This window comes from Cuculus canorus, chromosome 2 (assembly GCF_017976375.1).
Source record: "Cuculus canorus isolate bCucCan1 chromosome 2, bCucCan1.pri, whole genome shotgun sequence".
Lineage (NCBI taxonomy): Eukaryota > Metazoa > Chordata > Aves > Cuculiformes > Cuculidae > Cuculus > Cuculus canorus.
Window position 1 is genome coordinate 143249367 of NC_071402.1, and position 142448 is coordinate 143391814.

At 43.3% G+C, this 142448-nt stretch overlaps 5 protein-coding genes and 1 long non-coding RNA gene across 10 annotated transcripts; 4 read left to right on the forward strand and 2 right to left on the reverse strand.

The window, feature by feature from the left end:
• The first annotated feature begins 2744 nt into the window (after positions 1-2744).
• Positions 2745-25120, forward strand: YME1L1 (YME1 like 1 ATPase). Of its 2 annotated transcripts, none has more exons than XM_054059965.1 (19): positions 2745-2870; positions 5727-5858; positions 8329-8491; positions 10183-10281; positions 11945-12054; positions 13202-13352; positions 13444-13551; positions 14359-14441; positions 15252-15342; positions 16148-16300; positions 17629-17761; positions 18254-18316; positions 18822-18934; positions 19302-19457; positions 20179-20330; positions 21206-21332; positions 21432-21505; positions 22129-22215; positions 23329-25120. In XM_054059965.1, exons 1-19 carry the CDS (start codon positions 2841-2843, stop codon positions 23470-23472), a joined length of 2169 nt encoding a protein of 722 aa, XP_053915940.1. In that variant the 5' UTR covers positions 2745-2840; the 3' UTR covers positions 23473-25120. The 2 variants fall into 2 exon arrangements, with proteins under 2 accessions (XP_053915940.1, XP_053915941.1); XM_054059966.1 differs by lacking the exon at positions 2745-2870 and adding an exon at positions 3569-3613.
• Positions 25121-29619: 4499 nt separating this feature from the next.
• LOC104066680 (patched domain-containing protein 3-like) lies at positions 29620-38802 on the reverse strand. The gene is made up of 4 exons (XM_054059963.1): positions 38040-38802; positions 37225-37346; positions 34498-34643; positions 29620-32040 (listed from the first exon to the last, which is right to left on the reverse strand). The coding sequence occupies exons 1-4, from the start codon at positions 38766-38768 to the stop codon at positions 30410-30412; spliced, it is 2628 nt and encodes an 875-aa protein (XP_053915938.1). The 5' UTR covers positions 38769-38802; the 3' UTR covers positions 29620-30409.
• Positions 38803-47301: 8499 nt separating this feature from the next.
• On the forward strand, positions 47302-67077 carry LOC104066679 (uncharacterized). 4 transcript variants are annotated; one of them, XM_054059960.1, is made up of 9 exons: positions 47302-47727; positions 52057-52183; positions 52743-52859; positions 54274-54342; positions 55931-56084; positions 57549-57709; positions 59211-59414; positions 59516-59697; positions 59990-67077. In XM_054059960.1, exons 4-9 carry the CDS (start codon positions 54282-54284, stop codon positions 65552-65554), a joined length of 6327 nt encoding a protein of 2108 aa, XP_053915935.1. In that variant the 5' UTR covers positions 47302-47727; positions 52057-52183; positions 52743-52859; positions 54274-54281; the 3' UTR covers positions 65555-67077. The 4 variants fall into 4 exon arrangements, with proteins under 4 accessions (XP_053915935.1, XP_053915937.1, XP_053915936.1 ...); XM_054059962.1 differs by having other exon boundaries at positions 54279-54342; XM_054059961.1 differs by lacking the exon at positions 52057-52183.
• Positions 67078-86304: 19227 nt separating this feature from the next.
• On the reverse strand, positions 86305-93427 carry LOC104066678 (patched domain-containing protein 3). The gene is made up of 4 exons (XM_054059964.1): positions 92645-93427; positions 91934-92055; positions 90226-90371; positions 86305-88224 (listed from the first exon to the last, which is right to left on the reverse strand). The coding sequence occupies exons 1-4, from the start codon at positions 93371-93373 to the stop codon at positions 86594-86596; spliced, it is 2628 nt and encodes an 875-aa protein (XP_053915939.1). The 5' UTR covers positions 93374-93427; the 3' UTR covers positions 86305-86593.
• Positions 93428-104315: 10888 nt separating this feature from the next.
• On the forward strand, positions 104316-108883 carry LOC128851412 (uncharacterized). Its single transcript, XR_008448789.1, has 3 exons — positions 104316-104408; positions 106392-106514; positions 108748-108883. It is a non-coding gene; the product is annotated as an uncharacterized LOC128851412 (long non-coding RNA).
• A 19214-nt stretch (positions 108884-128097) lies between these two features.
• LOC104066677 (patched domain-containing protein 3-like) lies at positions 128098-135458 on the forward strand. The gene is made up of 5 exons (XM_054057900.1): positions 128098-128145; positions 128462-129391; positions 130073-130194; positions 131261-131406; positions 133812-135458. Exons 1-5 carry the CDS (start codon positions 128098-128100, stop codon positions 135314-135316), a joined length of 2751 nt encoding a protein of 916 aa, XP_053913875.1. The 3' UTR covers positions 135317-135458.
• Positions 135459-142448: the final 6990 nt, after the last annotated feature.

Genomic DNA, 142448 nt, shown 5'->3' on the forward strand with positions numbered 1-142448 from the left:
TGGAAAACTGCTTCATGTTCACTACCTTTTAGGGGTTTTGTTGTCGTTGGATGAGGCTTCTGCCAGATCAGCTGGCTGAGTCACACAATTGTGATGGTGGGTGTGCCCGTGGAAACCAGAAGAGACGTGCATGAAGGTAGGGGGAGGGAGCACTATGGTTGCACTGATCCAAATTGGTGTCAGTTGAAAGAAAGAAAACAATAGTAAAACCCCAAAATAATTGGAGAACACATGGAAAAAAAGACACATGGCCTTGAAGAAGGATAAATATCAAAGACCAGATTCTGCCATATGGAGATGCATGTGCCTGTAACACAGATTACATTTTAGATTATGCAAGATTAGAATACATAGATTATATAATCACACAGATTACATAATTGTGATTACACTTCAACTGAATGTAACACTATTTAGGTTATTGACACATATTTTAATTGTAGAAGTTTTGTTTTCTACAAGCAGTATGTTCTAAATCCCTGCAAAACACTTTCAGTACTTCAGGAAGGTACTCTGAGTGGTCAGAGTAGGGGATATAACCTACGTGGCACGTATTCTTGTGAATTTGTTCCATGTGTGCTGACACGGATTCCGTACTGATGCCTGCGGAGCTGGCAGCTCCCCTTGTGCATCCTGCTCCGGGAACAGTGCCACTGTCCTGCTTCCAACCCACATACACCCCCCCACCCCGCTGGAAGCCTGTGTCAGAGCAGCCTCTCGATACTGGGGGTCAGAAGAGGCCCTCGGGCTCAGGGACCCTGCAGAGGTGTCAGAAGGCAAGCGAAGCCCAGCTGCCTGGTGACAGTGGGCACCCACAGGGCCCTCTCTGCTCCTGGCCCTCGGCTTCCCCACGGCCCAACTTCTACTGCTCCTCTTTCCACCAGTCTCACTGCTCTCTGTGCTGGTGGGCCCACCCGGGAGGGTGGTTTAGAATCACAGAATGGCCCGTGCTGGAAGAGACCCACCAGGATCATCGAGTCCCCTTTCCCTGCACAGGCCAACCCCAACATTCACACCATGTGTCTGAGAGTGTTGCCCAAATGATTCTTGAATATCATCAGGGTTGGTGCCCTGAGGAGCCTATACCTGTGCTCCACCACCCTCTGGGTGAAGAACCTATTCCTAATAGCCAACCTAAACCTTTCCTGGCACATCTTCCTGCCATTCCCTCAGCTCGTCATTGGTCACTGTCATAAACGGACAATGCAAAATCTTTTATCCAATCAAACAAAAGTTTATTATGAAAAAATGTCTGAAATAAAACATGAAAAATCCACTAAATTTTAAACAATCATTAGTATTTTATCTTTCCCCCCTCATAGTCCATCATGAGCATCTTTAGGGGTAGCATTACATGTCCTTATCTGACATTGTTTACTGGCAAAAAAGCCAACAAACCCTGATGAGATCTCTCCTCAATCTCCTCCTCCCCAGGCTGAACAGACCAAGTGAATTCAGCGGTTCCTCATATGGCTCCTCCTACAAACCCTTTACCAGCTTTGTGGCCTCCTCTGGACACTCTCCAGTAGCTTGATATCCTAGATATCAAGATATCATAGAACTACTTGGCTGGAAAAGACCATTGAGATCATTTGGTCCAACCATACCTGTCCACTACTAAATCATATCCCTGAGCACTTCATCTACCTATCTTTTATATACCTTCAGGAAAGGTGATTCAACCACCTCCCTGGGCAGCCTGTTCCAGTGCCCAATAACCCTTTCAGTGAAGAAATTTTTCCTGATTTCTAATCTGAACCTCCCCTGCACAACTTGAGGCTATTTCATCTTGGCCTATTGCCTGTTACTTGGGAGAAGAGACAAACACCTGCCTCGCTACAACCTCCTTTCAGGCAGTTGTAGACAGTGTTAGGTCTCCCCTTAGCCCATTTTCTTCTAGAATAAATGGCCCCAGTTCCCTCAGCCACTCCTCACAGCACTTGTTCTCCAGCCCCTTCAGCAGCTTTGTTGACCTTCTCTGAATGTGCTCCAGCACCTCAATGTCTTTCTTACAGCGAGGGGCCCAAAACTGTACAAAGGATTTGAGGTGTGGCCTCACCAGTGCTGAGTACGGGGGTACAATCACTTCCCTGGTCCTGCTGGGCCACACTGTTTCTGATACAGGCCAAGATGCCACTGGCCGCCTTGGCCACACAGGCCACTGCTGGCTCATATTCAGCCAGCTGTAAACCAACACCCCGAGGTCCTTCTCTGCCAGGCACTTTTCCAGCTACTCTTCCCCAAGCCTGAAGCACTGCACAGGGTTGTTGTGTCCCAAGTGCTGCACTTGCCCTTGTTAAATCTCATCCCGTTGGCCTCAGCCCATCGATCCAGCCTGTTCAGATCCCTTTGCAGAGCCTCCCTAACCTCAAGCAGATCAACACTTCCTCCCGGCTTAGTGTCATACTCAATCCCCGCATCCAGGTCATCAATAAAGATATCGGACAGAACTTGACCCTATCCTATCCTATGGACTGGCCTTTACTATATGGGATACCGTACTGTACTATACTATACCGTACAGGAAGGGATGGTATGCGATGGTATGCGATGCGATAAGATGCCGTGCCTGTGCCTGTGCTCATCCTGCGGCACCCAAGGCTGCACCAGCCTCAGCAGCGCGAGTCAAAGCAGCACAACCCCACAGGACCTGTGGGACCCAGCGGCTGCGCCGGGCCTGCGCGGGGCAGGGCGAGGCGACCCGGAAGCCCCGCCCCCTCCACCCGCTTCCGGTTCGGCGCCGCTCGCTGCCGGCCGGGGGGCGGCCATCTTCCCGCTGCCGGTGCCGAGCGGTGGGGTGGACGGGCGGGGTGGGCAGGGGAGGAGGCGCCGGCGGGAGGATGTTCTCCTTCTCCACTGTGCAGCCCCAGGTGAGGTGCGGCGGAGTGAGGGGAAGGCACCGGCGGAGCTGGTGGAGCCCGAAAGGAAGAAGAAGCAGCTTGGAGATGGCGCTCTGAGTGTCTGCTATGAAAGCAAGGCGGAGGGGTGCTGTTAGAGCTGGGGAGAACCTGCGCGCTTAGTCGTCACGGCTTGTGGGAGAAACCAGAAAGAAGTTTTTTGTTGGAACGGCTCCAAAGGAGGGCTACAAAGACGGTCCGAGGGCTGGAACACCTCTCATACGATGACAGGCTGAGAAGTTGGGGTTGTTCAGCCTGGAGAAGGCTCCGAGCAGATCTTACAGCGACCTTCCAGTACTCGGAGGGGCTACAAGAAAGCTGAGGAGGGACTGTTTACAAAGGGTTGTAGTGATAGGACTAGAGGGAATGGGTATAAACTGGAGAGGGGCAAATTTAGACTAGACATAAGGAGGAATTTTTTCACGATGAGAGTGGTGAGACACTGGGAAAGGTTGCCCAGGGAAGTTGTGGCTGCCCCATCCTTGGAGGTGTTCAAGGCCAGGTTGGATGGGGCCCTGGGCAGCCTGATCCAGTGGGACGTGGCCTTGCCTATGGCAAGGGAATTGGAACTGGATGATCTTTAACATTCCTTCCAACCCAAACTATTTTATGATTCTAAGTGACTTAGAAATTGGAAGTTAGTGAAGGAAAAGTGCCTCGATTATTTTCTATATAGAGCAGTCAATATGAATCAGGAAGGCGTCTTTTATTGGACGGTGAGTTGGATGGGACTAGTGGTTTTAGGGACTTTGATCTGAACAAGTGGTTTTGGTTTTGTGTTTTGCACTAGAGTGATTATTATGTGACGATCTTATTCCACAGTAGGATTTGAGTGTTCTTTTCAGATGAAGAGAATTTGTTAATTGCTCTTGTTAGTGTACTGAGATGTAGAACTCTTGATGGTATTTTTAGGAAAGTGTCATTTCACCCTTTCATAGTGGGAAATGCAGGAGGAAAGCTTAATTAGTGGTTAGGTTGCTGGCTTTGATCTCTGGAGGCTTTATGGTTTCACGACAAACGCCTAGAGTTTAATCATAACTCTGGTCAGTTAATTCTGAGGCACTTTTCATGTCTCACAGCATTATCTCTCTTGATCTTCTGTCTAGTCAACACAGAGATAGAAGATCTTGCAGAAGGATTTTCTTAGGCAGAGACTTCATCAGATATCATTCCGGCAGCCAACTTTCTTCTCTAGTGATGTATAGTGAGTGAGGCATTTGGAAGTGTTGGAATTATTTGTACTGTATGTTCACAATAGGCAGTCACGTGCTAGAGGAGACCTCTGATGTGTGGTGTGACTAGGCTTCTGTAGTGTCGCATGAAGTTGTGTCACCGAGCCTACTGAGGGCTGCTGAATTGCAGAACTGTGATATGTATATATGCTTTGTCTAGGTTTGTTTGATACTTAGGTATGTTGCTGATGTGTGATCCCAAGGAAGGAAACATAGAGGAAACTTCTGGGAATAACTTGTATAATGCAGGGAAAAATATAGATATTTCAGGTTATGAAAGCATTACTTTATGGAAGAAAATAGGTGGTGTTTGGGAAAGAATGCAGAAGTCAATAGTACTTAAGAACGGTGATCTCTAAACTGTTAAGATGTTGATAAATCTTCATGATTCAATGTTATTCAAGAGCAACCACTGAGCTTTCTGTTCAAGTTGGTTGAAGGGGAACCGGCTTTATGAGATCCTTTGCTTGGATATCTGTCCAGAGTGATGTAGAATTGACTGTTTAATATTTCATATTAAAGTCTGAAATTAAGGCCTACCAGTAATTAGATGGAACACCTCGTTTACTATTCTTTTTCTGTTCATGTTATGTCAAGAGTCTTCTCTTCTGTGGTTGTATTGTGAAGTCTTATCAGAATGGTGATTATAGTTTTGTCTTGGCAGACACCAAGACAGGCTCAGGATTATTTTAAGTGAGCCTTCCTTCCAAAGAAGAGAGAATTTGTGAATGATAGTAACTTTAAATAGGTTTTAAGCATTTCAAGAGTTTATGTCAGCTTGCAGACTTTTCATTGTAAAAGTCGTTTGCTGTTGGTTTTCCTCTTTTCCTCCATTATTGATTGTGTTTCCTTTTTTGTGTGTTTTATTGCTTTGTTTGGGGAAACCCCACCTATTTGGGATGTAAGTTAATTGATTGTGTTGGGGGTGTGGTGACTGCAAGGGAGAAACATTGTTTCACAAAGTTTTGCATTTAATTGCATAAAATCAGCAAGCTTGTAATATTTGTTGGAATGCAGCAGAAATCCTTATTGTTCTGTAATGTGTTTGCAACAACACCTATCTAACAGAGCAAACAACTGAGATAAAAAAAGACGGAAAAATTTGAAAAAAATTCTGATAAAGGGTAGCATTTTTGTTTCCCTATGTTTCACATGAGAACAATCTATAAGAAGTTGTCTATTATTTGTATTGTAACTACATGTTGTCAAAATGCAGATTAGGCAGTCTTTGCATCTCGAAAATGTTCGTGATATGTACCTGCTTCTGGATTTGCAAATCTAGTTATTATTTTCTTTAATTTTCTTTAAACTTTGCTTATCTTTGAAAAAACAGGAATTGTAGCCTGGTTGGTTTTTTCCTTCTCTTCCAAGCTTTGAGAGTTCCTAATGTGATATGCATACTTAAACTTTCTTTTTGTCTTTATATAGAGGTATCAGTTAACACTGTGGTGTTGAAGCTAAGTTCATGTGGTTTATTATGAAGAACTGAGATAAAGGGCAGTGTACAAGAAATGCAATTATAAGTCAGAGTTTGGAATGGAGATATATTTGAATAGTTTAAACAAGCTTAAATAGTTATATGATTTTTTTTTTCCAGGCTACTGTTCCTCTAAGTCACCTTATCAATGCCTTTCATTCACCAAAAAGCTCCACTGCTACTGCCAACACAGCATCTGTAAAGCCAGTCCAGAGGGATGCCTCCCCAGAGCACGATCCTCAGAAGAGTGAGGTACTAAAAGCCTTTGGGAAAAGTGGTGGCTTGCTTATAACTGAAATAAATCTGTATAATATCAGTTTAAGTAAATTTAACATTACTTTATAAAACAAACCAAATATTACGTGACTAAGGAAAACAGTCTTAACACACAGAATGTAACTTTTTGACAGAACTTCGGTCTGTTGGTGCTTTGGCAGTAAGATTTCTATGAAAATATAGCATTTCATTAATAAGAAAAAAGCTAGTACTTGTCTGAGTGGTGATTTGCAAATGAGGAAGGGATTTTTTTTGCTTTAAACTTAATGTTTCTTGCTCTAAAGCAATGATAACTTTCGGTTAATAAACCCCTTATTGTCTTTGCACTGAGTTAAAGCAAAGTTTGTTTCGTTATTGCTTTTGAAAAAATGGACTGTAACAAAATATGTTGAGGGTGTTTGAGATATTAAATAGCATATTTTCTTATTTTTCTATTAAAGTATCTTCCATTATCATTAGATATTTTTCATTCTTGACACTGAAAATCAAAATACAGAAAGTGCAAAGTACTATCAGATCTTGCCACTTCTCTTTCAACTAATTTCTTACAACAAATTTTATAACTAAGAAAATATGGAAAAACAGTCTCTCACTAATTGCAGAACTTTGGAAATCAACATGGATTGTGCGAGTCATCCCATTGTTGTGATTCTGTTGTTGTGCAGGGTTTTTTTTTGTGACTCTGTATTTGCTTCTGGTGATAAAAATGGATTTCAGTGGGAGAGCTGGATCATTGACTGAAACTAAAAGTGTGTTTCCTTTCTTCAGTTCTGTATTTGTCTTTCTACTCGGCAGGAGAATGTGATCTCCTTTTAAAAGAGGATCTTTCACTTTTAATATTTTCTCTCTAAGTCTTCATACACCTGTTTGCTCTCTTGTAGCATGATAAAAGTATAAAAGTAATAATTAAAGAAGTCTCTAAGTATTTTTAAAGAAAGTTCTTAAAGCAGGTTGATTAGACTGTAATTACCTAAGCTTCAATAAAGATTAAGCTCAAATTTAAAATCAGCAAATACTGACACGGTACATGCAGTTCTAGTATTGAAAAGAACTGGACTACTAGAATGGCAAAAATCTTTGTGAGAAGTGAAGCCTTTGTGCTGTGAAGTTGAATCTGTGGTGGGAAGCAGTAACCTCTTTTGCAGGGTCACAGAAAACGTGACTTTTCAAAAAGAATTTTTAAACTTCTCCCCCTCTTAGTGTTTCAGTAATTTTCCAAGCAATTGCTAATCTGAAGTAGCAAGGCTTGATCTTTAGACCATATGTACAAGTCAAATGAGGTTTAAAAAAGTATTCGTAATTATTTTAAGTGGGCCAGAAGCAATCTACCCTAGCCTTTAAAACAGAATACTTTGTTTACTTAAGAAATCCATTTTAAACTATAAACTTTGAACATGGTGGTGTTCTGGATGCATCTGCTAATCTGTTCTGAAAATGCTTTTTTCAGAAGTATTTTTCATGTACTTTTTTATTGGAAATCTTTTCACCTTGAAAGTAGATCAACTGTCAGCTTACATTAAAACAATTTAAAAAAACCAAAAATATAATCTGTAATATTCTAAGACTCAATAATTAAGCATCTGTTCAAGTACATTTAGAACAGAATATTTACTTCTCAGTTAAGATATGTTGCTGCAGAAGCGATAGTGAGAAGTTAATAGATATTTTAAAAGGGTCTAAACTAGTATATATTTTAAAAACATACTTCCCCATAAAAACACTTTTCCTGTCTGTAAAATAAAAGATTAAAATTACTTTGATTCAAGGTTACTTCATTAGTAATGCAAAGTGTATGTGCCTTACCTCCTTGTTTTTTTCAGTATTTCTTTGCTTTTTAGGAAATCCCAGATCCTAGTACTTGGCATTTTCCCCATAGAAACTTTTGCCTTTCCTTGTGTGTCTGCCCAGTTTGTGGCTTAAGATTTTTAACTCTGGGCATAATTTCTAAATATCCAGTCTGTGCTGCTAAATCTGTGCTATCTGCAAGAAGCTTAGCCAAAAAAAGGAGGTTGGAGGGATTTTGCTGTTTGCTTGATTGGGTGAAAATTAATGGGTGGCACTTGTATGTCTACCGCTCTTGCAGTTTCCATTTCCTCTGACATAAAGAATAGAAAGAGTTGGAAATGCATTTTTTTCTGTGCCTGCTTTGGTCAGGGAGCAGGGAAGTGTTAAAAAGACTGAACTGGGAGGAAAATATATTCGTATATGTACTGTGACAGTGAAAATATCAATGAGTGCAAATGGCAGTTACTTTGCATTGACAGCAAATATTCTTTTTTCAATCATGTCCTTTCTTTTATTTACTTTCATTTAGCATTTTTTTAATTCAGTCTGAACTCTGAAATATAGGTGCTGTATTGAGCCAAAAAGCTAACTCAGTTATTCATAATTTTTTTTCTCTAAGGTAATCTTAAGTAAATTTTGAATATTTGTTTTTATTTTGCAGTCTGTACTTAATTTAAGAGATCTGGGATTGTCTGATTTGAAAGCTAACCAGTTCAAAGAATTGGTGAACAGGTTGCTTCCCGGCTACTGTGTAGAAAACAAAGTTTCTTCGCAGTGGCATACATCGTACATCTCTGCTGAGTCCTTCTTTGAAAATAAGCATGGTATGTTTCCGAGTAAAGTGCTTATGAGAATTGATAAGAGTTAGGTTATAAAAGCGAACAGTTATTCTTTAATGTCTTGTGCTGTAGATAACTTGAAATTTAAAAAAATCTTTAATAAAAATATATTTAAATAAATATATAATATTAATATATTTTTTATTGTACACAGGTTGTCTCTAGAGTGCTGCTTTTGAATTTTGGGGATTTTAGAAAATTCAACCCAGGTTTTGGAATTATTCCTTCAAATTCAGATTGGAAATTGGCTGCTATTAAACTTGTCTGAACTTGGCTGTAGTACAAGAGCATTGTCTCTTAATGGTGATTTTTTTTTCACCAGTTTGTTTCACCAAGAAATCAGATTTTGCTGATCTACTAATGTAACAGCCATGGAAATCTCCAGCTTACGTTAATTTATTCCTTTTTTACTTGAAGCAGCATTACACAGGGTGGCAAACTCATAACAGTCCATCTAGAGTATTTCATTGCTGAAATAAATCTTTTTAATGGATCCTTACAGTTAAAGATGTTTGGTTAGGATCAGTCTAAAATACAGGAAGCAAATTTATGTATTAACTTTCTCAGAATATGTTAAATAAAACCCTCAATACTTTTGGTGGTTACATTAGCTTCTGAATTATTATGGAAGAGACCATATGCAGGCTTGGCCTCATTTTTCTCGCTTTCGTCCTCAGTCTCTGATGTTTCTTAAATAATTCTTACCTGCTTAATGAGGGTGAGTTTTAAGCAGTGTGGTTTGGTAACTAAGCAGATAATTGACACTCCTCTTGTCTTGCAGTCTGTGGCATGCTTGAAATAGTATCTGCCACTGAATTTTCACTGTGATTCTCTTCTTTTTTTTTCTTGTTTCTGCAGTGGATGAGGACTGTACAATTAAGTAGACTTAGAATAGAATCATAGAATTGTTTAGTGGAACGGACCTTTTAAAATCATCAAGTCCAACCCTTAACGTTGCTGTGTCCACCACTAAACCGTGTTCCTAAGCACCTCATCTACACATCTTTTAAATACCTCAAGGGATGGTGACTCAACCACTTCCCTGGGCAGGCTGTTCCAATGCTTGACAACCCTTTTGGTGAAGAAATTTTTCATAATAGCCAGTCTAAACCTCCCCTGGTGCAACTTGAGGCCATTTCCTTTTCTTCTATCCCTTGTTATTTAAGAAAAGAGACCAACACCCATGTCATTACAACCTCCTTTCAGGCAGTTGTAGAGAGCCATGTGTTGTCCCCTTAGCTTCCTTTTCTCCAGACTAAATGGCCTGTGTTTAAGATGTCCATGAGCAATCTGTTCTGTAAAACCTTTGAAGCTGGATGGTAGAATGCTGATGCTTCAGCTTCATGAAAGTGTTTGATTTTCTCTCCAGCCTAGATAACTTTATTCGGTAAAGATGTGCAGAATTTTCCTCTGAGATACAGCTTCGAATTCAAGATTCTGGGTACCAGTTATTTTTTGGAAGTTCTAATTATAAAAATATCTGTTACATTGCAAAGTGCCTGACATAGGTTAATGCAAAGAAGTTTACTACCTAAGTACTGGTAATAGTTAATTTGTTTAATTACGAATGCCTGAAAGACTGTGGTAAAATAGAATTAGTGTTTAAGAAAGAAAAACATAATGTTTATTTGCCGTTAATATAAGGTGTATTTACACTTTCCTGTATGTTTTTACAGGTTTTGTGGATGTTTTCAGTGTTTTACGCTCATCTTGTTTGTACAGACAGCATCCCAGTCCTCTCCATAATTTCTGCTCAGATGTTCGGTGTTGGCCAGGTATAAAAAATAAACTACACTGGTTTTGATCTCTATAGTATCTGTTTATTCTGGGAAAAGTAGTTTTACTTTTTTCTTAAAAGACATCAGTCTGGAAATACCAGTATTCTTGCAGGAAGAGCTTTGCATTGATAGTAACATGAAGTTATTTTTGCATGTGAGTAGGGTGTTTCCAGAATGAAGTTAGTAGACATGGTGTAACTATAGAATGTTGTTCAGGGATGTCAGATAGTATACTTAAAATAGGATAGATGAGTTGGCTACTTTTGAATGAATTAATATTGAATCTGATATTCACCCAGATGACCTTTCAAAGGTGTTAGGTGACTGGTTTAAGGTACTTCTGGATGTATGATGGATAACAACGGGATAGGGAGTTCAGGTATTCAGTTCTTTGATGCTACGTCTGGATACCGCATCCCATGGCTAAGAGAGAGATGCGGACAAAATGGAGATAGCCTAGTGATGGGTTACAGGGAAGAGTGCAGATTTTCAAGGATTTGAAGTACTGGGGAAGGTGAAGGATCTGAGTTTTTAAAGTTAGCAAGGAAAAGAAAGCAAGGAGTCATCTAATTGCTATTGGAGCCATATTAGTTAACCTTCTCTTGTGCACCTCAGAAGAGGCAACAATTACAAGTAAAAGCAAAGGAAATTCCTGTTGGAAAATTTTCACAGAGAATGGCTAAGTTCTGAAATAGATTGTGTAGAGAGGCTGTGTTATCTTAATCCTTGGAAACTTTCAAAACTGAGCTTAATGAGGTCTGGAACTGCCTGATCTGATGCTGGTTTTGGACCTTTTTTGAGCAGGGGTTTGTCTAGATCACCTCCAGAAGTCCTTTTTATCTGGTGCTGTTCTGTGGTAACAGAAGGCTTAGTTAAAACTGGTATTCACAATTACTTTAAAACATACTAATAAAAGAAGATAAATATTCTTGGCTTTTGTGATTTATGTGGTAAAGTCTCCATCACAAGGCTTCTGATGTGATGGATGACACAGGATGCTATAAGATCACTGTGTTTAAATGGTGTTACTTCTTTTGTCAGTTTCTAAGTTAACTGCACATCATAACCATCCCAGACCTCTTCAGGGAACCTGATAAACTGAGCTTTTAGACAAAGCTGATCTTGGAGCAGGAACCTTCATTCATATCCTTATAGATTAGCTTCATGTTTGTCAGCTTGCCTGTATTTAATTCAGCTGTATGTCTCTTCTGCTCCCTGGGATGGTGATAGGGTTTGTCTGTAATTCACAATGTGAACTCCTAATTATTGTAACAACAAATTTTATCGGAAAAAAAATGTTGTGAAACAGTAACCAGTTTGCTTGCAAGTTCAGATCACGAACATGATCCATAATCACATAACTATCCATTTATAGTACTAAAATCTATTGTTTTATTTATCTGGTTTAATACTATTAGATCCGGAAATGTCTTTCACACAGTTTTCTGTTTTATACTGCTTTGGTCAGGCATCTTAAACAGGTTGCTGTTTGCAATTCTTTTCTTTTTGCCTTTTATATGTTGGGAAGGTTGTATTCAGTTCAGTCATGATAGTGTTTTTCATCTAATAGTTTCTGAAATTTCTTATGCCTTTTTTTTTTTTTTTAGTAGTGGAAGTAATGGATTGTTTTTAACTTTTTATTTGTTATTACTACTTTAAGTTTACATACAATCACGGAACTTCAAGACTTTGCGATCAAGAGCAAGGCGGCTGCAGTCAACATCTGAACAATTCACAGAAACAAAAAGTTCACTTTCTTCACTTCTAAAGGTAAATATCAGTAATGCTTTGAAGTTGGTTTGGGCTTATTCAGGTCATCTCTTTATCTTGAATGAACCTTCAGAACTTGCCACGGTTGTGGTGTTTTTCTAGTATGAAAGAAGTTCCTAATTCTAGAACTTGACCTAATGACAAACAGACTTTTTCTTATTAATACACAGATTTGCTTCCTATATCAACCATATAAAGATGATTTCAATTTTTTTAGGCGAGTAGTTTCAGAGTATAGAAATTATTTTAAGCTCTAGAAATAAAACCCTTCATATTCTTTTTTGTGGCTTTGTTAAAAGTAGCCTAATCAAATGAAATATTCACTTACACAAATACAGCTAGTTTAGCATACAAGAATGTATGTTTTTTCAAGCAATTCAGTATGTGGTTGATGTTTCAAGAATAGGTTTACTTGTGGCTAGTATATATTGAATATACAAAATTTTTAAACTTGTTATTTTGATGGGTTACAAACTCACTTAAATGTGTTTAATTCAGCAGATAACTGTCCAGGCTTGCAGTAGCAGAGCACTTCACAAAACCAAGCTAACCTAGGGACACTTTGCTTCTAATTGGTTGTACAGGCTGTAGGGCTAATTAAAGCATTTGATCTTGCTCTGTATGAATTAGCTTTGAACTCTCATGTTCTTCTAGGCATGTGGTTCTTTTCATTTGTGGACTAGGTGTACTGTGGATGAAGACAAACACCAGAGCCTTGCTGCTCTTAAATTTGGTAGGGCATATGAGATGTATTTGATCAAACCCTATCAAAACTATACTCGAAAAGATATTTCACATTTGGAAGTAATCTAAGTTGATTTCATGAAGCAAAAAGCTTAAGCTAGTAACTCCCACTGAATCCAGTGTACAGAGCTAGCTGTATACAAATCTGCCTCAGGCTGCATTTTCTATTTGGAGCTGGGGTCCAGGAATGCTCTGAACTTGACCTGTTCAGCAAAAATCAGGGTGCCTCTGCTGGAGCCATCATGATTCTACACTCAAGCTACTGCCCTGTTCCATTGAACAAACCCCATAGCATCTGAATGATAGGCTTTTTTAATTTTACTGTTTTCTCAAGGTAGCCAGATAGGAAGTTAATGACTGTTTATCAAAATTTAGCGTATACTAACAGTGGAAACTATCTTAGGGTTTCATCCTGAGAAAGCGAAGAATTGATGTTGAAAACTTAGATGCACTAATGAAAACAAAAAACATCCCAGAGGCACACCAGGATGCTTTTAAAACTGGTTTTGCAGAAGGCTTTTTGAAAGCACAGGTATTCCTGCAAAAAACACTTGGTAAGTTGTTTTAGTTCATTTGTCTTGTCTTTGCATTCAGAAAGTAGTTTCTTTCAGCCAATATTCAAACTTTTTTTTTCTTCTTTTACAGATTCCTTAAGAAGATCACGTTTGCTTTCTTTCTTTCTCTTCGTTCTTTGTTTCTATCTTGCTATATATTCATCATTTTTACCTGGGAAAGGTTCCTTTTCTGATGCTGGTTAGTTAAATTTTTTTTCCACACAGTTTCATTCATTATTTCTTCCAGCAGGTTTAGCATAAATGAAATGTGTTTTGACTTTGAAATGTTATCCTAAAGCAATCATTGTACTGATGAAAGAGAAGAGATTTTTACTACTTTTGGCTACAGCCTTGCAGACAATAGTGTGAAAAAAAGTTTATGGGAACAAAGTTGTCTATTAGTATAATTATTGTAATTCTTTTGATGAAACAATTACGTGCAACCAAGCAGAGAAGAAATCAGACTATTCTCCAGTTATGTATTTGTCTTTGAATTTAGAGGGTGTGCTGTCTAGGTCAGCAGTAGACAAAATTATTTGATTTTTATTTGTAATGACAGCCTAGTTTATAGCAACTGGATACTCGCATGGCCAAATTGTCATCTTAAGAAATCTGTTGGAAGCAGCAGAACAAAGGCTGAGCTAATGTAAATAGAGAATATCATCTGCATATTGTCTTTTCACCTGGGTCTCAAGAAAGTTAGGGTGTGTGCAGAAACATTGAGGGAGAACTTTGGCTTTGTGTACATACTTTTGGATGAAGGGCTTTCAGCACTACAAATGACTAAAAAGCACTTCTGTCACTGAATGAATTGCAAATATTTTAAAGAACTTTTTAAAGTAAATCTTATTCTTACTGTGTGCTTGTAAACGGAAATATGCCCCTTTTAAAAGAGCAGGTGTAAAGTTAGCATCTTAATAGTAGTCATTCAAGTGCACAGTTCAGTCTTGGAATGAAATGAGTTTGTGTGTAAATTTGTTGTTTATCATCTGCTGTTTGCTATTAGTACGCTTTCGAACATCAAGTATCTTTGATGCAGCAGTTGATCCAATCCAGCTGAAAAATGTCACTTTCGAACATGTGAAAGGGGTAAGTTCAAAAGTAAAATCCATTTGAGTTCTTGCCTAGCTTATCATTGTAAGCCCGAAGAATGTCTTACTCTGTTCAAGAAATTTTTGTTTGAACTGAACCCTTTTCTATATTGACCACTCACACAGTTCTAGTTCTATTTTATATATATCATAAATTAATTTAATACCTTATAAAAGGTGTAGTCTTGACTTGTTGAATCACATTTTTAAAGGCTAGAATAGCAAAAGGCAGGTCATAAGTATTTATGTTAATCTATTTTTCATAGCTGACCAATACAAGAAGGTGATAATGCTATTTGGTCATCTCTTAGTGCCATCTCTTTGGGGTATCTGATATTAGGACAGGAGATATGGAGAATCTGGGCATGTCACTGCTGATGGGATAGCTTTATTTCTTCTGCTGTTCTTTGGCTGTCATTGGCAAAATGAGGACTTCACCCTCTCCTTCCCCTTTGACAAATAGAATTAATCTATTTTTAACTAATTAGACTAATATCTTAACGTAGAATTTTAGATTCTATATTTATCTTGTTGATCAGATGCGATCTTGAACTGTTTGGTTATTCCTTCTGTATTACTAACTTTAGTGTTTACTGATTCCTCTGAACAGTTCTAGGAAGTGGGTTGAATTAAACTCATGGACAATCATTATCCACAGAAATTGTGGTACACTTTTATCTCCTCTTTCTTTGGTGTATTTTTGATCAATGCATAAATAAGGGCTTAGTCTCTCATACAGAATTCACCTATGGAAAAGATGCAGTATTTCATAAACAGTAATATTTCGTGGCATGTCTTTAATGTGTAGGTTGAAGAGGCTAAACAGGAATTGCAAGAAGTTGTGGAATTCCTGAAAAACCCACATAAATTTACTGTACTAGGAGGTAAACTTCCGAAAGGTAAGAATCGTTGCTCAGCAGAAGTGCAAATCATACATAGCTGTGGCTGTCTTTGTAGCTTTGTTCTATAACAAATTACTAGTATACAACTTAGCTTTTGAATACTTTTTCCTTTAGTTAGGGAATCAAAAATCATGTAACCAAAATGGGCCTAAATACTACTGTTGTGTTTAGTTTATATCTGTGAAAAATAGTGATATGATTTTAGACACAGTGAGTGGATTTCCTTGTGTGTTTAAAATAATTGAGGAACAAATGAACCTTCAGAGATCTATGAAATTTTCTTTATTAAAAGTTATATTTAAATGAGATGCTTGGCAGTGTGGGAGTGGCGGTTAATACGGTCGTTATGTTGCATGCTTCCTGTCTTGCCTTCAGTTCCCCTTAGTGAAAACTGGTCACTGCTGCCTCCCCCCCATGAACCGTTTAAAGTCAATTACTTGGATTGATTTAGGTTAAAATAAGTTCCACTTTCAGAAATGATGAGGAAAATGTCAGTATGAAGAAGACTGTTAGGGATTCAGCTTCTAAACTCAGTGGTAATTTTGTAGAATACTTCCAGCTTCTGTTTCTGTTTGATAGTCTTGCAAGTCTGTTGTTGTTTCAGGATGGATTAGTGTCTTTGCCTGTTACAGGAAGCTTCTTCAGACTGCAAGTGATGAGTGGTATCTGAAATGGGACATTACTAGCTTTTTGAAGCAGAGTGTAGATTATTTCTTCTAGCGCATGGATGTAATAGTACCGGTATAATAAGACTCTGTGGGTGTGATGCTTTTGTTGTTTGGTTTTTTGTTTGTCTTTTTAGGCATTCTGTTAGTTGGGCCACCTGGTACTGGTAAAACTCTTCTTGCCCGAGCTGTAGCTGGTGAAGCTGATGTTCCATTTTATTATGCATCCGGATCAGAGTTTGATGAGATGTTTGTTGGAGTGGGAGCTAGTCGCATCCGAAGCCTATTCAGTAAGTTAAATATTTGGGGGTTTGTATTCTGTTCACATACGAGATTCAGTATTCACTGTTGTGTGCAAGGTTTCATTAGATACAACTCTGGGTACTGGGAAGTAGTGGTGTATGAGGCTAATAAATAAAACTTTAATTGTGTAGATAAACCTCAGAGTTCTGTGAGCATCAATTAATGGTAGATTCTTGCTGGTTGTCAGACAGTTATAGCAAAAATTGTAACTGATGTTGCAACACTCCTAGAGAGAACAGAAGTAATTTAATTAGAAAAATAATGTCCTGTATACTAAATGGAATATTTAAAATGGTAATTTACTTACTGTCACAGGTAAAATATTGTAAATTTAAGATAAAAATAGTGTTAAATTTTGTATTCAATTGCTTTCTTCATATTTTCATATTTTATTTTAATCTGAATTAGTTTCATGGCATCACAGTGTTAGCACCAAACTGAGATTTCTTTTCTCACAACCATCAACAGGCCCAAATTAAAGGGCATTATACAGAAACTTTTAAAATAAATGTTTAGACCAATAACTTTCACTGAAGATGTTTTCTATTTGAAGTGTGCAAATAAATATTGTCAGGAGAGGGGAGAATCCAGCTTCTCTGAAAGGGAAGGTTGATAGTGCCAGGCATATAAAATGTAGAAAGTAGTTTGCATTTGTAGAAAAAACGTGACATGCTTCACATGGAAAGGATGCAAAATGTAACACATGTTGTACCTCAAGATGTACGTTTTTTTCTGTTGGCTACCAAAGTTTAGACTGACTTGTACCTTCATATGAACATTGCAGATATGTCTTGCTGGGTGAGATGAGTTGCGTATGGTGTGCATGTAGCAGTTGGTGGTCTTACAGTTTATTATTGCATTTCTGTTTTGTGTTTTTAATACCTGTAAAATTGAGCGTGAGGTCTTCACTGTTAAATAACAAGCTGGTTCTATTAAAATAAGTTAGCATTTAGAGCTATCATGTTTCATACTACTTGTATTTGATAGGTCAATATTCTCTACCCAAACCTATGAATTAAACTATCGTAGGGAGTTGATGCAAAACGTAATAAATTTCTTCATCTGTTTTACTGGTAATTTCTTGTACCTTGGTATGAATAAGTTGATGTGAAGATGAAGAAGCTGGCTTCTCTGTATCACATAATTTCAAAAATATGTCTTTTTTTTTAGGCTAAAATCAAGGCAATTCTGGTGATGTCTTATAGAACACTTTATGATCCAAGAGTACTAGAAGTAGTGGAATCCTAAATTACAGGATACACTGTCTGTTCCTTTGTGTGGCTGAAGTGTCCTCCTGCTATTTTTCTTTTGCCAGGGGAAGCAAAAGCAAATGCACCATGTGTTATATTTATTGATGAGTTGGACTCTGTTGGTGGGAAGAGAATTGAATCTCCAATGCATCCTTATTCCAGACAGACCATTAATCAACTTCTTGCTGAAATGGATGGGTAAATATATGGACTCTAAGGGCACAGAAGGTGCTTGACTGACTAGTATTTTGAATATTTGGCTGGATTTTTCTTCCTTGGCAGCTTTGGTGTTTTTCATAATTTTTTGTAATGCTTTTAAGGATATAAATTTAAGATATTCTTATGACTGCTTTCTAGTACTGTCAACAGTAGCATTGATAGCCTTCCTCTAAGGAACAGAAAAGCTTCTGAGTTGTAGCAGCACAACAGCTGCCATTATTTTAAATAATTACTCAGTTTTGTTAGGCTGGCTATATATATAAACAGAAGAACTTCAACTTAGAGATCAGGATATGTTTTTAACCCATTGGTGGGTTAAATGTGGTCATTCTTGGATCACATGTTGCATTTTGATAGTGTGTTTTTGACTGGCCAGTTGAAGTCATTTGAAATAAGAAATAGAAGTAGTCATTGACAAAAAAAGTTGTAAATTCTGTCTAAAAAAAAATCTCACCCTTTTTTTCCTTACAGCTTTAAACCTAATGAAGGTGTTGTTATTATTGGTGCAACAAACTTCCCTGAAGCATTAGATAAGTGAGTATAATGTATTGATCATTTTTACAGAACATGTATTAAAAAACAAAGACGCAAAAAAATTCAACCCTGCAACAACAAAGTCACTTGCGATAATCTTCAAGTGTTACAGTGTCATAGCTGGAGTTTTCCTCCTCTTAAAAAGGATGTGTTTTGACCAGTTTTGGCATTTAAAAGTTTGTTGAGTTAAATATGGAGAAATAAGAAATGTGTTTCTAAGCACTGAAGTTTCTGTAAGTTTTTCTACTTGAATTGACCATCCGTGTTCCTAGTTTGCCAGGTAAAATTTTCGAATACTAAAAAACCTTTAAGAAGGTTTGGTAATAAATATCTTTCATCTGTCTTTTTATGAACAGATAAGAAGAATTTATTCTTTGTATCTGTGCACCAGACACAGTCTATGTAGATGTCTTTAGGAATAGCAAATGGATTTTTGTGCTTTGTATATGTTGGTAACCGCTTACTACAGCACTCTTAAGTCAATGTATTAATTTTTTTCCCTTAGTGCTTTAATACGTCCTGGTCGCTTTGATATGCAAGTTACTGTTCCCAAGCCTGATGTAAGAGGTCGTACAGAAATTCTGAAGTGGTACCTTAATAAAATAAAGTATGATCCATGTAAGTAAACACTTTATTGTAATATCTTTTTATATAACAGTTTTTGTACTGATCAGCCCACTCATGTATTAGTCCTTTATTCCATCAGCGATTGTGGCTTTACCATGTATCTAAGCAACAAACACAAAAATAGTGTAGTACATAATGGCAGTTCTCTGAGGCAGTGTTTCTTTCTAGGCCCCAACACTTCATAGTGTCTCAAGAATTAGACTTCATTTCTTCTAAAGCTGACAAGGGTTTTTACACATTATTTTAACTAGAACATGATTCTTGCTTATAATTTGATCATTTATTTGTATTTTTTAATGATACAAGCTTTTTCAGGAGCAACGTGGACCCTAATGGCAAGTTTGTTTTTTCCCCACAGCGGTCGATCCAGAAATAATTGCACGAGGCACAGTAGGATTTTCTGGAGCAGAGCTTGAGAATCTTGTAAATCAAGCTGCCTTAAAGGCAGCAGTTGATGGAAAAGATATGGTAACGATGAAAGAATTAGAATTCTCCAAGGACAAAATTCTAATGGGTAGGACTTCATACAAAATGCATACATATATGTTACAGTGAGGGGTTAAGCCTTTCGCAGAGAAAGAGAGAAGTCTTTATGCTGTTTTTTTGTTGGTTTGTTGTCAGGTATGTTTTGGGTTTTTTAGCAAACAAAAGAAAAAAACCCAAACACAACAGGTAAATCGCCTGTTTCTGATTCTGAATAGATTCTCTCTTTTGAGACCAGGGAGCAGTATGTAAAATCTATTGCAGAATACATTCTTTAAGACTGGATACTCAGTTATGAAAAATACTGCATGTTGTCCTTCAGCCTAGAAGAAGACACAGGCTTGATTTCTTACCCTTCCACTGCTTATTCCTACAGGAGCGGGGAGAATAAATGATCAGAAACTTGGAACTTCTGTTTAACTAACTTGTCATGTGCTAACACAAAACTTAAACATCTGAGATGTATACTCTAAGAATTTGGTCTGTTCGTACTTGAGAGAAGAAATGGAATTTTTTCAGATAGCAAGGCTGTGCTTGAAACCTATTCTTCTAAAAGCATATTGCTTGTAGAGTATATTGAGGTCTATCGTAGACATTAAAATCCTACTTGTAAACATTTTGCACTTCATGAGTGTTAGTTAATACTGCTTATGTGCTGTTCTTCAGCTACTTTGTGCTCTGTTTAAGTAGATGTCGTGTGGATTGTTGTCATCAAGTGTACAAAAAGTTTACTTAATGCTTCTCTGTTTAAGGCCCTGAACGTAGAAGTGTTGAAATTGATGAGAAAAACAAAACCATCACTGCTTACCATGAATCTGGACATGCTATCATTGCATATTATACTAAGGATGCAATGCCGATCAACAAAGCTACAATCATGACACGAGGAACAACACTTGGACATGTGTGTATTTCTAGAGTTTTACGTTGGTTTAGTGCTGTTGAGGAACTTGCCAACAATACTATTGGTTGTAATCTAATCATGTTGATGCATGTTGTAGTATGTTGAAATATTTGGTTATGAGCAATCTCTTTGAAAACTCACTAGTCATCTTTTCTGTGTGATAGAAAGCTTTCTTCCTTCCTTTTGAAATGAAATAGCGTGTGCAAGTATAATAGCTCCTGTGTATGAGGAAAGGAATGTAAATATGTTTGATTCTGCCTTAGTTAAAATAGGACCCAACGCTGAAGCTTTGAAGAACGTCTAAAGGACTGAAAAGCAGAAGCATTGCTCAACTGGAACACAAACATCTTTTATCAAGTTGTGCTTTGTCCTTTGAATTTTTTCTAAACCTAATTGGTTACCTACTGTGTTTCTAGCAGAGATATCTCAAAGTTTTTTTGTTCTGCCTTGAGCTGCCAAGCATCTGAACAGAAAAATGTTTCTATTACGTCTGTGTTGAACTTCATCCAACTTAATGTTTTCAATTAAAGAAAATAATTGGCCTGAGTCCTCTGGGCAAGTTGATTTGTGCTCAGTAAAAGTGTATGGAATAAGGAGAAATGGATAGCAAGATTGTTCTGTTTCTTCTGGTGGTAGGTCTAAGTTGCTTAATTTTATGTGGTGCTCATGTTCTGTAGGACGCTATTTTTGCTGGTAGACTAAGTACATCCAAGCAAGCCTGATGAGTGCGTAGACTAGGAGGAAGCCCAGAGTATTCACATTGTTGCATAAAAGCCTTTATATCTGCTATGGATATAAACAAGAATGTTTTTCAGATTATTTCAGTATTTCTGCTGTTTATTGTTACCTGACCACAGTTCTGTGATATCTTACAGGTATCTTTGCTTCCAGAAAATGACAGATGGAGTGAAACTAAATCCCAGTTGCTTGCACAGATGGATGTCTGTATGGGAGGAAGAGTAGCAGAAGAGCTCATATTTGGAAGTGATCACATCACAACAGGTCAGCTGATCCGTAGTTATAGGAATTTTCAATCAAAGCTTGTGGGCTGGCATGTTTAACTTGGTTTCAATAACTAATTTAAATCTGTTTGCTCTTTAGGTGCTTCCAGTGATTTTGACAATGCTACTAAAATTGCAAAACTGATGGTGACTAGATTTGGAATGAGCGAGAAGGTAGTATTGTCACTCTTAAATATTTGTACGGTACAAAGAAATGTTCTGCTCTGTAACTAAATGCCTATTTGGCTGTCAGTGATCACAGAGACTAAATAGTTCTGGCAAAAAAGAAAGTAAGCCTTATGACTGGCTCTGCTACAAAGAACACAGTTAGAAAACCTGTATATTTGACAGTTAAAAAATTAACTTGCAAGATCTTCACCTAAAGAAATACCTTGAAAGTTACTAATGTCTGCAGAAAATGTTTGCAATCAACCTAAGCACTTTGGAGTTGGGGATAATCTTGGTGTTGGGGGTGAGGGATGCACATGACAACATTGAGTTTTTTAGACTTCTAAAGAAACTTCTTTGGTCATCTTTATTACCCATCAAGTATTAGTAGTCTGGTTTTTGTTAACAAGAAAGCACTTAATCAGGATCTGTACTGTGACCTGTTGAAATAGAACTCTGCAGTGACTACATAGCTGGTGTTCTTGTTTTGTCTCTGTTGCAAGCATTTCAGCAAGCATTTGGTTAATGTTTTTGCTTGTTTCACATAGAAGCCGTGGGTGATAAAGCTTAGAATTTTATGTCTATTACTGCAGCAGTGGCAGTATAATAAAATATTTTTTGTTGTTTAGCTTGGTGTTATGACCTATACAGATACGGGGAAAGTTAGCCCTGAAACTCAGTCTGCAATTGAACAGGAAGTAAGAACACTTCTACGGGTAAGATTGCCTTCCCCTCCACTATGATGTATTTATTTTGAGATTAGTTGAGCATCAGCTTGATTGAGTATTCAGTTTGGTAATGTGTGCTGGTGAAAATTTGCAGGTGGATGAAAGTATTCGCAAGTATTTAATGTAGCTGCAACTTTGAATCTCTGCATATCAAAACTTTTTGGTGATTGTCATGGACAAGCAGTAAGAAACAAGTTGATGGTGTTGGGTTCTTTAATACACACTTTAACACTGCCTCTTACATTTGCTCAGGGTTTGTATTTTGCCTATTTGATTAGTAGGACAAAAGTATGGCTATAAATTGTTTTAGAACAGATATGAATGTTTTATTTTACTCCAACATTTCATAACTTGCAGCTGAATCACAGGAATGCCCACATCATCAGACCAGAGAGCTGCCTTTTGTAGTCTCCTATTCCTCACAGTGATCAGTATCAGAGGCTTAGGGAAATGTGTAACGTTTGATAATCACAGATCACTCTTCTGGTAATCTGAATTAATTTGGTACAGGCAGGAGAATTATTTATATCCTGACATTTAAATGAGTGTCCCGTTTTGCTGTAGCTTTTTTTGAACTGACTTGGTTGTGTAAGAACTATCTGTATAGACCTACAAGTTGAAGCTGGTAATGCTGGCAGCGTGCATCTATGTGCAGCAACTGGTAACTCATTGGGTAGCTTTCAGCTTTCTAAAAATAAGTTATACTTAGAATTTTATAACCTTTTAAAAACTTGAGTCTTTGAGGAGCATTCCTTGAACGCTATAGCACTGCTTATAGTGGAAAAACTGAATATATTTAATTTCATCAGAAACTTTTCAAATCTATTAAGTCTTTTCTAAATCATGTCAAAGTACAAAGGTTTGTCTCGGGATTTTATTTTCAGTCCTGCAAAATGCAAAGGTGGCATAAAGTTTGGTTGGTTGTTTTTTTATTATGCCAGCTAGATTTTAAATCTTGGTGAGACAGGAGCTCTGAAATGTAAGGCACAACTTTAAATGTTTGTTTAAAGCTGTATTTGCCTGGAAACAGTTTTTGAAGTGGAATCTTGCTGTTTTCATTCTAAAGTCTAAAAATATCTTTCCACCTTTTTTTAATACTAGGAGTCATATGAGCGAGCAAAGAACATCCTGAAGACTCATGCTAAAGAACACAAGAATTTAGCAGAAGCTTTATTGAAATATGAGACTTTGGATGCCAAAGAAATCCAAATTGTTCTAGAGGGAAAAAAACTAGAAGTAAGATGATAACTTCTGGGATGCAGTAACTATTGATCTGAAGAATGTACATCCAACAATGCAGTAGTCTTACGCAGCGTAGCCTTTTTTCTCTTCCTGATGTGTGTATGGCATTAGTGACACTTTAATATTATTCTGTCTGTTGTGAGCTTCTGTTACTCATATCTCTGTTGTGTCATCAGAGTAAGACACATGAAATAAAGCAAGTTTCTCGTTCTCTGCTCCCTATGCTCTTCCCACAAGAAGTTATTCAGAAAGTTAAATCTCAGGGTTGAATTCAGCCTTTTGTTTCAGTCACGTGTTGAAGCTGAGAGGAAAAGCACACGGGTGTGCTGGTGTGTTTCAGCATAGCTTCCTTGCTTATGCCGCTACATGTGCGCTTGAAGGGATACCCTGCATTATGTGCTATGGAATGTTTTATGGATGGTGGCACATTGATTTGTACAACAGTAGTGTGTACTCTAATGTATCCTCATACTCTGAGGCTAGAGATCGCTTTTAAAGAAGACATTTTATTTAGAAATGTAACTAAACATCTCTAAGAACTAAACCTCTAGACAGTGCCTCTCTAAGGGAATTTTGGGAGCTCCGTATTAGACAAAACCATTAGTGTTTGTGTTTTCAGTGCTCTTGGGGTTAAAATACACACATGTATGTCTGGGAGAGACATCTTAATGCAAAATCAACAGGCTAAACATGTCTAAGGCTCTTTGGACCATGTTTTGGGCAGAACTGTGGCAGAGGTAAATACCTATGACCTCTGATGTGCTGCTGACAGGATTCTTAAGAGTTTTTATTACTGTGGTAGATGGATAGCAGTGCTTTGGCAGTGCTTTAACACTGTGGGAGATTCTACACAACTAGTTTCTACTCGTACTATGGATGCGCGTTTGATAATCCAACAGATCGTTTCTTTAAAGAAGGCAATATAATTCACTGAAGAGTAGTTCAGAAAATGTTTGAAGCATGTGTTTCTTCAAATAACATTCCTAGATCTGTTCTACACTAGAAGTAGGGATATAAAATCTTTTCCTTCAACCTTTACAGAAACCTCTGGAAATTCTAAGATAATAAATTTTTGAAAACAAAAGCAGTCTCAAATCAAGTGGAAGTGATCGGTAGCGATTGTATGCCAGTATTCTTCTGATCTCATGGAACTGGTTTTTAGGAATAACACATCTCAATCGTATTCTTTTTGCACAATTAATTTTAGACTCTTGGGACTATAAACTTGGGTTGCAGAGAGCAGCTTTATTAGTGTATTAATGTTGAAGGTTATCATAATTGGACATTAAAATAGTTGGGCTGATGCTAATGAATGTGAGTGGAAATCGGGAACTACATTTAAAACTATAAGTAACATAGTATTTTAGAATTTTCTGAGTGTAATGTTTGATTATAATCTAGCTTTTTAGTGAGAGCACATGCATTTTATGTCTTTCAAAACCCGGATAAATTTCTATTTGCTTATTTTCATCAGCTTACTATAATGAAATCCCAGTGCAGGAGGAATTCCAGATGTTAAAAAACAGTATACCAAATGTCTAGGCAGACTAGTTACAGTTGTACATGTATTTTAGGAATATGCCAAGAGAAACAGAAATATACTGCATATTTTGCATCTTTTTTTGAGTAATAAAGGTTACTTTTAATTATGCGTATTGGCTTTCTTTCTCTTTACTGTAAATTGCTATAAAATGTAGCACCAAGTTCCCTGCTATGTAAATTGAGGTGTATAAAACATTTAAACTTGTAAATAAATCTAAGAATAATGGTGAAATTGCACTCTCTCTAATCAGATTTCTAGGGAATGTTCTCCCTAGAAATCAAGACCTTTTTTTCAGTTGCTGCTTCAGTAGAGAGACTTGAATGGGAACTTTTCCAGCTAAATAATGTGAATCTGCACTTACAAACAAAAGCAAAAATATTTCATTTCTGAGGTCTCCAAAATCTGTATTGAACAGTCTTATTTGGGGGTAAGTCCTTGAGGTCTAAGTTACTATTCTTTCTCAAAAGCATCTTTATTTATGCAAAGAAGATGAAGTGAGCACAGCCTCAAAAGAAAGAAAAGGTGATCTCTTGTTGGGTCATGAAAGAAGTTAGAGATGAGCCATCAGGAGTGAAAGGTATCTCTGCTTTCCTGTCAGTTTGACAGCAGAGGTGGGGTTGAAGAGTTTACTGCCATGCCTAAATGGTTGTTGCATGCGAGATCTGTGGGCTTACAAAGAAACTTATCTTTTTAGGCTTTGGCTTTGACATCTGGTCTTCTTGAGTACAACTAGAAGCTGTAGTTCATCCTCACGTAATCACTGGACAGAGGTAGAAGACCACAGGATTGGGTTTGTGTGGCAAGGTTTTGCTAGTGGGGGAGCGTGTGGCAGTGTGATCACCCTGACAAGGACCCAATAAGCCCATGGCCTGTCCAAGGACCTGACTGATGCCTGGTTGGCCAAAGACAAACAGACTGGGGCTTTCTGGCTGTTGAAAGAAACCCACATTCCCTCCACTGTGTGGAGGAGGTAGAGAATTGTTGCCAGGTTCGCAGGTGGGTAAGGGGGGCATTTTTCCTCCTGAAAACTCTTCGTCGTTTCTTGGTGAGGCAGAATGAAGTCAATCAGTATGTGTTGACTGGGTCTTGGCAAGGCCTACTGAGTTATCAGCGGCAGGGACTTGGCATTTTGCCACGGCTCCAACGGGAAGCTCAGTGCATACTTTCGGGAATGTTTCTGTTTTTAACTGAAGCATCATCAGGCTGTGAGGCCGCTGCCTCACCCCAGGCATCGTCACTCAGCTGATCTGAGAGGCTGCCAGCCAATGCATCTGTCTTACAATATAAGGTTGTTCGTTGGTCAAATAGAACCGCTCCCTTTTGCAAAGTTTGGTATTTGCCATCCATGCGGTTTTGCAAGTCTGTATTGCTACACTCCGTGACATAGGGGCTACGGGAGTGGCTTTTGTGAGAAGCTGCTGGAAGCTGCCCCTCTGTTTGACTGAGCCTGTGCCAGGCAGCTCTTCGATGGACCCACTGCTGTCCAAGGCCGAGCCCATCAGAAACAGTCATAGTGCCTGTGGGATAAAAAAGGGGTGGGGGGAACCCTGCACAACAGCAATTGCAGCTGGAGAGAGGAGTAAAAGTATGTAAAGGAAACATCCCTGTAGACACTAAGGTCAGGGATGAAGGAGGGGGAGGAGGTGCTCCAGGCATGGGAGCAGAGATTTCCCTGCAGCCTTTGGAGGTTAACAGTGGAACAGATATTCACCTGCAGCCCGTGGAGGACCCCATGCTAGAGCAGGTGGATGCCTGAAGGTTGTTAACCCTGTCGGGGGGGACCATGCTGGAGCAGGCTTCTGGCAGGACCTGTGGACCCATGGAAAGAGGAGCCCACTCTGGAGCAGGTCTGCTGGCAGAACTTATGACCCTGCAGGGGACCCACGCTGAAGCAGGCTGTTCCTGAAGGACTGCACCCTGTGGAAGGGACCCATGCTGGAGCAGTTTGTGAAGAACTGCAGCCTGTGCGAAGGGCTCACATTGGTAAAGCTCATGGAAGACTGTCTCCTCTAGGAGGGACCCCACACTGGAGCAGAGCGTGAAGAGTCCTCCTCCTGAGGAAGGAGCAGCAGAGACAAGGTGTGATGAACTGACCAAACCCCCATTCCCCTGTGCTGATGGGGGGGAGGAAGGTAGAAAAAACTAGGAGTAAAAGCCAAGCCCAGGAAGAAGAGGGCTGCAGGGAAGGTCTTTTAAGATTTGGTGTTATTTCTCAATACCCTACTCTGATTTGATTGGCAATAATTAAATTAATTTTACCCAAGGTAAGTTTGTCTTACTCATGATGGTAATGGGTGAGTGACACCACCCTGTCCTTACCTTGACCCACAAGCCTTTTATCCTATTTCTCTCCCCTGTCCAGCTTTGGTGGGCACTTGGCATTCAGCCAAGGTTAACCCACCACAACCACAAAGGCAGTTTCCAAACATCAGTCAGATGGTGAGAATAGCCTCAGTTCCCTTTAAGTACAAGGCCTTATCCTGAAAACAGGGCAGAGCTAAGTGCTTTGATGGAACGTTTGCTTTTTAAATGGCTCTAAACTGGTCACAAGCATGGGGGCACATAAAATAAGAACTTTAAATTTGGGCATGATTCTGAATTTTCTGCATTCCCAAGATTGACTTATGCCAGAATTCTGTTATCAAGCTTAATACAACGAAGATGCAGACTTCCAGTTAAAGGTGTGGCCTCCTGTTCTTTCTGGCTGTTTCCTACTGATGAGCTGAGTCACAATAGTTTTCCAGCTCTTGATTCCTTAAACTGGCTCTGCAAACAGAGCAATCAAGCCATTGGCAGCTGTCTGCTTTCTTGATCTCCCTGGAAACCTTCCCTAGAAGCAAGCAGAGCTGTTTTTGCTTCTAAAACATGGCCAAAGGACATGGCCAGAGGTGAAACTATTCACTCGCTCTACTTCCCTCAGAAGTAGCTTTCCATTCTCGTTTTCCAAGAGCATGACTCCTATTCCTTCTGTTTGGTATTAATATTAAGATGCCTTCCTCTGGCATTGAGTGCATCATCTGCTCCTTTGGCAGCTTCATCAGTGCAGCAATGCCTGTAACAATTGCCATAATAAAAGCACTAACATAGAATCATAGAATCAGTAGGTTGGAAAGGACCCACTGGATCATTGAGTCCAAGCATTCCTAACAATCTCTAAACCATGCGCCCCAGCACCTCATCCACCCATCCCTTAGACACCTCCAGGGAAGGCGACTCAACCACCTCCCTGGACAGCCTCTGCCAGTGCCCAATGACCCTTTCCGTGAAAATTTTTTTCCTGATGTCCAGCCTGATAATACAGACATTGAAACATTTAATGGAAGAAGGGGCGCACTTTGGTTCACGGAGTTGGGATTTTTCACTTTGTTTTTCTTAAATCCAAGCTTTGTGGTTGGTGCCCTTTCCTGGAAATATATTTGATAAGTTATATATATATATATATATATATATTTAAAATACTGAGATTCAGTGATGTACCATATGGGCAGTAGTAGCATGGAGGTGTGACTTCCACCTCAGGAGCAGAATTCTTCTAAGATTGATTAGTCTTCAGTCTTTGTTTTAAGAACTGCTTCTCCTATGAACCAGACTGGCTTTTCAACTCCGGAGCATTGCAAGACCCACACCTTTTTTTCACATTTTCCCATAACTACAGAGTTACTTTCACAGCAGAATACTCATGCCTTAGAGGTGAAACAACGCACCCAGATTTGGTTTGAGTTTCTTTCAGATAGGAAAGTTCTACAGAAAAACCAACAGTTTGTGAAGGAAACATAACATTCTTTGGAGATAGAAATTAGAGGGAAAGTTCAGGACACCTTTTGCAAAGAATTTCATGTAAGAATTCTCAGGCTGTTGCAGGTAGATGGGGGCGTGGTAGGGAACTGGTGGGTTGGTTTGTTTAATTTCCACAGAGAGAAAAAGCCTATTGCTTTAGGACCTAGGGATAAAAGTAGATATGGAAAGATGCATCAGCTGAAGTGCAATTCTGGTTATATGTATATTAAGTACTCCTCCCAAAACCAGCTTCGTGCTTGCTTTCATTTTGCTTTTACAAAGGGACCTATACATGTCTTAATGATGACTGTAGTGGTTACTCTTCAGAGCATCTCTCTGAAGGCTTTACTTTCATCCATCACTATGACATCTGAGCAACTAATATAGAGTAGTATTCATATATCCATAGCAAATTTTCAGGTAAACTCCATGTGGTTTCTGGCACATTTCCCCCCTGCAATCTGAAAGTGTGCACAGAATAAGACTTTTTGAGAAGTTTTGGGGGTTGATATTAATTCCCTTTTTTGTGGTTACTTGGTTAATAATGGCTTTTAGAGAGAAAGTTGCCAGTTTTCTTAGCTAAATGCATTTGTTCCATTCCAGATTCAGCCAATATTGAATAACTGGTTGTTCTCAGCTGTCAGTGATTTATCTTGAGCTTTGTTATATAGCTTTCATAGTGACTCTACATGAAAATTAATTTAATGCCTGTAGACTCTGATTCATTGCTATAAAAATCACTATCACTTTCAGTTTGGCCAGGAAGTTAATTATTAGTCTCTGAGTGATTTGGCTTCCTGTTCACTGTCCCCATAAACAGAAACATCATCAAGGAAGTATTAATAGGATTCTGCTGTTTATTGGGTCTCATGCACAGGGAACAGAGGCAGACCCTGGTTTTGTCACACTCACTGCATTTCTCAGAAGAAACACTCCACAGCTGCAGATTTGGACTGAATAGTTTAATAACCCGTAAATCAATTTTTCCAAAATGACAAACATCCCTGTCACTCATTTGATTTCCCACAGGTAGCTCACTAAACTGGTGTCACATCATGTGTTGTCTTTTCATCCAATGTCTTGTCCCTGCAGGATAAAAGACTTCCTCATTTAATCTTAGCTCTTTTTCAGTGGAAGCTCCACTGCTCTATTGACTGTCACAGGATGGGCAGTCACTGATGAACACAACAGCATTTATGGGTTTAGTTTTTGGACTGACCAGCTTTAACCTAAGCTGTTTTGTCACAATGCCCTCAATGAGGGCATGATTCTCTCTAGGGACTCCTTGCCCTGTCATGCCATGGCATGTTAAGCTGATGCAGTGGTCAGTGTTTATAATAATTTTAATAATTTTAATACATTCAATAAACAAGTCATACAAAAAAACCTTAACAACATTAATGTATTATAGACAGGCACACACAGAAATAAGGAAGGGAAAATCTATTCTGTGCATTTTCGTTTCTTCTGTTATTTTTCTTACCCGGCTTTTCTGAAGCCTTTGCTACCCTGTTGCATTTATTTTGCTGTCCTTTATGTTCTTGGTTACTTATATTCCCTGAATGTCACTGCATTCTATTCTACATACAATAAATACATGATATTTCACATCTAACTTAGTCATGGACAGTCTTTGTCATTTCTAAACCCAAGCTCTAGGTTTGTAGACTGGGTATTGTGGGGTGATCTGTCATTGGGTTTTGTACTGTGGGGTGATGTGCCAAAGTTCCCAAAAAAAGTTAAAAGCACTGGAAGAAAAACAAGACCGTGAAGAGCCCCAAACAAAATAACAAGGAACATGATCTTGAAAAATGTCCTGAAGATGTAGGCTTTTGCTGCAGCCAGGACAACTACTCCTAGTATAGTAGAAACTGCACCTTGTAATACTGGGTAACCTAGCAGGGACAGAGCTTCAATTGCCCTTTTATTGCCTGATGACTCTCCACTCGTCACGAATGCATAGGAAATATGAGCAGAAAAATCGACCGAAAACCCTATACAAATGACCAGGTTGATCATGGATATGGAATCAAGATTGATCATCCAAAAGGTCATGAAACCAGCAACACCAACTATAACAGAAGCTATGGCAAAAGTCACCCACAGGGAACACAACGGGTTGGGAATTAGCAACAAGGAGACGACCAGCATTGCCCCGGCAGCAACAACAACGTTCTGAATGGTGTTCTGCACAATCACCAGGTACTGATCATAGTAGATGAAAGCAGGGTGGTACACCATTAGTGGAATACTGCACTGCCTGGCTGTCTCTCTTAACTGATTGAGAAGATTCTTCTCATCAACGGCTGAGCTCACGTTCACTGTCTGGATGAAGAAACGTGAAGCTTCTATTTCATTCTCAGTCTTGTTAATGTCCCACTCAAAATTGGGAACAACCTGGAACAGCGCAGGCAAGTTATTGATGAAAAGAGTCTTATTGCTTATATTTATTGAACCACTTTCACCAAGTTGTGTGTATACTCTCAGCCATGACTCTGTGAAGTTCTTATCCACATAGGAAATGCCCTCTAAATTCTGCATGCAGTTCTCAATGCCAAGACGAACGGTCTCATTCCAGTAATCTACACTTTCCGTAATGATAACCATGACCCTGGGTCCATATTCTGAGAAGTATGTGTCATCGTCATCATAGTATTTAATAACGTAAGAGTCATCACTTGCCAGATTTCGAAGATCAATGCCTTCCCTGATCTGAGTGCATCCATAAATACTGCCCCCCAAGTACGCCCCATACAGCACCACCACAAGGAGCTTGACCCATTTATTTGTTAAGAAAGGGCCATAATACTTCTTAAAGAATATGCTCATAGGATGTTCGCTTTCTGGCTGAGGTGACTGCCTAGAACAGTTGCCGACACAGCAAGCATTGTACAAGCAGGACTTGTCAGCCTGATCTTCATCGACTCCCACAGGCATGCAAGTCAGCCAGTGTCGCTTTCCTTGCTCCCTTTTATGATTTAACACCATAATTGCCCCAAAGAAGGTCAGGGTATATATATAGCAGAAGACAAAAGCAGTGCCTGTGTAGAGGCAAAATGATCTCACGGATGGAAAAGCAGTCCAGGTGCCAATGAAGAAGGCCAAAACATCTGTGAGGGTGGTGATGGTCACAGAAAGTGCTGCTTCTGCGTAAGTCTCGGCCAGCAGAGATTTAACACCGGATTTCTCTTTTTTTCTTAAACTTTGTTCCCAGGAAGCGATCATGATGAACATGTCATCAACACCAACTCCTGCAGGAGGAGAAAGAGTTAATGCTGCAGTGCAAATGGCAGCTTCCACTAACATCCCACAACCGTGCTAGATGAATCCCATTTAAGTCTGCATAATATTTTGAAAAGAAAGTTAGGCTACTAACATTGCTTTAGTGGTGCTGCAAGTTAAAACACATACAGGGGAACAGATCCTTTGTGTGTAGCTGAATTTATTACATTTCAGAAACTCGTGGTAACCTGATGGGTTGTTGATCCCTCACCCTATGAGGGCGAAATAAACTGGTGAAATACTAATTTAATTGGTTTCAGAATTACAGCAATCAATGAGCAAAGCACTCCACTTTGGAAACAAACAAACAAGGACAGCACAAATTTAAAACAGAGTATAACTGGGTAAGTGGCAGAGAAAGATCTGGGTGGAGGCAGGAAGGACAGGAAATGGACAGCTAGATGACAGATAAGAAAAGACTGTGATGTGCAAGAGATGGTTAGAATCCATTAGCAGGGAAGACATGGGCAGGTGCTGGTCCAAGAACACAGGCAGATTAGTGGCAGGCAGCGGAAAGTACTTTTACCTTTGCCTGTCTTCCCTGAACCTCTCCCAGAAACTGCACTCTGCATAGCAGCAACAGCTGAACATAACGGCTGACACAGATAAACCAAATTTGGAGTTACCCTGCTAAGTCTGGCTTTAAAAACACAGCCAACCAGAAGGTGCTCTAAGTGCAGTTCCACCAGCCCTACTAAGCAAGACAGCATCCAGAAAAAAGATGGACCAGGCAGTGGTTGTATCATCTCTTTGATATTAATCTGTTTGCATACTTGAATGTTCAACACGATGGAAGACAGCACAATAACACTCCTCTAATGAATGAAGTGCTGTTAAAAAATAATAATAAAACAACTGTCTTCCACATATATGGAAGAACAAGGAACAGTCAACTTAAAGATTTCAGGGAAGCTACAAAATTTCTTGAGATAATTAGCTCCTAGGAACAGTTTCCTGTCTAATTCTCAAGAAGTTCCTAAAAACATTTTCCAGGAGTGGTTTAGCCACATCCTGCCCTGCAGCAGGGAGGGTGACCTCTGGAGGTTCGCTGTAGGCCTCACCTTCTAGATGCTTTTCTTAAAAAAAAGCATCATACAGGATTGAGAAGCAACCTCAGTGCTCAGGCCTCCCACTCACGTCTATTCCTTGTAAGTGTGAAGGAAAGCAAATACACAAAACGCATTTGATTTATGCAGGAAACAAAGAAACTATGCATATCCTAAGGAGCACTTGCATTACACATCTAGTATGACACAGAGCCTCCATCAACCTGGAGTTCCGCCTGCCTTCCTCAGCATGAGAATGAGACCGAGACCAAAGACCAAGACCAAGAAAACATTGTTTGAATTTATCAAAGAGGACAGCAGACAAGGACTTTACAAGCAGTACTTCATTTGCAGCAGCACTATCTCATGGTATTTGGAAAGCTCAGCACTGGCTGTCAAGCAGCCTGTGCAGCTGTGAGGCAATGATGCAAACTTCCTTGTGGTTTTGGGGGCCCATTTTGTACCAATGGTGCAGAGCTATATGTGACTGCTTGCTATGAAGCCATTACACTGCAGAGGAAATGTCCCATCTTAACAAAATGAGATGGATTTCTTATTTGGAATTACAGACAGTCCTGCTCATTTCTTAACCTGTATTCAGGCCAAATTTTATCTGATCAAAGACTGCACTCTGAAAAGAGGATACAAAACTTATGATAAAGCGATTCACACATTCACCTCATACTACAAGGACTGCATTAAATCAGTTCTAGTGCAGCACGAGCTGCACACCGGACATGTGTTCCACGATGCTGCTGTTGAGCTACCCTGAGGCTGACTAACAGCAGAGAAGTGGGAGCTCTCAGTGTTCTGCAAAAGAGGCCGTCAAGGGGTGGATGGCTTTGAAGAGCTCTGCACCTGCTTAAACTACTGACAAATTCAGTGGTCTCAGAGAACAGTACTTATCCAGAGGTAATGAGCTATGTAAATAGAACACCTGTAGAAAACAGCAGGGGATTATAAAGGGGTGTGCAGTGACAGGACCCTGTTGAGCTCACCTCAAGTATTAGCACTAGCTCAATAAATGATTAATCAGCATGGCTAAATTACCAGGGACACTCAAACAATGCCAGAAATGCTAACCGGACCATCCTCTCATTTACACTTTTCATGCTACGGCAGCAGAACTAGAGCAGGCACTGATTTTGGGGAAAAGCCACCCTCCTGTGAGAGCCCTGCTCCAGTCCCAGTGCGCATATGCTGGGCTGAACAGCTCACCCACCTGTACGAGCTCAGAGGAGGCTGCAACTCCAAATGTCTCCACCCCTCACTGCAGGACAGACCTGTGTATGATCTGATGCTCACATCAGAAAAGATCATCAAATTGTTTTAACTTCACTTTAGTCTTCACATCTCAATCAATTCGCTTTTTCTACTTACCCAGAATAAGAAATGGTGCGTTTGCTACAGTGACCACAAATGGCACTCCACAGAAGAGCATCAATCCAAAGCTGCTTAATACAGCTAAACCGGCAGAGACCACTCCACAGCATGCAAGCCAGACATTATTTCGTATACAGCTCAGTCTGAAAATATTTTAAGGAATATCTTGGTTACATGTCAAATACTTCACTCAGGTGTTTGGCATGACAAGTGCACAGATGCCAACAATGCCTCATCTGTGAAAAGCACCCCTGAGGAAAGCAGCAAGCAGAGCTCCGAGGTGTCAGCACTGGACAAGAATAACATATGTTGGAAGTATATATAACCACTGGCCAGTTATATATATATTAAAGCTGTGTACAGATCTTTGCATCAATAACAAGAGAGCTGGCAAGAGGAAGAAATGTATATGCTACCAGTGAGAGGCCAGACCTAGAGGGACCCCAAAAGATGATGAATTTTTAGAAGATCTTCCCTTTTATATGGGTTCTTGCTGTGGCATCAGTGTAGCATGTAAAGTCCCCCAATGGGAGACTTCACACCACACTGAGGCGGTAGAGCACTGCCTCTTGCCTGATCAGTAATATTTTCCAGGCTGTAGGCCATTTCTGAACTTGAGACTCTCTCTCATCCAAGGCAAGAAGTATGTGTTGATGAAACTGCCCTTGATTTGTCTGTCCTCACAAACCACTGGACATCGGGCAGCCGATATCCAGAAACTGTATAGCCTAATGGGAATGAAGCTGGATGCAAGCACTAAAGTAATAAGAGCCCACTCTCTGGGAAGAGGCTTACTTCTCAATCACAGCATAAAAATTCTGGTGTATGGTTGCCAGATGTACAATGGTTCACCTTCCACCAGCACAAGAAAAGGGGAAGCCAAGTGCTTTGTGGGCAGCAGGTAAGGCTTAGACTCTATGACTAAGCAGATGACCTGAAGCCATCCTTAGACTTGCAGCAAGCTCTGAAGGTAGCGCTCAGTCATGTGTGCCTTAACTGAGCAGTTGGCAAATAAAAGGTGCGAACACATCTTAACATGGTATACACTCCCCCCTCCCTCCTCTGTTTCCTTCCCTTTTGAAACTGATCCTCACAAAGAATTACTATCTTGTGGGCAGGATGAGGGTAGAAGCTACCAATGAAGCATGAAAGTAGAACAACTTTAGCAACAGCACCCCTTATCCTTCCCTCCCCCAAAACGCTATCTTTTCTGTTTCATTTGGCATGACAAGTGCACAGATACCAATGATGCCCCACTGTGAAAAACAGTCCTGAAGAAAGCAGCAGAGCTCCCAGGTGCCAGCACTGGACAAGAATAATACACATATAGGACGCATATATAACCACTGGCCAGTTATATATATTAAAGATATGTACAGATCTTTGCATCAATGACAAGAGAGCTGGCAAAAGGAAAACACGTACGCTTTACCAACGAGAGGACAGACCTACAGGGACCCCAAAAGATGATGAAGTTTTAGAAGCTCTTCCTTTTACGAGGGTTCTGGTTGAAGCTTCAGTATAGTACGGAAGCATCTCCCAGGCAATAAGTGCTGTGTAGAGAAGATTTCTCAGCAGACAGGCTACCAGCCACTTGCCAAGACAGCCCCAAGGACTGGATCGAGGATTCCCCATTAAACCCTCCCAGTGGGAGACTTTGCACCACTCTGAGGCGGTAAAGCACTGCCTCTTGCCTGATCAGTAACGTTTTCCAGGCTGTAGACCACTTCTGAACCTGAAGAGAAATCTCTCACTTCCAAGGCAAGAAGTGCATGTTGGTGGAACTGTCCTTGATTTGTCTGTGCTCACAAACCACGGGACGTGGGACAGCTGATATCCAGAAACTGTATAGCCTAACAGACGTAGTATTGGATGCAAGCACTAAAGTAATAAAAGCCCACCCTCTGAGCAGAACCTTACTTCTCAAGCACAGCACAAAACCACTGTCATACGGTTGTCGGATGTTCAACGGTTCAGCTTCCACCAGCACAAGGAAAGGGCAAGCAAAGTGCTTTGTGGGCAGCAGGTAAGGCTCAGATTTTATGACCAAACAGAACACCTAAAGCCATCCCCAGACATACAGTGACCTATGGAGCTACAGCTACTCCTCCCTCCCTCCCCTGCTTCCTTCCCTTTTGAAACTGATCCTCACAAAGAATTAGTGTCTTGCAGGCAGGATGGGGATAGAACCTACCAATGAAGCATGAAGGTAGCAGAATAACCTTAGCAATAGCACCCCTCATACTTCCCTCCCTCAAGGTCTATCTTTTCTGTTTCATTTGTACATATCTTTTTGGTGATTGTCTCCACAGGGCATGCCCAGAGGAGCTGGGAAATTTTGTTCAAGAGAGGTGCCTGTGCAGAATTCTGCCACTGCCAGGCTGTCCCAATCCCACTTCTGCCCCCTTCCCTCAGAGGGGAAAGCAGAACCCCTTCATAACTAAAAGCATTTACTTTGGCAAGGTGTACTGGCACTCGAGCTGTGCACGTCTGAACTGAGCACGTGTTCAGGTATTCTCCTGGTGCTTGTCATGAACCCCTGAAGCAGCTGGGAAATGCACACGAGGAGGAGAAAATCAGCAAAGAAACTGATGCGGCCTCTTAGTACACAAAGTCTGCAGCTGCAAGAAGGACTTCCCCTGACAAGCGCAGAAACCAGTTTAGGCAAGGTAAAGCAGAGCGGAGGTGTCTTCTCATCCACCCATAGCTTAGGAGGCATGTTACCTTAGGCAGGAGATGATTGAAAAGGTTATTGTCAAGAAATAGGTTATGGAGAAAAGCGGGATCACACTCTTGGTATTCCCATCAAACTCCTCTTGTCGGGACAGTGAGGTAAAGTACGACACCTGTGGTTAAAACAAGAGCGAAAGGAAAGATGAAGCGGTTCCACTCTTTTCCAAGGCAAGGTGAAGAGGTGAGGCAGTTCCACTTATTCCCAAGGGATGGTGAAGCCCCTCTGTTCTTCCCCAAAGAAAGGTGAAGAATAAAAGATGAGGTGCTTCCACTCTTTTCCAAGGATAGGTGAAGTGCCTCCACTCTTTCTCAAGCAAATGTGAAGCATAACGGACGAGGCACCTCCTCTCTTTCCCAAGCAAAGATGAAAAAGTGAAGCGCCTCCACTCTTTTGCTCTTCCCCAAGGAAAGGTGAAACGCCTCTGCTCTCTCCCAAGCAAAGATGAAGAGTAAAAGATGAGGCGCTTCTGCTCTTTCCCAAGGGAAGATGAAGAGTTTCTGCTCTTTCCCAAGCAAAGACAAGGCGCCTCCGCCCTTTTACCACGGAAAGATGAAGAGTAAAAGGTGCAGCACCTCTGCTCTTTCGCTCTTTCCCAAGGAAAGGTGAAGAGTAAAAGTTGAGGCGCTCGTTCCCAAGCAAAGACAAGACGCCTCCGCCCAGATGAAGCGCTTCCACCCTTTTCCAAGGGAAGATGAAGCGCTCGTCCTCTGTCCCAAGCAAAGCCGAGGCGCCTCCGCTCCTGCCCAAGCAAAGCCGCAGAGCACAGGCCGAAGCGCCCCGGCTCCCACGTCGCTCCCCGCGTCACCTGCAGGGAGTCGAGCTGCAGCTCCGCCAGCTCCGCCGGGACGTCCCGCACGAAGCTCCGCAGCCACCGCCGGCTCTCGGCCGCCGCGGGGCCGTCCTCCCGCAGGTAATAGAGCAGCTTCAGCGCCCGCGCCGCCAGCACCCGCCCGCCCGCGCCCGTGCGCACGCCGCCCAGCGCGGCGCCCAGGAACTCGCGGCCGTGCACGGGGAAGGCGAGGCTCTCCAGGGCGGCCGCGTCGCGCAGCAGCGGCAGCACCGGGTTGGCGGGGACGCAGGCGCCGCCGTTGCGGGCGCAGAGCCGCTCGTAGCCGCGGGCGAGCACCGCCTCGTCCAGGCGCAGCGCGTCCCGCCGCGCCGCCGGGGCCAGCACCGAGCCCCCCGCCGCCGCCACGGCGACGAGCGCGGCGTAGGCGCCCTCGGTGGGCAGCCGCGACGCGGAGAAGCGCTCCGAGCCGTCGGCGGGAAAGCGGCGCATCACGAAGGCGCGCTCGGCCTTGGCGGGGCCCTGCGCCGGCGTGAACTGCGCCTCGATGTCGCTCGCCTGCCGCCGCGGCAGCAGCAGGAACCCGGCGCCCAGCCCGGCCGACAGCAGCAGCGGCGCCAGCGCGAAGGGCCAGGGCCGCGCGGCCACGACGCCGCCCAGCGCCTCGAAGAGCCGCCGCAGCGGCCGCTCCGCGCAGTCCGTGTCGCGGCACGAGCGGCGGCGCGCGGGGCGCGGCGGCTCCGCCATGGGCGCGGCGGCGGCTGCGGCTCCCCCGGGCCGCCCTCCGCCCGCCGGGGCTCCGCGCTCTTGAGCGGCGCGGCGCGGCGCGGCGCGGCCGGGGCGGAGCGGGGCGGGGAGCCCGTGCCGGGGCCCGCGGGAGAGCCTCGGCCGGCGCGGGGGGCGGCCCGGGCTCCCGCGGAGCGGGGGCGGAGCGGGGCGCGTCTCGCCGCCTTCGCTCTCCGTGCGGAACGGGACGGGGGGAGCTGCGGAGAAGTGAAAGTGTTGGAACGAGCTTTAGCGATGGCAGTGGCTAAACTGCAGAAATCCCCGAAGAGCAGCCGAGCTTTGTGCGGTGACACTGCCTGAAAGCATCTTCCCAGCTCCCCAGATGTGCCGCAGACTGGCGTTCTTGACAGCAATTTGCATGCCTTGTGGCTGAGAGAACGTTCAGCTCAGAGGTGACACATGTGGAGAGGGCTCTCGCCAATTAGCCGATGCATCACAGGCACTTCTCACCCTTCCTTGAAAGTAGCGACTCTCTACTCTCCTGCCAGTACTTTCTCCTTGTTTTTGCAAAGAAAAGCTGCAGGTGTTTCTTCTCTCTCATCCTGACAGGCTCGCCACGTGTGGGTATGAAACAGCAGCCAGGCTCTGAGCGCTGTTCTGCATCCCCCACTGTGCTCAGCACTTAGCACAGGTTGGATCCAGGTGATTCCCTTTTCCGTGTTCTGAGGCAGGTACATCAGTTCTGGATTCCTCTGTGGGAGACAAGCACTTAGAAGCTATCTCCTGTAGCTCCTGACTTGTCAAAATCAAAGGTTTTTAATAAATCTGAGTCGAAAGAAAATGGAAAGAAAGCATCTTCCCAATACCCCCAATGCCCTGCAGCCTGGTGTTCTTGACAGTGCTTTTTAATTGAGAAACAATATATGCCTTGCTGATGAGATTCATCACTTTGAAACCTTTTTTGACTGAAAAGTCTTTTTTTTCTGTTTGCCTCCTCAGCCTGCATTTACTGGGAACAGGATCCATCTCCTTCTCTAGCTGTGCCTCCTTGGCTTGTTTTGCTCACAAGGATTCATTTTGAAGGTTCTGGTTTCCACAGTAATGCAGAGGCAAAGGTGTTCTGGTCAGTCTCTGTATTTGTGTGTCTTCCAAACTGGAAGTGGTCCAAACAATTATGCAGAATCACAGAGTAATTTGGGTTGGAAAGGCCCTCTGGCACTCCCCTCATGTGGGTGCTGCTCAGAGAAAGGCTGGTGTGGGTGCTAGAGCCGGCTGCTCAGGGCTTCATCCAGCTGAGTGTGGAGTAGCTCCAAGGACAGGGACTGCAGAGCCTCTGGACCACCTATTCCAGTCTTTGACCACCTTCTTGTGATTGTTTTTCCCCTTATAATTGGCAAGGTTTTGGTAGTGAGGCTGTAGGGATGGCTGCTGTGAGGAGAGGCCAGGGGCTGCCCGGAGTTGGTCACATCCCATGCTGGTTCCTGACGGCTCCAGTGGAGCCGCTGCAGGGCACAGGTGATCCATCTTCAGGGGAGTCTGGGGCACCTCTGTGAAAATGTCTTAAAAAAATGTGGTAAACAGCAAGCAAAAGGAGAAACAAGGACACAGCAGGAGGAGAAGCCAGAGAAAAGCCCAGGCTGGAATGGGAAGGAAGAAAGAGAGAAGAAGACAACTGGGCAGGAGCTGGAGCCAAGGGGCAGCTTGAGCAGGAGTTGAGAGGTGCAACCCCAAAGAGACTGCTGCTGGTGAAGCAGCCACCACACACGAGCTGTACTCAGACTCCTGTGCTGCTCTCTGCCTCAACAGAGGGGATTAGTGTAACATGTGGTGAGAGGACTGAAGAGCAAAAAGGGGAGTGGGCGAGGCTAGAAGCATCTGGAAGGAAGCATGAGTGTTTTTCCTGATGATTCAGTGGTTGGTTTTGGTCTTCTTTGTCACCAGACTCTGTAATTCATCGGTTGCTAATTGGGAAGTAAATTACAGTAATGGAAATTCTCTGAATCATAAACAGCTTTTTCCCATGATAATATTTTCCTGGAATTTCTCTGGATACAACTTGTGACAAGGGTCCTTGTCCTTTCCCAGCTTATCTCTGAAAATGCTCTGACTCTGTCTTATGCTTTTCCATCACACAGGTGAGGAGAGCAAGAAGATCCTCCTTGTTCTTGGTCTTCTGCAGACTGAATCTAGCTCTCTTGGCCTACTACACCCAGGATCCAGCCATCATGGTGGCCCTTCACCAGTGTCACTGCAGTAATATCTCTCTTGTACTGGAGAGCCCAGCCTCAGGCACAGTACTGCCAATGAGGTCTTAAGTGCTGAATGGAAAAACATAATCACTTCCCATGAAATGCTGTCTTCCCTTGAAGTGCTCACTATGCACCCACTATGCAGTTGACCGTCACCACCAGAAGGCCGTGGTGTTGATGCATGTTCATACACTTCTGACTCACACATAGTCTGGGTGGTCAGTATAGGCTTAAAATAAAATGAATGTGTAAATTCTTGTGAAATAAGGTGGAGGAGATGTCAATGAGCTCAGCACTCTTTAGTTTTTCAGCTCCATGAATATTTGTTTCAAGCTTGCATTAATGAAAGTCCTTATTTGCTCTGTGTTTCATAGGCAGAAGTTATCTCTGTGATTTCTGTCCTTTCAAGAAATCCGTGTAGGCTAAAGTAATTTCCGTATACAACTGCAACAATCTTTTAGAATAATGTTATTTGAGATAGAAGTGAGTTAGCATTTCATATGATTTTTCTTGCTTTCTTGAAAACATTGTTAGAAATTTTGGCTTCTTTTTTCCGTTATTTGGAATGTTTCACTTATAAATGAGAAATTACTTTTATGTTATGTTAATATTGTCCTTTAACTACCTATTATTTCTCAGCTGTCTGCTTTCATAGAGAACTGGGGAAATAGGAATGCCATAATTCATTGTAAAATAAAATAAATTTCACAGGATCACAGAATAGTTCAGGTTGGAGAGGCATCTGGAGATCGAGTCCAACCTGCCCCGATGAAGGGTCCACTAGAGCTCAGGACAATGCACTATCCAGTTTTGAACATCTTCAGTGATGGATATGCCACAGCTTCTCTGAGCAACCTCTTCCAGCATATTTCTCTTGTTTATCTTTTGTCATAAAGTCTTTGAGCTCAGTGGGAGACTTATGTGGTGAGGTGTGACTCAGCCAAATATCAGAAAACACTGTGTTTTAATTTCAAAATGTAGAGCTTTGTGCTTAGGCCAGGGATGGATGTGATGCTTTTCCATCACATAGCTGAGGAGAGCAAGAAGATCCTCCCCACTCTTGTCTTCTGCAGATTGAGTGTAGCTCTCTTGGCCTGCTACACTGTGTGCTCCAGGACCCAGCCATCAAGCAGAAAGCACTGTGTTTTAATTTCAAGATGTAGAGCTTTGTGCTTATGCCAGGGATGGATATTTGTAATTTCAAAATCTCAGTCAGAGCAGAGGTGGCTTATTGCTGCCCTTCTCATATGAACTTCAGGACAGAGAGGCATTTCTGTATCCAAGCTGCCCATGGAAAATCTTTGGCTAATTGTGTGAGATGCATTGGACTCTGGAATAAAACGAAAGTGATATCAAGAGGTCTTTTATCCAATTCTTTCTGCCATAACGCAGCATCAAATGTGCCTGTGCCATTTCTGAAGGAAATATCACTAACCTGTTCTTTACAGTGCCCACCATTGTACCCGATAGGATAGTTTCCTGAGGATACACTCTGTCCCCTCATCCAGGTCATTGATGAATATGTTGAACGAGACTTGGCCCAGTACTTCAGCATCAGGTATGCCTGTGCCATTTCTGAAGGAAGTTTGATTAACTTGTTCTTTATAATGTCAACCCCAGTACCCGACAATGACAGGGAAGTTGTCTTCTATCCTATCCTAGCCTATTCTTTCCGTCCATCTGGATGAGGCAGGAGTGGTCTGTGTGCTGTCTAGCTACTGCCTCTGTTTGCATACATGCCTGGGTGAAACGAGGACTTTGCTACCTGTGCTAGGCAGTCACAGTCTGTGGCCCTGAGGTTACTTGACTGCAGATGACGTGGGAAATGAAGCACCAAATGCTGGTATCCAGTGAGCAGTCTAATTGTCAAGCTGTGATCTATCAGGTGGAATTGCTAATTGGCCTCCTGTGCCTCTGCTAGCCAGTGTGCAAGAAAGAATTGTGTTTCCTTCAGGAAAATGGCCACAAAGGAGCGATGGGGGTTGCCTAGTGGTGAGGGCAGCCAGATGGGATGTGAAATCTTAGTTTCCTCCAGGGCGGCTTATCTGTTTAGATTCCAAAGAAAACCCAGAAGTTATTCTGGCACCAGGACCCGGAACTAGCAGATGTTTATTCATGTTGGAGGTCTGCTCTTTCTCACTTTGAGAGTGTACAGTGACTCACCTGCTGAGCACTGGCAGGATGAGTGGGTGCTGCTCCTCCGCTTGGTGATGAGACTGGTATTTGCTGTGACTATGGCAAGCCAGACATTATGTAGGAGGGGACAACATCAGCACAGAGGGAAAAAGCTGTTGCTATCGTACATGACGTCTCTGAGCTGCCAGTATCTGTTGGGCAAGTTCTGAGGTCATCTTTCTGTGAGGTTCCTCAGGAATTTCTGCATTCACTTCAGTTTTTTTTTTTTAATTATTTTTAGGAAGTATGAAGTTGCATAAGTATTTTAACTGTCTGGGTGATACACTGTTTTTATTGTGTACTATATATACAGAATTTCAGCTTACCAGTATAGGATACCAGAAAGGTAAGCTGAGGTGCCAGATTTTGTTGCTTTAGCTGTGAGAATATCTCTTTTCTGGCTGACATAAAGAAAGATTCCTATCTCCACTGTGATTTCAGAATCATGAGGTTTTCCATGAGTACTGCTTCAAATTATACGTAAAACCCTAGTGTGCTATGGGTACGATGTAACATGTGGCGACTGAAGAAACTATCTGACTTTTGTACTCGTACTTCCTGAAAAAAGTCCATAAGATATCACTTTCCTTAATGCACAGAAATTATTTTACAACTTACTTTCATGAGAACTGTAAGAAGTTTGCCCCTTTAATCAGTGTCTTATTTATAAGGAATAGGTTGTCTTTGTAGGCTGGTTTTTAATTGGACTGATGTTTATAAAGGTTTCCTCATAAAATGGTCAGTCAGGTCTTGAAGATCTTCTGTAAGTGCACATTGTTTAGAGAGAAAAACTGCAAAATGAGACTACAAGGCCTCTCACTCATGCTTTGATCAGTCAGTGTCTGTTTGGGCTTTGTAAGTTTTTGAAATTCTAACTTATTTTGCGTATTTCTGTGTCAGAGAATACTGTTTTTCACACAAACTCTGATTCTGCAGAGCTCAGATGTACAACAAAGATATTAAAGGGTCTAACGTGACCATTTATTCTGTTATCTGTGTACCTTTCATAACTTTCCTAATTTCATTTATGGGAAGGTAACTTTATACATCCCTGAAATGGAGAGTTTCTGCCAACCACACAAAAAATGTAATCATTGTCCTTCCACAAACATTTGTTTCTGTACCAACAGGACGCTGGAGAAGTTATTTCTCTTCATGTCAGAGTGATATCTTGTTTAATTGCTGATGCAAACATGGAATTGTATGAAATCTGCTTGTGTGGATTTACCTGTGTCTCTGTATTTTTCTTGACATGGTTTTAAACATTTCGAGGTAGCCAGAACGTTTGTAGGCTACTCAGGTAGCCCACTTTGCGTACAGTATACCAAAATCTTGTAGAGGATTTCAGCTTCTTGAATTCCTGTCAGCACATTCCCTAGAATGCTGACATGTCACACAGCGACTGCATGTCCTTGGGAAAAGGCCACTTTGGTCCCTGGGTAGTGGCAAATGTGTTAGATAGACATTACTTCTCATAAATGAATCAGAATGCATCCTGATACCACCCTGGTCTTCCCTTGGTACCTTCATCTTTCTTCACCCTTTTCTTTTTCTTCACTGGCAACCTACTGGAATATTGTCCAGGGATATCACTCCTGTTTGGTTAGCAACCCTCTGTGAATAGGGTGAGTTACAAAAAATCAATAAACAAAAGGCCAACAAACCAACCCATTCTTCCTCAACAGAGAGGACCTCAACAGAGAGGACTGTATATTGATGTGGAACAGAACCTCAGCAGGCAGGCAGGCACACCAGCTCTCTGGAGAAGGAGTGCATGGCAGTACATTGCTGTTCCTCTCCTAAAGCCACCTTGCACACCTGTAATTCTCTCTCTTACTTTCTCAGCTTTGTGATTGCCCTTCTCAGATTGTCCTTATCACACAAGATATGCGAAGTAATGTAACGCTGTAGGGAGTGCCCTGTTGAGGGATAAGCAAGGAAATTCTCCATTAGGGGCAGTTTGGGTCAAGCGTGTGTCATCATCTTTATGCTTTCATTTGGAGCAACATCATGATATTGGTCTCTGAATGGGGGCTTCTCTGTGATTTTGAGGGTTCAAAGGGGCTCTTTTTAATTCTTCTTGGGGTTTTTTGTGCTGTTTTTCAGGTCATGCAGGAAAATTTTGTGTGATGTAAGCTGGCAAGAAATGCCATTTCACTTAACATGTTGAACCTTTTTTACAGCTTTCCTAAGAAATCATAAATTGTTTAAACTTTGCGCAATATTTCATTATAATAACGGAAATAATCAACTGTATTTTCAGGATGGTGTTTTTTTTGATATGACTGGTATAAAGTGTGTAATTATGGTCATGAGCAATTCTAAATTTATGACATTTTTCACTTTAAAACTAGCTGTATCAACACAGAACATTATGAATGTTTTGGAAGGGTATGCCCCATAGAATGTGTAAACCAAAGTATGGTGTAACTTTATTTTACCTTCAGAGAGAAACATTTTCACATAGGACAGACCCAGCTCTTCAAGACAGCATAATGTAATTTCTTTGTGTTTTATGAATGCAGCAGAGAGAGTCCTTGTCTTCAGTCCAGCCTCTGTCACATCTGTAACATGCTTGGCCCAGAAGAAGCCCCGCCATGGAGTTGGGAGAGAAAATTGCCAGAGACTTTTTGACACTTAGGGAAGCCACAGGCTCTTTTATCTTATATAGTTTACTCTATAGAAGAACATTGGTATCATCTTTTTCCTGAGATGCTTTGACCACCAGTGTCACGGTCAATGCTGAGCTACACCTACAAACAGGGAAGAGCCCGGGTCTTCCTCTTCGCTCTGTATCTAAAGGCTGCATGCAGCCTTTCGCTTACCCATCTTTCTTCTATCTAAAGACATTATGGTCTGTGGCAGACCCCTGGGCTATGCTGGTCCCTGTCACTGTCAGGCTGTCAGGGTCTTACTAGTCATAAAGAAAAATGACTATCTAGATTTGCCATGTCAGCAGGAATTGAACTCTGCAGTTTCAGATTATGGTGGGCACAGGTGGGGCATTTCCGTTCTCTTGCCCACTCTGGAAATCAGAGACATATTTCTTTATTGTGGTCCACTCCTGAAAGTGTTGAGTTTGACCACTGTCAGACCGTGTTAGTATCAGATGGGACTTTGATCAGTAGTTCATTCCTCTGCCACAGGGTCAGAGCAACTGTGCCTATACCATTTCTGAAGAATTCAGAAGATACGGCTACTAGCCTTTCCTTAAAAACTTCAGTGAGCACTTCTCTTTTGTGTTCTCTCCAGGGTGAATGTCTTAGTTTAACCCTGGCTGGCAACTAAGCATCAGACAGTTGCTCATTCCACTCTCCCAGTGGTATGGAGAGATAATTGGAAGGGTGAAAGTGAGACCGCAACTTGTGTATTGAGACAAAACCAGCTTGATAATTACTAAGATGCTAAAAAAGGAAAAGAAAAAAACCCCAACAAAACAACAAAGAGAGAGTAAAATAAACCCCAAGAAAAACCAGTGATGCAAATGAAAGCAATTACTCACCAACAACAGATGGATGCCAGACAGTCCCTGAGCAGTGGCTCCCCTGCCAACCTACCCCCCCCAGTTTTATTGCTGAGCATGACATCATATGATATGGGATATCCCTTTGGTTAGCTGGGGTCAGCTGTTCCAGCTGTGTCCTCTCCCAGCTTTATGTATGCCTCCAGTCCGCTCATTGGCAGGGAGGTGTGCAAAGCAGAAAACACCTTGATGCTGTGTAAGTACTGCTCAGCAGTAGCTAAAAAATTAGTGTGTTATCAGCAGTATTTTCAGCACAAATCCAAAACATAGCTCCTTACAAGCTACTGTGAAGAGATTTAGCTCTATCCCTGCCAAAACTAGTACAGTGAACTGGGAATTTTTGGAGGAATTGCTTTTTAACTGTACCTGATCAGTATCCTCTATCGATTTGCGTACAGCTTCTCTATGTATGGGGCAGAAAAATGTAAACGTGCCTTGCACTTCGGGCCAGGGAGGTCCTGCAGGAAGAAAGAGGTGACTGAGCCACCGTTGGTCATCTTAGCCTGGTGTGGAGTCAGTAAAGGGATAATTTGCTTTTCTAGAACCATGATGTTTGCAGGACTCCCATTTTCTTTGTTTGTTGCTTTTGTTCTTCTTACACAGTAGAAATTTCCATATATTCCCAGCACGGTGTGGATTCTTTGGTAGACCTCCACCGATCCTACTGAGAGAAGTGAAGGGTAACTCGAAACCTTTGGGACCAGTGTCATTTTGACCTTGCTCGCTGAAGAGAACTATGGATTTATAAGGAAGACTACATCCAGAAAGAGGGATAGACTGTTATGTGTTGGCTATGTCCACTTGAAGACTTGGGAGGTGGATGCTCCTAACATTCACTGAAATCCTAAGGTAGCTCTTGAAATCTTTATTTGAATCTGATCTGTGTTGTCTTCCTTTTGACAGCAGGAGAACACATGCTTGGAAGATGTTTTTAATCAAAAATAAAAATAATCTTTGGTGGAATTTCAGCATGGAGTATAGAAAATAAAAGGGTCATTGCATGCAGGTATCTACAATGTAATGCCTTTTTTAGGTAAGTAAAATTTTTTCAACTCCCATTACTAATGTGTTTTGGTGTGTTATTTCAACTTTCCTGTTTTCACAGAACTTTGCTGGCTAGCTTTAACTTTAGGTGTACCTGATTGAGCAGGTGATCTCCAGAGGTCCTTTCCATCCAGAACCATTCTGTGATTCTATAAAAACTTGTATTTTCCACCTCTTTTGTTGACATGGCACTTAGTTGTGCTTGCAGAGAGGCAAGAAATCAGGGAGACAAGCCCATAAGTGAGCGGTAGTGTCACCAATAGTCTTTCTTCTGGGCTGTTGTTTGTCTATATGTTCCATGTGCTGGAAATAGCGCTGTTAAGCATGATAAATAAATGCTGGAAGTGTACCCTGAACTGCAATATTCTGAGGTGAATCTTATTTTATTTTTATAGGCTAGGAGCCTATAACACGTCTCTATGTCTCTTTTTCTATAATCACCTCTGTTTGGAATCTTACCTAATCTGAAAGGCAAGGTCAAGCAGAGAGCTGGAGCCAGTTTCAAATTAGCAAGAGTTTTGACTGTTGCAAAGTTTCATAACGTTAAAATTAGACCTTAGAAAGTAATAGAATATACATAAGATTTCAGGGAAGATTTACACATATGCGTGTAACTGGGAAATATATTCTGTAATTAGCCTTTGCCTCATTGCACATAATTGATGGAGATCATTCCTGCATGTTGCCCAGGCCTGATAAAGGATGTTTGCTTTCTAAAACTCCAGAATGAGTCTTAGAGAGTTTTATTTGCTGACATTTTTTGTATCACTACAGTGGAGTGTTTAGCTACACGTCTGGTTTTATGTTCACTGACTGCTTTTTTTTTTTTAACTGTAAATATGAATGTGTGAAGTTGGTGTATCTGAGATCCTGCAAGTGGGTTATTGTAATTTCTTTGACTTTAGTTGCCTCTCTGTTGGCTAACATTAGCCTTTTGCACTTCATGAGCTGGTGTATGTTTGTGTGGGTGTGTGTGTCTTGTGTGTGAATGTATGTGAAATTTCTTAAAATAGTGAAATATAATATTGCTGCCTACAAGACCAGTAAAGCAACCTGTGCATTTGGCCAGTTAGAAACTCCCTTCGGCAATACATACGTATATTTAAACAGAGTTATATAGTTGCCTTGCGACTTGCGTAATACCCATATGAAATGCCAGAAATGCGATTTCTGTGAAAGCTTGTTTGCTGTTGGTAATCCTCTAACAGTAATCTGCAAAGGGTGGAGCTGATCTTTGTCTGAAGGCTGTTAACAATTCTATAGGAATCAGGAAGAAAACCAGCCTTTCTTAAAAGAAACACTTTTGAGTTGATTGAGCTGTTAGTTGAGGCCTTAGGACAGAATTTTTCAACTGTCAAACAGAGAACTTATGCTATACTTACTACTGTTTTGATTACAGGCTAGATATAAATTTACCCAACTTGTTTTTGCGTTACAAATCTTAATTGTTCTATAATTTAGTACTGGGAAAAAGTATAAGTTATCTGCTCTTGAATATTAAGAAAAATGTTTGCATTTACTGTAAAGGCTACATGTAGTTTTTCCCAATGGTTCAAGGCTAGTTTTACTATTTTTTTTCTAAAGTATACTAATTTAGGCACACTTATGTTCTCTTTCTTTAAAAAGTAACAGTTAAGGACCTCAGTTTAAGTGCTGATTCCAGATACTATTACTCAATAGTAGAATTGTCAGGGAAATGTTTTGAAATAGCTGAAAGCAATGTCATGAATCAAGAATAGAGAAAGTTGCAGATTTTGACAGGGTGTGGGGTTTCTTTCCGAGAAGTAGTGATTCTGAAGAGAAAACTCATACTCTTGTTACATAACCAGCTTGTGTCAGATCTCACATTAAGTGTATGCGAAAAATAATTAGTGGCATCTCTGCACATATAAAAGAGAATAGACTAGTTACAGGGAAATTATTCTTCTGCTGCATTCATCAGTGAAAGTAGATTTATCTAACTTAACTATCTAAATTGATCTGATTTTCCCACTGCAGGCTTTTTGTCTGTTGTCTCCAAAACAGTAAGCTAGGTGGCTAGCATAGACTACAGTGTTTGGATAGCTCAGGTTAAATGAGATTAACCGTATTCACGAGCCAGCAGTGTGCCTTGATACCAAATGGTATCTGGGCTGCATTAGGCAAAGTATTGCTAGCAGGTCGAGGGGAATGATTCTTCCCCTCTAGTCAGCACTGGTGAGGCCACACCTGGAGTGCTGTGTCTAGTTTTGGGCTTTCCAGTACAGATGGATGTCCTGTAGAGAATCCAGTGAAGGGCCATGAAGATGGTAGGACTAGGGACAAGGGGTATAAACTGGAGAGGGACAGATTTAGACTGGATATAAGGAGGAATTTCTTCACTGTGAGAATGGTGAGGCACTGGAACGGGTTGCCCAGGGAAGCTGTGGCTGCCCCATCCCCGGAGGTGTTTAAGGCCAGGTTGGATGGGGCCTTGGGCAGCCTGGTCTAGTGGGACATGTCCCTGCCCATGGCAGGGGGATTGGAACAAGTGATCTTTAAGGTCTCTTCCAACCCTAACTATTCTATAATTCTATGATTCTTCCTTTTGTTCTTCCTAACTAGCTCCATTAGTGCAGAGTGCTGGAACCTAATATAAAGAACTAGGGGTTGTCACACACATTACTCTCTTTGATAAGCCCCTTTTCCTCCCTGTGTATTAGCATAGCTCCTGGCATAGCAGAGCTTGTCATTATCAATGCTATAACAAGAGTGATAAAAATAATATACTGGAAAGCTTCATAGATGTAGAATGAAAAACATAAATACTGCTCCCTTGTTCAATGACACATAAATATCCATTAATTATCATTATGTATGAAGCTATTTTAGTGAAGTGACTTTTTAAAAAGTGTTTTGCTCAAGAACCAGTGCCTTTTCTTATTAAGTTTTCACAGTAATGCAGAATAAGATATTTGTGTCACCACCTCCTAGCTGGTCAGTGCACTGCTTCAGTGAAGAAAAAGTTTTGAGTGATTTGCATAGTAATCTTTCTTGTGTCCTGATGGAAACAGGGAATCCACAAATAATTTTGTCCTAATATCTACCTGCATCTAAAAACCTTTCAAAAAACTTTCTTTTTTGCTTTTTCTCTGTGTAGTCTCTGAAATAAATCCAGTTCAACAGGAACTTCACTCATGTATGTTTTCCCACCAGAAGACAGGGAAAACTTGATTGAAATAATGACAACTACACAAATGAACAGCTATTTTCCTATACCTGAGTCTTGCCAGGATGTAATTGTTGTTTTGAAAACCTGAGGAAATACACATACATACTTTATTTATTCTTTGGAATTATCAGACCTAGATTTGGTTAAGAAAAAAAAAAGATTTTTTCAGAAGTGGGCACTGTAATGACATGGGAAGCAAAGCAGAAGTAGTGCCTCCCATATAACACGTAATTTTGGTTTCCATTTCAAACTTTTAAACTTAGATTAGATACATACAAAACTTGATGACAAACCAGCTTCTTATGATTTGGTTATAAATAGGCTGCCTATGTCAAAAGTAATAGATTCAATCCATTATTGCAACATGTGCATCCATACTTTGTTTGTAGTTCTGTTACTGGTATTTCTCAGAAGGATTGAGCAATCATTTCTTTATTTTGGGTTTATGAGTATTCTCCAGCCATGATGAGAGTAGTGCAAGTCATCAATACTCAGGCAACACGCTTGATAACTGTGAACTAGTCTTATGTTTTGAATCAATGACATTAACAGCACTTTCTTTGAGAGTACTGCACTAGTGTTCCTATTGTTCATATTGTGTTTGGGTCACTAGGGTTCAGATTGTTTTAACTTGCATTGAAATTAATGGGCACAGTTGTGCAGGATTCATTTAAATATTCTTTCTAATACCTAGACAATACATCAAAATAAGGCTTAGCATTTGTTGCTTTCAGATTGTAATTGTGACAATGTAATGGAATTACACGGTGCATTCCTAGTTCACTTGATGAACCCACATTCTGCTCTGCCAGGGGGTGTTAATGGTACCAGCACTGAAAAAAACACCCTTGAGATGCGTACGAATTATGGAGATCTTCAGGTCAGCCTCAAACTAGCCATCTTATGCGTCAGCCTAGAAAGAACATCAGGGAATTCGGTTAATTGAGTTAAAGAAATCATTAAATAACTCCAATAACCTCAGAAAATAGAAAACTGATTTCTGAGATATACAGCTATGAAATGGAGAGCAGAATTTGAGCTTTTCAGAACAAGTTACAAAGTTATTCAGTGGCAGAATAAACTGTTTCTTCTCAGTATAGTGATTTTTTTGTTGTCTTTTTTTCAAAGAGTTGGGTCTCACAACCATGGAAAAATAGTAACCGTACATGAACTGTCCTGGCTCATCCAGTGCTGTGTTTCCATTACAAAGTCAGAAGAGGAGAAAGATAGATTTGGATGTTTGGGGTGAAATCAGGTGAGGAAGAGTTAAAAAGGCATCTAGCAGAGCCTTTATGGACTTGATCCCTTCTGAGTTACTTCTGGATATTCTGCTGGTTGTTTTGCCTTGTAGAAGACTATTTATCTTTTGACAGGGCTTTCTATGCTTGCATATTTAAATGCTGTGGCTCGACACAAGAGCACAGCTGTGGAATCAGACATGAAATCCAGGTTTTATGTTTATGGAGTTTGTGCTTAGTTTTCATAAACGGTGCCTCCAACAAATATATGAGACCTCATAAGCGAGTTCAGATCTGTTAATATTAAGAGGAAAACAACATCAGTTGTTATTTTAAAGACAGAGTCTACTAAATCATATTCTTACAATCATAAAATTTTATGGGCTATTTCATGGCAGGGTTATCTCCAAGTTATTGTTTTGCCAGCCGTAAGAATTAGATAAGACAAGATTTTACTCTTGTCCTGGTGTAAAACCTGATTTTATCAAGAATTTACTGCTTCAGGGAAGTAGTTTTGAACTTTAGTCGGGGCCACTGACTAATCACATGACATATTTGCTTTTTTTCCTTTGAAAGGCGTTAACATTTCACCACATCTTAGGGTGCGTGTCTGAATATGAAACCTCACAGAATCCTATATAAACAACTTCCACAGACTCAGCCTATTAGTACACCCTGCTGGGATGATATAAGGTAAGAAATCACATAGCTGACTGGATAACTCAATAGATACCCATGACATATTTTTTGTTAAAATCAGAAGGTCTGCATTTTTCTATTATATGCTATTTAAGCCCTAACTTAGGAATAATGATTACAATGTACCTTTGTGACAAGAGTAGCTATATTTTATTTTGCAGCTTTAGGTTAGCAATGAAATTAAAATATGATATAGAAAAAACATAGAAATGATAGACAATTTTGAAAGAACTAAATGCAAACAATTTTTGCAGGATTTTAGAATGCAAACTATTGGTAAAATAGAATTTACTTCCCAATAGCCAGATTCTGGTCTTCTTATTTTTGCTTGGTAGCCTTTTGTCTTAATGGAACCATGAAGTGAATTTTTCAAAATGCAAATGTGAGCTACTGTTTTTAATTTCACATTTCAAAGCAAACCTCTAAGAAATGGTAACTTTGAATGACATTTGAGACTGTAAAACAGCCTCATCTCTGCTTCTCTGCTGTCAGTCAGTTACTGAGAAAGGCTTTTTGGGAACTGCTTCCCAGAATTAAAGGAAAAAAACAGCTTTAAATTCTATACCGAGGTATTTAACTTCATCCCAAGCATTTTTTTTAATTTGCCATCTGTTTTGTTGAAACAAATCACCTTTTATTTTGAGTTACTTCACAACAGAATGATTTCCCTGTGAAGCTGCAAATGAGGTGACAGCCCAGTTATTCACATGGCTGTAGTGGGGCTACTGGAGGAGTGCGCATTGTCAGGAAGAGAGCGATCTTGTGGCTGCTAGTGGCTTTGAGCGTGGTTTCTGGGAGTTAACCTCTGACTACAGAGGGAGCTGATTTAGTCAAAAGCCAAGCTGCCTTGGCATCCAGCAAAGCAGAGCTCTGAACTGACAGTTTCCCAGGATGTGGGAGACAGAGCTTTTGTTCCGTCAGCTACTTGCTTGTCTGTTGCCTGCTTAGGTGGGCTGATTTTAAGTGGTAATTTGCGCAGTCTCTTTGGGAGATCTGCTTTATATGAATAGGATAGATATGATAGAGCTGAAAGTGTGCCTTCATTAGTGCACAATTCACCTGTGTACACAAGAAGTGAAGCAGGACTGATCTGGGGAGATGTTCAAGAGCAGAACAGCTAAAGACAGGAGTAGCAGATACAGAACTGTAAAAAGGAAGTGTCTATGAATGATGTGTCTGTGGAATTAGTCAGGGATTTTCCTCCGAAAGTAGAGACAAGAAGAAAAGTATCACGCAGCTCTGGTCATCTATGGGGAGTGTCATTTCTCTTGACAACCAAGAACAGATTATTCAAGATTAATCAAGCTTTGAACAATTATATGTGTTAGTAGGAAGTTCACCTAATATTTATTTAATGATAAATGGATTATTGTTTGACCTGGCTGGCATTAATACCTGTATTTTGAAGCCCAGGAGATGGAGATCGAGACTGCAGATGAAGTTGCCATTGTGGGAATAGGATGCAATTTTCCTGGAGGTAAGATTTGGGTAAAAGCAAAGCAGACTGCTGAGTGAACATGCTGATCACTCATTAATGTTGAGATGGAGGAAGACAACATATCCATTGCTTTGCTACTTGTAGGATCTTTTTAAAGGGTCACGCTGCTGTGGAAAGTAAGCAGTTCAGATATGTGCGTGACAGACCTGCAGTGCTGGCTGTGGGCTGGGCATTGAGCTGCACACGTGAAATTCATAAAAAGTAACTGGATGCATCTGGGATGATTTGAGCTTTCTGTATGCGCACTGCCCAGATGCCTGTTCATTGTTGCAGGACTATGCATCCATATGGACGGGGCTTCTCAGTATTACCAGCTCTTCTTATAAAATAAATAGACTGGGTCTTACTAAAAAGAAAGCCTCTTGCTTTTTTTATGCTATTCAATTTGAAAGGTCCTAGGAGAGGGCAGAACTAGAGACACCTCTATCTCAAGTCAAATACTTCCTCTAGTACAAGATGGAAAGCTGAGTGCTCAGAGAGAGCTGGCAGATGTTATTGCTAAGCCACTCTCCAGCTAGAGAGCTGGGCAGAGAGGAACCTAATGAAGTTCAGCATAGAAAATCACAGACACCTGCACCTAGGGAGGAATAACCCCATGCACCAGTACAGGTTAGGGACTGACCTGCTGGAAAGCAGCTCTGTGGAGAAGGACCTGGGAGACCTGGTGGACAAGCAGCTATCCATGAGGCAGCAATGTGCCCTCGTGGCCAAGAATGCAAATGGTGTCCAAGGGTGCATTCAGGACAGTGTGGCCAGCAGGTCAAGGGAGGTTATCCGCCCCCTCTACTCTGCCCTGGTGATACTGCATCTGGATTACTGCATCCAGTCCTGGGCTCCCCAGCTCCAGAAAGACAGGGAACTACTGGAGAGAGTCCAGTGGAGGGCCACAAAGATGACTAGGGGACTGGAGCATCTCTTACGAGGGAAGGCTGAATGAGCTCTGTGTGTGTGTTTAGCATGGAAAAGAGGAGCCTGAGAGTGGATCTTATCAAAGCTTATAAATATCTAAAGGGCAGATGTCAAGAGGATTGGGCCAGACAATTTTCAATGGTCCACAGCGACAGGACAAGGGGTAACGGGTACGAACTGGAACACAGACAGTTCCATGTGAACATGAGGAGAAACTTCTTTACTTTGAGGGTAGTGGAGCACTGGAACAGGCTGCCTGGGGAGGTTGTGGAGTCGTCTTCTCTGGAGGTATCCAAAACCCGTCTGCATGAGTTCCTGTGCAGCCCAGCTGTAGGTGAACCTGCTTTAGCAGGGGACTAGGCTAGGTGATCTCCAGAGGTCCATTCCAACTGCAGCCATTCTGTGATTCTGTGAAATGGGGACAGCTTAAGGTTAAGGATTTTGCGGGGCTCATTTGCTCTTATGCAAGCAGTGAAGGGATCAGCTATGCCTTCCCGTTTGCCTCTCACCAGAGAAACATCATTCCTTTCTCTGGAGATTCTGCTTGAGCAACCTAGATTTATACCTAGGAGTTGCTTGTTACTGAGTGTGCATTTCAGAGTCTGCATGGAGAGAGGGAGAATATAAGCTAATCTACTCTAAAACCTTTGTACAACAGGTGATGGAATTGACAACTTCTGGAAAGTCCTGGAGGAAGGCAAAAACTGCACAGTAGAAATCCCCCCTGAGAGATTTAATATCAAAGAGTGGTATGATCCAGATGATAACAAGCCAGGAAAAATATGTACAACGCGAGCTGCTCTTGTTGATGAGTGAGTCTGTTCCTCTGCTGTGCCACTGATTTGTTTTGTACTTAGACTAATGCATCCACCTTTCCGAGGGTGCAAGGCCCAGGGAGAGCTTATAGGTGGGACCTGGGAGCCGGACCTTTGACTGCATAATCAAACATGTTTGTACATATCCACCATGGGCTGAGATGTCACCTGTCATGTGACAGGGGCGTCTGCATTTTGGGTCTACAGAAGTACACATGCGATGATGCGTGCGGGGGCATGTACTGGATCTGAGGTGGGCTGCAGCCAACCAAATAATTCGTACCTTCTGTAGTACTGTGGGCTGTGGAGGAAGAGAGCTGAGTATGGACTCTGATTTGTAAGAACTGCCTGGCAAGTCTCCTCCAGCTCTGCTGGACCTCAGGACCAAATCCTGTGCTTGTGGGGACAAGTAGCTCTAATGCACATGCAAGTGTGACAATTTAGAGACAAAGTAGGAAAGTCTGGTCTTGTGAGGTAGTCGTGAAGGGCATCTCCTTCCTAATTTGAACGTTATGCTTACTTGTAAACCCAAATTATTCATAATTTCATAATAATCTTGCTTTTCCCTTGGCTCATACTTTCATGTCTTAAAAAAGAAACCTTTATTCTATCAAATTATTCCAGAGATAAGGGTACAGCCATATGAGGGCTATGGCTAATGTGAAAATAGCAAATTAGAGTAAGATCATCAACATAAGCGTCTTTTATTTTAAATCCACATTCACCTTAAATTCTTAAGCTGAAGACCTTTGTTCAAACAAGAAGTTCACATGCACAAAAGCAATCTTACTGCCTCTTGAGAATAATACTTCAGAGGTTCAATGATTTGTCCCATGTTAAATACTGAATTCCCCACTGGAACCAAGAAATAATAGCATATAAATCTGATCTTGGGACACAAGACTAAGAATGGGCTTGGTCTTGTGTGTAAATGTGGGCTTACTTTGAAAACTCTTTAAAGACACACATAAAATATTTTGAATTTATTCCTAGAGAAGTATGGGTATCTCTTGGAACCATCTGAGCTGATCCTCCACTTATTTGATTTAATTTGTAAAGCCAGTGGCCCGTATTGCCTAAAAACCATTTAGAAGACAATAATTCTTTAAAATCTATTGGCTAAGACCACATTACAGCAGAGGGAGTTTCATTCTGCAAATTTTTATAACTTGAGGAGTCCTGTTGGTACTAGTGGAATAATCATCAACAAAAATTTCTAGGAGTGGGCTCATAACTCTGAAATGCAGAATCACTGATAAAAGTAAGTATTTTGGGGGAGCGGGGGCAGAAAACATCCTTGGCCTATAAATATTTTCTTCTGAATTTCACTAGAGGGAACTGTGGCCCAACCAGCAGTTACTGCTCTGCTTTTCGTGACATTTCAAAATATGTGTGCTTTGAGTCTAGAAGTAAATGCATATTGTGTATACATTGTACAAGTTTTTGGTCTGTGTATTTTAGATTTAATTCATTTGACAACCACCTGTTTGGAATTAATAATATGGAAGCTGAACGCATGGATCCGCAACAGAAGTTATTGATAGAATGCACATACAAAGCCCTGGAGGATGCAGGAGTTCCTGTAGAAGCTGTCAGTGGCACCAAAACAGGTGTTTTTATTGGTAAGATGAAAATTTCATGGTGAAGAAAGTTTGTTTGAATCTCATGAAGATTGGAGCACTCCTCTGTAAACTTTACCTATGGATGTAATACAGGAGATGGAAGGCTACTGTGCTATCACACTGCTGGTTATTTTTGCTAAGGATTACTAGGCTACTTGAGAAGCTCATCATATGATTCATGTATCTATTCTAGGTGCTCCTGTGTCTTGAGACATTGAAGTTGAAGCAGGAAACAAACAGCCTGTCCAACCCTTTCCTTCCCAGGAATGATATTCCCAGACTAGGCCTTCACTTTTTTGTAGTATCCTGTTTTCCAGTATCCTGTATAGTATTGGTTAAGGTGTTGTGGAGCTCACGAACCTTTTGAAACAGTAGAAATCCTCGTGTTGATACCAATATGCCACCGAGGTGCACTTGCTCAACTGCTTATTCAGCATTTGGAAAAGTTGTGTAGAAGACTATACTGGATGCTGTTGTAAGACATTTATAGGACAATGCAATTGTCAGGCACAATCAGCATGGGTTCACAATGGGAAAGTTCTGTTTATTCTGATGTCCTTCTACAAGAAGGTCACCTGCCTAGTGGATGAAGGGAAGGCGGTGGATGAGTTTTTTCTTGATTTTGGTAAGGCTTTTGATACTGTCCCTCAGAGCATCCTTCTGGACAAATCCAACTGTGAGATGACCAGGTTCACAGTGCACCAGGTAAAGAACTGGCTGAACAGCAAAGATCAAAGTATTGTGGTTAACAACATCAAGGAGCTAGAATAGCAGCACATTTTTGCTGGTGTAATCTATCTCTTTTAAGGGGCTTTTGCTGCAATATTTAGGCTGATGCAACTTAGATTAACTTTTATTCAGAAACATGCTCTTTCACAGAGGAGACTATTCCTCCTTTCTCACTAGAGGTATGGCATTTTCCACGCTTGCCTGTGGACTTGGGGATCCACTGTATTTCAAGCATGTGTGTTCTCAGAAACAGGACACATTCTTTCTATTCTTGTCTTACATACCGGATTACAGTAAGCAAACAAAGATAAATAAAAAACTACATTGGATGTAGCTTATGCTGTGACCTTTAACTTGGTACATCTGAGGAACTGAAGTTGATGTCCTGTACATTTATATCTCAGCTGTCCTCATTGTAACTTCTGAATATATATATTCCCAGAGCAAAACCAAACCTGCCTCTTTCAAACTGAGATGCTGGGGTCTAAGCAGGTTACACAGAGCTTAGCTGCATTGTACAAGTTGCTAAGCCATCAAAAAAGGCCCATGAGGTACTGTGCATGTAGAAATTTCAAGGGTTGGGCATGTTTGTGTACATTGGGGCTAGGAGAATTACTGGCAGTTTTGCCTTCGTCTTATGTTGAAGTCAAGTTTCAGAGTAGGAACACTGATGCCATGTAGTTTACTATGAAAACAGAAACCCAAAACACACTGGCAGGTCAGACCTTTTGTTTGCTTGGATTAATGTGAAACGTACTTGATATTTTTACAGGTCTTATGAATCGAGACTATGAAATCGTAACAAGCAGAGCAGTGAGTGAAATAAATCATTATGATGGCACGGGAACAGCAATGAGCATTGCTGCTAACAGGGTCTCATTCACATTTAATCTGACTGGACCATCGCTGGCTATTGACACTGCATGTTCATCTTTTCTTTTTGCTCTGCACTACGCTTTACGAGCAATTAAATCAGGTAATGGGACTGAAGAGCTGCTGGAACCAGATCTGCATTGCTACTGTTTCTGTCTGTCATCCTGGACACCTAAGCATGAGTCTGTTTCTATTTAACTCCAGGAGACTGTGAGACAGCAATCTGCGGTGGAGTCAACTGCATCATAGATCCCCGCACCTTTGTATCTCTCAGTAAAGCAAAAATGATCTCTCCAGAGGGAATAAGTAAACCCTTCTCCAAAAAGGCTGATGGCTATGGAAGGGGAGAAGGCTGTGGTGTTGTTTTCCTCAAACCGCTGAAAAAGGTAAGTTTGCTTGTGAAGCAGCCTAAAATAAGACTGGTTGCTTCCCTGAGTTTTCATTCTCCAGTTCTAATAATTCCTCCAGAAAAGATTTTCCAATTCAAGCTTAAGATTAATGAAGCACTTATTAAGCATTAAATACCTATGCACTTCCCCTGCCATGGGGGAAGCGATGATGCATTTAAAAGTTAGTATTATAGTCTGTCTGTTCTTGGTTCTGTGGTTTGGTTTTGTTGTCTGCTATCCAGAGAAAGCATGAGAATATTACAGATGATTTCACCTCTTTATGAAACAGGCAAAGGAAGACTACAGCAAAATCTGGGGTGTGATAAACATCAGTGCAGTAAATCAGAATGGTAGGTCCATGACTCCAATCACAAGACCATCTCAAACAGAGCAGGAAAAGTTGCTGCGCAGCATTTATGAGACTCGTGTTGATCCCTCAGTTGTGCAGTATGTTGAAGCACATGGTACAGGAACTGCCGCTGGAGATCCTACTGAAGCGGAAAGCCTGGGTAGCGTCATTTGTAAAAACAGGTCTTCACAAGTTTCCACTCTGAAAATTGGTTCAGTGAAAGGGAATATTGGCCACACGGAATCAGCTGCTGGAGCAGCAGGGTTAATCAAAGTGCTTCTGATGATGCATCATGGAAAGATTGTTCCAACCTTGCATTACTCAAAGGAGATGAGCAGCATCGATACAGAGAAATTAAACCTTGCGATTCCCACAACCGTAGAGCCCTGGGAAGAATCCAGGGAGTATGGAAGAGTAGCTGGCATCAACTGCTTTGGATTTGGAGGAACCAATGCCCACGTTGTAGTCAGGCAGGTTAAGCAGCTAGAGAGCCTTCCTGCCTTTAAGAGGCCCCTTGAATTAGTTCTGCTGTCAGCAGCATCAAGGAAGTCCCTTCAGATGACAATGGCTGACACAGCTGAGCAGCTGAGCAAAAGAAATGATGTAACTCTCCCAAGCCTGGCCTATACTTCTGCCTGCAGAAGAAGCCATGCCAACTACAGGTACCGAAAAGCATTTGTCACAAATTCTCTCCGACACTTGCAGCAAGAGGTTATGTTAGCAGCGAGCGCTGAACTTGCCATGTCAAAGGTGGAACCACAGCTGGTGTTTGTGTTCTGTGGCAACGGTGTAACGCTGAAGGAGTTCAGCGCGGCACTGCTGAGCTCAGAGCCGGTGTTCAGAGACAAGTGTAAGGAAATAGAAGCACTTTTTCAGAAACACGCTCCCATCAGCCTCCTGCCAGCAGGAGGTCATAGCCCAAAGGATCTGTTGAATCCAGAGCTTTCCCAGCCCTTGCTTTTTACCTTGCAAGTTGCCTTAGCTTCCCTTCTGAAATACTGGGGCATTAAGCCAGTCGCTGCTGTTGGCCACTCGGTAGGGGAAGTTGCTGCTGCCCATTTTGCTGGGTACCTTTCATTGGCAGATGCAGTCAAAGTGATTTATCACCGGAGCCGGCTGCAGGCAAAGACTGCCAGCGGCAGAATGTTGGTGGTTGGAAATATCCCTGTTGAAGAGATTGCTGAGCGTCTGCATGTCTACGCGGGAAAGGTGTGCATTGCAGTTTTCAACAGCCCAGTTTCCTGCACCTTGTCTGGGAATTCAGAGTCTGTGGATGCTGTCCAGAAAGATTTAGCTCAAGCTTTCAGCCAGAGAAACATCTTTCTTCATGTTTTAAATGTGCCAGCTGCGTACCACAGCCCCAGCATGGATATGATACTTGGGGAGCTGGAGGAGAGCGTGGAGCCTTTAGGAAAACAGAAGGGGGAAATGGAAGTGATTTCAACCCTGACTGGGGTGGCTGCTTCTGAAAATGACTTTGCTCAGGGCAGGTTCTGGGCCCGCCATACTCGTGAGCCTGTTGCTTTTGCTCAGGCCATCAAAAGTGCAGCTCGAGACAGGGAAAATGTTGTGTTTGTGGAAATAAGCCCTCACCGAGCATTGCAGAGAAACATAAAGGAAACCCTAGGGAAAGGCACAAAGGTATTCTCTTCTTTGCAAACAGATGCAGAGTATCAGACACTCTTAACCCTGGTAGGAAATCTGTTTGAACTGGGATATAATCCCAGCTGGCAGCACTTCTATCATGGCTATCAAAGTGTTCCAGTGGCCATTCCACGGTATCAGTTTGATCGCAAGAAACTCATGACCTGTCTGGATATCCATCAACAAGCAAACCAAAGAGGCATCAGCTCCAGTCATCCTTTGATTTATGGTGTAGGCAGTGGCAACACAGAGTTTGGCTGCTTGCTGTCTCGGGACACAACACCGTACTTATATGAGCACATGAACAATGGTGTGGCTTTAGTCCCTGGTGCTTTTTATGCGGAGCTAGGCCTGGCCTCTGTGATGAACAGCTCAAGACCTAGAGTGCCTCTGAGTACTTGCCAGATAAGTATCAGTTTTTCTGCACCGTGTGTTCTCACACAGAGTTCCCAAGTCCTGAGTATCAAGCTGAGTCCACAAAAAGCGGTGACAGCCTTTGAGATACTCTCTTCCTCCGATGCAGTTTATGCTGCAGGCCAAGTTATAAAGGGGCCTGAAGCTGTGGTGGAAGAAAGCACCATCGCCTTCCAAGACATCTATCAAAGGTGCACGTCAGTGGTTAGAAGGGAGGAGGTTTATGAAGCACTGTCTGTGGTTGGCTTTCAGTACGGCTCCATATTCAGGCAGCTGGGGGATGTGCATTATTGCCAGGAACTAAAGGAAGCCATAACAAGGATAAAGGTGAGCAAGGAGACTGTTGGAGAAATGCACAACTACTGTATCCATCCAGTGCTGCTTGACTGTTTTCTGCAGATGACTGCTGTCCTGACCTCAAGGACGTTCCAGTCCAAAGCAGGCTTTCCTTCAGGGATGGGCAGCCTGGTGGTGCTCCGACCGCTGGAGGAAGAAATGATGATATATATGAGAACAAGCAAATCCATTGGGGACTGCCTAGAGGTCTGTGGTTGCTTTATGGACAAATACGGCTCCGTTTTGGCTGAACTCAAGCGTGTTGCCATCACTTTCGTGAAGCGAGCATCCTCCAGAGACAATGAGTTCATGTTTGAAAACAAATGGAAAGAAGTCTCTCTTTCACAGACAGGTGGACATTGGGAGACTATGCCCAGAGTCCTAGTGTTTGCTGACAAATTTGGGATAGCTGGGCAGCTCAAAAAATATTTGCATCCTGATTCAAAATATGTTATGTATGAAGACTGGGAGGCCCTCTCAGAAAGCCACACACAGAATAAAATGAGAGCAGAGGTTGATAATTATGATGAAATTCTGTTCCTTTGGGGAATTCAAAAGTTAAATGAAGATTTCCCAAGCAAAGCTGTAGACCAATTGGCAAAGTGTTGTGAAGCCTATCGCCAAGTTGTTGTGGCGTTAAGAGAGAAAATGTCCCGCTGTTCAGTCAGAGTGATCACCTACAGGACAACAGAAAGAGATGTAGACCACATTAACTGTGGGTTTGCATTGTATGGCATGACCAGAACTTGTGTCGTTGAATTTCCAGAAATCACATTTCAGATGATTGACCTCAGCTCTTCCAGTTCCCTGGACATCTCGGTGCTAGCAGATGTTCTTGTCAAAACCAAAGGCGTGGACTATCCAGAAGTTTGCATCAGCCAGGGAAGAACATACATGGCTGAAATCAGACGCACACCTTTTGCAGATGCCACATACAGCCAATCGGTGAGATCTCTCCAGAAGTCAGAAACGTTCTCTTTGTATACTTCTGATCCATACGCAGCAAGAGACTTGTCTGCTGAATTATCCACCAGCACTGCTACTCAACTTGAAAAACAGAGTGTTGAAATTCAAGTGGATAAAATATGTCTCCACTCAGAAGACTATTTTCCCATTAGTGTTTCCAGTCGTAACTTTGGGAAAACACTGTATTGGAATTCACAAGCAGTAGACAAACATGGGCTTTTAGCTCTTGATTTCAGTGGCACAGTAACAGCAACAGGCAGTGATGTGAAGAAAGTTAAAGTAGGGGATCACGTGGCTTCATGTTATCCAGCTGCTGCGTCATCCCAAGTTCGGATTCCAGCAAGAGTTTGTTTCAATGTAAAGAAATTCCCCTGCTTTCAGAATGTCCCTTGTGTGTCGTACTTTATCCTTGCATGGGAAATCTTCAGTCAGAGGTTGCCCAAGGGGAAACATGGCAGAACATTGGGCATTATTTCTATGGAGCCATTATCAGTTTTGTGCCATGTCCTTTCTGCGGCTGCTGAAGAGATGGGTTGGAGAACAGTACTTGCAAGGCCCACTTCTGATCAGTTCCAGTGTTTAGACTTGTGCCATGCCCTTGTTGTTCTTCCTCCAGTAAACAGACTGTCTCAGGAGGATCTGGCCCACATGTACTTTCTGAAAGATGTGGTGATAGTGTGTGGCACTCAACTGTCTGAAAGTATCCAGAACATCAGTGCAATTGATCATGAAAGTATCAGCTTTCATGTCCTTACGCTTACCAGCATTTTCCAGAAAGCATCTCTAACAGAACTGCAAAAGACTGTGCATGTGTGGATCAATTCCATGGATGTGAAACGATTTAGACATCTGTCAGGTTCTGCTTTTCAGCAGGCTGAGAACTTCGAAAGAACAAACTCTGTGATGTCCTATTTTGCCTGCAAGTCTGTCCCCCTTGCTGTACTAAGAAGGCAGAAGGACATGACCGTGCTTTCAGATATCCCGTTGTATGAATCTCAGAAGAAGCTGTTTAAGCACAATGCTGTTTACATAGTAGTGGGGGGGCTCACTGGACTTGGCTTTGAAACGGTGAAATTCATAGCCGAGAATGGAGGAGGGTGTGTTGCGATACTCTCCAGGAAAAATCCAAGCACTGAGAAGCAAGAGGAGATGAAGGCTTTGCAGCAGCAGTACAAAGGGAGTAAAGTAGTGTTTGTGCAGTGTGATGTTACCTCGACTAGCAAAGTTGAGAAAGCTTTCCAGTCCATTGCAAACGTCTTTGCAGGGAGTCCAATCAAAGGTGTGTTTCAAAGTGCTGTTGTTTTACACGATGGCCATCTTGAAGTTCTGAAGTTGGCTGACTTTCAGAAAGTGCTGAGCCCCAAAGTGGCAGGGACCCTAAATCTTCATTGGGCTACCAGAGGCCAGGAGCTTGACTACTTTGTGTGCTACTCCTCTGTTACTTCCTTTCTGGGAAATGCCACCCAGGCAAACTATGCAGCTGCAAACTCTTTCTTGGATGTCTTCTGCCACTACAGGAGGAACTGTGGGCTCGCAGGCCAATCCATTAACTGGGGTGCTTTGAACCTCGGTGTACTGCTCAATCAAAACCATATTCAGAACCTTCTGGGGTCCAAGGGCATAGACATTCTGCAAGTGCATGAAATTCATGAGTATCTCAGGAAAAGCTTAATTGTGAATAACCCACAACAAGCTGTTGCCAAGTTAAACTTTCATGCTTTATTTAATCATCTTTTTTCTCGGATTGCATCACTGAAAAGTCGCTTCATATCACTTATGACAGAAGAATTTAGGAACAATCTTGAAATCTTTGAGAAAACTCAAATTCAACCACCGGGTACTGCCTTAATGAAATCTGAAGACTATATCACCTCCCTGGTGGGTGACCTCACCGGAAAGAGCTCAGATGAACTAACCATGAATACATCACTTTCCTCGTTGGGCATAGACTCTATGCTAGCTATGACGATTCAGAACCGTGTCTTTCAAGAGAGAAAGGTGGACATCCCTCTTGTGAAACTGCTTGATCCTCACACAACTCTGTCAAGTTTAGTAGTTGTTTTAGAAGAAACAAATGACACAAATGGAACAGTGGAGAAAGAAAATGTGGTGGATGAAAGTGCAGAAAAGGGGAGCTGGCTATAGGAGTCTTCTCTCTGAGGAATTGCGTATCTGAACCCTTTGTCGTATCTCAGAATGTGTCATTGCAGACATGGTAGAACATCTGGTGATACTGAATGTACTCTTCTGTGTCTACTCAGGAAAATGCACACCATGTTCTTGTGCCATTGCACTAACTGTATTAATTCCAGTGAATTGTTTGACTTGTTACTTTCAATATTTTTTACCTTCATTTTTCAATATTTTAAACTGGAAGTAGGTAGGTTAATAAATATACGTTTTCATTCCCTAAATTTGTATGTTCATTGCACATTGAATTTACTAAACTGTCTTGAAGTCTTGATGAAAACAGTAGGATCGCATCTCTAAATGATGGAAGTACACCTGTAAACCAACATAGTATTAGCACCATTTTTGTTACTAACGTGTTATTCTTTTTTTGAATATTATCAAATGGGTATAAATATGGGAATCTTATTGAAAAACTTCTTGACATTGCAATTTTAAAGGGAATTTTTTCTCCAAAAATTAAACTTTATTTTTTCCTTATGTCTGCAAAAATATGAAAAATTTACCAGTTGCAAGGCATCCAATAAAGCAACTGTTTTTTGTTATTAACCAGTTTTTATGAAAGCTGAAACAAACCAGAATGTAAAAATGGTTAAAAAGGAAAACCTCAAGAGTATCTTTGTCTTATTTTAATTTTTTGTTCTTTATCCACTCTCCAGGTTTAAATTTTTCTTATCCTAACACCAGCCCTTATTTTACTCCACTGAGAAAATAAAGGCTTTTTCTAAAACACAGTGAAGGGAACTTTGTTTTTCATCTCTTAACATGTACTCTTAATATAGTATTCTTTTTATGAATCAAATGTGTATAAATATGAGAATCTTTTTGAAAGAGGTCTCGATGTTATGACCTTCAGTGGCTTCTTGTCAAAAATTTTCTGCCTTTTCAGATAAGGTTCATCTAAATAACTTGATTTTCTGAAAGTTAACTACATGTTTTTCAGACAGTGTCTGCTCTAGAAATGAGAACACTTAAAATTTATGATTATCACCAAAGTAACAGGACATTGGTATGTAGAAAAGCCATAGTTTATACTTAATTCTATGGAAACCAAGGCCATCCTTGAGGGAAATGCCCTAAGTCAAAGGGGCGAAAGAGGAGTGTACTTGCTGGAGGGGGAAATAGGCAGCAGGCTGGACAGGTGACTTAATACTGACCAACAGATATGGATATTCTATTCCATACACATCATACTTGGCATAAAAGTGAGGGTTCATGAGGGTCAGCCTTCTTCTTTGATGACTGGTATCCAGTAAATACTCTGTTTGTCTCTCTGCCCCTGGATCCGCATATTCCTGAATCCGGTTCCTGAGTCCAACTTCCACCTGCCACTGAGTCCAGTCTGGGACCTTTCTCCATGCCTGCTCTGCAGCATCAGTGGTGACATATAGTCATTGGAGAGGGGTGTGTGTGTCAATTTTGTATTTTGTATATATTTTATTATTTTCTTATTAGTACCGTTTCCTTTTAATTGTTATTGTTTAATTAAAGCTGGTTTAGTTTTAATTTCCAGCCCATGGGTGTCTCTTTTTCATTTCCCTCTCCCATTTTCCTGTTGGGTGATGATTGGGATCACAACTGCTTGTGTTTAGCTGCTGACCAAGCTGGGAGAAGGGCTAAACTGTGACACAGTGGTGTACACTGCACCACCAGTGTGATGTAATGAGCACAGCTGAAGCATCACTGTCCTCGATCTATGGGCTATGCTCCTGCCGATACAGCCCAATCAGCTGTCAGCCTTCATTGCTGCCCGCGTGTGCTGTGGACTCATGCACTGTACATCAGAACCTCCAGTCCTTTTCACCTCAGCTGTTCCCCCACCCATCAGTACCCGGTCCATATTCCATCCCATGTGGAAGACCTTGTATTCCTCAGGGCTGAAATTAATGAAGATTCTGTTAGGCTGTTTGTCCCCCCAAATAGTGTCCCCCCCCCCCCCGCTTCAATGTGTCAAATGCTCTCACCTAACTTGATGTCTTCCATGAATTTGCTGAGAGTGGGCTCTGTCCTGTCAGTTAGGCTGTTAATAAAAAGCCTGGGAATGCTGCTAGGAACTGACAGCCAGATGGACTGTGCACTGCTGATGTTACCCTTTGGGCCTGGCAGTCCAGTGAATACTGCACAATTCTCAATGTTGCGATTTTCAAAGTTTTCTTCTCCAAAAATTAAACTTAACTTTTTCATTGTCATTCATGCCTTTGGAAAATCCATGGTGGTTGTTCCCAACCACATTTTCATTCATGTCCATTAAGCCGATACACTCTGAGTTTATGGTTCTGTACGGGCAGAGACCCCTGTGATCTTGCCCAGACAGTTTGGAGGGATACACAGTAATGTAGCGAGAAGAGCGAGTAGCTCTGTATGTGTACATATCCATGCACAGAAGCATATGCAGAAAGGCACAGTGGTGGCTTCTAAATCCAGAGTGGTTATGGTTCAGCAGAACCTCACCAATAGCCAGGCAACTCAGAAAGCAGAGAAATGCACATTTGTTGTACTTGTTGCCTGTGCTATTCCCTGTGCAAGAACCTTGCAGTGCAGATCACAGAATCATAGAATGGTTTGGGTTGGTAGGGACCTTAAAGATCATCTAGTTCCAGCCCTCCTGTCATGGCAAGGGTCACCTTCCCCTAGGCCAGGGTGCTTATCCAGCCTGACCTTGAACATCTCCAGGCATGCTGTATCCATGACTTCTCTGGGCAACTTGTTCCAGTACCTCACCATTCTCACAGTAAAAGATGTCTAACGTAAATCTCCTCTCTTTCTGCTTAAAACCATTACCCTTCATCCTACCACTGCACTCCCTGATAAAGAACCACTCCCAACTTTCCTGTAGCAGTAACATAATGAGGCTGCTTTGCACAGAAGGAGTAGATTAAAGGTACATTTGTAACTATGATACAGAGGCTGGAAGACACTTCAGGACCAGGTCTCTGGTTGATTGATGGTTTGAGGTACATGCCTTGGAAGTGTGATGCCAAGGTCAGTTGCTGTTCATTTAAACATGGTCATTAATCACAAGAATTGGTTACAGAGCATGTTGTGTGAACCAGGAAAGCAACCAGAGTGAACAGCAGTTGCTGTAAATGTCCACACTGGTGTAACACTGTAATGGAAGGAAGCAGAAGCTTCCATTGCCTCAGATGGCTGTTTCTGCACTGCACCATGTGCTGAAATTGCAGAGGCAGTGATACCACAAACACTGAACTGTGTCATCCTGACCATCTGAAGTAACATTTCTGTGAGTACTTAATGCATCCCACGTGCAAAACTGCAAACTGTTTGCCCAAATGTTGTGCAGCCTTGTTGAGGCCACACCTGGAGTGCTGTGTCCAGTTCTGGGCTCCTCAGTACAAGGAAGACATGAACAGAGTCCAAGGAAGGACCATGAAAATGATTAACAGACTGGAGCACCACTTCTCTGAGGAAAGGCTGAGAAAATCTTTGCTGGAAGATAGAAAGAGACAGGAGAGAGATAATTGACTCCCAATATGTAACCTCTCCCGCCACCTCTCTGTTACCAGTGTGAGGTGTCACACTGCTTAAGCATCTGTGTTTGCTGTGTCTCTGTATCTGGAGAGATCTATGATATTTACATTTATACTTTTATTAAAGATAGATGAGATACATTTCAATCTCAATACAGCAGATTTTAAAGCAAGCACTGGAGGGCCAAGTATCACTGAGAAATCACAGATTACACAGATAAAGGCTCTGCTATGAAGTCTTAATGAGTATTTTTCCAGCTTCCAACAAATCTGGCCCGCGTACAAGCATGGTCCACGAATAATTTCCGAAGAACCAATCTGTATCAGACAACAGCAAAGAACATGGCAGCAGGTCCACAAAAATGTGCAAGTGCTCTGGAGAGGAGGAGGGACTGCAGAGAGAGAAGCCCCTTTGACCTCTTGAAGAGGTGGCCATTGCGAAGGAGGCTATTCCCAAGCTGACTTACTGTTTGGGAAAAGAAGCAGTCCAAGCTGAGCTCCCAAAACTCTCTTCTCCACTCTCAGACTCATAAGCCAGAGGCTCACCTCAAGTGAGCCGATGTATTCCATAAGGCAATAACCTAAGTAGTGAGCTGTGATGTCTTCTGATGGCTTGCCCACATCTGGCTGGCAACTAGCTAGGTCCTGCCAGACTGCTCAATGCTGATATGGCACCAGGGGAGAAGCAGCAGCAGCTCTGGGCTGTTGCTTGGCTTTGGGATGCCTCATGGAGCCTTCAACTTACCAGATGTCTGCTGGAAGTATAATACAGCAGAAAGGAAACAGTATAGGAGGTTCCTGGACTGTGTTGGAGACAACGTCCTGAAACAACTGATGAATGAGTTGACTAGGGAAGCTGCCCCACTGGATCTGTTATTTGTGCACAGAGAAGGGCTTGTGGGAGATGTGATGGTTGGGGGATGCCTGGGGCACAGTGATCATGAAATGATAGAATTCTCAGTTACAGGAGAAGTAAGGAGGGGGGTCAGTAGAACAGCCACCTTGGACTTCCATAGGGCAGACATCGTTTAGAAGGCTGGTTGATAAAGTTCCTTTAGGCAGCCCTAAAGGGCAAAGGAGCTGGAGGCTCTTTAAGAAGGAAATCCCGGTGGTGCAAGAGCAGGCTGTTCCCAACGTGCCAAATAATGAGCCAGCAGGGAGGAAAACCAGCTTGACTGAGCAGAGAGCTTTGGGTGAATCTCAGAAAAAAAAGAGGAATGTATATGAGCTTTGGAAGAAAGGAGGACTCAGGAGGACTACAAGGATGAACTCAGATCATGCAGAGAGATTTAGCAGGGCTAAATCCCAAATATAACTTAAGTTGGCCAATTCTGTAAAAGATAAAAAATGTTCCTACAAATACATCAAAAGGAGGGCTGAGGAGCGTCTCCATCCTTTACTAGATGCAGAGGGAACAATAGTGACAAAGGATGATGATAAGGCTGAGGTACTTAATACCTTCTTTGCCTTAGTCTTCGTTAGTAAGGTCAGATGTTCTCTGGGTACTCAGCCTCCTGAGTCAGAAGACAGGGAGGGAGAACAGAGCAAAACTCCAATGATCCAAGAGGAAATGATTAGAGACCCGCTTGGCCAATTAGACACTCACGAGCACATCGGGCTGGATGGGATCCATCCAAGGGTATTAAGGGAACTGGAGCAGGTGGTTACCAATGCCCTTTCCATCATCTACCAGTAGTCCTGGCTAACTGGAGAAGTTCCATTTGACCAGAGGTTGGCAAATGTTACATCCATTTACAAGAAGGGTCAGAGGGAGGATCCAGGGAACCACAGGCCTGGCAGTTTGACCTCAGTGTCAGGAAAAGTCATAGAGCAGGTCATCCTGAGTGCTATCACACAGCACACACAAGACAGACGGGTGATCAGGCCCAGTCAGCATGGGTTTATGAAAGGTAAGTCCTGTCAAATTAACCTGATCACCTTCTATCACAGGGTGACCCACTTAACGGAGGAGGGAAAAGCTGTGGATGTAGTGTACCCGGACTTTAGTAATGCCTTTGATACCGTTTTTCACAGTATTCTGCTTGAGAAACTGATTGCCATTGCTCTGGACAGATGCACTCTCTGCTAGGTAAAAAAATGGCTGGATGACTGGGCCCAAAGAGTGGTGGTAAGTGGAGTTAAATCCAGCTGGAGGCCAGTCACAAGTGATGTCCACCAGAGCTCAGTGCTGGGTCCAGTTCTGTTCAATATCTTTATCAATGACCTGGATGAGGGGATTAAATGTACCCTTAGGAAGTTTGAGTCTGACACTAAGCTGGGAGGAAGTGTCCATCTGCTTGAGGGCAGGGAGGCTCTACAGAAGGATCTGAACAGGCTGGATTGATGGGCTGAGGCCAGCGGGATGAGGTTTAAGAAGGGCAAGTGCAGTTGGGACACAACAACCCCATGCAGTGCTACAGGCTTGGGGAGGAATAGCTGGAAAACTGCCTGGCAGAGAAGGACTTGGAGGTGTTGGTTTACAGCTGGCTGAATATGAGCCAGCAGTGGCCAGTGTGGCCAAGAAGGTCGATGGCATCTTGGCCTGCATCACAAACAGTGTGGTCAGCAGGACCAGGGAAGTGATTGTACCCCTGTACTCAGCATTGGTGAAGCCACATGTCAAATCCTGTGTTCAGTTTTGGGCCCCTCACTACAAAAAAGACATTGAAGTGCTGGAGTGTGTCCAGAGAAGGTGAACAAAGATGGTGAAGGGGCTGGAGAACAAGCCTTATGAGGAGTGTCTGAGGGAACTGGGGTTGTTTAGCCTAGGGAAAAGCAGGGTAAGGGGAGACCTTATCACTCTTTATTGTCTACTGAAAGGAGGTTGTAGCAAGGTAGGTACTGGTCTCTTCTCCCAAGTGAGAGGCAACAGGCCAAGAGAAAATGGCCTCAAATTGTACCAGGAGATGTTCAGATTAGACATCAGGAAAAATTACTTCACTGAAAGGGTTATAGGGCGCTGGAACAGGCTGCCCAATGAATTGCTTAAGTCAGAATCCCTGGAGGTATTCAAAAGACAGTAGATGAAGTGCTCAGCGATATGATTTAGTAGTGGACAGGTATGGTTGGACTTAATGATCTCAAAGGTCTTTTCCAACCAAGCCATCCTATGATTCTGTTCTACGGGTGCGGGATGGGGTGTCCCAGGGAAAACAGCTGCAGATATCCCTGTAAGAGGCCTAATGTGGATGGAGCAGCCAATGTTTAGGCCAGTGGGCTAGGCAAGTGGTGGGAAGGAGTCCTGGCAGGGCTTAGGAACCCACAAGTGGCTGACACTGGACAGTGGAAAGGATTAGTGAGAGGTGGGGTTTCCTCCCTGCTGGATTTTGGGAAAGCAGCACTTTGGCTGAGGCACAGAAATGCCTGTTGTGTAGAGAGCAGCTGAAGGCTGATGACTGCATTATGTAAGGAGGCACATTATTATGTAGCTTAAAAAAATACATTCAAGCTAGTTAATCATTAGATTCCAGACATCTGAATATTTAGTTTACATTTTATAAAGGCAAGTTTTTATATTTGAAGGCCATTAGGGTTATTTCTCCAAACATGCTTTTGTTTGCCCGGTAAGCTTCTAGTATTGTAACTGATGTACTCTGCCCAGATATTTTCTCTGACAGTCTAAGAACTAAGCCATAACTGCATAGAACACATTGAAAATTTTCATATAATATCTATATAGATGATCTTACTATTGTTTTAATGTGTTGAATGTCTTGTTTGATGATGCCTGATACTTGAAAGACCAATCTGTTGTCATCCCAAAACAAAGTTGCCTGCCCTGTGTTTTGTAAGACACTATTGTGTTATGCTGATGGAAGCAGAAATGGGGATGATTTTGTGAAACTAGAGGAGAAATGGGGAAGAGAGAAGGAAGGGAGCCAGCATTCGAAAGGGTTGTGAAAACAAGATGACTCCAGAGCTTGCATCCCAATATATCACTCAATGCAGGCAGCTGAGCTGTGTTGTTAAGTAGACATGATACACTCTCATAACAGCTCTGCACTGTGCAGTTGTAACTAAACCTATTGATTTTAGTCTTGACAAAGACACATCTGATTCTGTGAAACCAAAGCATCAACTTTGGCTGGCTGCAACCAGTGCTGCCCTTTGGCTTTCTCTTGCCAAAGCAATGACTGTTCTGCTAGCACTGCAAAAGTGGGCTTTTCATCATCTACTGATGCCACTTGTGTTTGCGTCTGAGATATTACCAAAGGAGCTCATATTGTCTGTGTGTTTTTTAGTTTTGACTGCTTCGGTGGATCGACCATAACCGTACCAGAGGCCAGAATATTTGAATAAAACCAAGACCATTACCAGCCCCCAAAAGTACAGCAAGAAACCTGAGCTTGAAAGATGTGTTTGATGCCCTGAAAGTGGCAACCAGGTGAAGGAGAAGGAAAAGAAGTTACCCACAAGCAACAGAGCAGCAACCCACATTGCTGTAGGAACAGTGCCAAAGTCCTGAGTGCTGTTCTGTACTACCAAGCATCGTAACGGGAGCACATAAAGAGGACCTTGAGGTTCTTTCTTATGCCTCTGAATTAGTTTAAAAGGTTTTTTTTTCCCTTCATCAGCTGCTGTCAAGCGTGATTGTTTGAAGAAAGCTGCAGCTGTCATTTCCTCCTGAGAAATGGCGTTCTGCTCAAAATGTGAATTGTATTTAGATAAATTACTTGTGGAAAAAAATCTGTACCCGTGTTTAACAGAAGGCTTTTAGTGACAACCTTGTTTGGCCTTTGCAATTAATCCCAGATAGAGTTAACTACATGGGTTATATCTTTAAAAGAGTCTGTGCTCTCAGTCTCCAAACTCTCAATCCTGATATCAGAGGAAAGGTCTCATTAGCAGGATGCATACCCAGTAATCAGATAATCATGACTCTGGCACAGTACTTGGAAAACTATTAATTTTTCCAGTCAGAGCCTGAAGTGATATAACATTTAGCCAAACTGCTAAAACATCTGTCTACCTTTCTCCGGGTACAACCATAAATGCAATTAGTGAGATATGTTCTAAACAGTGGTGACATAAATACAGAATTAATGGCAAAGAGCTCTAATGGTTCTTTGGAAAATGTGCTCATAGATGTGCTTCTTGCTTTCTGCTCCAGGCAATTCATCAATCCGTGTCCCCACTGTGCAAAAGGAGCTCGCAGGCTGAATTAACAACTTCATTTTCCTTCAAGTAAACCAGTGTCTGTTTCTTGTTTTGCCTGGATCACGTAATGCCTGATAACACACCTGTCAGCCCACGGGTGTGGTCTGCGCCCAGATCAGGGGCCAGAGCCAGGCTGTGGCAGGACCACTACACAGTGGTGGCCGCAGCTCTGGCAGGGGCCAGGCAATGGAGCGTCAGCTTACAAGCAGTTCCCCAAGATCAGGGCTGGCTGTGGCCTCGGCCTCCTCTCTTTGCCTCTGGAAGCCTCTCTACCAATGGCCCCAGCTGAGCTGCCTTGGCCCTGAGCTCAGGCAGCCAAACCCCAGGATCTTATAAAGCCGGCCTGTATTTTCTTCTTCAGATAACATCCCAGAGAAATTGGTATTCATCTGTTTCATAGAATCTTAAAAACATTTTGGTTGGAAGGGACCTTAATGACCTTCTAGTTCCAATCCCTGGCCATGGACAAGGACACATACACTAGACCAGATTGCTCAAAGCCCCATCCCACTTGGCCTTGAACACTTCCAGGGATGGGGCATCCACAGTTTCTCTGGGCAACCTTTTCCAGGGTCTTCAACCTTGAGGTGAAGAATTTCTTCCTTATGTCTAATCTAAATCTACCCTCTTTCATTTTGAAGCCATTACCCCTTCTCCTGTCACTACCTGCCCTTTAGAAAGTCTCTCTCCAGTTTTCTCATAGGCCCTTATTGGGTAGTAGAGTGGTGCTCTAAATTCTCCACGGAGTCTTCTCTAGGCTGAACAATGCCAGCTCTCTCTACCTTTCTTCATAGAAGAGGTGTTCCATCACTCTGATTGCTTCTGTTGCCCTTCTCTGGAATCACTACAACAGGTCTATGTTCTTCTTGTATTGGAGGCCTCAGCGAGAGGTGCAGTACTCCAGGAGGGGTCTCATGAGAGCAGAGTAGAGGGGCAGAATCACCTCACTCGACCTGCTGGTCACATTTCTTTCTATGCAGCCCAGAATACGATTGGCTTTCGGGGCTGCAAGTGCAGATTACCAGCTCATGTTGGGCTTCTCATCAACCAACACTCCCCAGTCCTTGTCCTCATTGCTGCTCTCAATCCATTCCCTGCACAGCCTGTATTTGTGCATGGGAATGCCTTAACCCAGGAGCAGGACCTTGCACTTGGCCTTGTTGAACTTCATGAACTTCTCAAGCCTGTCAAGGTCCCTCAGGATGGCGTCCCTTCTCAGTGTGTTGCCCAAACCACACAGCTTGGTGTCATTGGCAAACTTGCTGAGAGTGCCCTAAGTACCACTGTCAATGTCTCCAAAAAAGATGTTGAAAGTGCTGGTCCTAATACTGACCCCTGAAGAATGCCACTTGTCGCTGGTCTCCACTTGGACATCAAATGTTGACCGAAACTCTGAGTGTGACAATCAAGCCAATTCTTTATCCATCAAGTGGTCCATTTGTCATACCCATGTCTCTCTATCTGTGTGATCTGTGGCCAGGATCACACAGAACAAATTCAGCAGAATGTATCTGCTGCATTGGAAATGGCTCAAATACACATTTAACCTGTTGACACTGCAGGTCTTTTTCCAAATCAAGAAGCCACACTCAAAGCAGTGCCACAGTTGCCGTGTCAGCATTGCTTTAAGCAAGATCTCTTTGTGAAAAGAGAAGTTTGCAAGATAGGATTATAGCTGATCATAAGTGGTGAGCCTACTTTAAAATGAAGGAGTTCTTAGAAGATTAAAAGTGGTTGTTCGTGTGCACACCAATACGAGCACACCTACTATGCTATGTACCATACATAATACAAAATCTTTTTTGCCATAAAAACTTGTTACAAATAACTTCAGTGCACAAGGACTTGGGTTGCCTTAAATGTCATTTAGAAAAAAATCTGCTTACAGTTTATTATCTGAAGCTGCATTACAGCAAACAGAAGCCTTTTATTAAGGGCTGACTGAGTAGACATGCTGAAGCTAACAAATTTTTACAGCTAACAATGCGAGGAAAATCGCGCAGGGAGGGCTCCTAATGTTTTAAACCACAAAAGCTGGCCTGTGATTAGCAACAAGGTATTTTTTTGCAGCAGCAGGATAGTGAGTAATAATAATAGCCCAGGCCTTCAAACACAAGGTTATGTTTTTCAGAAAGGGATTCTGATTTAATGACAAGCTCCTCATTAACTAGTGTTTAGATGAGAAGTGAATGTGCAGCAGTCCCCCAGGGCACTCTCTGATGGGAAGAATATACTGCACAAGTCACATATTTTTCACATACATCACAGTAAGCCACTTGGAATTTTTGACATGGGGAACAACATACAGATCGAGAATTGGTTTGGGTCATAAAGTCAATAGTGTCCAGGTGAGAGACTGAGGTTTTTTACAACTTGATACATGTATCTCCTCAGACATATAAAAGTAATTGGAATTTATGGGAACAACAGAGTTGTTGAACACCACAATTAAGGCCAATGTGGTAGAAACAGCTTTGATAATTCTCATAGAACTTTCTGAATGACTAATATGGCTGTATTTTATAGATTGTATGTTCTAAATACTAGTGTAGTAAATCAGAACAGATGGTCCATACTCTGGTTGCAAACCCAGCTCAGTTTCAAGCAAGAAAACTCCTTCTGCTCTATTTATCAAGTGAGCATTTATCAGTTGAGCAGTCTTCATGAGTTCTTACCCTGTGACCTGGTTAAAAAACAATAAGGATTAATTAAATTTGCGTCTAAGGACATGTACATGACATCAGTGAAGAGGTTGTTCAATATTTGCATTCCTTAAATATCTGCAAATAATGGCAGAGTTACCAGGAAGTGAAACCTCCTATTCCCAGCATCTCTACGGAAATCAGAAGAAGCTGATGAGTTTGAGAAAGTATGGGCATGAGCTTAGCAGAAACAAGGTCTGAAATTGTTTATGCAAATATAGGCTGTTCCTCCTTGTAGAGAAGCAGTGGGATTATTTCTCCTTTCTGCACTTGAAATGAATACCTCAAAACGACAACAGAAAATGCAGCTGAGCAGCTGAATACAGGAAATCTCTTCAGACTTGCCAAGCTACCTGCCTGTAGAAATGTCAATTTTGCCATTGCTTAATTGGTTTTAGCACTCAGCAGAAGAAACGTCTGTCTTCATCTTTTAAATATTCCAGTTGTGTTTCATAGCTTCAATTAAATACTGGAAACCATGGAAAATACTGAAATTAGACACAGAAGTGGATACAACACTGCCTGGGATGGCTGCTTCTGCAGAGGAGGTCACAGAGCAATGTGTGAAAAACTTGATGTTCTGTAGTTTTCAGACAAGCAATAGCAAAGAGATAGGAGAAAAAACCAAGAGTTTGTAGAAAAACGTCCTCAAAGAGAAGAAATATGTAATAGACACTCAGTAGAAAAGGAGGACTATTCCTCCTTGTGCACTAACACTAAATATTGCAACTACTGTTTGGTCTCGGATGTAATCCTGACTGGTAGCTCCTCTGGGCATAATTTTCTCTTTACCTGAATCATTTCCGAGTGTCCCAGTGGTCACAGGGCCTGTTTGATCACAAAAACCTAATGTTCTGTCTGGATATTCCTGCTGCTGAGGAATATCTCTGCTGCTGAGGAATTGCTCTGGGACCTCAAAGGCAGAGGCAGTAGCTTAAAAATACAAACGCTAAATAAAACACTGACATATTGCTCCACTCAAATCCCATTACTGTATTTGTCTAATAAAGAGAAAAAACAGGTGTGGGATATCCAAGCATTAAAATAAAATCTGTTGATCAGTTGGGGTTGCTTCTACAGACCAGAGTGGAAACCTGAAAACAGTGACCACTGCTAGAAATTGTAGCAGTGCCAACATCAGTCTCCTGAAAGTTTTATTTCTTCCTGCCATTTTTGCAGTGTTCACAAAGCCGTGCAGTGTTCACAAAGCAGTGCAGCTGGACTTGATGGACATATGAACAAGTGAACATATTTGCTGCCAAGAAGCAAATAGGACATGTTAGGTCAAGGATTAACTTGGTGTGATTGGGGTGTGCACTCCTCTTCTTTTCCAGTCAGTCTAATGAGGTGTGGCCTGGACCTTCACTTGTATTTTGGGCATTTCTTTGGAAGAGTGGGTCAACAAAGTGGGGTTTGTGTTTACTCTGAAGTCATCAAGCTTCCCCATTCCGTTCAGCCGGGAGCTCCCAGTCCTAGAGCCATTTCTCAGTAACAGTGCCACCCACCGGGAGTCCTGGAGGCCAATAAACCCTTTCTGTGCAGCTCTGCAGGGTGGATCACTGGAAGCCTTCTGCCCATCCTGCCCTGTCTCCAGGGCTGGACGCAATGTTTTTTTTTCTGCTGACCTCATGAGTTCCATGCAGCACTGCAGTGGGGTGCTCTCTTTCAGTCTCTGAACCCTCAAATTCTTCATCCCTGCCCCATGAGTGCCTCCAAGGTCACTCCGTTTCCTGAGTCTCTTCCGGTGTTCCTCCCTTCTCCACAGGACTTAAGCAATGGGCTGCAGGAGACAAAGACAAAGTCCTGACATAAAACATACTTATCCCTGCAAGGTCATTCTTAACTCAGTATTTGGTCACAATTCGTAAGTCTAAGAACTTCAGCGTGTCTGTAAGCCAGCCTGGGAAAGGCATTTGTGCACAGTGGGCTGCTTTAGTCCAGGACATAACCAGAGCCAACAACTCTTCCATGCTTCTTGCCTTGCATCTTCTGGGCCAAAGCCTGTGCACCTTTGCCCTGCCTCACCTCCCCTCACTCGCCTCCTCAGTTCCCTGTGACAACGTTCAGAATCGCTAGCAGATCTTTCTTCACAGGTTATCTTTGCGATCTGGATAAAACTGGAAAGGTTCAAAAAGGTTTTGGGAGACAGGCTTCTAATGCTGGCTTTCTGGTTTGCCTGCAGCCATGAGAGATGCCATGTCCTTCCTTTGCAAGGCCTTGTGCAGCCTTTGTGGGGATCTGGTTGGGGTGCCTGTATTTGCAGACACAATCTTTCAGGTTTTCTTCAGCTTCACTGTAACTGTCTCTTGGAATGTGAATTTGTGTTAGACATCCCATCATCATCAGTGCTTCTTGTCAGGGTATGCCATCTTCCAATTTTCACGGAAATATTACCTTTTTTTTGGATGACAGAGTGTCTTCAGGTGTCAGACAGGCTTTCCAGATGGCTGCTCCTGATGAGGGGAGAGCGTTTGTGCTGCAGGAAGGTGAGGAGGAGTGGGACTTGGGACACATAAAATGAGCTCAGGGGTCAGTTTGTGAAAAACAGGCTGATGTGGGGTGCATGGTAGCAGGGACAAACCCCACAGACAGCACCCTGGCCCTTGGGCTTTCCCAGGCTGTTACCAGGTACCCACCACAGCTGAGCCTACGAGTACAGGAACACACAGAGAGCTTGGAAGATCAGGCAGTGAGGGCTGAAGGGTCAATAGAGACTCAATCAGCATCTCAGTGTATACTAAACCAGCTTAAATGATGGATTTCAATCTGGATCTCACCCGAGTAAGATTTGCCCGAGCCTGATGGATTCATTTGACTAAGAACTCAGGTAGCTGCATGTGAACCTACTTTCCAGATTCCCTTCCTGTCAAGGCAGAGATAGGATCTTCTGTGGCAACTAACCAGAACCAGAGTAGCCATACAGAAACAGGCAGAGGGCTTGAAGCTAAAACTCTTCTTTCTCTCCAGTGAATAAAAAAGGAGCAATATGTGATGTGTTCAACCATGCACATCTTCCCTTCCACCTGTGAGGATTCCCTCAGTCCCTGGGGAGATCTCCTGGACACTAGCTGGTAATTATCACACTTTCTGCTGAGCTGTCCTCAGTAAAACTGCCCAGACTCCTCCAGGAAAATCACTCTGGCAGCCCTGGGATTCACGTATTCCCCGTGGCCCTGCACAATTTTAATTCCTGCATGGTTCTGTACTGTCTTGCAAGGAAAGGCAAACTCTTCAAACATGCTTTGCAGCTGAGGCTGATCTGTCTGAAATGTATTTGGCCAAATTCCATTAAAAAGGACAAACCCTACAGAATGAAATGTTCCAAATGCAACAAAAGGCTGAGTCTGGGAGAAGGGGGAGAGAGATGAATGAAGCAGTTTGTGTTGTGTGCCATCCTAAACCTCCTCCAACCTCCAGCCCACTTGCCTGCAAATCTGTGGGCAGTTGTCACAGCTGTGTGGCCAGGAGTCCCTTCTTTCCCTTTCCCTTCCCTTTTTCCATTTACCCCTTTCTCTTTCCCTTTTTTCCCTTCCCCTTTTTTCCCTTCCCCTTTTTTTTCCCTTCCCCTCTTTTCCTTGTCCTGTTCCCTTTCGCTTTTTTCCTTGTCCTGTTCCCTTTCCCTCTTTCTGTTTCCCTTTCTTCCCTTTCTCCCCTTTCCATTTTTCCCTCTCTCTCTTTCCCTTTCTTCCCTTTTTCCCCTTTACCTTTTTCCCCTTTCTCTTTTTCTCTCCTTCCCTTTTCCCCTTCCCCTTTTCCTTGCCCTTCCCTGTTTTTCCCTTTTTTCCTTCCCCCCTCCCTTTCCCTTCTTCCATTTCCCTTCCCCTTTTTTCCCTTTTTTCCTTTTTTCCTTCCCCCCTCCCTTTCCCTTCTTCCATTTCCCTTTCCCTTTTCCTTTCCTTTTTCCCCTTTCCCTTTTTCCCCTTTTTCCCTTTTCCCCCCCTCCCTGTGCCCATCCCTCCCAAAGAAGAGGCCTCCACCCCCCGCCCCTCCGCCCGCTCCGCGTGGGGCCGCTTTGCCCCACCCGGCTCCCCACACAAATCAATATACTAAAAAAAACCCAAGTAAAATCTTAAAACCTATCATAACTAATCTTTTAATCCAAGCTCCAAATCCAGCAAAAAGTCCTACAAATGGATTCCATTCATTCTGTGTTTGCAATTTTTCTGTTAAATCTGTTAGTGTTAATACTTTTATGTATAGATTCTGAATAAGTTCATCAAAAGACTAAATAAAGCTGCTCGTGTGGCTTTTGTTTGAATGATGGTGAACCAAAGTGTGGTTTGAAATAGAAGTGTTCGGGGTTAATAATGTAAATTCTCCTAATGTACATAGGCCTTCTGAAATATGAGAAGGAATACCTGCCCATGCTCTATCTCCACAAATAAAAAACAATCCTCTCGGTAATCGCAGGGACATATTATTGGGTTTGGATTTATTTGCAGACACGTAATTGCACCATATAGAATAATTTCTATACCTACTAAGTGAAGAATTAACATTTTGTGTAAGCATTACATTTCTGCCTATATAACTAAAATATTTACAAAAATCTACTTTTATCACAGCTAATAAAGAACATAAGCTATCAGCAAACCTACTAAACAAATGCTAAATGGATTGGTTGGTGTTGCTACTGACAAAAAAAAATGAATCTTGCTTTGCTGCATTGGCTTGGGTTACACAGATGTTTTCTTTGGGTTGTGTGGGAATCCATGGAATGGTGGTTGTACAACACAAAATTCCCACAATTATTGCAGTGCAGGTCATACACATCTTGCATCATGGTCCATGATCTGTAGAGACACAAACATACCCTGGCCCCTATGTTATTAATGGCCATGGACCTTCCCATTGTCTTGTTTCTAGGCTACATATCATTACTTTAGCTTTACTCCTGTTATCATCTGATTTTGTGATAAAAAGGGGAAATGTTTTCTTGGCAACAATTAAAAAAATATTTAAAAATAACATACATAGCTTTTGATAGTCTCTCTTGAGGGGAGTATCCTAGGCTTCCCCTTTTTTGTTTTAACAACATATTTTTTAACGTACCATGAACTCGTTCAACTATGGCTTGCTCTGTTAACGAGTGAGGAATGCCTGTGAGATGTATGTTTCCCCATTGTTGAAAAAAGGATTTTGTTATATTAGAAACATATCCTGGGCCACTGTCCATTTTTACTATTTTTGGCACTCCGAAAACAGCAATCGCATATAACAAATGCTTTTTTTTTTTTACATCTTTTGCCCATTCTCCCGTGTGTGCAGAAGAAACAATGCAGGTAGAAAAGGTGTCAATCGACACATGTACATATTTTAGACATCCAAACTTGGGAATGTGTGTTACATCAGTTTGCCATATTTCAAGTGGACCTAATCCATGAAGATTTATGCCATCAAAAATAGTGTTCGAGACCAGTTGACAATCCAGGCATATCTGTACAATTTGTTGAGCTTGCTCATGTGTTAACTGAAACATTTTCTTAAATATTACCTTGATGATAGAAAGCATGTGACATACGTGCTTGTTGTAATGTATCTGGAATGATTGCAGCGGCTGCCAGAGTATCAGCTCGGCAATTGCCTTAAACCGAATATCCTGGTAAATTTGTATGAGAACGCACATGCATTATAAAATAAGGTTCATGTCAATTCTCCAACAGGTATTTAAGTTCCTTTAATAAAGCATATAACTGTCCATTGTCTGCATACTTTAAATAGGCATTCTCCAAGCTTGAAACAATGCCAACAACATAGGCAGAATTGGTAACAAGGTTTATGGACTGTGAAAACAGCTTAAAATATCTAACAACTGCAGCCAATGCCGCAATCTGAGGTGTTCCTGACACAATGAACGATTTCCACATGCCTTGTTCAGTCCTCCAATCAATCATTGATTTCCCAGTTTTCCCTGATCCATCTGTAAAAAGTGTCAACGCCTCCTTAAGAGGGATATGACTTGATTTCGTGGTAGGAATTAGGCTCATACACTCAAACAGATTCGAAAGGGGACTTGGAGGATAATGGATGCTGATTTTTCCTTTAAAGTCTGCTAATGCAATTTGTATAGATAAAGAATGTAGCAAAAGCTGGTCTACTTGTTGTTGAGTCATTGGAAGACATGTGATCTGTCCTATCCAATTCCAGTAAAAGATTGTGACCTTTTTGAATTAACATAGCTAACATTTCATGCAGAGTTGTTATTGGTTTAGAGAATTGATGTGGTACAAATATCCATTCTAAAGGTCTAAATTTGTCAGACATACCTTCTACCCATGGGCTAAAACTCCAAATGGTTGGAATTTGGCTGAAATAATATACAATTCAATTGGGGTTTTTAAACGTTCATGAAATGTTTGGTTTTGACTAAGCTTTTTAGTGACCTTGTCCAATGCAACCAAAGAATCTTTGTCTAATTGCCTGGGAGAGGTTAAATCTGAATCTCCTTTTAACAACATAAACAAAGAATTCTTCTATAGTGATGCCTAACAAGGGGCGCACCAAATTTATGACTCCTAACAATTTCTGCACATCGTTCAATATCTTTACAGAATATAAAAGTTTAACTTGCTGTGGTTGAATGGTTTGTTGAATTTTCTGTCCCAAATATTTCCATGGAGGGATTTTGTTTTTTTTTTTTTCTGGTGCGACACAAAAGCCTACTTGGGTAACAGCCACTGTTACAGCTGCTACAGCTTTAGCCATCAGTTCTGATGTTGAGGCTGCAACAAAAATATCATCCATATAATGATAAATCAGGGCTTGAGGATATAATTCACGAACTGGTGATAAAGCTTTTGCTACGAACCACTGATAAAGCTTTTGCTACGAACCACTGACAAATTGTTGGACTGTTACACATGCCTTGCAGCAATACAGTCCAGTGATACTGTTGGCTTAGTTCTGCCCTATTAATAGAGGGAATAGAAAAAGCAAAATAGATTGCATCCTTTGGATGTAATGGAATGGTAAAAAAAACAGTCTTTCAAATCTATAATGGTTAAGTCCCGGTTTTGAGGTAACGTTGTGGGTGAGGGCACTCCTGGTTGCAATGCTCCCATAGGCTCAATAATCGAATTTATGTTTTTGCAAATCTTGTAATAAATGCCATTTTCCGCTTTTCTTCTATATTACAAACACAGGCATGTTCTACGAGCTGGTAGTTGGTACAATGTGTCCAGCTTGTAATTGTTCTGGCACCAAAGCTTTAAGGTGATGCAGTTTCTCGTTGCTGAGGGGACACTGTTCCACCCAAATTGGCTCATCTGTGGTCCAGGTAAGAGGAAGGGTAGTCTGCCTTGCAGTGGCCCCCATTAGAAATGGGTTCTCAAAGTCAGACCCCATTGTGCTGCACAGTCTCTACCCATAAGACAGTGGGAAGTGACACAATGTGTGGTTTGACACTTGCCACACGACCTTCGGGTCTATATATGATTACAGAGTGTAAACTTTGTTGTGGGCTGGTCCCTCCCCCTACTTTCATCAGAACAGTAGGTGGTTCAGTCAATGGCCAAGCTGTCGGCCATTCTGTTAAAGAAAAAACTGTTCCATCAGCTCCGCTGTCTATAATACCAGTAAAAAACATTGTTCTTTGTTGCTCTGTGAGTGTCGTACTTTGCAGATTAACCTCGGCCGTGATTTTTGCAGTTTCTGAGTCCCTAGAATCATGGGTTGGTCAGTCGAGCCAAAGCCTCCGTCTCTCCATATGTGATTTGCTGCATGGGGTACAATTGCTTGAAAACAAATCAAGTGAGCAATTCTAGTGCCCTTTGGTATAAAGCAAGGAGGCAGAGAGGTCCAAGCCATTACTCGAATTGTTCCTGTAAAGTCGGCATCAATCAATGCCGGTAAAACAAACAATCCTTGCTTTGTGACAGATGATCGTCCAATAACCAGTGCCCGAAGTCCGCTTCCTAAGGGGCCCTTCACTGCTGTAACTCAACTGCTGTGGCAGAGCAGTTCGTACCTTCTCTTTTACAGCTTTTCGAATCTCCTTTATCGCTTCATAATTAACTGGTTCCCAGCAAGGACCGGTGTAAGGACCGCAATAAATCACAGGAAAAGCTTGTAGCAGTTCAACCTCCCCCCGCCGCTGCACCTCCCTCCTGACCTGACCCGTCTGCGGGACAGGGTGGGGATAGATCGGGCTCCTCCTCGGAGTCCGTGGGACCCCGATCAAAGGTTGTCGGCGTCCCCCTTTGGGAGGGCAGGGGCAAGCACAGCCAGTTTAGAGCGTTGGGGAGTCAGTGCAGGTGCTGATGGTCCCGCACTCGTTCCAAAGCCTCGCTGAGCTCTGTGGAGCCGACATGCACTTTAGCGCTTCAGAAACAGCCCAGCAGGGACCAAGCAATGCACCAGCCGTTTGGTCTGACCGAGGTGCTTGATCCCATAATTGAACTCCAAGTTTCTTGGTCGAATGCTGAGCAAACGGCAGAAGAAGGCTTTAAGGTCATTAATTTCTAGCGTTCTGTTTTGTTTCCTTAAAATACGTTCAAATAAATCTATTACATCTTTCTGTTCCTGGATTATCGTCTCCCATCACCTTACCAGCAGCTCACCTTCTGTCCAGCGGGCAGGTGTCTACGGGTGCATCCTGGGCTTTGTTTCAGCCTCTCCGATAGTTCCACCATGTACGCCATGGACTGCGAGCCTCTGTTCGGACCCTAAATCGGGCACCATTCATGGCACATTAACATGCACAGACTCAGCTTTTGTTTCAAGCTAAGACCTAGTTTATTGTTACAAGCTCATATTTATACCTTACTGAAAATGTCAACACCGCTCCCACAAGTCCCTCATAAAAATTCCCATGGTAGGTTTTTCTCATTCCAACCTCCTTGGGACCACTGTAATTGTTTTCATGCCTTCTTGTTTCTTCACTGAAAGATCTATCAACTCTATCAATGTGTCATAGGATAGGTTGTCAGTGATGAACGCAATAGTGTTTATGGGTTTATGTTTTTAGGACTGACCAGCTTTAACCTGAGTTGTTTCTTCGTGTGGCCCTCAATCATGGCATGATATTCTCTAGCAACTCATTGCCCTGTCATACCATGGCACAGTATCTTCTGCGGTGCTTACTCAGGGTACCCACGCAAGTTCAATCACCTGCAGCATATCCCTTCCCAGACTGCAACCAACAGAAGCTACAAACAATCTTCTTAAAGCTACACAATATTTAATCTTAGTGAGAAAACAAGACACAAGAAAAGAAGGATTTGAACACAGAATGTCAGATAGTTTGTCTTCCCTAAGAGTTTCTTGTGCTGCATCAGGAGGCAAAGCAGAGTTCGTCTCCAGAAGGCTTATGACATTGCTTGACAAACCTCTAACATAAGACATTAAACTGGTGCAGCAGTCAGTTTTTATAATAATTTTAATACATTCAGTAAACAAGTAATAAAAAAAAAACTTAAAAACATTAATGTATTATAGACAGACACACACAGAAATAAGGAAGGCAAAATCTATCCCGTGCGTTTTCATTTATTCTTGTGTTATTTTTATTGCCTGGCTTTTCTGTAGCCTTTGCTACCTGGTTGTACTTATTTTGCTGTCCTTCATGATCATAATTACTTATATTTCCTGAATGTCACTGCATTCTATTCTACATACAATAAATACATGATATTTCACATTCAACTTAGTCACAGACAGTCTTTGTCATTTCTAAACCCAAGCTCTAGGTTTGTAGACTGGGTATTGTGGGGTGATCTGTCATTGGGTTTTGTACTGTGGGGTGATGTGCCAAAGTTCCCAAAAAAAGTTAAAAGCACTGGAAGAAAAACAAGACCGTGAAGAGCCCCAAACAAAATAACAAGGAACATGATCTTGAAAAATGTCCTGAAGATGTAGGCTTTTGCTGCAGCCAGGACAACTACTCCTAGTATAGTAGAAACTGCACCTTGTAATACTGGGTAACCTAGCAGGGACAGAGCTTCAATTGCCCTTTTATTGCCTGATGACTCTCCACTCGTCACGAAGGCGTAGGAAATATGAGCAGAAAAATCGACCGAAAACCCTATACAAATGACCAGGTTGATCATGGATATGGAATCAAGATTGACCATCCAAAAGGTCATGAAACCAGCAACACCAACTATAACAGAAGCTATGGCAAAAGTCACCCACAAGGAACACAATGGGTTGGGAATTAGCAACAGGGAGATGATGAGCATTGCCCCGGCAGCAACGACAACATTCTGAATGGTGTTCTGCACAATCACCAGGTACTGATCGTAGTAGATGAAAGCAGGGTGGTACACCATTAGTGGAATACTGCACTGCCTGGCTGTCTCTCTTAACTGATTGAGAAGATTCTTCTCATCAACGGCTGAGCTCACGTTCACTGTCTGGATGAAGAAACGTGAAGCTTCTATTTCATTCTCAGTCTTGTTAATGTCCCACTCAAAATTGGGAACAACCTGGAACAGCGCAGGCAAGTTATTGATGAAAAGAGTCTTATTGCTTATATTTATTGAACCACTTTCACCAAGTTGTGTGTATACTCTCAGCCATGATTCTGTGAAGTTCTTATCCACATAGTAAATGCCCTCTAAATTCTGCATGCAGTTCTCAATGCCAAGACGAACGGTCTCATTCCAGTAATCTACACTTTCCGTAATGATAACCATGACCCTGGGTCCATATTCTGAGAAGTATGTGTCATCGTCATCATAGTATTTAATAACGTAAGAGTCATCACTTGCCAGATTTCGAAGATCGATGCCTTCCCTGATCTGAGTGCATCCATAAATACTGCCCCCCAAGTATGCCCCATACAGCACCACCACAAGGAGCTTGACCCATTTATTTGTTAAGAAAGGGCCATAATACTTCTTAAAGAATATGCTCATAGGATGTTCGCTTTCTGGCTGAGGTGACTGCCTAGAACAGTTGCCGACACAGCAAGCATTGTACAAGCAGGACTTGTCAGCCTGACCTTCATCGACTCCCACAGGCATGCAAGTCAGCCAGTGTCGCTTTCCTTGCTCCCTTTTATGATTTAACACCATAATTGCCCCAAAGAAGGTCAGGGTATATAAATAGCAGAAGACAAAAGCAGTGCCTGTGTAGAGGCAAAATGATCTCACGGATGGAAAAGCAGTCCAGGTGCCAATGAAGAAGGCCAAAACATCTGTGAGGGTGGTGATGGTCACAGAAAGTGCTGCTTCTGCGTAAGTCTCGGCCAGCAGAGATTTAACATCGGATTTCTCTTTTTTTCTTAAACTTTGTTCCCAGCAAGCAATCATGATGAACATGTCATCAACACCAACTCCTGCAGGAGGAGAAAGAGTTAATGCTGCAGTGCAAATGGCAGCTTCCACTAACATCCCACAACCGTGCTAGATGAATCCCATTTAAGTCTGCATAACATTTTGAAAAGAAAGTTAGGCTACTAACATTGCTTTAGTGGTGCTGCAAGTTAAAACAGATACAGGGAAACAGATCCTTTGTGTGTAGCTGAATTTATTACATTTCAGAAACTTGTGGTAACCTGATGGGTTGTTTATCCCTCACTCTATCCTGCTGAGCGACTGAGCCCACCTAGTCCATCTCTGACAAGCATGTAATATCTGCTGTCCTGGTAGATTACAAGTGAGCTGTGTGGATAGAGGAGTACGCAAAAATCAGATAGCTAAGCATAGAAGAATAGATGGAGTCACTATCTCTTCCTGAACAGGTAATTGCCAGTAGACACGCAAAGATGAATCACGCAGCGAGTGAAAATGCAATATTGCATAGCGTTGAGCCAGTCTGCCTCCAGAAAGCAGGCAGGCTTCAAGAGGAATTAATCTAATATATTGGTGATTTGTTTGCTTTAGTGGAAGGAAGACAGAAGTTATTTACAAAGAACTGAAGAGACTGGCTTAAAGCCCTTCCCCAAGGATACAGAAGGGTCTTAGTAATATTAAGAACCTGTGCATTAGAAAAACAAAAAAAAATAAATACAAAATGCATTTGGTTTATACAGGAAACAAACTATGCACATCCTAAGGAGCACCTGCATTAGACATCTAATATAACACAGAGTCTCTATCAACCCAGGAGTTCCATGTGCCTTTCTCAGCATGAGACTGAGACCAAGACCAAGAAAACATGATGTGAATTTATCATAAAAGGAAAGTAGACAAGGATTTTACAAGCAGCACTTAATATGGAGCACCACTATCCCATGGTTTTTGGAAAGCTCAGCATTGGCTGTTAGGCAGCCTGTGCAGCTATGAGGCAATGATACAAACTTCCTTGTGGCTTTGGGGGAGCTGGTTGCACCAATGGTGCATCACCTCAGTTGCAAAGCTAAATGAGAGTGCTTGCTATGTAGCCATTACACTGCAGAGGAAATGTTACATCTTAAGAAAAGAGATGGATTTCTTATTTGGAATTACAGACAGTCTTGCTCATTGTTTTAAGTTTTATTCACACCAAATTTTATCCAATCAAAGACTGCACTTTGAAAACGGGATACAAAACTTACAGTAACAGTAATTACTTACAGTAACAGAAATTACGTTACAGTAACGTAATTTCCACATTCACCTCGTAATACAAGGCCTGCATTAAATCAGTTCTAGTGCAGCACGAACTGCAAACCGGACACGTGTTCCATGGTGCTGCTACTGAGCTACCCTGAGGCTGACTAACAGCAGAGAAGTGGGAGCTCTCAGTGTTCTGCAAAACAGGCAGTGAAGGGTTGGATGGCTTTGAAGAGCTCTGCACATGCTTAAATTGCTGACAAATTCAGTGATGCCAGACAACAGTACTAAAAAACTATTTTGGGGTAGGCAGAGTTATTCAAATGTAATGAGACATGTAAATGCTTATAGAACGCCTGTAGAAAACAGCAGGGGATGATAAAGGGGTGTGCAGTGACAGGACCCTGTTGAGCTCACCTCAAGTATTAGCACTAGCTCAATAAATGATTAATCAGCATGGCTAAATTACCAGGGACACTCAAGCAATGCCAGAAGTGCTAACCGGACCATCCTCTCATTTACAATTTTCATGCTACGGCAGCAGAATTAGAGCAGGCATTGATTTTGGGGAAAAGCCGCCCTCCTGTGAGAGCCCAGCTCCAGTCCCAGTGCGCATATGCTGGGCTGAACAGCTCACCCACCTCTGAGTTGCAGCTCAGAGGAAGCTGCAACTCCAAATGTCTCCACCTCTCACTGCAGGACAGACCTGTGTATGATCTGATGCTCACATCAGAAAAGATCATCAAATTGTTTTACCTTCACTTTAGTCTTCACATCTCAATCAATTCGCTTTTTCTACTTACCTAGAATAAGAAATGGTGCGTTTGCTACAGTGACCACAAACGGCACTCCACAGAAGAGCATCAATCCAAAGCTGCTTAATACAGCTAAACCGGCAGAGACCACTCCACAGCATGCAAGCCAGACATTATTTCGTATACAGTCCAGTCTGAAAATATTTTAAGGAATGTCTTGGTTACATATCAAATACTTCACTAAGGCGTTTGGCATGACAAGTGCACAGATACCAATGATGCCCCATTGTGGAAAACAGTCCTGAAGAAAGCAGCAAGCAGAGCTCCCGGGTGTCATCAATGGACAAGAATAACATATATGGGAGGTATATATAATTAGTGGTCAGTGATATATATTAGATTAAAGATGTGTACAAATCTTTGCATCAATAACAAGAGAGCTGGCAAGACGAAGACACGTATGCTTTACCAATGAGATGACAGATCTAGGAGGACCCCAAAAGATGATGAAGTTTTAGAAGCTCTTTCTTTTACAAGGGCTCTGGCTATAGCTTCAGGGTAGCATGGAAGCATCTCCCAGGCTATAAGTGCTGTGTAGAGAAGATTTCTCAGCAGACAGGCTACCAGCCACTTGCCAAGACAGCCCCAAGGACTGGCTCAAGGATTCCCCATTAAACCCTCCCAGTGGGAGACTTTGCACCACTCTGAGGCGATAAAGCACTGCCTCTTGCCTGATCAGTAACGTTTTCCAGGCTGTAGACCACTTCTGAACCTGAAGAGAAATCTCTCACTTCCAAGGCAAGAAGTGCATGTTGGTGGAACTGTCCTTGATTTGTCTGTGCTCACAAACCACGGGACGTGGGGCAGCTGATATCCAGAAACTGTATACCCTCATAGACATAGTATTGGATGCAAGCACTAAAGTAATAAAAGCCCACCCTCTGAGCAGAACCTTACTTCTCAAGCACAGCACAAAACCAGTGTCGTATGTTTGTCAGATGTTCAACGGTTCAGCTTCCACCAGCACAAGGAAAGGGCAAGCAAAGTGCTTTGTGGGCAGCAGGTAAGGCTCAGATTCTATGACCAAACAGAACAGCTAAAGCCATCCCCAGACATACAGTGACCTATGGAGCTACAGCTACTCCCCCCTCCCTGCTTCCTTTCCTTTTGAAACTGATCCTCACAAAGAATTAGTGTCTTGCAGGCAGGATGGGGATAGACGCTACCAATGAAGCATGAAGGTAGCAGAATAACCTTAGCAATAGCACCCCTCATCCTTCCCTCCCTCAAGATCTATCTTTTCTGTTTCATTTGTACATATCTTTTTGGTGAATGTCTCCACTGGGCATGCACAGGGGAGCTGGGAAATTTTGTTCAAGAGAGGTGCCTGTGCAGAATTCTGCCACTGCCAGGCTGTCCCAATCCCGCTTGTGGCCCCTTCCCGCAGAGGGGAAAGCAGAACCCCTTCATAACTAAAAACATTTACTTTGGCAAGGTGTACTGGCACTCGAGCTGTGCATGTCTGAACTGAACATGTGTTCAGGTATTCTCCTGGTGCTTGTCATGAACCCCTGAAGCAGCTGGGAAATGCACACGAGGAGGAGAAAATCAGCAAAGAAACTGATGCGGCCTCTTAGTACACAAAGTCTGCAGCTGCAATAAGGACTTCCCCAGACAAGCGCAGAAACCAGTTTAGGCAAGGTAAAGCAGAGTGGAGGTGTCTTCTCATCCACCCACAGCTTAGGAGGCATGTTACCTTAGGCAGGAGACGATTGAAAAGGTTATTGTCAAGAAATAAGTTATGGAGAAAAGCGGGATCACACTCTTGGTATTCCCATCAAACTCCTCTTGTCGGGACAGTGAGGTAAAGTACGACACCTGTGGTTAAAACAAGAGGGAAAGGAAAGATGAAGCGCTTCCACTCTTTTCCAAGGCAAGGTGAAGAGGTGAGGCAGTTCCACTTTTTCCCAAGGGATGGTGAATCCCCTCTGTTCTTCTCCAAGGAAAGGTGAAGAATAAAAGATGAGGCGCTTCCACTCTTTTCCAAGGATAGGTGAAGTGCCTCCACTCTTTCCCAAGCAAATGTGAAGCATAAAGGACGGGGCACCTCCTCTCTTTCCCAAGCAAAGATGAAAAAGTGAAGCGCCTCCACTCTTTTGCTCTTCCCCAAGGAAAGGTGAAACGCCTCTGCTCTCTCCCAAGCAAAGATGAAGAGTAAAAGATGAGGCACTTCTGCTCTTTCCCAAGCAAAGACAAGGCACCTCCGCTCTTTCCCAAGGAAAGGTGAAGAGTATAAGTTGAGATGCTCGTTCCCAAGCAAAAACTTGGCGCCCCCGCACTTTTCCAAGGGAAGATGAAGCGCTCGTCCTCTGTCCCAAGCAAAGCCGAGGCGCCTCCGCTCCTGCCCAAGCAAAGCCGCAGAGCACAGGCCGAAGCGCCCCGGCTCCCGCGTCGCTCCCCGCGTCACCTGCAGGGAGTCGAGCTGCAGCTCCGCCAGCTCCGCCGGGACGTCCCGCACGAAGCTCCGCAGCCACCGCCGGCTCTCGGCCGCCGCGGGGCCGTCCTCCCGCAGGTAATAGAGCAGCTTCAGCGCCCGCGCCGCCAGCACCCGCCCGCCCGCGCCCGTGCGCACGCCGCCCAGCGCGGCGCCGAGGAACTCGCGGCCGTGCACGGGGAAGGCGAGGCTCTCCAGGGCGGCCGCGTCGCGCAGCAGCGGCAGCACCGGGTTGGCGGGGACGCAGGCGCCGCCGTTGCGGGCGCAGAGCCGCTCGTAGCCGCGGGCGAGCACCGCCTCGTCCAGGCGCAGCGCGTCCCGCCGCGCCGCCGGGGCCAGCACCGAGCCCCCCGCCGCCGCCACGGCGACGAGCGCGGCGTAGGCGCCCTCGGTGGGCAGCCGCGGCGCGGAGAAGCGCTCCGAGCCGTCGGCGGGGAAGCGGCGCATCACGAAGGCGCGCTCGGCCTTGGCGGGGCCCCGCGCCGGCGTGAACTGCGCCTCGATGTCGCTCGCCTGCCGCCGCGGCAGCAGCAGGAACCCGGCGCCCAGCCCGGCCGACAGCAGCAGCGGCGCCAGCGCGAAGGGCCAGGGCCGCGCGGCCACGACGCCGCCCAGCGCCTCGAAGAGCCGCCGCAGCGGCCGCTCCGCGCAGTCCGTGTCGCGGCACGAGCGGCGGCGCGCGGGGCGCGGCGGCTCCGCCATGGGCGCGGCGGCGGCGGCTGCGGCTCCCCCGGGCCGCCCTCTGCCCGCCGGGGCTCCGCGCTCTTGAGCGGCGCGGCGCGGCCGGGGCGGAGCGGGGCGGGGAGCCCTTGCCGGGGCCCGCGGGAGAGCCTCGGCCGGCGCGGGGGGCGGCCCGGGCTCCCGCGGAGCGGGGGCGGAGCGGGGCGCGTCTCGCCGCCTTCGTTCTCTGTGCGGAACGGGGCGGGGGGAGCTGTGGAGAAGTGAAAGCGTTGGAACGAGCTTTAGCGATGGCAGTGGCTAAACTGCAGAAATCCCCGAAGAGCAGCCGAGCTGTGTGCGGTGACACTGATGGAAAGCGTCTTCCCAGCTCCCCAGATGTGCCGCAGACTGGCGTTCTTGACTGCAATTTGCATGCCTTGTGGCTGAGAGAACGTTCAGCTCGGAGGTGACACTTGTGCAGAGGGCTCTCGCCAAATAGCCGATGCATCACAGGCACTTCTCACCCTTCTTTGAAAGAAGCGACTCTCTACTCTCCTGCCAGTAATTTTTTCCCTTTTTTTTGCAAAGAAAAGTTGCAGGTGTTTCTTCTCTCTCATCCTGACAGGCTCACCACGTGTGGGTATGAAACAGCAGCCAGGCTCTGAGCGCTGTTCTGCATCCCCCACTGTGCTCAGCACTTAGCACAGGTTGGATCCAGGTGATTCCCTTTTCCGTGTTCTGTGGCAGGTACATCAGTTCTGGATTCCTCTGTGGGAGACAAGCACTTAGAAGCTATCTCCTGTAGCTCCTGACTTGTCAAAATCAAAGGTTTTTAATAAATCTGAGTCGAAAGAAAATGGAAAGAAAGCATCTTCCCAATACCCCCAATGCCCTGCAGCCTGGTGTTCTTGACAGTGCTTTTTAATTGAGAAACAATATATGCCTTGCTGATGAGATTCATCACTTTGAAACCTTTTTTGACTGAAAAGTCTTTTTTCTGTTTGCCTCCTCAGCCTGCATTTACTGGGAACAGGATCCATCTCCTTCTCTAGCTGTGCCTCCTTGGCTTTTTTTGCTCACAAGGATTCATTTTGAAGGGTCTGCTTTCCACAGTAATGCAGAGGCAAAGGTGTTCTGGTCAGTCTCTGTATTTGCGTGTCTTCCAAACTGGAAGTGGTCCAAACAATTATGCAGAATCACAGAGTAATTTGGGTTGGAAAGGCCCTCTGGCACTCCCCTCATGTGGGTGCTGCTCAGAGAAAGGCTGGTGTGGGTGCTAGAGCCGGCTGCTCAGGGCTTCATCCAGCTGAGTGTGGAGTAGCTCCAAGGACAGAGACTCCAGAGCCTCTGGACCACCTATTCCAGTCTTTGACCACCGTCTTGTGATTGTTTTTCCCCTTATAATTGGCAAGGTTTTGGTAGTGAGGCTGTAGGGATGGCTGCTGTGAGGAGAGGCCAGGGGCTGCCCGGAGTTGGTCACATCCCATGCTGGTTCCAGACGGCTCCAGTGGAGCCGCTGCAGGGCACAGGTGATCCATCCTCAGGGGAGTCTGGGGCACCTCTGTGAAAATGTCTTAAAAAAAGGTGGTAAACAGCAAGCAAAAGGAGAAACAAGGACACAGCAGGAGGAGAAGCCAGAGAAGAGCCCAGGCTGGAATGGGAAGGAAGAAAGAGAGAAGAAGACAACTGGGCAGGAGCTGGAGCCAAGGGGCAGCTTGAGCAGGAGTTGAGAGCTGCAACCCCAAAGAGACTGCTGCTGGTGAAGCAGCCACCACACACGAGCTGTACCCAGATTCCTGCGCTGCTCTCTGCCTCACCAGCAAAAAGTGTGGGGGTCAGGAGTAGAAGCTTCTGGAAGGAAGCAGGGGTGTTTTTCCTGATGATTCCGTGGTTGGCTTTGGTCTTCTTTGACACTAGAATCTGTAATTCATAGATTGCTAGTTGGCAAATAAATTACAGTAATGGAAATTCCCTGAATCATAAACAGTTTTTGCCTGTGACAACATCTTCCTGGAATTCTCTGGATACAACTTGTGACAGTGGTCCTTGTCCTTTCCCAGAACATCTCTGAGAATGGTCTGGCTCTGTCTTCTTGTGCTTTTCCATCACACAGTTGAAGAGAGCAAGAAGATCCTCCTCATTCTTGGTCTTCTGCAGACTCTCTTGGCCTGCTACACTGTGTGCTCCAGGACCCGGCCTTTAAGCAGAAAGCACCATGTTTTAATTTCAGAATGTAGAGCTTTGTGCTTATGCCAGGAATGGATGTTTGTAATTTCAAATTCTCAGTCAGAGCAGAAGTGGCTTATTGCTGCCCTTCTCATTTGAACTTTAGGACAGAGAGGCATTTCTGTATCCAAGCTGCCCATGGAAAATCTTTGGCTAATTGTGCGAGATGTATTGGACTCTGGAATAAAACCAAAGTGATATCAAGAGGTCTTTTATCCAATTCTTTCTGCCATAACGCAGCATCAAGTGCGCCTGTGCCATTTCTGAAGGAAATACAACTAACCTGTTCTTTACAGTGCCTACCATTGTACCTGACAGAATAGTCTCCTGAGGATTCACTCTGTCCCCTCATCCAGGTCATTGATGAATATGTTAAACTATACTTGGCCCAGTACTTCAGCATCAGGTATGCCTGTGCCATTTCTGAAGGAAGTTTGACTAACTTGTTCTTTATAATGTCGACCCCAGTACCCAATGACAGGGAAGTTGTATCCTATCCTATCCTATCCTATCCTATCCTATCCTATCCTATCCTATCCTATCCTATCCTATCCTATCCTTTCCTTTCCTTTCTGTCCATCTGGATGAGGCAGGAGTGGTCTGTGTGCTGTCTAGCTATTGCCTCTGTTTGCATACGTGCCTGGGTGAAACAAGAGGACTTTGCTACCTGTGCTAGGCAGTGACAATCTGTGGCCTTGAGGTTACGAGACTGCAGATTACGTGGGAAATGAAGCACTTCAAACGCTCCTATCCAGAGCAAGCAGTCTAATTGTCAAGCTGTGGTCTATCAGGTAGGAAATATGTGCCCCCTGCACCTCTGCTAGCCAGTGTGCAAGAAAGAATTGTGTTTCCTTCAGGAAAATACCCACAAAGGAATGATGGAGATTGCCTAGTGGTGAGGGCAGCCAGATGGGACATGAATTCTTAGTTTCCTCCAGGGCGGCTTATCTGTTTAGATTCCAAAGAAAACCCAGAAGTTATTCTGGCACCAGGACCCGGAACTAGCAGATGTTTATTCATGTTGGAGGTCTGCTCTTTCTCACTTTGAGAGTGTACAGTGACTCACCTGCTGAGCACTGGCAGGATGAGTGGGTGCTGCTCCTCTGCTTGGTGATGAGACTGGTATTTGCTGTGACTATGGCAACCCAGGATATTAGGAGGAGGGGACAACACCACAAAGGCAGCTGCGTTGTGCAAAAAGCTGTTGCTGCCTTACATGTCTTTGAGCTGCCAATAAGTGTTAGGTAAATTCTAAGGGCCATCTTGGTGTGAGGCTCTTCAAGAATTTCTGTATTCACTGGAGTTTTTTATTTTTAGAAAGAATGAAGTTGTGTAAGTATTTTAACTGTCTGGGTGATATGCTGTTTTTATCGTATACTATAGCAATAGACAGAATTTCAGCTTATCAGTATAGGATACCAGAAAGGTAAGCTGAGGTGCCAGATTTTGTTACTTCAGCTGTAGGAATATTTCTTTTCTGGCTGACATAAAGAAAGATTCCTATCTCTGCTGTGATTTCAGAATCATGAGGTTGTCCATGAGTAGTGCTTCAGATTTTATTTTCAAAACCCTTAATGTGCTATGGGTACGATGTAACATGTGGCTACTGAAGAAACTAACTGACTTTTGTACTCGTACTTCCTGAAAAAAAAATCCATAGAAGAAACTAACTGACTTTTGTACTCGTACTTCCTGAAAAAAAATCCATAGAAGAAACTAACTGACTTTTGTACTCGTACTTCCTGAAAAAAAAATCCATAAGATATCACTTTCCTTAATGCATAGAAATGACTTCACAACTACTTCCATGGGGATTGTAAAAAGTTTGCCCCTTTCTCATTAATAAAGAATAGGTTATCTTTGCAGTCTGCTTTTTAGTACATAGAAATTTATAAGCTTACTCGTAAAATAGTCAGGTCTTAAAGATCTTCTGGAACTGTAAGTGCACATTGTTTGTGGAGATAAACTGCAGAATGAGACTGCAGTGCCTCTCACCTGTGATTTGATCAGCCAAAGTCTGTTTGAGCTTTGTTCACAGTTTTTTTAGTTTTTTGAAACGATAACTTGTTATTTTGACTACTTTTATATCAGAGAATACTGAAGTGGAGCTCAGACACACAACAAAGATATTGAAGGGGCTAACTTGGGCGTTCTGTTATCTGTGTAAGTGATATAACCTTTCAAAATTCTCCATTTAATTAATGGGAAGGTAATTTTTTACATTCCTGAGATGGAAAGGTTCTGCCAACCACACAACCAATGTAATCATTGCTTTTCTGCAACAGTTTTTCTGTGCCAACAGGATATTAGAGAAGTTATCTACTTTTCAGGTCTGTCCATGCTTTCCTGCTGTTTATTTGTGTTGGGTGTGGCTATTAGAGTAATTTCTTCTTCTGTTGCTGATGCACACATAGAATTCTGCTTGTGTGGCTCTATCAGTGCCTATGCCTATATATTTTTATTGACATGTGGGTTTCATAGAATCATACAATCACTAGGTTGGATTAGACCTTTGAGATCATCAAGTCCAACTGTACCTTTAAACTTGTTTGGGAGCCAGAATGCTGAAATTTCACTACCAGAGTAAACTACTTTATGTACAATATACCAATAATTTGTAGAGAATTTCAGCTTCTTGAGTTCCTATAACTTGAAAGTCCTTCTGACTATTTGAACTTATCTGCTGGAGCATTTATTTTCAAACTTAGATTAAGGAAGATCCCTAGGCAGTATTGGATTCAAATCCAAAGCCTTGTTGTGTCTCCTGTGTGCGCTGCTCCTTTTAACCCTCAATGAATGTATGTAAGTTTGTTCTCTTGGAAATTTTGTGGTGCAGCTCTGTCTCCTGTCACAACTTCTCTTAGTAGCTGTCCGTTGGCTACGATGTGTAGGTGATGTTTGGCACAACCACAGGATTTTCAGCTCAGTCAGAACATCAGCAGACAGAATGACCACACCAAGTACAAAGACACTTTACTAATCTCAGTGTTTGATCTTCTGTTTGTTTTTATCTCCCTTTTCCCCCATATTTTCTTTCTCCCATCTCCTAAAACCCGGAGGGACTGTGCAGAGGCTGTGGCCAGGACCCACCCCCAGACTGTGGAAACTGCCCGTGCCTGGCCATGGTTCCTTATTGGGGTCCCTCTTTGTGATGCACTTCGCTAACATCAGCAGCCGTTATGGTTTCCTTAGCCTGGTGCAGGAGTAGCAGGTGGTGCATATTCCGGTGTGGCCTTTGCTTTTTTCCATTAAAATGCCTTTATCTCTACCCATGAGTTTTTTAATCTTATTTCTGTCCCCCGTCCTCCCCACCGTCCTCCCCCCGTTCTGCTGAGGAAGGAGAGTGAAAGAGGGCTTAATGGGCATCTGGAGGCCAGCCAAGGTTAACGCATCACACTGGCACAACTGACACAGGAGATATTTTCCTGAAACTTCAACTAGTGTTAATGTCACTGCCAATGTCCTGTGTCCCTTTCTAGCTTACAGCATTCAGCACCCTCTTTGCAGCACAAGTACTCAGTCTTACTAATGTCATAGGAGGATTTGCTTTATCTTTTTACCTTAGTGTCAGCCTGTTGACTTCCTTATGGGCAGATTAGCAAGGAGTCTTCCATCTGAATATCTCAGTTTCCAAACAAGTCTTCTTGTTTTGAAAATACAGTGGCCTTCCCGGGGAGTCGGAGCACTATAAGTGCTCCTGGGAGCTGTTTTCTGTGAATGGCATTAGCTGTCTTCTAACACTGCCCAGTATCTTGACATTTGCTCTCAGTGTTCATACTTTCTGCCTGTTTTATTGTCTATCAAGATTATTATGAAGACCACAGTTTCTGATGAAGGTAAAAGAATCTGATGCAAGAAAACGTAAAGAGAGTAGACTAATTTTTTACAGGGGGTACTTGGAATTTAGTCCAAGCCCTAGTTCTTGTCTTGGGTATGACAATAGACGGGCTTATAAACAGCCTCAGAAATCGATTGTCTTTGACAAAGGCAATGCGTTATCTAAACAAAGGCAATGTAGTGTAGGCAGAAAGTATCCCTCATTTTTCAGCAGTGCAAAGTATAGTGGAGATGGTATAGGTAATATTTAAATGAGAAACCTATTTTGGGCATGAGAAGGGAGACTGTGACTCATTATGTCTGCATTTAGCTGCATTTTAAGAATTCATGATTCTTTCCTGTACTTATGTAAAGGGAAAAACAATGTGTAAAAAAATGAAGTAACTCTTCCTGTAGTAGTTCTGCTTCTCTTTCAGTGAATTACCAGTGGAATTTCCTGTGAAAAGTACTGTAGCCAAAATCTGGAAATAAAGATCAATGGTACATGTACTTGTAGATTGACGAACTTAGTGAATGTTTCCAGGGAAAAAGTCAGGGAAATTTCACTTTTCAGAAATGGAAGGGTTTCTGTTTAGATAAAAAAAAAAAAAAAAAAACAACAACAAACCCTTGGTACACCCAAGCTGAAAGAAAACTCCTAAAATCTAGTTTTTCTTTTGATCTGAATATTACCTCATCTGCCCTTTTTAATGTTACCTGCTGGAAACTCTGCAAAGCCCTTAGTCAGATTTGACTGCCTCCAAGCAGGTGTCTGCTCTACAGGGATTTGGGGGTTGGAGTGTTCAGTTTCCTCATCTGATAGCACCCTTACTTTTTTTTTTTTGGCACTTCAGGTTTGTTTTGCACCTGGCTATTTGTCATCATCTTTGTGGTTCTGGAAAACAGAGCACGTATTTTTATTGTGAACTATATTTATCTACGCAGGCAGCTGCATTTTACAGAAACTCAGATCTGGATCATAAATCCTCACCTAGATTATCACCGTTTATTCTGCCGTACAACCACATCAGCAGTTACCTTTCAGAAATGAGATCACATCTTATCTGCAAATAGATTAGATTGCTTGTATTACATCTGTCACTTGTAGGGCATCTCTCTCAGATAATAATACCTGTTGGTTATAATTATCATTATGGTTTGCTTACACAAACTTTGAATCATATAGTCATAGTTCTGTTACCTTTGTCTGTCTGGTGATACAATGTTTTTTTTTCTGTTGTTAGTGATGGACACTTAAATATTTAAAGTGAATGTGCTTAGATCTGCCTGTCTCTATTTAGGTGTAGATTTAAACTCTACTAAAAGCAGAATGCATCAGAACTTGCTTTACATGTATCATAACAGAACCATGAAGAGCATTTCAGACTCTCAGATCTTCAAACACCTGACTGCAGATGTCAACACCATCTTTTATCATTTTGAATTGCTAGCAAAAAATAAAGAGGCAATGAAATTAGGGTAAGACATTTTCATTCGGTATAAGGAAAAACTTTTCCATCATCATTGTGGGGACTCGCTTGAACAGGTTGCCCAGAGTGGATTGGTGATCTCCATTCTCAAAGATGTTCAAAACATGATGTGACAAGCCCTGAACATCTTCTTTAGCTAGCCCTTCTTTAACTGATGGAATCAGACTAGTTAATCATGAGACATTCCTTCCAGTCTGTGATTCTGTAATTCTGTGATTCTCTTAGCTTATTCCAAAGCCTTATATGAAAAATCGTAAGCTGTTTGCTACCCTGCAGTCCTGGCTTTTTTTCCACTTAGGCAGCATAGAATTATTGATGGGAGATGGGCTTTAATTGAAAAACATGCCTGTTTTGTTCCTTGTGATCCAGTGTTTCTGTATTCTCCTTTCTTCACATTTTAGGCGGGGTTAAGTGGCACCCACTTATTTGCACTGACAACACACCTGCTGGTTATATCTTTCAGCAAGCATGAATGGAGTCCTAGCTTCTTAAGATCTGGTAAAACAGGCTGCTAAAAGAATGGCTGAACTCGAACAGACCTATTTTGGCTCACATGAATGAGTGCTTTTGCCTGTTCTCACTGAAGAGTTTCCGTTCCTCTTCCTCTTACAAACCAAAGTAAGCCTTGGATAATGTAAGTTAGAACTATCCCTGTAATTGTGACACTTTTATAACCATTTCAGATTCAGATTTGTGTTTCTCTTCAGCTATGTACTTGCCCTCTCCCTCTAGCTTCCTACCATGCTCCTTCAGAAGAATGGACTCTACCTGTACCACTGACAGCCTTTGCAAAAGTAGCCAGAAGTAGAGGGGGTTGTCTGTTGTCTTATAAAAGAGCAGGCTGAAAGTAAAGCAAAAAATTAGGTGGTCCTGCTTCTTCTGATAAATTTTAAGAGTACAGGATTACAGAAACAAGTTTTAGGAGGAGCCAAATTGCCAGAAACTATTTCTGATCCCTTTGATGTCTTATGCATTATTGTGAATGGGGTGAGTTACAAAAAATCAATAAACAAAAGGCCAACAAATCAACCCATTCTTCCTCAACAGAGAGGACTGTATATTGATGTGGAACAGAACCTCAGCAGGCAGGCAGGCACACCAGCTCTCTGGAGAAGGAGTGCACAGCAGTACATTGCTGCTCCTCTCCTAAAGCCACCTTGCACACCTGTAATTCTCTCTCTTACTTTCTCAGCTTTGTGATTGCCCTTCTCATATTGTCCTTATCACACAAGATATGCAAAGTAACATAGCCTTGTTGAGGGTTAAGCAAGGTAATTCTTCTGTAGGGGCATGTTGGGTCAAGTGTTTGTCATCCTATTTGTACTTTCATTTGGAGCAACATCTCAATATCTGTCTCTGAATGAGGGTTCAAAGGGACTTTTTGATTCTCCTTGTTTTTTTCATGGTGTTTTTTCCTGGTCATTCAGGAAAATATGCAGGTGACAGAGATGAGATTGTATTTACTTTCAGGCTAATTTTGTATGATGTAAGTTAGGAGGAAATGCCATTTCAGTTGTAACTTTGAGCCTTTTTTACAGCTTTCTGAAGAAATCATAAATTGTTTGAACTTTGCTCAATATTTCAGTATAGTAAGGGAAATAATTAACTATATTTTCAGGAAGCTGTTTTGTTTCATATGACTTTAGTATAAAGTATGTAATTGTGGTCATGAGTAATTGTAAGTTTATGACATTTTTCACTATAAAATTAGCTGTATCAACACAGAACATTACGAATGTTTTGGAAGGGTATGCCCCATAGAATGTGTAAACCAAAGTATGGCATAACTTTATTTTACCTTCAGAGACAAACTTTTCCATACAGGGCAGACCCAGATCTTCAAGACTACATAATGTGATTTCGTTGTGTTTTATGAATGCAGCAAAGAGCAGTCCAGTCTCTGTCACATCTGTAATGTGCTTTGACCCAGAAAAAGCCCCACTACGGAGTTGGGAGAGAAAATTGCCAGTGATTTTTTGACACTTAGGAAGCCACAGGGTCTTTTATTTTATATAGTTTACTCTATAGAAGAACATTGGTATCAGCTGAGATCTGAGCCGTAAGAAGGTTTCTGTTTGAGCAAGCAGTGCCAGAAGCTGAACTGGTAGAACTGCTGCATCTGCATCTACAGTTAAACTGTAGAACTGCCTGAGACCCCTTGACAACAGACATCAGGGTGAGTGCCGAGCTACCTCTACAAACAGGGAAGGGTCTAGGTCTTCCTGTTTACTATGAATCTAAAGGCTGCATGCAGCCTTTCACTTACATATCTTTCTTACATCTAAAGTCCTTATGTTCTGTGGCAGACCCCTGGGCTGTGCTGGTGCATTGTGTGTGTATATGGCTGTGTTCTGGATCTGTTTGGGATGGAGTTAATTTCCTTCATAGCAGACCATATGGTGCTGTGTTGCAGATTTGTGACCACCAGGAGTTGGTTACTGCTGAGCAGAGCTTGCACAGAATCAGGTCATCCTATTTCACACACTGCCCTCCCAGTTCTCTGGGTGTGGGCAGGAGACTGGGAGGGGGCACAGCTGGGACAGCTGACCTGAACTGGCCCAAGCCATACTTCATACCCCACTCAGCACTAAAATCAGGGGGAATTTCTCCAAAGTAGCAGTTGTTCAGGGACAGGGTGGGTATCAGCCTGCTGGTGGGAGACAGTGCGTGGTTGTCTTTTCATCACTTGATTTTTTTTTTCCTTTCCATCTCCTTCACTTTTTAAAGAAGTAAAAAAGAAGAAATGACAGCTCTGGGTGACACAAATCATCTCACATTGTGCGGGCTGTAGATATGTACTTCAGTGTACCTGGAGTTAAAAAGGAGTGGATAGCAACAAGGTGAAGAGGTGCCAACTTCTTCTTCAATAGCGTCCTGTTGTTTGCAGCCCCTGTGCAGGAAGGGTAGAGCTGAGTATGAGGCCCTTTAGCTGAGTGGCTGCAGAATAAAGAGGATAGCAAGAGGCCAAGCACAGAGGAGCTTGGCTTTGCAGCCTAGAGTCTAGGGTGTTCCTTTGGGAGGTGGAGGTGATTGATTCTGGTTCCCAGTTCCCAGGGTTTTATCTCAAACAGTGAGTGACTGAAATATTGAAATAATTCAGGGTAGAAAGTCCAAATCTCCCTAGTGATTCTGTGGTGCCTAGAGGAGCATTGTAGGACAGATGACTTAGAACCTCTTTATGGTAAACAGTTTATTGACTCTGCCTAATGGCTGGAAATTAATTTTGCAATCTCCAGTGTCAACCAGAACAAAGCTAAATGAATGTCACCAGTCCTGTGTTGAAATGGCCCAGTCATGTTGTTGGAGAAAGGTGTCCTCTGGGCCTGCTGAACCAGACTGAATTCAAAGGAGGACACAGTGACCAGTGTGGACAGTGTCCAGTGTGTCTGCCTGGAACCTCTTGTCTAGAATGTGTTGCTTGCTCTTTCAGCTCACAGCACTTTTGGGAGTGAACAGGATGGCGACAACAGGAGTCCAGGGATCTTTAGTGCTGAAGACAGAGGCATCATGTTAGTTCAGCTCTGGGAGAGATGACTGCTGGGCGAGTAAGTTTTTCTTATGTTTTAATCAAATTGTATTTGAAGCACCTAACATGCACTTAAATCCTGATGTACCTCTTGAAATCCAGTATAACTGCAATATATCTATTGTGGCTACTATCGCAGCTGTACTTTCCAACTGGGCAGCTGGAAAGATCTATTAAATCTTTTGTAGCTGTACTGATCCATGCGTCAGTGTATGTTGTGGGCTACCCAGCTGGAAAGCAGCTTTGCAGGAAAGGACATGGGGATCCTTGTGGACAACAAGTTGAACACCAACCAGTAATGTGCCCTCTTTACAAAGAGTGCTTTTTGGACACATATAAAATACAGGGATTTTCAAGTCAGATTCAGACTAGCCATCTTGTGCATCAGCCTAGTAACAAAATCAGGTAAGTGGGTTAATTTAGTTAAAGAAATCATTAAATAACAGCACTGTGTTTCCATTACAAAGTCAGAAGAGGAGAAAGATGAGTTTGGGTGTTTGGGGTGGAACCAGATGAAGAAGAGATAAAAAGGCATCTAGCAGAGACTTTATGGACTTGGTCCTTTCTGAGGTTGCTACTGCATATTCTACTGATTGTTTTGCTTTCAAGAAGAAGGCCTTTTTTAGAAGGAAAGCTCAATATAGCTTTTCAGGTGCTGGTGGACTCAGGAATACTTTGGGACTCTTTGTCTTTTAACAATATATTTAAACGCTGTGGCTTGGCACAAGAACACAGTAGTGGCATCGGACATGAAATCCAGGTTTTAAGTTTATAGAGAGTTTGTGCTTAGTTTTCACAAATGGTGCCTCCAACAAATAGATGGAACTTCATAAGTGAGTTCAGCTTTATTGATATTAAGAGGTAACCAACTTCAGTTGTTATTTTAAAGACAAAGTCTATTAAATCATATTCTTACAATCATAAAATTTTATGGGCTATTTCATAGTAAGGATATCTCCGAGTTATTGTTTTGCCAGCTGTAAGAATTTAGATAAGACAAGATTTTACTCTTGTCCTGGTGTAAACACCAATTTTATCAAGAATTTACTGCTTCAGGGAAGTAGTTCTGAAGTTTAGTTGGGGCCACATGACATATTTGCTTTTTTTTCTTCGAAAGGCTTTAACATTTCACCACATCTTAGCATGTGTGTTTGAATAAAAAAACTCACAGAATCCTATATAAACAACTCCCACAGACTCAGCCTACTACTACACCCTACTGGGATGATACAAGGTAAGAAATTACATAGGTGACTGGATAACTTAGTAGATACCCATGACATATGTTATCTTAAAATTAGAAGGTCTTTATTTTTCTATTACATACTATTTAAGCCCTGGCTTAGGAACAATGCTTGCAATGTACCTTTGTGACAGGAGTAGCTATGTTGTACTTTGCAGCTTTAGGTTAGTAATGAAATTAAAATATGAAATAGAAAAAAACATAGCAATTATAGACAATTTTGAAAGAACTAAAAGAAAACAATTTTTGTAGCATTTTAGAATGTGTAATATTGGTAAAATAGAATTTACTTATCCAAAACCAGATTCTGGTCTCCTTATTTTTTCTATGTGGCCTTGTAACTTTCTTTGTCCCAGTTAATGGAACCATGTAAGCAGTTGCTTTTAATTTCACATTTCAAAGCAAACCCCCAAGAAATGGAAACTATGAGTGGCGTATTGGGCTGTAAAACAGCCCCATCTGTGCTTCAGTGCTGTCAGTCAATAACTGAAAAGGGCTCTTTGGGCCCTACTGTGGTATCAGTGAGATGAGAATCTATCACCACTGCAAAGAATCCCCCAACATCCCTTTCAACATGAATCTTTCCTGCTTTGTACGTTGAAGCAAGTCCAGGGGGACTGAAGGGTTCTGAGGTGGGCACCCTGTGAGTTCTAATTAAGTGAATTGAAGTGATTTTTCTCTCACAAGTTCCCTTCCCAGAATTAAGGAAAAATTGAGCTTTAAATACTATAATAATTTATTTAATTTCATCCCAAACAGATTTTTTTCTTTGGCATCTAATTTGTTGAGCTGGCTGACATTTATACCTGTATTGTGAAGCCCAGGATATGGAGACTGCAGGTGAAGTTGCCATTGTGGGAATAGGATGCAACTTTCCTGGAGGTAAGATTTGGGTAAAGGCAAAGCAGGCTGCTGAGTGAACAGGGAAGAGCTTGGTTACTTATTAACAATGAGGCAGAGGAAGACAACACATTTCTCCCTTCCTTTTGTAGAATTCATTGCTTTGCTACTTGTAGGGTCTTCTTAAAAAGTCACACAGTGGTAGAAACTAATCAGTTCAAATGTGTGCATGACAGGCATTCAGATCTGGCAGGACTATGCATCCATATCAAAACCATTGTGTGATTCTGTGATTGTGTGATTCTGTGAAATGGGGACAGCAGAAGGTTAAGGATTTTGTGGGGCTCATTTGATCGTTCGTTTCTCTGGAGAATCTGCTTCAGCAGATTTATACCTAGGAGTTGCTTGTAAGTGAATGTGCATTTCAGAATCTGCATGAGGAGAGGGAGAACATAATTTAATCTACTGTAAAACCTTTGTACAACAGGTGATGGAATTGACAACTTCTGGAAAGTCCTGGAGAAAGGCAAATACTGCACAGTAGAAATCCCCCCTGAGAGATTTAATACCAAAGAGTGGTATGATCCACTTGATAACAAGCTAGGGGGAAAATATGTACAACACGAGCTGCTCTTGTTTGATGAGTGAGTCTGTTCCTCTGCGGTGCCACTGATTTGCCTTGTACTTAGACTAATGTGTCCAACCTTTCTGAGGGCACAAGGCCCAGGGAGACATTAAAATGGGACCTAGGAGCCAGCTTTCTTTTATCTCACATGATGAACATGCAGTTGTCAAACTGCAGGAATTTCCAGTGGCATTGATGAGCAAATGTAGTTGCAGGCCATGTCAAGAACACATGTATGTGGCTGGGAACACATCTGACCTTTGACTACGTAATCAAACATGTTCTTACATACCCACCTTGGGCTGAGATGTCACCTGTCATATGACAGAGGCGTCTGTATTTTGGGTCTACTGAATCATAGAATCATAGAATCAGAATCACCAGTTTGGAAAAGACCTCTTGTCTCATCAAGTCCAACCATTCCTATCTGCCACTAAACCATGTCCCTGAGCACCTGATCTACCCATCTTTTAAACACCTCCAGGGATGGGGACTCCACTATCTCCCTGGGCAGCCTCTGCCAGTGCCCAATGACCCTTTCTGTGAATTTTTTTTTCTGTTATCCAGTCTGAACGTCCTCTGGCATAGCTTGAGGCCATTCTCCCTTGTCCTGTCACCTGTCATTTGGGAGTAGAGGCCAGCACCTTCCTCTCTACAACCTCCTTTCAGGTAGTTGTAGAGAGCAATGAGATCTCCCCTCAGCCTCCGCTTCCGCTTCTCAAGGCTAAACAACCCCAGTTCCCTCAGCCACTCCTTGTAAGACTTGTTCTCCAGCCCCTTCACCAGCTTTGTTGCTCTTTTCTGGGCACGCTCCAGAGCCTCAACATCCTTCTTGTAGCAAAAGGCCCAGAACCGAACGCAGTATTCGAGGTGGTCTCAACAGTGCTATGTACAGGGGCAGAATCACTTCCCTGGACCTGCTGGTCACGCTGTTTCTGATACAAGCCAAGATACCATTGGCCTTCTTGGCCACCTGGGCACACTGCTGGCTCATGTTCAGGCGGCTGTCAACCAACACCCCCAGGTCCTTCTCCTCCAGGCAGTTTTCTAGCCACTCTTCCCATAGTCTGTAGCACTGCAAAACTACACGTGATGATGCATGAGGGGTATGTTCTGGATCTGAGGTGGGCTGCAGCCCACCAAATAATTCGTACTGTCTATAGTACTGTGGGCTGTGTAGGAAAAGGGTAGAGTATGGACTCTTAAGTTGTAAGAACTCCCTGGCAATTCTTCAGTTCCAGACGAAGGCCGCTAGCTTTGCTGGACCTCAGGACTATATCTTTTGCTTGTGGAGACAAGTAGCGCTAATGCACATGCAGGTATGACAATTTAAAGGCAAGGCAGAAAAGTCTGGTGTTGCTAGAAAGTCAAGAGGGGGATCTTCTAAATAATTGGAGTGTTATGCTTACTTGTAAACCCAAACTATTCCTAATTTCATAATAATCTTGCTTTTCCCTGGGCTCATACAGTTTTCATGTCTTAAAAAAAGAAACTGCTTCTTTATTCTGTGTCACCCCTCCGTAATACTGAGGGATTATGTAAGTACAAGTATCAGGGAAAGATCCTAGTGTACAGAGAATATCTGGAGGAGTAAACTGCAGTATGCATCCCTCCACTTGTGTCCTAATGTCTTGTATCAAATTATTCCAGGCATATGGTTACAGCCATAATGTGAAGAACTATGCAGCTGCAAACTCTTTCTTGGACAGCTTCTGCCACTACAGGAGGAACTGTGGGCTCACAGGCCAATCCATTTGGCCAATCCTGCCACTGAGTCCAGTCTGGGACCTTTCTCCATGCCTGCTCTACAGCATCAGTGGTGACATATAGTCATCGGGAGGGGTGTGTGTGTGTCAATTTTGTATTTTGTATATATTTTATTATTTTCTTATTAATAGTCTTTCCTTTTAATTGTTATTTTTTAATTAAAGCTGGTTTAGTTTTAATTTCCAGCCCATAGGTGTCTCTTTTTCATTTCCCTCTCCCCTTTTCCTGTTGGGTGATGATTGGGATCACAACTGCTTGTGTTTAGCTGCTGACCAAGCTGGGAGAAGGGCTGAACTGTGACACAGTGGTGTACACTGCACCACCAGTGTGATGTAATGAGCACAGCTGAAGCATCACTGTCCTCGATCTATGGGCTATGCTCCTGCCGATACAGCCCAATCAGCTGTCAGCCTTCATTGCTGCCCGCATGTGCTGTGGACTCATGCACTGTACATCAGAACCTCCAGTCCTTTTCACCTCAGCTGTTCCCCCACCCATCAGTCCCCAGTCCATATTCCATCTCAGGTGGAAGACCTTGTATTCCTCAGGGCTGAAATTAATGAAGATTCTGTTAGGCTATTTGTTCCCCCAAATAGTGTCCCCCCCCCCGCTTCAATGTGTCAAATGCTCTCACTTAACTTGATGTCTTCCATGAATTTGCTGAGAGTGGGCTCTGTCCTGTCAGTTAGGCTGTTAATAAAAAGCCTGGGAATGCTGCTAGGAACTGATGGCCAGATGGACTGTGCACTGCTGATGTCACCCTTTGGGCCTGGCAGTCCAGTGAATACCGCACCCATCCTATAGTCCTTTTTTTTCAACCTATCTCACATCAGTTTGGCTACAAGGATGCATTGGGAGACAGTGCTGAAAGCCTTGATGGAGTCACGGTGAATAACAGTTCTCTGTCCTCATCTGCAGAGCCAATCTTTTCATTCTTCAAGGTAATCAGGCTGGTCAGGCACCATTTGTGTTTGGAAAATCCATGCTGATTGTCCCTACCACATCTTCATTCATGTCCATTAATACGAATCACTCTGAGTTCATAGTTCTGTATGGGCAGAGACTCCTGTGACCTTGCCCAGACCGTTTGGAGGGATGCATGGTAATGAAGTGAGGAGCAGTTAGCTCTGTGTGTGTACATATCCATGCTCAGAAGCACATGCGGAAAGGCACAGTTGTGGCTTTTAAATCCAGAATGGTTCTGGTGTAGCAGAACCTGACCAATAACCAGGCAACTCAACAAGCAGAGAAACGCATATTTATCGTACTTGTTGCCTGTGCTGTACCCCGTGCAAAAGCACAAGCGCCTTCCAGCACTGGTGACAAGGTCAAAGCAGTAATCTAACAGGGCTGATTCGTAAAGGGGGAGTAGATTCAAGGCATGTTTGTCACTATGATACAGAGGCTGGAAGGTACTTCAGGACATCACTCTCTGGTTGGCTTCAAAAGTGTCCTTCATCTGCTCTCCAAATTTAAATTTTACTAATCCTAACACCTGCCCTTGTTTTACTCCAGTAAGGCCAGTTTGCTATTGCTTTTCAGAAATAATTGGTTTTAGCTGTCAGCAGAAGAAATATCTGTCTTCATCTTTTAAATGTCCCAGTTGTGTTCCACACCTGGAATACAATACTGGATACCATGGAAAAGAAAATACTGAATTTAAAGCAACAGAGTGGATTCAGCGCCGCCTGGGATGGCTGCTTCTGCAGAGAAAGTCACAGAGTAATGCATGAAAATCTTGATGTTCTGTTGTTTTCAGACAAGCAATAGCACGGAAAACAGAAGAAAACACAAGAGTGTGTAGAAACACATCTGTAAAGGCTCCAGACCTGCTCAGCAGGGTTGTGGGGAGCTGATATTTTGAATCTTTGTGCAGCAGCTTTTGAGGTTTACTCAAAATTCCAGTCTTTACTTTGAACACAGTCAAGTTGTAACAATTTACAAGAACCTGGCCAAAGATTTTTAGAAAAAGGGCAGCTTAAAACCATAAGCAGTCAATGTAACTTTGGTACAGACAGCAGCAGCTCAAAACTAGACGCTGTTTATGTCACCCAAAAGTGCTGAGAAAGTGAGGTAGATTTTCCAAAAGAAAAGTAAGGCAGATTTGAAGAGAGAATAAGAATGGAGAGAGAAAGAAGAAAAATAGCAGAAAAGAGGGATAAAATGAAAGGACTGTCACCACCCAAGCGTATCCAGCAGAGGTCTCTGCAGCAATTGTGTCCACAGGGTAGCAGGCAGGAACGTGTACTTTTTGATGCAGGTTATTTATGATAAAATTCCGTCCTTTACTGGCATATAAAGCACACAGAGGAGGAGTCTCGCTTCATATGCTTCAAAAGTTCTGGAAGTGGCACATGCATAGAATTCCTTTCTGGAAGATTCCTAGTTCACGTCTGGGGGTTTTAGGGGTCAGTTGCAGTTCAAAAGATCTTTGCCCAGAATAATCACTGCTGGAACTCTCTGGATGTGCAGGCGCAGTGAGAGATGGTATTGGCTTTCCAGCACAGTCAAAACAATTCAGCAGTTTTTGCCTACTCACAAGGCACAAAGCCCCCTCTGATCTCTAACCACACCTTTCATGCACTGGGGCAGTAAGATGTTAAACTGCCCAAAGCCTCAAGCACATAGGGTTTCTCATTAAGATGAGTGCTTAAGAAATCATTTAAGACAAATAAAGAAATTGATCCTTACAACATCCTCAAAGAAAAGTGATATGTAATAGACGTATTGTGGAAAAGGAGCACTAACATTGACTACCACAACTCTGTTTGACCTCAGATGCGATTCTGATTGGCAGCCCCTCTGCACATAATTTGCTCTTTATCTGAATCATTTCTGAGTGCCCCAGTGGCCACAGTACCCGTTTGATCACAAAAAAACTCGTGGCCTGTCTGGACATTCCTGCTGCTGGGAAGCACATAGGCTTGAAGTCCCAAAGGTTCTTTCATTGGAAGCTTTGGACATCAAGGGCAGAGACTGCAGCTGCAAAAATACAAACGCTAAGTAAAAACCTGGCATTTTGCTCCACTCAAATCCCATTACCACGTTTGTCAAATAAAGAGAAAAAGCAAGTGTGGGTCACCCAAGTATTAAAATAAAATCTGTCGAACATTTGGGGCTGCTTCTACAGAACAGAATGGAAACCTGAAAACAGTGATTGCTGCCAGAAATTGGAGCTGTGCCTACATCTGTCTCCTCAAAGTTTTATTTCTCCCTGCAATTTCTGCATTGTTCACAAAACAGTGCAGCTGGACTTGATGGACACGACAATATGAACAAGTGCTGCCAAGAAGCAAATTAGGACATGTTAGGCCAAAAGGTTAACTTGGTGAGAGAGCGTGAGCACAGTGACCCTCCAGAAACACAGCTCCACCGGGGATGGTGTGAGGCCACTGCTCAGGAGCAAAGTTGAAAGCAGGGGAAGTGTCCATTCTTCTCTTCCAGTCAGTACATGAGGTATGGCCTGGATCGTAATCTGTATTTGTTTGAAGCATTTCGGGGGGGACGGACGGGGGGGAAGGTCAGGGAAGTAAGCTTTGCTTTTATTCTAAAGACATCAAGCTTCTTCGTTTGTTTCAGTGGAGAGCACTCACTTCTTTCCCTTCCCCTTTCCTCTTCTTTTCCTTCCCCTTATTTTCCTTCCTCTTCTTCCCCTTCCCCTTTCCTTTTCCCCTTTCCTTTTCCTCTTCCCCTTCCCCTTTTACTTTAACTTTTCCACTTTCCATTTCCTTTTCCTTTTCTCCTTCCCCTTCCCACTTTCCCTTTCCCTTTCCCATTTTCCCCTTCTCTTTCCCATTTTCCCCTTCTCTTTCCCATTTTCCCCTTTCCCTTTCCCTTTCCTTTTCCCTTTCCCCTTCCTTCTCCCTCTCCCTTTCACTTTCCCTTTCCCATTTTCCCTTTTTCCCCTTTTCCCTTTTTTCTCCTTTTCACTTTTTCTTTTTCCATTCCCCTTTTCCCCTTTTTTCCCTTTCCCTTCCCCTTTTTCCCCCTTTTTTCCCTTTTCCCTTCCCCACTTTCCCTTTCCCTTCCACTTTTCCTTTCCTTTTTCCCCTTCCCCCTTTTCCCCTTCCCTTTTTTCCCTTTCTTCCCTTTTCCCCCTTTTCCTTTTCCCTTCCCGTTTTCCTTTCCTTTTCCCCCTTTCCCTTTTCCCCTTGCCCTTTTTCTCTTTCCCCCTTGCCCTTTTTCCCTTTTTCCTCTTCCCCTTTCCCCCTTCCTCTTTTTCCCCTTTTCCCCTTTTTCCCCCCCCCCCCCCCCCCCCCCGGTGCCCATCCCTCCCGAAGCAGAGGCCGCCTCCGCCCGCCCCTCGCAGAGCCGCTTTGCCCCGCGCGGCTCCCCCTGTTGGAGCCCGGCCGGGCGGGGGCACCGCTCCCCGCAGCGCTGACGCCTCTCGGTACAGGAAGTTACCGTTACAAAAAGTAGAACATTCTGATTTAAGCTGAAGGAGAGATGCGTTCATCCATGTAACTGCTTTTTTTTTTGCAGGTTGGACAGTGTCTGTTGGAGAGCTGTTCTCCTTCAGACAGAGCTTTCCCAGACACTGTCCATTCTTTGGAAATGATGCTGTCTTGTGTGAAGTATGATCTGTCCGACCTTGCATTTGAGATGAGGAAAGGCTGCAAATATAGTTGAATATGAAGCAGACCCGTCTGTTCAGCACGGATCACACTGCTTCTATCAAATGGGGCTGTAGCGAGGCAGGTGTCATTCTCTTCTCCCAGACACGCTCCTGGTCCGGTGACGGTGTCATGCCATGGCACTGCATCTTCCACAGCACTTACTCAGGGCGTCCACACAATTCAATCACCTGCAGCATATCCCTTCCCAAACTGCAGCCAACAGCACCTACACACAATCCTCTTGAAGCTACACGATATTTAATCTTAGCGAGAAAACGAGACACCAAAAAAAGATACATTTCAATAGAAAATGTGAGTCAGTTTTTCTTCCCTAAGGGTTTCTCATGTTGCTTTAGGAGGAGAAGCAGACTTCATTTCCCTATGGCTTATGACTCCATGCAGCCGGAGGCAGTTCTGACCTCTTACAGTCTTGCCGTAGAACCTCCAGGTCTGAGCCTCTTGGGGGAAAATTACCTCCAGGCTCAGTGCTGGGCAGAGTTACAGCCCCAAGGACAACAGGCAGGAAATGCAAAGCAGTGGGAGCTATTCTTCCCTCCTGTGTACGGTGCCTGACGCACCTGTAACACAGTCCGTTAAGCTGGTGCAGTGGTCAGTGTTTATAATAATTTTAATACATCCAGGAAACAAATCATACAAAAAAAGTACTTAACAATATAAAGGTGTTGTAGTCAAACACGCTTAAGGGAGGGGAACCTCAATCCAGCCCACTCATACCAGTCTGATACCAGTGCTCGCAATAGATGCCCAGAGCCTGGAGAAGGAACACAGGTCAGCAGGAGAGCATCTGAAGAAAAACACAAAGGATTTCCAGCCAGTAAGGGGGGTTCATTGGAGGCACAGCTTAAGAGCCTCTGTGCAAATGCACGTAACATGGGGAGTAAACAAGAGGAGTTAGAAATGTGCACATGCCTGCAGGGATATGATCTCATTGGCATCACAGAAACGTGGTGGGATGGATCCTATGACTGGAGTGGTGGGATGGAAGAATACAGGCTCTTTAGGAAGGGAGACAGGGAGGGGTTGTTGCGCTCTATATCAATGACCAGCTGGAGTGCATGGACCTCCACCTGGGGATGAATGAGGAGCTGACCGGGAGCCTATGGGTCAGGATTAAATGGAACAGAGGGACGGGTGACGTTATAGTGGGGGTCTGCTACAAGCAATGGGACCAGGTAGAGCAAGAGGATGAAGCCCCCTATAGACAGATCCAGGGCGTGACATTTTTGGCACAGCAAGCAGAGTTTTATCTGTTAACAACGGCAACAGGGTGAAAGAAAATTGTGATTTCTAGCATGGTTATGATGGTTCTCTGGGATATGCCCTCTTTCTATTGCTCCCACATGTCTTTAGCACTGTTGTTGATGGATCTAGGAAACACTCCCTGTCTTTTGACGCGGCAAGTTGAAAGAGGCCTAGGCGCGAGTTGACAGCTCATGGATCTGGGAAATACCTCCCGCCTTTTGACTGAGCAAGTTGATGGCTTGTGGATCCAGGACATGACTATGACCCTCCCCCCTCAGTCAGGCCTGGAGGTGAGCATGTGGCTGGTGGATCCAGAGTGTGACATTTCTGGCGCAGCAAGCAGGGTTTTATCTGTTTTTAGCAGCGACGGAGTGAAAGAAAATTGTGATTTCTGGCATGGTTATGATGGCTCCCTGGGATATGCCTTCTTTCTATTGCTCCCACTTGCCTTTAGCATTGTTGGTGATGCTTGGAATCCTGGTAGCAGCTGTGTGGGTGGCTGCTTGGAAAGGGAAGTCAGAGAGTTGTAAAACTGAGAAAGAATTGGAAGCATTGAAAACAGTGTATGAGGCATTGGAGACAGACCTGGAAGCAGAGCAGGTAGCTCTGCTGAGAGCACAAAAGGTGCCTGTTGATCTAAAAAGGGCAAAAGAGATTTTGTGAGGTAACTTAGAGGATGCTTATGCATGTGAGCACAGGCTGATGTTACAGCTGCTCCGTGGGTGTTGAGCCTGTAGGGAAACTGATTTTTTGAGTTTTACAGACAAGGCTGTTGATTTGGCAGGGGAAGGGGTCACCTGTTGTTGGGATGAGATGGTGGTGAAACCTGATTCACTGCCTCATCCTGCCCCCAAGCTCCAGCCCCTGATGAAAACAGAGGTTATTTGCGAGGCAGAGGGTAGGATTAGACTTTCTGAGCAAGAAGTTGAGGGACTATACAGACCAGGAATTATTTTGATGTTGGATGCAGGCCCAGAGATTAAGTGCATGGCTCGGCAGCAGGGTGCTGTGGACAAAACAAAAGTGATGGATTTCCACTGTTGGACTGCTGTGAGGGATGTTGTGAAACTGTTTTTTCCAGTTTGGAGCATGAGGCTTATTGTTTTAGGGGAGGTGGTGGTGAAATCGTGTCCTGATTCTGATCCTGAACTCCAACCCCTGATTGCTATTAATGAGGGGATGGCAGAACCTGATCTTGCTCTTGATGCAGATCCTGATTTCAAGCTTCAGCCCCTAATTATTATTGATAAGGAGGAGAAGTCTGAAACTTCAACTGCAACGAAAGCAAAATGCATGTGCCCTAATGAAGCTGACTGACTTGCAGAAGCTCACCCAGTTGCAGGAGCACAAAGGAGCAGCACGCTTTGTGATTCAAACAGTACTTTGCTGGAGTGGAGAAAATGTATTTTCAGAGCGGGATGTGATTGCGATCCCTATTCCTGGGATTGGCTACCTCACTGAAAGCACACAAAAGTCAGCTTGCTTGCAGTTGATGTGTGCTCCAATGGTAATGTTAGCAAACCCAGGCAAAACTACTCCCTTCATAAGAGATATGCCGGACTCCTTGAGGCTTCACAAAGTTTCAATGAGTCAGTTAGGAAAGGGCGTTCCCTGATATTTAATGCCTGGCCAGACAAAAGCTGCCCCTGTGTCTGGCAAGATCATGGAGCAGATCTTCCTGGAAACTCTGCTGAGGCACATGGAAAATAAGGAGGTGATTGGTGACAATCAACATGGCTTCACTAAGGGCAAATTTTGCCTGACAGTTTGGTGGCCTTCTGCAATGGAGCTGCAGCACTGGTGGATAAGAAAAGAGTAACTGATATCAGCTACCAGGACTTAAGCAAAGCATTTGACACTCCCACACTACATTCTTGTCTCTAAACTGGAGAGACGTGAATTTGATGGATGGACCACTTAATGGATAAGGAATTGGCTGGATGGTCATACTCACATGGCTCAATGCCCAAGTAGAGATGGTGATGAGTGGCATTCCTCAGGGGTTGGTATTGGGACCAGCACTGTTCAACATCTTTCTCACAGACATGGACAGTGGGATTGAGGGCACCTTCAGCAAATTTGCTGACAACAACAAGCTGTATGGTGCAGTCAACACCCTAGAGGGAAAGGATGCCACCCAGAAGGACCTTGACAGGCTTGAGAGGTGGGCCATGCAAACCTGATGAAGTTCAACAAGGCCAAGTGTAAGGTCCTGCACTTGGGTCAGGGTAATACCAAGCACAAATACAGGCTGGGCAGAAAATGCATTGAAAGCAGCCCTAAGGTTAAAGACTTGAGGATGTTGATTGGCGAGAAGCTTAACATGAGTCAGCAATGTGCACTAGCAGCCCCAAAAGCCAACCATGTCCTGGGCTGTGTCAAAATAAGCATGACCAGCAGATCAAGCGAGGTGATTCTCTCCCTCTGCTCTCGTGAGAGCCCACCATGAGAGGTCCCAGCTCTGGGGCCTCCAATGTAAGAAGCACATGGAGTGCTGGAGTGATTCCAGAGGAGGGTAACAAAATTATCAGAGTGGTGGAATATCTCTCCTATGAAGACAAGTGGAAACACTTGGCATTGTTCAGCCTGGAGAAGAGAAGACTCTGGGGAGAGCTTATAGCAGCCTTAAGGGTTAAGACACTGGAAAAGGTTGCCCAGAGAAGCTGTGGATGCCCCACCCCTGGAAGTGTTCAAGACCAGGTGGGATGGGGCTTTGAGCAATCTGGTCTCGTGTAGATGTCCTTGTCCATGGCCAGGGGTTGGAACTAGAAGGTCATTATGGATCCTTCTAACAAAAATGTTTTTATGATTCTATGAAACAGGTGAATACCGGTTTCTCTGGGATGTTATCTGAAGAAGAAAATACAGGCCGGCTTTATAAGATCCTGGGGTTTGGCTGCCTGAGCTCAGGGGAAAGGCAGCTTAGCTGGGGCCATGGGTAGAGAGGCTCCCAGAGGCAAAGAGAGGAGGAGGCCGAGGCCACAGCCAGCCCTGATCTTGGGGAACTGCTTGTAAGCTGAGGCTCCATTGCCTGGCCCCCGCCAGAGCTGCGGCCACCACTGTGTAGTGGTCCTGCCACAGCCTGGCTCTGGCCCCTGATCTGGGCGCAGACCACACCCGTGGGCTGACAGGTGTGTTATCAGGCATTACGTGATCCAGGCAAAACAAGAAACAGACACTGGTTTACTTGAAGGAAAATGGAGTTGTTAATTCAGCCTGCGAGCTCCTTTTGCACAGTGGGGACACGGATTGATGAATTGCCTGGAGCAGAAAGCAAGAAGCGCATCTATGAGCACATTTTCCAAAGAACCATTAGGGCTCTTTGCCATTAATTCTGTATTTATGTCACCGCTGTTTAGAACATATCTCACTAATTGCATTTATGGTTGTACCCGGAGAAAGGGAGACAGATGTTTTAGCAGTTTGGCTAAATGTTATATCACTTCAGGCTCTGACTGGAAAAATTAATAGTTTTCCAAGTGCTGTGCCAGAGTCATGATTATCTGATTACTGGGTATGCATCCTGCTAATGGGACCCTTCCTCTGATATCAGGATTTAGAGTTTGGAGACTGAGAGCACAGACTCTTTTAAAGATATACCCCATGTAGTTAACTCTATCTGGGATTAATTGCAAAGGCCAAACAAGGTTGTCACTAAAAGCCTTCTGTTAAACACGGGTACAGATTTTTTTCCACAAGTAATTTATCTAAATACAATTCACATTTTGAGCAGAACGCCATTTCTCAGGAGGAAATGACAGCTACAGCTTTCTTCAAACAATCACGCTTGACAGCAGCTGATGAAGGGGAAAAAAAACCCCTTTTAAACTAATTCAGAGGCATAAGAAAGAACCTCAAGGTCCTCTTTATGTGCTCCCGTTACGATGCTTGGTAGTACAGAACAGCACTCAGGACTTTGGTACTGTTCCTACAGCAGTGTGGGTTGCTGCTCTGTTGCTTGTGGGTAACTTTCTTTCCTTCTCCTTCAGCTGGTTGCCGCTTTTGGGACATCAAACATGCCTCTGAGCTGATGTCTCACCTCTGTGGATTTTCCAGGCTTTCTTTCTGGCCATGTGTCCTGTGTATTTGTCAGGTCTCAGGTTTCTCGCTGTACTTTTGGGGGCTGGTAATGGTCTTGGTTTTATTCAAATATTCTGGCCTCTGGTACGGTTATGGTCGATCCACAGAAGCAGTCAAAACCAAAACACACAGACAATATGACCACGAGAGTCTCATCCTGTTCTGTCATGCCTGGCATCCAATGAGGACCTGGTCTGCCTGGTTGCTCCTTATCCTAGATCCATGCATTCCTGAATCCAGGTCCTGAGCTCAGCTCCCTTGTAGCTGTGGACCCATTCCCTTGTGTCTGGTCTAGAGTGTTTGTGGTGATGTATAGTCATCGAGGGGTGTATGCGCTATCTCATATATTTGTATATATTTTATTACTTTCTAATTATTTTCATCATCATTATTATTACTACCATTATAGTTTCATTAAAACTGTAGTTTTAGTTTCCAATTTGCTTTTTTTTCCCCCCTCATTTTCCTTTCCCCTTTCCCTAAGGGCGGGGGAGAAGAGAACTGGGAGCACAAATACAACTACATGGTTTTAGCTGTTGAAATTAGCCAGGTCAGGGCTAAGCCTTGACAATACCTATGGTAGTTCCAAAGAAGCGGTCAAAACCAAAACACACAGACAGTACGAGTGCCTTTGGCAATACCTCAGGATACAAGTGCCATCAGTAGATGATGAAAAGCCCACTTCTGCAGTGTTAGCAGAACAAATTCGATGCTTCGGTCTCACAAAATCAGACGTGTCTTTTTCAAGACTAAAATCAATAGGCTCAGCTACTACAGCACAATGTGGAGATCTGACATATCAGTAGTCAGTTCTCCCTCTACTGTCTCTCTCTCTCTCTCTGAATTCCAGCAGAGATTTTCTCAGCCTTTCCTCATAGAACTGATCCTCCAGTCTGTTAATCATCTTCATGGTCCTTCTTTGGACTCTGTCCATGTCTTCCTTGTACTGAGGAGCCCAGAACTGGACACAGCACTCCAGGTGTGGCCTCAACAAGGCTGCACAACATTTGGGCAAATAGTTTGCAGTTTTGCACGTGGGATGCATTAAGTTCTCACACAAATGTTATTTTGGATGGTCAGGATGACACAGTTTAGTGTTTGTGGTATCACTGCCTCTGCAATTTCAGCACATGGTGCAGTGCAGAAACAGCCATCTGAGGCAATGGAAGCTTCTGCTTCCTTCCATTACAGTGTTACACCAGTGTGGACATTTACAGCAACTGCTGTTCACTCTGGTTCTTTCCTGGTTCACACAACATGCCCTGTAACACAATTCTTGTAACTAATAGCCGTGTTTGAATTAACAGCAACGGGCCTTAGCATCACACTCTCCAAGGTGTGTCTTTCACGTCATCAACCAACCAGAGAGTGATGTCCTGAAGTGCCTTCCAGCCTCTGTATCATAGTGACAAACATGCCTTGAATCTACTTCCGTTTTACAAACCAGCCCTGTTACATTACTGCTTTGACCTTGTGGTCAGCACTGGAAGGTTCTTGTGCTTTTTCACAGGCAACAGCACAGGCAACAAGTACGATAAATGTGTGTTTCTCTGCTTGTTGAGTTGCCTGGTTATTGGTCAGGTTCTGCTACACCAGAACCATTCTGGATTTAAAAGCCACAACTGTGCCTTTCCGCATGTGCTTCTGAGCATGGATATGTACACACACAGAGCTAACTGCTCCTCACTTCATTACCATGCATCCCTCCAAACGGTCTGGGCAAGGTCACAGGAGTCTCTGCCCATACAGAACTATGAACTCAGAGTGATTCGTATTAATGGACATGAATGAAGATGTGGTAGGGACAATCAGCATGGATTTTCCAAACACAAATGGTGCCTGACCAGCCTGATTACCTTGAAGAATGAAAAGATTGGCTCTGCAGATGAGGACAGAGAACTGTTATTCACCGTGACTCCATCAAGGCTTTCAGCACTGTCTCCCAATGCATCCTTGTAGCCAAACTGATGTGAGATAGGTTGAAAAAGAAAGGACTATAGGATGGGTGCAGTATTCACTGGACTGCCAGGCCCAAAGGGTGACATCAGCAGTGCACAGTCCATCTGTCTCTGTGTTCCTAGCAGCATTCCCAGGCTTTTTATTAACAGCCTAACTGACAGGACAGAGCCCACTCTCAGCAAATTCATGGAAGACATCAAGTTAGGTGAGAGCATTTGATACATTGAAGGTGGGGGGCACTATTTGGGGGGAAAAATAGCCTAACAGAATCTTCATTAATTTCAGCCCTGAGGAATGCAAGGTTTTCCACATGGGATGGAATAGCCCCCTGCACTGGTTCTGCACATGAGCCAGACAAACCCCACAGTGTTACAGACTGGGGACTGACTAGCTGGCGAGCAGCTTGGGTGGAAAGGACTGGAGAGACAGGATGGGCAGTGGACAAAGCAGCAGTGCACACCGGCAGCAGTGAAGGCTGACCGCTAACTGGGCTGTATCGACAGGAGCATAGCTCATAGATCGAGAGAAGTGATTCTTCAGCTTGCTCATTACATCACACTTGTGGTGCAATGTACACTACCATCACACCACTACACCACACTTTCTTCATCACACCATGTCTGAAATGCTGGTCCAGTTCTGGGCCCACCAGTATAAGAACGATACAGGTAAGCTTGAGTAAGTTCAGCAGAAGGCCATCAAGATGCTTCAGAGCTGGAAGACCTGAGCTGTGAGGAGAGGCTGAGGGAACTGGGCTTGTTCAGCCTGGAGAAGAGGTTGTTTCAGGGGGACACTATAGTCCATGGACACTCGTGCACTGGAGAACACCACCAGAGCTGCCAGGGACATTTCAAGGAAAAAAAAAATTGTGAGGACCCTATTGTCATGTTAAGAGACCATAAACAAAGTTTCCTCCACAGTCTTTGCAGAAAAGCCTGTATTTTCTCACTGGAGTAAAATAAAGGTGAGTGTTAGGATAAAAAAAATTTAAACCTGGAGAGTGGATGAGGGACAAAAAATTAAAATAAGACAAAGAAACACTTGAAGCTTTCCTTTTGAACCATTTTTACTATTCTGGTTTGTTTGGGCATTCATAAAAAATAATTAATAAAGAAAAACAGTTGATTTATCTCATGCTTTGCAACTGGTAATTTTTTCATATTTTTGCTGAGGTGCTAATATACTATTTTTTTAAGACTTCAAGACAGTTTAATAAATGCAATGTGCAATGAACGTACAAATTTAGGGAATGAAAATGTATATTTATTAACCTACCTACTTCCAGTTTAAAATATTGAAAAATGAAGGTAAAAAATATTGAAAGTAACAAGTCAAACAATTGACTAGAATTAATACAGTTAGTGCAATGGCACAAGAATATGGTGTGTGTTTTCCTCAGTAGATACAGAAGAGTACATTCAGCATCAGCAGAGGTTCTACCATGTCTGCAATGACACATTCTGAGATACGAGAAAGGGTTCAGATATGCAATTCCTCAGAGAGAAGACTTCTATAGCCAGCTCCCCCTTTCTGCACTTTCAACCACCACATTTTCTTTCTCCACTGTTCCATTTGTGTCCTTTGTTTCTTCTAAAACAACTAGTAAACTCGACAGAGTTGTGTGAGGATCAAGAAGCTTCACAAGAGGGATGTCCACCTTTCTCTCTTGAAAGACACGGTTCTGAATCGTCATAGCTAGCATAGAGTCTATGCCCAACGAGGAAAGTGATGTATTCATGGTTAGTTCATCTGGGCTCTTTCCGGTGAGGTCACCCACCAGGGATGTGAGATAGTCTTCAGATTTCATTAAGGCAGTACCCGGCGGTTGAATTTGAGTTTTCTCAAAGATTTCAAGATTGTTCCTAAATTCTTCTGTCATAGGTGATACGAAGCGACTTTTCAGTGATGCGGGATATTCACAATTAAGCTTTTCCTGAGATACTCATGAATTTCTTCAATAAGACTGCTTTTGTGCATGTGAATCTCTTGTTTGAACAAAGGTCTTCAGCTTAAGAATTTAGGGTGAATGTGGATTCCAGCTGGGCAGCTGGAAAGATCTGTTAGGTATTTTGTAGCTGTACTGGTCCACGCACCGCTGTATGTTTGGGCCTCGCCACGTGGAAAGCAGCTTTGCAAAGTACAGCTACAACAGTAGCTAAAATAGATCTATTGTAACTATACAGGCTTTCAAGAGCTATACTGGAATTTGAGTGAATATTAGGCACTTAAAATACAACTTGATTAAAACATGCAAAAAGCTTGCTCACCCAGCAGTCATCTCACCCAGAGATGAACTGAGAGGATGCCTCTGTCTTAAGTACAAAAGATCCCTGAACTCCTGATTTTGCCATCCTGTTCACTCAGAAAAAGGCCTGTGGCTTCCCTAAGTGTCAAAAAGTCACTGGCAATTTTCTCTCCCAACTCTGTGGCAGGGCTTTTCCTAGGCCAAAGCACATTACAGATCTGACAGAGGCTGGACTGAAAACAAGGACTCTCTCTGCTGCATTCATAAAACACACAGAAATAATATTATGCTGTCTTGAAAATCTGGGTCTGCCCTGTGTGAAGAAGTTTATCTCTGAAGGTAAAATAAAGTCACACCATACTTCAGTTTACAAATTCTATGACGCATACCCTACCAAAACATTCATAATGTTCACATTCATGTTGATAGAGCTAGTTTTATAGTGAAAAATGTCATAAATCTACAATTGCCCATGACCATTACACACTTCATACCAAAACCACATAAAATAAAAAAGCTTCTGAAAAAACATAATTGTTTTTCCCTTATTATACTGAAATATTGAGCAAAATTCAAACAATTTATTATTTCTTCGGAAAGCTGTAGGAAAGGCTCAGAGTATCAAGTGAAATGGAATTTCTTGCCAACTTACGTCATAAAAAATTAGCCTAAAATGAAACATGATCTAATCTCGGTCACCCGCATGTTTTCCTGCATGACCTGAAAAACACCACAAAAGAACACAAGAAGAATCAAAAAGCCCCTTTGAACCCTCAAAATCAAAGAGTAGCTCCCATTCAGAGACCAATATCATGATGTTGCTCTAAATGAAAGCACAAAGAAGACGACAAACACTTGACCCAACCTGCCCCTAAGGAAGAATTACCTTGCTTATCCCTCAACAGGGCACTCCCCGCCAGGATTCTGTTACTTTGCATATCTAGTGTGACATGGACAATATGAGAAGGGCAATCACAAAGCTGAGAAAGCATGACAGATAATTACAGATGTTCAAGGTGGCTTTAGGAAAGGAACAGAAATGAACTGCTGTGCACTCCTTCTCCAGAGAGCTGGTCTGCCTGCCTGCTGAGGCTCTGTCCCACATCAATGCAAATGAGTGGGTGCCACTTAACCCCGCCTAAAATGTATAGAAAGGAGAATACAGTAACACTGGGTCACAAGGAACAAAACAGGCATGTTTTTCAATTAAAGCCCATGTCCCATCAATAATTCTATGCTGCCTAAGTGGAAAAAAAAAAAAAAAGCCAGGACTGCAGGGTAGCAAACAGCTTATGATTTTTCATATAAGGCTGTGGAATAAGATAAGAGAATCACAGAATCACAGACTGGAAGGGATGTCTCGTGATTAACTAGTCTGATTCCATCAGTTAAAGAAGGGCTAGCTAAAGAAGATGTTCAGGGCCAAGTCTTGGATGGAGTGAATGTGACTCAGTGCAGTGTGTATGCTGTGGCGAGATTTTCCCTGTAACACCCTCCGATAACAAATAAATGTCAAGAGAGCCTGGATTGACCTGAGAAGGAGATAAGATCTCTAATATCCTGCCAGCACAGAAGCATCGGTGCAGGTGTCACTTCATTAGCACTAGGAAGCACAAAGAAATTTGGCATTGTAAATATTTACTTATGTCACAATATTCCCGAAATGTAATTCACTGGAACCTCAGTTTGAAATGTCCCTGGCCATTTCACAGCAAAGATGCTGGCAGTGCCTTGCATCCACGTGATGAAATCACGCCTGCATTTTGTTGCAGTCTTCATAAGATGCTTTCAACTTGTATTTGTTAGCTACGCAAACACCAGATTTGATTATATTTTCACTGTTGAGAAAAAGATACAGCCAACATATATCATAAGTCAGTTTAAACACCTAACTTCAAAGGCAGTGCTCTAATCAGGAAATTTGAATTCTCTTATTTCCTATCTCTTCATCTTTTAAAATATCTGCTTCCACGTCCAACGGTTCTGTGCACACACGCAGAACCATTAGGACTTAGCATCTGGCGTCCAAATCTTTTCCAAGTCTTCTGAGTGGGAAATGCAAACTATATGAAGTCTGCTTGAAGAGCCTATGCCCCTATTAATCACAGCACTCATTCAACAACCACCAGCTGTATTACCAAAGGAAGAGAGCAACAGTTGCTTTCTTTGCAAAGCCTGGCAACAAACAGTGGCAGTATCACTTGGGTTTTTTTATTTACTAGCCTAGTAGCGCTCTGTTTCCTCTTAATCTTGAATAGTCTTAGATCCAGTAAACACATTGTAATTTTTGGGAGAAAGTCTGTGCCTTCATCCACCAACACAGGGAACGCATGACTTGCTGGGAGTCCTTTAGTCTAGTTCCTAGCCCTGCCCCAAGGTATATTTCAGATTTTATCCTATTAGAAGTTAATATAAAATGCATAAATAGGCCAGAGAACAACGTCAAGAATCCAGATTAGCAGAGCCGTCTTCCCATGCAACAAGTCAGATCTTCAAGTCTCAGGAAGAGTTAACCTAAAGGCACCTACTTGTGCCCAGGGTACTGGGTACCCTGATTAGTAGCTCCTGCCACCAGGCCATTTCTTACCTCCAGCTTGATCACTACCAGAGCTTGTTTCCATCTTCTGAAAAGTCAGAAAGAAACTTCAACAAATCATAGAATCATTTAGGTTGGGAAAGATCTTTAAGATTGTCGAGTCCAACTGTCAACCTAACACTGCCAAGTTCACCACTGAACCATGTCCCTAAGCATCACATCTACACATCTTTTAAATACCTTCAGTGATGGTGACTCAATCACTTCCCTGGGCAGCTTATTCCAAGGCTTGACAACCCTTTCGATGAAGAATATTTCCTAATATGTGTATGTCCCCTGGTGCAACTTGAGGCCAGTTCATCTTGCCCCGTCACTTGTTACACAGGATAAGAGACCAACACCCACCTTGCTACAACCTCCTTTCAGGTAGTTGTAGAGCATGACAAGGCCTCCCCTAAGTCTCCTTTTTTTTCCAGACTAAACAACCCCAGTTCCCTCAGGTGCTCCTCGTAAGACCTGTGCTCCAGATTCTTCACCAGCTTCACTGCCCTTCTTTGGACTTGCTTTAGGACTATAATGTCCTTCCTGTAGTGAGAGGCCCAAAACTGAACTCAGTATTCACAGAATCACACAGAATCACAGAATGGTTGGGGTTCGATTGGATCTCTGGTGATCATCTAGTCCAACTCCCTGCTAAAGCAGGTTCACCTACAACAGTTTGCTCGGGAACATATCCAGGTGGGTTTTGAATATCTTCAGTGAAGGAGACTCCACAGCTTCCCTGGGCAATCTGTTCCAGTGCTCTGTCACCCTCACTGTAAAAAAGTTTTCCCTCATGTTAAGGTGGAACTGCCTGTGCCCCAGTTTGTACATTTGTTGCCCTTCTCCTGTCACTGGGCACCACTTAGAGAAGAGTCTGGCCCCATCCTCTTGACACCTGCCCTATAGATATCTATAAACACTGATAAGATCCCCTCTCAGTCTTCTCCAGGGTAAACACATAGAGCTCAATCAATCTTTCCTCAGATCAGAGATGCTTCAGTCCCCTAATCATCTTCATGGCCCTCTGCTGGACTCTCTCCAGTAGTTCCTTGTCTTTCTTGAGCTGGGGACCCCAGAACTGGACACAATACTCCAGGTGTGGCATCACTAGGGCAGAGTAGAGGGGAAGGATAACCTCCCACGATGTGCTTGCTACACTCTTCTTGATGCAACCCAGGTACCTCTGGCCATTTTGGTCATGAGGACACAGCTTGAGGTGCAGCCTCACCAATGCTGAGTTCAGGGGCACTATCACTTCCCTCTTGGCCTTCCTGGCCACTTGGGCCACTGCTGGCTTATATCCAGCCTCAGGTCCTTTTCTGCCAGTAAGCTTTCCAGCCACCCTTACCCAAGCCCGTAGCATTGGATGGGGCTGTTGTGACTTAGATGCGGGACCCAACATTTAGCTTTGTTGAATCTCCTGCAATCAGCCTCAGCCCATTGATCCAGCCTGTCCAAGTCCCTCACTTCCCTCAAGAAGATCAAGACTCTGTGTCGTTTGTCAGCTTATTGATGGTGCACTTGATCCCCCCATCCAGATCACTGATATTTATATTCAAAGATATTGAACAGAACTGGCCCAAAGACCAAACTTTGGGGAACATCACTTGTGACTGGCTACTACCCGTTAACACAAAAATTCCTAGAGCCAGGACAAGTTAATTTTTATCTCTGTCTTGATGAGTCTAGAAAACTCATAAAAACATTTATGGCTATTCTATACAGCGAAAGCATTTGCTGCACACCTTCTCTTCATGTCTGCTGCTAGTGCATCATCCACAATCCAGTCCACTGCCAGCTTATTCAGTTGTCTGGATACAGGAATTGGTGTGCCTCTAGAGTTCATTTGCAGCTGCAGGTCTGTTTTTCTATGGAGTGATCTCCACATAAGAGAAACTAGCTCATTCAGCTGGGTCAGTCTTTGACAGGAACATATCAAGGGTCTACATGACATCAAATAGCTCACCCCTTTTTTCTGAGGACAGTTTCCTCCTGTGTGAAGAGCTCTTATTCTAAGATGATGTCAATCCGTTGAAGGGAAATCAGAACAGAGTGTGGGAGAGGCTTTCCTTTTGGAGTCAGATTCATTAAAAACTTTATTTTGACAAGTCAGGAGTTGTTTTTCTCTGGAGTGAACTCCACATAAGAGAAGCTAGTTTATTCAGCTGTGACAAGAACATATCAAATAGCTCATATTTGACATCAAATAGCTCAGAATTGACATCAAATAGCTCACCCTCTTTTTAATAAGGACAGATTCCTCCTCTGTAAAGAGCTCTTACTCTGAGACAATGTAAATCCGTTCAAGGAAAATGAGAACAGAATGTGGGAGATGCTTTCCTTTTGGAGTCAGATTCATTAAAAAACTTGGATTTTGACAAGTCAAGTGCTTGTCTCCCACAGAGGAATCCAGAACTGATGTACCTGCCTCAGAACATAGAAAAGGGAATCACCTGGATCCAACCTGTGCTAAATGCTGAGCACAGTGGGGGATGCAGAACAGCGCTCAGAGCCTGGCTGCTGTTTCATACCCACACGTGGTGAGCCTGTCAGGATGAGAGAGAAGAAACACCTGCAGCTTTTCTTTGCAAAAAAAGGGAAAAAATTACTGGCAGGAGAGGAGCGAGTCGCTACTTTCAAAGAAGGGTGAGAAGTGCCTGTCTGTGATGCATCGGCTATTTGGCGAGAGCCCTCTGCACAAGTGTCACCTCCGAGCTGAACGTTCTCTCAGCCACAAGGCATGCAAATTGCTGTCAAGAGCGCCAGTCTGCGGCACATCTGGGGAGCTGGGAAGATGCTTTCAGGCAGTGTCACCGCACACAGCTCGGCTGCTCTTCGGGGATTTCTGCAGTTTAGCCACTGCCATCGCTAAAGCTCGTTCCAACGCTTTCACTTCTCCGCAGCTCCCCCCGCCCCGTTCCGCACAGAGAGCGAAGGCGGCGAGACGCGCCCCGCTCCGCCCCCGCTCCGCGGGAGCCCGGGCCGCCCCCCGCGCCGGCCGAGGCTCTCCCGCGGGCCCCGGCACGGGCTCCCCGCCCCGCTCCGCGCCGCTCAAGAGCGCGGAGCCCCGGCGGGCAGAGGGCGGCCCGGGGGAGCCGCGACACGGACTGCGCGGAGCGGCCGCTGCGGCGGCTCTTCGAGGCGCTGGGCGGCGTCGTGGCCGCGCGGCCCTGGCCCTTCGCGCTGGCGCCGCTGCTGCTGTCGGCCGGGCTGGGCGCCGGGTTCCTGCTGCTGCCGCGGCGGCAGGCGAGCGACATCGAGGCGCAGTTCACGCCGGCGCGGGGCCCCGCCAAGGCCGAGCGCGCCTTCGTGATGCGCCGCTTCCCCGCCGACGGCTCGGAGCGCTTCTCCGCGCCGCGGCTGCCCACCGAGGGCGCCTACGCCGCGCTCGTCGCCGTGGCGGCGGCGGGGGGCTCGGTGCTGGCCCCGGCGGCGCGGCGGGACGCGCTGCGCCTGGACGAGGCGGTGCTCGCCCGCGGCTACGAGCGGCTCTGCGCCCGCAACGGCGGCGCCTGCGTCCCCGCCAACCCGGTGCTGCCGCTGCTGCGCGACGCGGCCGCCCTGGAGAGCCTCGCCTTCCCCGTGCACGGCCGCGAGTTCCTGGGCGCCGCGCTGGGCGGCGTGCGCACGGGCGCGGGCGGGCGGGTGCTGGCGGCGCGGGCGCTGAAGCTGCTCTATTACCTGCGGGAGGACGGCCCCGCGGCGGCCGAGAGCCGGCGGTGGCTGCGGAGCTTCGTGCGGGACGTCCCGGCGGAGCTGGCGGAGCTGCAGCTCGACTCCCTGCAGGTGACGCGGGGAGCGACGCGGGAGCCGGGGCGCTTCGGCCTGTGCTCTGCGGCTTTGCTTGGGCAGGAGCGGAGGCGCCTCGGCTTTGCTTGGGACAGAGGACGAGCGCTTCATCTTCCCTTGGAAAAGGGCGGTGGCGCCTCGTTTTTGCTTGGGAAAGAGCGCCTCAGGTTTTACTCTGTATCTTTGCTTGGTGAAGAGCAGAAATGCCTTGTCTTTGCTTGGGAACGAGCATCTCAACTTTTACTCTTCACCTTTCCTTGGGAAAGAGCGAAAGAACAGAGGTGCTGCACCTTTTACTCTTCATCTTCCCTTGGGAAAGAGCAGAAGCGCCTCATCTTTTACTCTTCACCCTTGTTTGGGAGAGAGCAGAGGCGTTTCACCTGTCCTTGGGGAAGAGCAAAAGAGTGGAGGTGCTTCAGGTTTTCATCATTGCTTAGGAAAGAGAAGAGGCCCCTCGTCTTTTGTGCTTCACATTTGCTTGGGAAAGAGTGGAGGCACTTCACCTATCCTTGGAAAAGAATGGAAGCACCTCATCTTTTATTCTTCACCTTTCCCTGGGGAAAAGCAGAGGGGCTTCACCATCCCTTGGGGAAAAGTGGAACTGCCTCACCTCTTCACCTTGCCTTGGAAAAGAGTGGAAGCGCTTCATCTTTCCTTTCCCTCTTGTTTTAACCACAGGTGTCGTACTTTACCTCACTGTCCCGACAAGAGGAGTTTGATGGGAATACCAAGAGTGTGATCCCACTTTTCTCCATAACCTATTTCTTGACAATAACCTTTTCAATCATCTCCTGCCTAAGGTAACATGCCTCCTAAGCTGTGGGTGGATGAGAAGACACCTCCACTCTGCTTTACCTTGCCTAAACTGGTTTCTGCGCTTGTCAGGGGAAGTCCTTATTGCAGCTGCAGACTTTGTGTACTAAGAGGCCGCATCAGTTTCTTTGCTGATTTTCTCCTCCTCGTGTGCATTTCCCAGCTGCTTCAGGGGTTCATGACAAGCACCAGGAGAATACCTGAACACATGTTCAGTTCAGACATGCACAGCTCGAGTGCCAGTACACCTTGCCAAAGTAAATGTTTTTAGTTATGAAGGGGTTCTGCTTTCCCCTCTGCGGGAAGGGGCCACAAGCGGGATTGGGACAGCCTGGCAGTGGCAGAATTCTGCACAGGCACCTCTCTTGAACAAAATTTCCCAGCTCCTCTGTGCCTGCCCAGTGGAGACATTCACCAAAAAGATATGTACAAATGAAACAGAAAAGATAGATCTTGAGGGAGGGAAGGATGAGGGGTGCTATTGCTAAGGTTATTCTGCTACCTTCATGCTTCATTGGTAGTGTCTATCCCCATCCTGCCTGCAAGACACTAATTCTTTGTGAGGATCAGTTTCAAAAGAGAAGGAAGCAGGGAGGGAGGGGGGAGTAGCTGTAGCTCCATAGGTCACTGTATGTCTGGGGGTGGCTTTAGGTGTTCTGTTTGGTCGTAGAATCTGAGCTTTACCTGCTACCCACAAAGCACTTTGCTTGCCCTTTCCTTGTGCTGGTGGAAGGTGAACCATTGAACATCCGATAACCGTACTGCAGATCTGTCCTGTCATTGGTAAAGCGCAAGTGTCTTCCTCTTGCCAGCTCTCTTGTTATTGATGCAAAGATTTGTACCCATCTTTAATATATATAACTGACCACTGGTTATATATACTTCCCATATATGTTATTCTTGTCCATTGCTGACACCTGGGAGCTCTGCTTGCTGCTTTCTTCAGGACTGTTTTTCACAATGGGGCATCATTGGTATCTGTGCACTTGTCATGCCAAACGCCTTAGTGAAGTATTTGACATGTAACCAACATATTCCTTAAAATATTTTCAGACTGAGCTGTGTACGAAATAATGTCTGGCTTGCATGCTGTGGAGTGGTCTCTGCCGGTTTAGCTGTATTAAGCAGCTTTGGATTGATGCTCTTCTGTGGAGTGCTGTTTGTAGTCACTGTAGCAAATGCACCATTTCTTATTCTGGGTAAGTAGAAAAAGCGAATTGATTGAGATGTGAAGACTAAAGTGAAATTAAAACAATTTGATGATCTTTCCTGATGTTAGCATCAGATCATACACAGGTCTGTCCTGCAGTGAGGGGTGGAGACATTTGGAGTTGCAGCCTCCTCTGAGCTCGTACAGGTGGGTGAGCTGTTCAGCCCAGCGTATGCGCACTGGGACTGGAGCTGGGCTCTCACAGGAGGGCGGCTTTTCCCCAAAATCAATGCCTGCTCTAGTTCTGCTGCTGCAGCATGAAAATTGTAAATGAGAGGATGGTCCGGTTAGCACTTCTGGCATTGCTTGAGTGTCCCTGGTAATTTAGCCATGCTGATTAATCATTTATTGAGCTAGTGCTAATACTTGAGGTGAGCTCAACAGGGTCCTGTCACTGCACACCCCTTTATCATCCCCTGCTGTTTTCTACAGGCGTTCTATTTACATAGCTCATTACCTCTGGATAAGTACTGTTCTCTGAATCCACTGAATTTGTCAGCAGTTTAAACAGGTACAGAGCTCTTCAAAGCCATCCACCCCTTGACGGCCTCTTTTGCAGAACACTGAGAGCTCCCACTTCTCTGCTGTTAGTCAGCCTCAGGGTAGCTCAACAGCAGCACCATGGAACACGTCTGGTGTGCAGCTCATGCTGCACTAGAACTGATTTAATGCAGTCCTCGTAGTACGAGGTGAATGTGTGAATCGCTTTATCATAAGTTTTCTAGCCTGTTTTCAAAGTGCAGTCTTTGATCAGATAAAATTTGGCCTGAATACGGGTTAAGCAATGAGCAGGACTGTCTGTAATTCCAAATAAGAAATCCATCTCATTTTCTTAAGATGGGACATTTCCTCTGCAGTGTAATGGCTACATAGCAAGCAGTCACATATAGCTCTGCACCGTTGGTACAAACTGGGCCCCCAAAACCACAAGGAAGTTTGCATCATTGCCTCACAGCTGCACAGGCTGCTTGACAGCCAGTGCTGAGCTTTCCAAATACCATGAGATAGTGCTGCTGCAAATGAAGTACTGCTTGTAAAGTCCTTGTCTGCTGTCCTCTATGATAAATTCACAGTGTTTTCTTGGTCTTGGTCTTGGTCTTGGTCTTGGTCTCATTCTCATGCTGAGGAAGGCAGATGGAACTCCAGGTTGATGGAGGCTCTGTGTCATACTAGATGTGTAATGCAGGTGCTCCTTAGGATATGCATAGTTTCTTTGTTTCCTGCATAAATCAAATGCATTTTGTGTATTTGCTTTCCTTCACACTTAGAAGGAATAGACGTGAGTGGGAGGCCTGAGCACTGAGGTTGCTTCTCAATCCTGGTATGCTAGAAGCAGCTTTTTTGGGAAAAGCATCTAGAAGGTGAGGCCTTGAGCAAACCTCCAGAGGTCATCCTCCCTGCTGCAGGGCAGGATGTGGCTAAACCACTCCTGGAAAATGTTTTAAAGAACTCCTTGAGAATTAGACAGGAAACTGTTTCTAGGAGCTAATTATCTCAAGAAATTTTGTAGCTTCCCTGAAATCTTTAAGTTGATTGTTCCTTGTTCTTCCATGTGTGTGGAAGACAGTTGTTTTATTATTATTTTTTAACAGCACTTCATTCATTAGAGGAGTGTTATTGTGCTGTCTTCCATCGTGTTGAACATTCAAGTATGCGAACAGATTAATATCAAAGAAGTGATACGACCCCTGCCTGGTCCATCTTTTTTCTGGATGCTGTCTTGCTTAGTAGGGCTGGTGGAACTGCACTTAGAGCACCTTCTGGTTGGCTGTGTTTTTAAAGCCAGACATAGCAGGGTAACTCCAAGTTTGGTTTATCTGTGTCAGCCGTTATGTTCAGCTGTTGCTGCTATGCAGAGTGCAGTTTCTGGGAGAGGTTCAGGGAAGACAGGCAAAGGTAAAAGTACTTTCCACTGCCTGCCACTAATCTGCCTGTGTTCTTGGACCAGCACCTGCCCGTGTCTTCCCTGCTAATGGATTCTAACCATCTCTTGCACATCAGTCTTTTCTTATCTGTCATCTAGCTGTCCATTTCCTGTCCTTCCTGCCTCCACCCAGATCTTTCTCTGCCACTTACCCAGTTATACTCTGTTTTAAATTTATGCTGTCCTTGTTTGTTTGTTTCCAAAGTTGAGTGCTTTGCTCATTGATTGCTGTAATTCTGAAACCAATTAAATTAGTATTTCAACAGTTTATTTCTCCAGTTTATTTCTCAGTTTATTTCTCCAGTTATCAAACTTGCTGTGAATGGATCGCACCCCTTGAAATGCTAACTTTTCCCATACATCACTGGGAATTAAGGTGTATTTTCTGTTTTCTATTTTCTTGTTTAAGATGTTGACTTAGCACCATGCTAGTGCTTTCTCTGACTGCCTTTGATCAAAACATCTACCCATTTTTGCAAATAACTCATCTTTGGCCTTCTTCATTGGCACCTGGACTGCTTTTCCATCCGTGAGATCATTTTGCCTCTACACAGGCACTGCTTTTGTCTTCTGCTATATATATACCCTGACCTTCTTTGGGGCAATTATGGTGTTAAATCATAAAAGGGAGCAAGGAAACCGACACTGGCTGACTTGCATGCCTGTGGGAGTCGATGAAGATCAGGCTGACAAGTCCTGCTTGTACAATGCTTGCTGTGTCGGCAACTGTTCTAGGCAGTCACCTCAGCCAGAAAGCGAACATCCTATGAGCATATTCTTTAAGAAGTATTATGGCCCTTTCTTAATAAATAAATGGGTCAAGCTCCTTGTGGTGGTGCTGTATGGGGCATACTTGGGGGGCAGTATTTATGGATGCACTCAGATCAGGGAAGGCATCGATCTTCGAAATCTGACGAGTGATGACTCTTATGTTATTAAATACTATGATGACGATGACACATACTTCTCAGAATATGGACCCAGGGTCATGGTTATCATTACGGAAAGTGTAGATTACTGGAATGAGACCGTTCGTCTTGGCATTGAGAACTGCATGCAGAATTTAGAGGGCATTTCCTATGTGGATAAGAACTTCACAGAATCATGGCTGAGAGTATACACGGAACTTGGTGAAAGTGGTTCAATAAATATAAGCAATAAGACTCTTTTCATCAATAACTTGCCTGCGCTGTTCCAGGTTGTTCCCAGTTTTGAGTGGGACATTAACAAGACTGAGGATGAAATACAAGCTTCACGTTTCTTCATCCAGACAGTGAACGTGAGCTCAGCCGTTGATGAGAAGAATCTTCTCAATCAGTTAAGAGAGACAGCCAGGCAGTGCAGTATTCCACTAATGGTGTACCACCCTGCTTTCATCTACTACGATCAGTACCTGGTGATTGTGCAGAACACCATTCAGAATGTTGTCGTTGCTGCCGGGGCAATGCTCATCATCTCCCTGTTGCTAATTCCCAACCCGTTGTGTTCCTTGTGGATGACTTTTGCCATAGCTTCTGTTATAGTTGGTGTTGCTGGTTTCATGACCTTTTGGATGATCAATCTCGATTCCATATCCATGATCAACCTGGTCATTTGTATAGGGTTTTCGGTCGATTTTTCTGCTCATATTTCCTATGCATTCGTGACGAGTGGAGAGTCATCAGGCAATAAAAGGGCAATTGAAGCTCTGTCCCTGCTTGGTTACCCAGTATTACAAGGTGCAGTTTCTACTATACTAGGAGTAGTTGTCCTGGCTGCAGCAAAAGCCTACATCTTCAGGACATTTTTCAAGATCATGTTCCTTGTTATTTTGTTTGGGGCTCTTCACGGTCTTGTTTTTCTTCCAGTGCTTTTAACTTTTTTTGGGAACTTTGGCACATCACCCCACAGTACAAAACCCAATGACAGATCACCCCACAATACCCAGTCTATAAACCTAGAGCTTGGGTTTAGAAACGACAAAGACTGTCTGTGACTAAGTTAAATATTAAATAGCATACATTTCTTGTATGTAGTTTAAAATGCAATGACTTTCAGTGAATGTTAGAAATGAAGAAAATGAAGGACAACAAATAAATACAACAGAAAAGCAAAGGCTTCAGAAAACCTGGGCAATAAAAATAACAGAAGAAGAAACGAAAACGCAGAGAATGGATTTGCCTTTCCTTATTTTTGTGTGAGCCTTACTATAGCACCTTAAGATTGGGTGTGGATGTAACTTGTTTACTGATTGTATTGTTATAAACACTGACCACTGCACCAGCCTAACTGCTTACGTTACAGGTATGTCAGGCACCGTACACAGGAGGCAAGGATAACTCCCACTGCTTTGCATTTGAGCAGGTTAAAGCTGGTCAGTCCTAAACCTATAAAACCCCTAAATTCTATTGTGTTCATCAGTGACAGTCCATCCTGTGACCTGTCAATAGAGCAGAAGTGCTTTAACTGAATAAGAGCTTAAGATTATATGAGGTGGTCTTGTATCCTGCAGGGACAAGACACTGGATGAAAAGACAACACATAATGTGTTGCCAATTTAATCATCTACCTGTGGGAAATCAAATGAGTGACGGTGACTGATGGAATAATTGCACTAGGAATTATTGAACTATTCAGTCTTAATCTGAAGCTGCAAAGTGTTTCTTCTGAGACATGCGGCGTGTGACAAAGCCAGGGTCTGCCTCTGTTCCATGTGGATTTCTGACCAGTTGCATGAGACCCAGTATACAGAGCAGAATCCCTCTGTTTCCTTCATGATGTCTCTGTTTATGGGGACAATGGGCTGGAAGCCAAGTAAAGACCTCAGTGATGAATAAACATCTGACTGCGAATTAGAAAAAGACATTTTCTGAAAAAAAAACCAAAACCAAAAAATACACTCAAAATGCCCCCGAACCAAGTACGTTACTGACAGCTGAAGTGTTTCCAGGAACTGTTTACTGAAGCCAACATCTCATTATCACACCAGTTAGGCATACACAGGTCTGTGGGGCCAGATGGGATCCACCCAAGGGTACTGAGGGACCCAATGGAAGTGCTCACCAAGCCACTTTCCATCATTCATCAGCAGTCCCGGCTAACTGTGGTCCCAGTTCACTGGAGGTTGGCAAACGTGATGCTCGTTTACAGGAAGGGACAGAGGAAGGATCTGAAGAACTGCAGGCATGTCACCCTGGCCTCGGTGCTGGGGAAGGTGACGGAGCTGATCACCTTGAGTGCCATCACGTGGAACGTACAGGATAACCAGGTGGTGCAGGTGAAACAGCCCGGGCTGATGGAAAGCAGGCGCTGCCTGACCAACTCCATCGCCTTCTATGACAGGGTGACACTTAGCGGATGAGGGAAAGGCTGTGGACGTTTTTCCATTGACTTTAGTAAAGCCTTTGACAGTGTTTCCCACAGCATCGCCCTGGAGAAAGTGGCTGCCGGTGGCTTGGCCGGGAATCGCTCTGCTCGAGGCAGGAGGGCGGCCGAGGGCCCGGGTCGGCCGAGAGGCGTCAGCGCTGCGGGGTGCGGGGTCCCCTCCCGGCCGGGCTCCGGCGCCAGAGCCCGCGGGCGCGCACGAACGGGAGCGGTCGGGCGGCCCCGCCCCCTGCCGGCCGCGAGCGGGGAGCCGGGAGGGGCAAAGCGGCCTTTGGGAAAGCACGGCGGGGTGGGGGGAAGAGGGGAAAAAGGGAAAGGGGAAAAAGGGGAAAAAGGAAAGGAAAACGGGAAGGGAAAAAAGGGGAAAAAAAGGGGGGGAAGGAAGAAGGGGAAGGGAAAGGGAATAAAGGGAAAGGGAAAAAAGGGGAAAAGGGATGGAAAAGGAAAAAGTGAAAAGGAGAAAAAAGGGAGAAAGGAGAAAAAGGGAAAGGGGGAAAGGGAAAAAAGGGGAAAAGGGATGGAAAAGGAAAAAGTGAAAAGGAGAAAAAAGGGAGAAAGGAGAAAAAGGGAAAGGGGAAAAGGGAAAGGAAAAGGGAAAAGGGGGAAGAAAGGGGGGAAGGGAAAAAGGAAGGGAAAAAGGGGAAGGGGAAAAGGGAATAAGAGGAAGGGGAAAAAAGGGGAAGAAAGGAAGGGAAAAAAGGGGAAGAAAGGAAGGGGAAAAAGGGAAAAAAGGAAGGGGAAAAGGGAAAAGGGGAAGAACAAAAAGGAAAAAAGGGCAAGGGAGGAAGAGAAAAAGGGGAAAAGGAAAGGAAAATGGGAACGGAAAGGGAAAAGGGGGAAGAGGGGAAAAAGGGAAGAAAGGGAAAAAAGGGAAGGTGAAAAAGGGAAAAGGGAAAAAAGGGAAGGTGAAAAAGGGAAAAGGGAAAAAGGGGAAGGGGAAAAGAGGAAGGAGAAAAAGGGAGAGGGCGAAAAGGGAAAGGGAGAAGGGAAAAAGGGAAAAAGGGGAAGAGGAAAAGGGGAAGGGAAAAAAGAGATGGGGTAAAAAGGGAAAGGGAAAAAAGGGAAGAAGGGGAAAGAGAAAGAGGGAAAATGGAAAGGGGAAAAGGGAAGAAAGGGAAAGAGGGAAAGGGAATTGGACAGGGAAAAAAGCGAAAGGGAATAGGAAAGGGGGAAAAGGAGAAAGGAAAAAAGGGAAAGAGAAAGGGGAAAATGGAAAAAGGGAAGGGAAAGGGAAAGAAGGGACTCCTGGCCACACAGCTGTGGCATCAGCCAACAGATCTTTGCAGGAAAGTGAGCTGGAGGTCAGAGATGGCTTTAACTTGTTTAGGATGGCACACAACACAAACTGCTCCATTCATCTCTCTCCCCGCTCTCCCAGACTCAGCCTTTTGTTGCATTTGGAACATTTCATTCTGTAGGGTTTGTCCTTTTTGATGGAATTTGGCTAAATACATTTCAGACAGATCAGCCTCAGCTGCAAAGCACGTTTGAAGAGTTTGCCTTTCCTTGCAAGACAATCCAGAACCATGCAGGAATTAAAATTGTGCAGGGCCATAGGGAATACATGAATCCCAGGGCTGCCAGAGTGATTTTCCTGGAGGAGACTGGGCAGTTTTACTGAGGACAGCTCAGCAGAAAGTATAACAGGTCACCAGCTGGTGTCCAACAGATCAGCAGAAACCTGTGGGATCTCCATGAGGAATGAGAGAATCCTAACAGGTTAAAGGGAAGATGTGCATGGTGGAACACATCACATTATGTTCCTTTTTTATTCACTGGAGAGAAAGAAGAGTTTTAGCTTCAAGCCCTCTGCCTGTTTCTGTATGGGTACTCTGGTTGTGGTTAGTTGTCATAGAAGATACTACTGCCTTGACATCATGGGAATCTGGAAACCCAGTTCAGATGCAGCTACCTGTGTTCTTAATCAAATGAATCCATCAGGCTCGGGCAAAGCTTACTCGGGTGAGATACAGATTGACATCCAACAATTAAGCAGGTTTGGTATACACTGAGATGCTGATTTAGTCTCCATTGACCCTTCAGCCCTCGCTGCCTGATCTTCCCAGCTCTCTGTGTGTTCCCGTACTCACAGGCTCAGCTGTGGTGGGTACCTGGTAACGGCCTGGCAAAGCCAGGGTGCTGTCTGTGGGGTTTGTCCCTGCTACCATGCACCCCACATCAGCCTGGTTTTCACTAACTTATCCCTGAGCTGACCCATGTGGCCCAAAGGCCTCTCCTGCCCCTGTTCTGATTTACCACACTAGTATTTAGAACATACGATCTATAAAATAGAGCCATAATTGTCATTCAGAAAGTTCTAAGAGAATTATCAAAGCTGTTCCTACCATGGTGGCTTTAACTCTGGTGTTCAACAGCTCTAGTGTTTCCACAGATTTAAATTACTTTATCTGAGGAGATACACGGATCAAGTTGTAAAAAAACTGTCTTTCACCTGGGAACTTTATGACCCAAATAAATTCTGGATCGGTATGTTTGGTCCCCATGTAAAAAATTCCAAACATCTTGCTGCTATGTGTATTAAAAATATGTGATTTGTCCAGCATCCCCTTCCGTTCGGCTGCTCTCCCAGCTCCTGCTGGCCACAGGCTCTGGCACTGCCTCCTCACACGGCACCGGGCTGGGAGCTCATCAGCTGGGCATGAGGGAGATGAGATGCTGCCAGCTCCGGGAAACATTTCCTGAGAACTTCAGCTGTCCATGGCTTCCTTGGTTTCCTTTTCCTATTTCTTTTGTTAATTTCTTTCCCCCATCCCCCATCTTAAGGCTCATTTCATGGGTTTCAGTCACAGTTTGATGTTTATTTGCCACCAGAGCCTTGGCAGCACTTTATCAGGTGTGTCATGTTTGAGGCAACTCTCACAAGCTGCCAGGCCAGGTGAAAGTGAATATGAAAATGCTGTCTGGAATCAGACATGTCTGGGAAGCGAAAACAAGATGGGAGACTGGCAGGAACTATCAAGAAAAGCAACTATAGAAACCGCTCATTAAAAGCACAGCTAGCTCTGGGCAGTCTGTGAGCTGGTGGGAGAGATTTGTTCCAGGATTCTTTTCTGTTTACCATATTGAATCAAAGAAAAGATCCTAAGAGATAATTCAAAGCAGGACGTATTGTCCTGAATCCTTTCTTGGCAGATGCTTGTTTAGCGTGATCCTTGAAAAATTCCAGCAATGGCAATTCCATAGCACCCTTAAGTAACCTGCTTCAGCACTTAATTACATTTTGTGTAAAGAAACTTCTCCCTAATGCATTGCACTGCCTCTTGATACTTCCCTCTGCTCTGTAATTTTGTCTGCTGTCATGGAACAATCTTGTTCTTTATTTATGTAGCTCTTCTGAAGCATTGAGGCTCTGTATTTAGTTGCTTAAATCACTGAGGCAACTTGTTTTGTTTCATAATTATCACTTGCCGTGACTAAATTCAAAAATCAGTTTTTATTTCCAAAAATTATTTCCCTAATGTACATTCATTATGAAACTATTTGGGTTGCATATTTTTAAAGCAGTTCATTGATATGAATCCACTGCTATGAAGCAGAGGCAGCTGTCTGTGAACCACACTGATAAAATTAATATGGTAAAAGTTATCCTTTAAGAATTGACCTTGGCTGTTACACAGTTCGCAGTTGCTTACATTTTCCCCTAGTCATTTTCCTGATATTAGTTATAAATTCAGGGCTGGGTAAATGGTTTGGCAAAATAATCAAAGCTTCCTGACTTGGCAGACTGGTGAGCACCAAAACCAGATGTTCATCCTGACATTTCAAAGAAGTAGCAAATACACTTATTGCACAATGAGCAAAAGCAACAGAAATAAAATTCTTTTCACTGTACTATGGATAAAAAAAAATAAAGTATGAGGTGGCTGAGGGCATGTCTTTTTTCCCTAACAGCAAAGTGAAGTTTTTAGAATTTTTTTTTTTTTTCTAAAAAGCAGAGCAACCACACTCTCATTTGTTGTTACATCAGAAAAAAAGGAGAGAACACTGGTTCTGTTTCCTGCAGCCAGCTCACAAAAGCAAACCAAGAGATATGCATGGAAAACTTCTAAATATCCTACTTTCTGATGGACATGGAAAAACCTGGAAAATGCTTATGTCAAGGATGGAAGTCCTAGTTTCAGACAGGAAGAGGAGTGCATCATGATCATAGATGTACAATAAAGTGGCTTTGAGGCTTCTCTTTTAAAGGAAAGGACCTAAACCACTGCCAACTTAAAGAGAAATCACAAGAGTTTCCTCATCAGTTCAAACAAGGAACGAATACGCCACTATCTCCTACTGCCTGCAGGTCAGGCACAGAGAGGAAGAGAGGAAACACCCATTTTGTCTCATCCTCCAGGCTTTGCAATGACTCTGTACGCAACACTTGTAACCACGTGCTACTTAAAATTTTCAGCACACAAGCCTCTGGGCTGTGTATTCTTTCTGCTTCTTGTTATTGTCAGCACTAATCCTGCCATGTTGTTAAGGGGCTGCATCACAGCTAAAGCCTCCACTGTATTAAGCACTGTGCCAATACCGCTCAAATGCTTCCCAGCCCTCAGCTTTCCAAATGTAGTGGTAAATCTTTGAGTCACTTTTTCAGTCATGCCAAAGTGACTGGGGCCCAAAGCTCAGAATTGACTTAGAGATGTATCAACAAAAGCGTTTATGCCTTGCTCCATTCAGCCTCACTGAGTGTCTGTCTGTACTTCTACATGCCAAAGGACAAGAGACAAGGAGACACCCGTGCAAAATATTTAGTTCATCCTTCTTTTGCTGCTGTTGAGTCACCTTTCATGCATGGTGGTAGTCAAGCTGCAAGAGTAACATTAGAAATATACACAGAAACATTTAATTCTTTGTGAGGTTTACAGTGAGAAGAGTGAATGTTTTGGGACAACGACTTCTGGCTTTCCTCCTATTAATTCCTGGTGCCTAAGTCATTTATTTACAGAGCAAATCTCCCAAAGCTGACAGATTCTGATTGCTCTAAGCTGATGAAATACATGCACTTTCCTGCCAACTAAGGAGATATTTCTCAGAGATAATCCAGCCAACTGGCAGGAGATTGTCTCCCAGGAAACATTTCCCAAAGGCATCTCAGCTGATTTGGTGCAGGAATTTGCAGGAGCTCCAGGTAGCAGCTGAGATGGGGCAAACTGGCTCTGAGGCTGCTGCACTGTGAATCCATAGTCCCACAGAGCTGGTGCCTACAGCAGCCCCAGTGTTATCCTGGAGAGGTTCAGCTGGGCAGTGGTGGGATGCTGAGACCACTCTGCCTCCATGCTCCCAGCAGTGGGAGAAAGGGTTCAGCTCCTTTGTCTTCAAATGTCTCCTCCCAGACCATACCATGATGCCTGAAGTCCCCCCAATGTACTCCTCCACTAGGAAAACAAAGTGCATGGGAATTTTTAGAAAAAATGCAAGAAATGAGCTTCTGACACTGTCTTGAACTATTTTCTAAGAGAAACTGAATCTGTTTTCCTTCACAGCTGCACATACTTCAGTGTAAGTTTATGTGCGAACACTCACTTAGGAGTAAGAATTTCCTATCTTGACTTAATTAAAGTTACTTAAGAAAAATAAATCTCCTCAAATTAAATCAAGTCTCTTAATTTTGTCCTCACATAGCTTTGTACCAGAATTGCTGGAAGCATGAATTAGACCAGATGTAGTCAATTCAGTTCCAGTGTGTGTGCTGAGGAAATGCTCCTGTGAACTGATCATCTGAGGATTTTGCA

Coding starts and splice junctions, on each gene's coding strand:
- LOC104066680 (XM_054059963.1), bottom strand. CDS start 38,768: ATGGCGGAGCCGCCGCGCCCCGCGCGCCGCCGCTCGTGCCGCGACACG. Junction 34,644..37,224: donor TCAATCATCTCCTGCCTAAG/GTAACATGCCTC, acceptor AAATATTTTCAG/ACTGAGCTGTATACGAAATA. Junction 32,041..34,497: donor CGCACCATTTCTTATTCTGG/GTAAGTAGAAAA, acceptor CTCCTCCTGCAG/GAGTTGGTGTTGATGACATG.
- LOC104066677 (XM_054057900.1), top strand. CDS start 128,098: ATGCAGAACAGCGCTCAGAGCCTGGCTGCTGTTTCATACCCACACGTG. Junction 128,146..128,461: donor CTGTTTCATACCCACACGTG/GTGAGCCTGTCA, acceptor TCTGCAGTTTAG/CCACTGCCATCGCTAAAGCT. Junction 130,195..131,260: donor TCAATCATCTCCTGCCTAAG/GTAACATGCCTC, acceptor AAATATTTTCAG/ACTGAGCTGTGTACGAAATA.
- LOC104066678 (XM_054059964.1), bottom strand. CDS start 93,373: ATGGCGGAGCCGCCGCGCCCCGCGCGCCGCCGCTCGTGCCGCGACACG. Junction 92,056..92,644: donor TGCAGCTCGACTCCCTGCAG/GTGACGCGGGGA, acceptor TTTTAACCACAG/GTGTCGTACTTTACCTCACT. Junction 88,225..90,225: donor CGCACCATTTCTTATTCTAG/GTAAGTAGAAAA, acceptor CTCCTCCTGCAG/GAGTTGGTGTTGATGACATG.
- YME1L1 (XM_054059965.1), top strand. CDS start 2,841: ATGTTCTCCTTCTCCACTGTGCAGCCCCAG. Junction 8,492..10,182: donor CTTCTTTGAAAATAAGCATG/GTATGTTTCCGA, acceptor ATGTTTTTACAG/GTTTTGTGGATGTTTTCAGT. Junction 17,762..18,253: donor CTTCTTGCTGAAATGGATGG/GTAAATATATGG, acceptor TTTTCCTTACAG/CTTTAAACCTAATGAAGGTG.
- LOC104066679 (XM_054059960.1), top strand. CDS start 54,282: ATGGAGATCGAGACTGCAGATGAAGTTGCCATTGTGGGAATAGGATGC. Junction 57,710..59,210: donor CAAAACAGGTGTTTTTATTG/GTAAGATGAAAA, acceptor ATATTTTTACAG/GTCTTATGAATCGAGACTAT. Junction 59,698..59,989: donor TCCTCAAACCGCTGAAAAAG/GTAAGTTTGCTT, acceptor TTTATGAAACAG/GCAAAGGAAGACTACAGCAA.